This window comes from Vidua chalybeata, chromosome 3 (genome assembly GCF_026979565.1).
Source record: "Vidua chalybeata isolate OUT-0048 chromosome 3, bVidCha1 merged haplotype, whole genome shotgun sequence".
NCBI classification, from domain to species: Eukaryota; Metazoa; Chordata; class Aves; order Passeriformes; family Viduidae; genus Vidua; species Vidua chalybeata.
The window spans coordinates 59226995-59352657 of record NC_071532.1 but is presented as its reverse complement, the minus strand read 5'-3'; the positions used below and the strand labels follow the sequence as shown (position 1 = coordinate 59352657).

Sequence of the window (125663 nt, the reverse complement as noted above, 5' to 3'; positions counted from 1 at the left end):
TGAGTCTGTATAGCTGAACTATGACATAAGTTGGGGCGCCCACGTGGATACGTGGCATTTACATGTTTTTCCCATGAGTAAGTAATCTACACAGCTCTTACACCTTCAGTACACAAAAGGTGCTATAAAATATCACTTGAATTTTGTTCACACACTTTAATTGCTCTTATTAGATATTACAACTTGTACTCAAAGTTAAATTTTTTCAGCCATGTTTGTCAGTCAATGTAAGTCAATGTAAGATTTTGTCAAGCTGTGACTCAATCATGCCCAAAGTCAGGACTGTGCCTCTTGCTGAGAAGGGTCTTGGCCAGTCTCTGAGAAATATACCATCATCAGGTACAGCCACATGTCTGAGACAGCCCAACCTCAAAAAGAACTACAAGCCAAATGCAGAAATGTTTATCGGGCAGCAAAGAAACAAGAACCTCACCAGAAATTTTTAATTCTCTTGCCATTCAATCCGTAGGACGAATAAGCTAAGTAGAGGAGTGAGAGTTACTAGGAAGACATACAAGCAAATCCTGAAATGAACAAAGTTCCCTTGCTGGTAAACACAGGTGCCTGTGTACAATCAGTTTTGGCTGATTGTACACAGGCAATCAGCCCAGATTGCCCAGAGGCCACTTCTCAGATGGTCACAGTGAGACTGAGGAACGAGGAATGAGGTCTGACCTGCTCAAGCAAAGACATCTCTGGGTTTTGTTTGGCTTGTCCTGGAGACAAACAGTTGTGGGCTGACAGCTGGGGGCACGGCTCTCTTTTACACTCGCCTTCCCTCCTCCTGCAGCAAACTGGGCAAGACACTCCTGAGGACGAGACATTCACCTCCTGGTAAGAGATATTGAATTCTTTTAGGAATCACTGAGTTGTGGAGTGGAGCACCACTGCTAAGCCTGATGTTACCCAGCACTTCTGGATTGCTGGATTAGCAGACTGAGAATTGCTGAATAATGTTACTAACCACTGACAGTACTGCTCCAGTTTATTCATCACATAAATATGAATAGGATGATTAATAATTAAGTTTTAACACATTTCACAATGCACATTTTTTTGTTTGTATGATTCATTAAGTAATGACAACTCCAGACAGTCACAGATTTTTGTGTTAAGGCATTATGTTGGCGTATGAAGCCAGGTGAGGTGAGTGCAATTGAGCTAGATGGTAAAACCAAAACAGTCTGTCTCATAGGTCTATTTTATACACTAGAAGCAACAGTTTAATTAATTTGGCATCCATTGGTTCAGATTCTTTTTGTTCAAGTTGTTCTCAAGAATTAGCTAAGTAATGTAGTATTAATTCAAAAAAGATGCCCCCACACCATAAATGCATTTATTTAGTTCATTGATATTTAGGGCATGCACAGCCTATTTCTCACAACATACCACACTAAACCAGTGATTTCTGCCCACTGCCTCAGTGCTGCTGTCTCCTCGTTATATCCAGATGAAGTCATGTCCACATCTGATTCGGAATGTTAGTTGAAACCATGAATGGAAAGATAATCAATAATGTCTACCTACACAATGGAGATAGGAAACTGGAAAGTTCAAATATCTGTAAATTCCTATTTTGTTGGGATAATATATAATCATGACATAAGTAAAAAGATTCAAAGGACACTTCAGAGGACTGCTTCTTCCTGCTTTTTGCTTCCATTCCAGCTATGCAAATTTATGATGCCATGAAGAAAACCCTACTACACGTACGTAAAACGGTACGTGTATAAACATTTGTTCCAGTGATAAGGATGTAAGCTTTCTGGTCTAAAGATCTAGCAAGATTGTATCCTTACACAGTGTATCAATTAGTGGGCCTATATTATTGTTGATGGTTGTAATTAGTGCTTTTCAGGACTTCTGAATTATTAATGTGAGTTTCACTTAAATAATTTCACTCACAACTGTGAGTTGCCTCAGAGCCTCTTGGTTAGCACACAGGACCCATGAAACTGCTTTTAAATCCTTGTTTCAGATTAGGCAGAGTAGGGATTTGGGGGTATGCCTTAAACCTTCAGACAGCCATCCATTACAAAATGGGGTGAGATTGTTGTTTGGAGGGGAGGACATGTCAGGAGTGATATATCAGAAAAGGAGTGATCTCAGCTTAAACACCATCTCCAGGAGAGAGGCCAGAGTGAGGGTCTCAAGGGCAAGTAAATATCTTTCTACAGGTTGAAGATACTGTGTGTCAAAGCAGCCATATTGCGCTTGTGCTACACTTCTATAGTGGATTAATAAACTTCTTTTCCAGAAGTACTAAAAGAAATCAGCTTTGTGATTTAGTCTAAGCAGTTACAATATACGTGGGAAAATGTAAGACGTTGCCAATTTAGCTTTGTTTCACTCATTCTGTGGCTCCTAAATCTACACATTTTATAAATAAATATTTTCTGACCGTAGATCTTGTTTACATTGCAGGCAGTCAAACTGAAAAAATACAACATCAAAAGAGGTGAGAAATTCTTCTGCATGTACCTAAAGTAGACTGCTATCATGTCACTGTTAAGAGGCCAATAATTTAAAGCAATTGCATGCCCCAAACAGCCAAATGCATTGTACGTTATTTGTATTTATTTATACACTGGCTGAACATGAGAAAACGTACTTTGGTATACATGGTTCATCAGTCAGGGTGTGGCCGAGTTGTAGAGACAAGACTCAGTGAGGCATGAGAAGTATGACACTGATTATATGGAAGATTATGATAAGATTTATTGCTCCTGCAGTAGCTAAATATTGCCAATACAGTACATAATACATAATACAAGCAGGTCTAAAGTGTTATAACAGAAAGAGGTTTAGCTGGAAACACACAGAGTTATAGGCTTTGGCCTTACAGAATGCACAACTGCAAAGCATCAAAGTACCTGTGGAGCTACTTTAGGATTTTATCTCTGTATGTTACTTAGTGCTTTTACTCACTTGGTAAGAATTTGGCTTAAAATATCTACTGGACTAGTGACCAACTTAAATAATGATGAAGATGTGAAGCATGATCTCCAGGTACTTACTGTTTCTCAGCTGGAAAGCTGTCAAACCTCAGTTTGGGTACTCCTGCAGACCAGTCTAGCTAAGCAGGAGGCAATCATGGGCACTGCAGGCAGGATACCTTCAATCACCATTGGCTGTTTTTCACAATGAACCTGACTGAAACTTCAGATGCTGAGTGAGTGAATCTTTGTCATCGTTAAAGATGCGCTGATGTCTGTATTTGCAGCAGTTTTTACAAATCATATTGGCAGGAATGTCTGGTAATGCCTGAATGAGGGAGAGTAGGTTTTCCTGCAGGTTAGACTTGCCTTTGGGATTCTCCAGATATTTAATTTCATTCATGTCTTATTGATCCCAGGGTCCTGAGCAATGGCTAAAACTGTGGTTTCTCTGTCTTCTGAGGGTGATATTGCTGCTGCTCTTCACTCATGCTCAGTCTTCTGAAAACTGGGTGTTCATCAGATCCAAATTCAGTGCAGAAGAGATTCAGTCTATAGGTTTGGTATGAGTCTCATGGGGCTCCATGTACATGTTTGCAGTGGAAATGGCTGGGGCAGTCACTTAGGCCATCAGTGCTTCAGCCACATCTTCTTGCTGCTTGGCAACTTGTTACTCCCTGGTCTCAAACAGTCAGTGGAAGAGAATGTATTCATGGACACTTTAATATAAAGTCAGGGCTGAAATCCTCCTACAGCATTCACCTTGGACTCCAGCGAGCAGACAGGTTTCATTACCATTTTGATGTGGATGAGATAGTCTTCAGCAATAGGTAAGGGGTGAAGGGGGAAATCAGCATTACTAGGCAACTTGAATTATTTCAGTCTCTGGCATTTGGAATTTCTTACATTACACTTGAAAATCTTGTCTTTCTTGTAAGTGCAGCCAGATGTTTCCTTTTCATATCTTCTTGCCTAAGTGTAGTTGGGAGTTTAGAATCTCTAATAACACCCTCAAAATCTCAGACGTCCCATCAGAGCTCATGCTGGTCCAGTACCATGCAAGGCTGTTGCTAGAGCACAGCACAGAAGTTTGGATTTTTTTTTTCCACCGAAAAATCTGACCACCTCAGGATTGCTTTGTCCTTCATGTTGCCCTGTCCTACATCAGCTAAGGGTTGTTTGTGATCTTAATTGCCAAAGATACACAGATATTTAGATTAGATGACTGAATGCATATTTAGTCTTAAAGGGCTAAAAATAATCAATGTAGACTGTTATTACTTGTATAATTAAAAAATGTAATCAAGGCAATCAAAGGCTAGCATAGTGACTACTAAATGAAGTTTCGAATGCTACCATACAACAAGACTTCTATCACTCTTATCCGAGAATTTTAAGAAATGTTTGTAGAGATACATATTATCCACTGTATTGTCAATTTTGTTTCACAAAGCTGTCTGCAAATCTAATTTTACTGAGAGGAAATGATGAGCTATATTTCCAGTTTTGACTCTTAGGATCTCTTGACATTGAAGTCTTGTCACCAAACTGCTCCAAAGAGATTAACAGTTTTTCACCAATACCTTAATAATGCATGTCCCTTCTAGGATAGAGAATTAGGAAAGAAGCCGCAGTTAATTCTGCATTACTTTAAAATACTGAGCTATAAACTGGGCTAGTTTAAGAACTATTTCACAACCACATCATCCTTCTTTGCTGTACAGACAGCAAATTTCAGAAAACAGACCTCCAAATGCCTATGTTTGTGTGTATGTGTGCAATGTTGTTATATCGTCTTATTTACAGTAGGAGTTTTTGCAAATAATTGGCTATTGTTCCCCCTTTGGAAGGATAAAGTAAAAATAATTGTAGTGTTGGTTTTGATTAAATCAGAGAGTGACTAAACTGTAGAGAATTTTGGCACAGTAAAAAGTATCATAGAACACTGTTGGAGCGAACAGCCTTATTTGACATAAGCAAGTGGTAACAAAACAGGGATTTTACTGCAGTTTTTATTGACAATGAATTCTTCCTAGTTATTTTCCTCTGGTTCTGATATTTATGGTTGAAGAGTGCCCTTTTGTCTTTTGAAAGATTCAACAATAATAAAATGTTTGGTTTCATGGACTTCCGAGCAAAAAAATAAATTATGTTCTTGTGCTTGTCTGCTGTATCCTCCCTCGCAGAAAACCAGGCCTTATTTTATAAATATTGTTCAAAATACAATGTGTCATTGTTCTGCTGACATTTCCCATGTCACCGACTCTGAAAATTAGCTAAAATATTTCATATTCAGCTCTTGTTGAAGCAAGGGAGCAAAGACCTGGAAGCATCTTGCTAGCCCCTGCATGTAATTCATGGTTTGTACTTAAGGAAGTGCTACAATCAGAAGCTACTTTGGATTACACCTGAGACTCTGGACTCTAGTGTGGCAACAGTAAAGTAAACCTGTGTAGTCTCTGTGGTACAGATAAAAACTTTGTCCAAGTTGCTGTGTTCAGCAAATCCCTGTGACTGTCAGTTCAGTGTGTAACACCTTCAAGAGGTGGTGAATTGATTTGCCTTGGCGAAAAATCATGACAGTTGATAACAGCATTTCAGTGGGGATAGATTTTCTCCCTTACTTTTATTGAAAAGTTCAGCCCACACTAAAATAATCTGCATCAGAACAAATCAAATATTTCAGTGGCATAAACAGTATCTGATGCCCTGATAATTACAGTACTGCTAAAGTAAAGAAAGAAAGATCTAACTTCTCAAGTACAGATGCTTTAAATATTCCCAGAGCAGATCTTTCTTTTAAGTTATGCTTCTCCAATAAAAAGAACATGAGCTATTGCTTGAAAGAATGGAGGTAAGTTCTGTAGTTTTATCAGCAGTGATAGCTAAGGGTATTGTTTTACTTACACTTATTCTTAACATATATGGGGGTCATGGAAAGTGGTCCAGTAGACTGGTAGAACTAAATGTTAACTAAGCCATGTGTTAACTGCTAAAGCTCTGCTGCAGGACACTTGCCAGTTATTCTTGTGATGACTGGCATTTTCCTAATTACATGCAAAATTATGTATTGTTTTGCTATAATCTCAGTGGGATCTCTTATTAATTAATTTATTTATTTATATGCATACTAAGACATCAACTTCAGTCAAAACAATTTATTATTAGCACAGACTTCCTAATGCTCCTGGGGTTTTGAAGCCTCAAGTTACTAGTTTTATCAGAAAACACGATTCACCTCTAGTCCAAGGATATAATATTTAATTAACTTTTCACAGAAAATTTCCAGCAATTCTATGTCCGGAAAAAATGTACACATGTGATGTCTACCCCCAAATATTCTGTATGTTAAAGTCAGCAGTGGGATTATATTTATTTCAAGCTAAAAAGAAAAAAAAATCCAACTTTACAAAAACCTGAAGTCTATTTCAGAAAATAGACTTGGATCAGAGTCACAGAGCATTCTGGATTGGAAGGGACACATGAGAGTCATCAAGTCCAAATACAGACTCCAAACAGGGCAACCTAAATGTTAAACCAGTGCTGTACAAATGAGTTTTGGAGACCAAACTCTTGAGGCCAAAATAATTTCCCTAGAGGCTTGTTTTAGTGCTTACAAAGAAGACATTAAAATAAGATGATCTGAAATTTGACAGGGTGGTAGTCTTGGTATTTAAGACCAGCCTTTTCTGTGTCAATAACAAAATGCCTTAAAAGTTATAATCTGCCTAAACTGCTTCTTAAAAAACAAAATTAGTAACTAATTACTACATTTAAAGGAAAAATAATCAGATGATAAGTAAAGTCTTGACATTTCAGTTTGCATGTAGTGTACTCTTTCAATTCAAACACAGCTGATTTTTACCTACTTCAAGGGCAGGTATATGAAAAGCACCTACCTTCTTTCCTTTATCTTTGTAAAACCCTTTATTTTGCTGGTGGCAACGATTACTATGTCACTTTTGCCTCACTTGATTACAAAGAGGTTTCTGAATTTACCTCTAATCTTCTAAGCTTTATGATCAAGTTTTTCTGTCTTCATTTATTACAAAACTCTTGTTCCAATTCTCAAAAAGATTGCAAAATATTAAGCAGTGCAGATATCCTCCAGTCGTACATCATGGAAGTAATTTCTGCTATTTAACATTATAGCTTTAATATTTATTTTTGAAAAATAGACGAGGAAAAATCATTAGAGTCTAAGGATTTGTTTGTTTTTCTTTTTTAAAATCAGTTCTCATGGTTTAAATGTGTTTTAACCCACAAAGTTAAATTGACAGAGCAGAAGTTAGTACTTTTGATTAGTTAGAAGTTAGTATTTTTGATCTCATTGTGTACAATTAAGTTTATCAGTGGATATGACAAGATGAGCTGCTAACACTGATGTAGGGAAGGGAATCCCAGATGATAGTCTGGGATTAGATCAGTTTAAATGGATCTGGAAATCTCCTTGCTTGCACAGAGTGCTGGTTGTGCTCATGTGCATTACCTACTTCAGATCACCTGGCAAGAAAGTACAGACTTCTGTGAGCTTTGTCTGAAGGAATGCAAACTCCAGAGCCCATTATGCTCATACACACTCATGTTCATTTGCATTGCCTGCTGTTTTGGCAGGCTGGCACCCTGACATGACTGGCTGGGTTCATTCATGCAGCCTCTACACTTCTGGGCCCAACTAGATAACATCTCCTGATGGAAAGTTTTCTCTGCAGTTGAAAGCACTCTAATAGAATAATAAAATCATAGAATTATTTGGATTGAAAGAGACCTTAAAGATCAGCTAGTTTCAAGCCCCTGACATTTGCAGGGACAACTTCCAGTAGGCCAGGCTGCTCACATTCAAAATGTGTTTTACATAGAGCAATAAGCCACTTGCACCCCTGTCTTTTGGGAAGAGGTGGCAATTTGTTCTTTTGAAAAATCTTCATAGCAATGGTCTTCACAAAGCTCTCAAAACAGCATTTGCCTTGCAAAGTCATGTCTGCCCTGCAGTGTGGAACCACTGGAAAAAATTTAGCACAGTGTCCCAAGACTGAAAAGAGACACAGTAGCACCTAATTCTTTTTTTATCATTATATGGGGCTGGAAAAGGATTTATTTGTGTGACACTCCTGCCTGTGGTTTGGGAACAGGTACCTGAGATACTGCAGTACAGAGATGATCCCAGGATCAGAATGAAGCCTGGTAACAGTCACCTTGTCATACAAAACTCTCTAACAAGAATCTTCATCTGTCAGATTTCTGCATGATACTTCTATTTTGGGATGGGAATCTGGTCAGATTTGGGTTTTGTTATAAATACTTTGTTTAACTTTCTCAATAGACATTGAGTCTTTTTCACTCTTATCTAGAATATTGCTTATATCATGGAGGGATCATTCATGCCCATGCATTTAAAGATTTTCTGTACCTAACCAGGCCACTAGATAGAATCCATTTCCTTCTTGTTCTGCACTAAGTCTTGATTATGGGAGGCTGGATATATGCTTGCTCTGCATTCACAAGAGTGGCCTCTTTTTCCTGTCTGCCCTGTGTACAGTGTAGACTTTAAATTATGATCATTATTATATTTAGAAAAATATAAAAACTTGATCCATGCTCTTTTAAAAGTGCATAGAAATTTATAGAGTATCTTGTAAAGCTCTGTGGAGTAGTATGGTGAGGGGCCCTTTGGGTTTCATAGCACATTGCGTTTCAGCAGGACAACTGGATGGTTTTCTGTATGTGTGTGGGGTGTCTCTCATAAAAAAACCCAGACATTCCAGCTGGTGTTCTGCTTATTGAATGCCTAAGCATGCACAAATAACAAGCCACTGAAAAGGTGACAGGCTTAGGTCACCACACCTTCTAATTTCAAAAGCTGGTGTAACTCTGTTCATGGTGATGTAAATGTTGTGCATGTCTGCAACTTTTGAACATGAAAGCACTCTGTTGTAGTTCCAGCATCAGAATCACTATGTTTTTCATTTCAGAATGAGAGTTCAGAGTTCTGGCCTTTCAAACATGAAGAATGCAAAATGGGAGCATTTTAGTGAATGATGTCAGTTCCTACCTTGCTCCATTTAGAACTTTTGAAATAGGCATTTGTTCATCAGCATGTCTCTTCTCACAAAAGGTATAAAACTGTGGCTGCCAAATGCTTCTCCCTCCCACCTTACTGCCTGTCTTTTGTGATGATAACTACTCTTATTGGGCATTCAGCATCTGGCAAATAACAGGAGCAGATGAATATTTAGTGAGCTACTAAAAGGTTGCATAGCACAGAAGTATCTGTTGATTTATGTTTGAGAAGAAGAGCATCAGGACCATGTTGCTGTCAGTCCACAATGTTCAAGGAGACTGGACAGAAGAGTTCACAGCTAAGGAATGAAGAAGTTTGATGTTGTGGAAAGTGTGAATAGTCTGAAAACATGCTGGAAAGTATATAATGCTCCCCCATCCTTTTCCTCTGAAACTGTTCCCCTGCCTTATGTGGCTTCATCTGATGTGGCACTGAACATCTCTTACTCATGTAAGTTTTGGTAACCACAGATCCTCCTACCCAGAATTTTCACTTAGATAATGCCACATTCTGAGCTGCTGCACCAACACTGATTTCTGCCATGTCTTTCCATCTCTCAAGTGTAATCAGGAGAAAACTTGCAATAACACCTCCCTGAGCAGTATGGCACAAAGACCTTATCCATCTTTTCCTCTCAGAATAGTAACATTGGGCATTACCAGTAGCATTACCAGGCAGTCCTGGCAAAGGCAGCTTTTAGGGACCCTGGCAGAACTAGTAGTAATAGTAATATGGCTTGGATTCACTAGCAAAGCAGAAGCCTTCTTTCTGCCTCAGTTTACCTTACCTTCAGCATCCTCTGTGCATTTTCAGTGTAGAACTGACTCTTTGAGGTCTGACTGGTTCTGTGGTCTCACACGATTGGCCATCCTATCTTTCCATTCGTTTAGAGGAATCTGCAGAAATATCACCCAAATTCAACCATTTGGTAATTATAGGACTGGCAGCTTCAGGGTGAGAAGCATATCACTGTACTGCACAAGAATCTACACCCAATCCTCACTGAAAATTTATCACTGCCAATCCAAACATCTCACCCAGGAAAGACTCAGATGTCCCACTGACACAAGAATCACCTGCTCCTGCCAAATGTTGCCCAAATGTTGTTGTTGATTCTGGAAGTGCTCTTGATCCTATATTTGGAAGGCTAGAAATGACACCAGCTGTATGCAGCAGTGTGGCTGGATACTGTTAGAACAAAATCAATATATATAACATTGTATTTCAGGGAAACACTAGTAAGGTGGCCAAGTGCACACCATCTTTAGAAGATAAGCACCTGCAGAACTGCCACTCAGGGATAATATCCGTGTAAGACATTACTGTTAATAACATTACCGTGGATGAATTATGAAGTAAATAATAGTCAGCTGAGATATTGGTGAATGTTGCGTATCTTGCTTGGCTACTGCTGCTAATTAGTAGCTTTTCAAAGGGGGAAAAAAAAGTAGTTATAAGGTCTCTCTCTAAAGTGAGAAATGAATGTCATACTGTATTAAATTATTATAAACCATGTCTTTGGTTCACAGGATGTCACATAATCTTGCATTTAATATTACATCCTGCATTCTGTACTGATTTACCATAAATAAAAACAGATAATTGCCTATTGGAAAGTGGCAGATCTAGAAGACCTAAAACTAGAAGAGCATTATATATTGAAAGTTCCCAAGTGTTTGACAAACTACACAAGAATTCTTCATTCTCCTATTTCTATTTTTAGCTATCTTGAATAGAAAAGAGCAGCCTTTGCTCACAAGAGCTTTCTTCAATATTTCTTAATATCACAGACAGTTTTTAATGTGGATAAGATAAAAAATAACTCTGTGTGTGTGTGTATGTGATGGTGTGTGTGCTTGCAGGCTGTGGCGGTGTTTGTTTAAGGGGGTCCTGGGTGCCAGCAGCTGGGGAGACTGAGAATCCAAGGCTGTATACTCAGTGGAATGTGTTTAAGTCCAGCAACCTGAGGGATTCCCACTGCATATATACATACACATTTCCCACTAGGAGAACTACTTAGAGTCGAGCCAGAGAGGGGAACAGGATTCTGTGTTGCTCTGTGTGGCTGGCAATGTGTGTGTGTGTATCTGTGTTGTGTATGTGTGTGCTCACCTACTGGGTCACATATACTCCTGTGACTACTGCAGACATGTGCTACTGGTCAGCCCTGGGGACAGGAACTTGTAGCAGCCTTGCTGCTGTCAGGCTGCTGGGTTTGGTAACTGTGAACACGTGCTTTTGCAGCTGATGACACTTTTCACTGAGCTGCACAACTGCTAAGGTCAACCCAAAGCAAAGCTGACCATATAGGTTAATTCCTGCTATGACTGCTGCCAGCCAAATATTCCAGAGATTTCAACACTCAAAATAGTCTGCTTCCCTAAAAACTGTCCCTAGAGAAAGTGTTAAGCACTCACAGCTGGGTCCATGAGGATCCATATACAGCAGCCCTAAGACTAAACAAACTTCTCTGGTTGTATAGAAGCACGTACATTAGTATGAAGATAACTTACTTAGGAAATAAAACACAAGGGTTGAAAAGTGTGCTCAGCTCCTCTCAATCTAAATTTCACATGAACTCCAATCTTACTCAAGATTCAGACTGTTAAATCTAATGCTGGCTTACACTCCCTGGTTCCTAAATGCTATGTAGACACGTTTAAAATCAGCCTTAAAATAATTATAGATGATAAATTTATCTCCAATATGAAATGGTTTTATTGTGAGCCACAGATGTGTCTATACTGATGCACACTTTAATGAAACTTAAAGCTCTGGGGAGCTACAGAAGTATTATATATATTTCTTATCCTCCATACAGTAGAGGATTATGAAATGAATTGATGATATCCAAATTTGGATTGACCTCCTAGCATTCTAAAATGTTAAAACTCCCAGCATTCTAAATCTGCTCAGCCTATTCCTTAATTATTCTGATTGTCCTTTATTGAATGAAAACCACAGACTGACAGTGCACAATGACTCATCTAGGAAAGAGATTACTTGAATTTAGACCATCTTTAACCTGAGGGTGGTGGGACTACCCTCACATCAGCAGAACAGCTGGAGGTGATGTGTCCTGAGTCTCACAGCAGGCAGAACAGTCTGATGTTAGACTTAGGACACATCACCTCCAGCTTCAGCAGCCAGACCAGATTTGAAAAAGTAGAACACAATTTTATGGAGACAAAGAGCAAACAAGAGGCAACCTTAACAGGCTGCAAACAAGAAAATTTACCCTGAAAGAAATATATATTACACAGTGCCATGATCAATCATCTTTATTTTTCTAGGCTTATTTTTATATATTATAGGTATAATAAGTGTATAGGATGAGGATTTTCAGGAAATATTTCTAGGATTGGAATAGAGCATTAAGATTGCACAGACGTTATATAATATTCACTTATATGGAAAGACTCTAAATGTTAGATGACAAGGATTATGTCATGGTTGTTCTTACAGAATGCTAACTACTGCTAGCAAGAATTGATTTAATTGTGGATCATCTATTGTTGTTTCCCAGAAATAATAATTTTACTCAAGATTTTCTTGCACTAAGATGCACAACAGACAAAAAAAATATCAAGCCCACCAAGTTTGTGATTTTTTTAGATTAAATCCAAGCAGTCTTTCTTTCTTCCTTAAAAGAGTGTTTGCAAACAGGGACTGATATGCTTTTTGGGCAGGTGATTTTTAGATAAACAGTTTAGCAAACATATGGATTCAATCTTGCAGCTACAGCAGCACCCACATTGATTAAGAAAATGGCAAGTACCTTGATTTTATTTGAGAAGGAACAAATCCAGGATGGCTAGTAAAATGGTGATGTTTTAACCACTAGAGAGAACACAAAGATTAGAAACAGATACTTACATGTACAATGGCCTTATGATTATGATTTTTTTTCATTTCTGTAGGACAATCCTACAGGAAAAAGGTATTTAATCATTAACTACAGTGCCCAAGCACAATGCACTAGCATTTTACGATAGTTGTATCTGGCTATTTCAAACCAAATTTTAAACAAAATTGTAATGCATTTTATACATTTCTAGAATGTTATTTTATTGAAAATATTCTTTAAAAAACAAGATTTTTTTGTCTTCAAGAAAAAGGAGTGAAATCTCTTCCTGAACAAAAGTATTGTCAGAGATGGTACTGATTCACTAGGTGGCAGCATAGCTAGCAATTTTCTGAAAAATCTCTCCTATTCTATGTGTTTTAGATGTTTTTGGCCAGGCTGGATATAAAAACAGACAGAAAAATAACCTGCTAGGAAGCCAATATGAATAAAATTAACTTATTATAATAAATCATTATTTCAGAACATGTATTAATTTAAGGCTATGCTGTGTATCTGATAAATAACATGCATATATTATGGTGTGGTAAAAATCTAGAATAAAACAGGAAAAAAAGAATTCCTAAAAAGGGTTCAGCCATAGCTTTTAGTCAAGTCTACAGCAGATTAACTATGAATTGCAGCTTCAAAATGCTAAAAAGAAAAGAAAATGTAATATGCAGCTGTTAAAAGTTTTTAGAAGTAATTTGAGTTGGTCCTAAGCAAAGAAGAAATATAGTAAAAAATTGCAGAGGCATAACCATGGTATAAGCAGTGCCTGTACTCTCCAGAACCAATTGGTATAGGGCAAACAGTGTGGTGCCAAATGGGAGAACAAAGTAAGCAGAGAAAGAAAATTGCCTCTGTGTCTGACCATTTTCCAAGCTTTAATGATGCTGTGGACTCAAAACCAAAGTCTCCTGGTTTCGTATGAGACTGAAAATGGATCTTACCAGTTTGCAAGATTCTCTCTAATTTCATGGTTAGATTGTAAATGACAGCTTTCCCCCTTCTTTTTAGAGGAAAAAAATGGCTTAAAACATTCTCAGCAGGGAAAATGATGTCTGAGTCTTCTCAGCTTCAAAGATTCAGATGACCCAATTGATCCTTCTCACCTCTGTACACACCTTACAGTCAACGTTCATAAAATCAGAATGGATGAATGGATAACGATGATTTACTAAAATATTCTGTAAGGAAGTTCTTTCCTGATACAGATCACCATAATTATCCAATAATCTCAGTTCTTCGATGTGCTTTCAGCCACTTATGCTTAACGTATGAATGTGGTGCCGCTGCTGCTGTGAGCTCATGGTCAAGCCAGCCGTGCAGTACTTAGGAAACCTTTTCTTTGTCTAATTTCTTTGTCTAATTTTCTTTGTCTAAATTATGACTGTGAGATTGGTTACTTTATATCCCAAACTTTAGGACTAATCTCTGCCCTGCTAAGTCAAGCATCTTTTCTTACCAGCTTCTCCAAAGTGCCTTTGCAGTGTAGTTTGAGGCTGTTTTATGTGCTTTGACAATTTACTTTCTCCTAGGGAAGGGACAAGACTGGTGGATGACAGATAGTGACACAGTCCTGAGCTAAATCCCATTTCTGGTATTTAATCAAAAGGATTGGTTGCCATTCACAATCTGCTTGAGCTGTGCACTTGTTGTTTAGAATCCCAGCATCATCCCCTGATGGAATTACAGTTGTGGTCAGTCTGGACTGAACCTTGCTGTTAGACTGGCAAGCAGAGGACCTACATCTCTGAAATTACATATAATATGTTGGAGATATGCCGGAGATGTTGCTGTTCATGATTAAATGGAACAGATTTTGCATTTTTATAGTGCTTGCATATATTTTAGAGAAAAGGAGTAACAGAAAAAAAAGTGCATTTAGAAAAACTCTGTAACTTTAATTCAAATTAAGCATAATGCAGCCAACTAACTAAAATCATTATTTCTGAGGACCAGTAGAACAAAGATAAAATAAAACACTTAAATATATTTATCTATTTTTAGAAACTGTACATTTTGGTGTGTAAAACATAAACCTCTGTCTATTTGTTCAAATCCATTTTCTTGAGGAAAACTGATATTATCTTCAATCTTTCTTTTTCTGAGTTTGGGCTACAGGACCAGCTGAAAAAATGTCAAGCCTTGATGATAATCTCACTGAAGAGCATGAAAATCTTGCTGCTGCTGCTGCTGCATGAAGCATGAAGTTTCTCCAGTTTCTTTGAGTTTCTTCAAAGTCATCAGGACTTAGACACGCCCTTGCCTTCTGTATCTCACAAGCCATTAGCTGGAACTTTGGCTTTGGAGAAGGGAGAGGCAAGGAAACAAGATTCCTCTATCAGCTGTTGTGAAAGCAGATAAACCCCACCTTGCAAAAGGCTTGAAAAAAGGAACAGCTCTGAAGCTGCATAAACAATTTGGATTAAGCAACATTAAACACACTCACACCTGCTCTCAGGTTCTGAATCTGTAGCTCTGAAAAATGTCATCCATTTGAAGAAAAGCAATTTTTTTTTTCTTTCAGTAAACATCTGTTAGGGAATGATAAACTTGTTTTTGTGCTCTTAATTTTCCTGTTGCCTTTGTCCATTTATCGCCCTGTTATTTGAAATACACATTCACCTATTACCACTGGAAAACAGCCACAAATAATATTAAGTTCTTCTCTTCTTTGCCTTCTCTTTTTGGCCTGTAAGCTTAGGGTTTTTCAAATAATTCTGCATACAATCACTGAGCTTTAAAATTCAAACAAACTGGAAATCAGGAACAATCTGCTTCCAAGTATCGAAAGCTGGAAAATGTATTATTCTGTTTTATTGTTAAATGCATGAAACTCTGAGTTTCATTGGAAAGTAGTCAAACTCAAAATGTGAATGACAGACAAATCCTTGTTTAAATTACTTACATGATTTAGACACCAATGAAAAACAATCACTGAACAAGAGTATTTAAAGTGAGATTTGATTTTACAAGATCTTCAATTACAGGTAAAGTATTGCAGGCTTGATTTGAATCAATCTGTAATTTAAAAGTCCCGAAGATAGGAAAAACAGAGTAATGAATTCAGACATTCAGATGAGGAAACTATCCGGTATATCTAGAAAACAATGAACAGGGTAGAAAATCAATGAGCCATTTAACCGTATAAACACATGTTAATATTTGATGTGTACTTCAAACACAGCATTGTGATCCTGGCAACATGACCCAATTGCAGTAATATTTCTGAAGTCAAGGGAATTGCCTGCATAAATAAAGGTCCTTGATCATGGGTAAGGTTCTCTGTTGTTATACGCAAAGCTGATGGGATTGTGTGCTGTACGTAAATCTTTGAAAGGTATATTTAAAGGAATGTAGACTTTTCCTGAAGAAGTTTCTGCAAAATCATCAGCGGTATGGAAGGCATTCAACAGTATTTCAATAAGCCTGGCTACCACACAGTGGTACCACCATAGTGAAAGTGGTGTTTGGGCTTTGAAAGAACCTGAGAAAACAATAAGGGCAGAGATAATAGGAGTATGATACTTAAGTTTACAACCCAATGGAAAGGTAAATGGGTGTATTAATAAGGTGGCTGCAGCTGTATTGTTGTAATTGCATTATATATTGATAAATTTCACTTAGGGAACAGGGTGGATCTATGCTGAGCAAATGCAATTAACTTCAATTGGTATAAAAATGTGTGTTTGAGAACAGATCAAGATTAGATTAAATTTACCATCATGTTTTTTTTGGTTTTTTTTTTTTGTAGTTATTGCAAAGGATAAACCCTGGCTTGCTAACTTGAGATGAAAGGTGTTAATATCTAAGAACAGAAAAGCATCAGACTTATTATGTAATGTGGATAGAATTCAATTATATCATCCCTCATCTGATAAATCTGCCTGGAATGAGTAAACTTGAATTTTCTAAAAATCATAGCTGTAGAGTCACAGAATAATTGAGGTTTGAAGTGACCTCCAGAGATCATTTACTCCTTGCTCAAGCAGGGCTACCTGAAGCCATTTGCCCAAGGCAAAACACAGCAAAACAGTGTTTCCTTATGTCCAGAGGGACTCTACTGGGTTTCACTTTGTGCCCATTGTCTCCTGTCCTGTCATGAGCACCACTGAGATCAATATATGGCACACGGTCAAGAAGTGATAAAATCAGTAAGGGACACTACAATCAATATATATTTTGCAGTAGCTCTGCATATTGACACACTCCAGTGAAGTCAGAACATCCTTCCTTTAGAAGATGACTGATACAGCTGAATGCTGTAGAGGACTTAAATTCAAATGAGTTATCTATGTGGAGACTGTGCAAAACAGCAAATTAAGTTTAAATTTATGCCCTACCTTGCCTCACAACAGCCTCTCTATGCACATGTGACCTGAGACTGGATTCTTGGTGACTTATTTTCATGTTATGGAAATAAGATTCCAGATTTCTCCACAGGTCAACAAACTAGAGCCATTTGAATGGAGTACAGTGTTTTAAAAGTATTTCTGAATGCTTTTCACTGCAAGGCTTTCCTATTTCCAGAATTCACATATCTGTAGACTTCATAGGCATCATCACAAGACTAAAGGTAGGTACTTTGCCAATATTTCTAACATCCCCTTTTGACTGATCATGACCTGAAAAAGCCACACCTGTAAAGAATAGTTTTGTAATTTTCTCTACTTCCTTTGGTCAGAAATGTGCTATAAGAGCAGGGTCAAATCAGAAAGGCACAGGTGTGCCAGCACTCTTGAACCCTTCCTCTGCCATGAGTCTGCATATGCTAAGGTAGGGAAAAAAAGGCTCTGGAAATAAACATAAAAGCATGCTCAAGAAATCACACTCTAGCATGTTCTTCCATCCATCTGACAATCTCTGACTCCAGAGGAAAAAACACTGTAGTAGGAAAAAATATGAAAAATATGCCTGGCATTAATCTCAGCTTGTCAAGTGCGTTTAAAGGTATCAACATCACAAATAAATCACAGGATTTTAGCTGAATTAAACTGGTTAGCAGCAAACTTCAAGTATTACAAATCAGAAGCATTTTTTTCCCCCTAAAGATATGGATTTAAGATTCCCTCTGTAGGAATAGTAAGATGCTTCAGGTCCCATGGTAAATAAACAGTAGAGTTGAAACACAGCTGATGACTAAATGAAAAATGGAAGCTCTTAAGTTTCAGTCAGTCAGTGTACAGACCTGCTGTCTAATGGCCCTGGTGAGAACAGGAGTGCTGTGACAATTGAAAACTGTAGAGGAAAATTTACTTAAAAAAAAAAAAGGTAAATATTCACACTGGAATATCACTGGGAGACCAAGGTTAACATCATTTCCCTGTCATCTACATGATGGCTTTCATTAACTGATAAAATGGTAGTAACAATTAGGCAGTACCTTCCTCTGTCATATCCAGGTCACTAATTTCACATTAAAGTCAATGACATTTTGAGAGCAGATGGGTACATAAAAAACTGTCTGCTTATGTATAAATAACTGTACCAGAACTGCTCTCCTGAGGAAGACATTATCCAGCTTTGGTCAAGCTGTGAAGAAAAAAGATATTTTCAGAAGAGACAGTAAAATAAACAAACTAGACTCTGACAAAATTTCATCTGCTTCAATTCAACACAAAGAATGAATTGATATTTTGGAAAACTTCATTAACAGAGGCTTCATCCAGCCTGCTATGTGTTCATCAGCAGATGTGCTGAAACAATTAGCAATATGCTCAGGTAGTCAAATATAGCTTTTTGTTCCAGAGTATCTCCTTTAATTTAAATATGGTTGGAAAATTGCTTTAAAACATCTAAAAACTAAGTTCTTCTGTTATCAGGTTAATATGTTTTGACATGATCCCTTTCCATATTTTGCACTTCAGTAAAGGTATCACTATTTCTCTGAAGAAAATAGTGCTGTACTTAGGATTTTGATATAATAAATCCTTTGAGATGTATGGAAATAATGAATAACAGACTCCCCTTTCTCAAGATCCTATGTTAATTACCATTTAAACAGATCTCATTTTCACAAATAACTATTCAGTTATAACCCATTCATAAATGAGATTTGAGACAGTATTATGAAGAAACAGGCTGAATGGTAGATTGAGATGATTGTTGTAGAATTATTAATAATGGAAATTTAACACAATAATGAATGGCTCCACTGTTAATTTTCTTGTTCTCAAGCATTTTATGTCAATAATTTACTGGAAATAGGCAGCAGATTACATGTTCATATCTAAATCATCCCTTACAGTCATTTAGAATCCTTTAAGCAGAGAACATTAAAAACATAAATAAAAGCCTTCAATGGTATCTTTGCACAGAGGTTTCCCCTATCACCCAATTTTCGCTTTTATATTTTAACATAGTAGCTACCTCCACAGACTCTTCTTAGACAATTTCCTGACATAACCTATGCTGAGAATCTGCTGTATTCTGGGTTACTGGTTCATAAATAAAAATGTTGTTTACAGGTTTCTGACTCATGTCTACATAAATGACAGACAGCAGAATGCCCTTTTAAACTGGGCTAAAAATGTAAAGGATTTCTTTCTGGTTATTTTTTTTATTTTTTGTATCTGGGACATATCTTTCAGTTTGATTGCTTCAGCATACAATCCTCTAAAAGTAATGTACCTTCCTGTATATCTTGCTTGATTCTTGTGGGAACATTTACATCCCTATGCAGTGCAATATTTCTGAGGAAGGAGTGATATATGTATTTTTTTCAAGCAGTAATTATAATATTTTTTGTATGTATATATTAATAATCCACTATTTATAAGCACAAGTTCCATGCCAGAAAAAAAAACCCAAATTATTTTCTAAGGTGATAGGAAAAAATGTAAATTATTGCAACAGATTATCATCCATATGTTGATGGGGCATATGACTACAGAAATAGCTCTCATGCAGACCCAAATCCAAAAGGCATGAAGTCACTGTCTGCTTTCCTTCAGGGTTTAAAACATTTCTCCACTGTTTCAGAACAGCTCCTGAGGAGAACAAGCAGAGTATCTGAAGACCTTACTGCTGGGCTAAACTGAACTCTGAAAACTACAAAATAGTAAGTTTTATTAAATACTCATATTTTAGAAAAACTATAATAAGAATTAAATCTCCAATCTTGTTATTTTTATAGCACAAAGACCCCAAGTCATCATTGAGTCAGTTTAGCAGACTACTCAGAACACTGTGCAAACCCACAGGGTTTTCAGTTGTTTAAACATGTTTATTCATGTTTAAAGTTAAGTATGACTTGAAATGTTTATTTTATGGTGTCTGCATCTTGAGGAGGCTCAAGCCACACTTCATCAAGAGAAATATTTTGGGTATCAAATTTAAAGGAATTCATGTTAACAAAAATTGGATATTTCCCTTAATTCTACTGTGTTTACTTTTTGTTTTACTCTCTTCCCTCAGTTTAAGTCAGACAACGCTGTTCCCTGAGTCCATACTCTAGCTTCTAACACCACTGAAATGTAAAAACCAGAACCAGGGCAATCCTTCTTCTCTAAACCTACCTGAGCATTTAAGCAGTAAACCGTCTGTCCCTGCTGAAATCGACACCAGATTGAAAAAAAAAAAAAAAAAAAAAAAAAAAAAAGGTAGTATCTAAAACCAGATGTTGAGAGGATTGGTGAGAAAAAAAAAATTACAGAGACTAATCTTTTACACAGAGTAAAGTCCCTGAAATATCAAGTAACATCGACTATAGATTTGTGTTTTGTTGGAACCAAAATGTTGGATTGGACATAAACACCATTTTCGCATAATTATCCTCATAGGAAATGTTAATTTCCTGGTGTCATTAAGTAGTCTGCTTTAATTGCCATATTTGGTTGTCTTTGTTACAGAATTATTCAGCATTTATCTCTTAGAAATAAGCATAAAAAGTATCAGAACAGCAAACTACCATCTCTTTTTCATAAAGCTTGGAAATGATGACTGATATTTTACAGTACATTTCCAAGAAGACCTGATGTTTAGGTTTTGTGCACCTTCTCAAACTTTCAAAAAACAAAAGCCAACTTCTGTCTAGACTCTCAATGGGACTAATTTTTTCAGGAGACTTGCATAATTGCATCACACAGGAAGACCCTCACGACAGAAAGGACTCTCATGCTTTCTTAACAAAGCAAGCTGTTGTTCACTTCCAGTTTCTATTTTGAATAGAAACAATAATATTTAGGAACTGTACAGGTACCAGTTGTAGGTAATTATTTACACATTTTACATAATAAGACTGAATTTAATACATAGATATGGCTTTTTCTCTATGGATGTATGTGACATAGGAATAATGGATACTTCCCTTAATGATGCAATTTGGTATGTTTTCAAATGAGTCATCTATTCACCTCTCCTAGTGTTTCATAGTTTTCTCCACCCTAACAATAGTGAGAAAAATTTGGGATGGCATGGAATGGCATGAAAACCGAAGTCACTATCACCACAACTGAAATGATCACAAATAATTACTATATGACATATAAAATACTTCAGTGACACCATTCAAAATTATGAAGCAGTTTCTCCATTACTTAGATTTTCATTCAGAAGAGCAACAATAATTTTCTCAAAGATGGTCCTGCTTCACCACTTCTAACTTCCTCTAAGTTCCCAGTGGAATATTATCTGGAGATAGTATGACTGATGCTCATGACAGCACTTGCATGGGAAGTTTCTTATGAAATTAGTAAGTTAAGTCACACAGTATGTTGCTTTTTGTTATCTTCCCAGAAATAAATGATGAAAAGATGGCAATCCTGTAAGCCATCTTCTAGTTTGCTGGCACTATTTCTGGCATTTCAAATGCAGAGAAAATCCTTATGCCAACAAAGGAATACTCTATTGGCTGTCCCAGCATCCCACCTGCTTGCCTTGACTTGAAAGCTCAAACAGAAGAACTGTGTTTTTTGATTCAGTATCAGGAAACCTTACATGCAGGGAAGAAAAAGTGTCTGTATATTTTTTCTTTAAAAAAACTATTCCACTAGTACTTTATTTATCAAGTCCTTCTGATATGATGGACATAAAAGCTGCATGTTACTTTTCAACTTTCTTTCAAGATGGTGCTGCTGCTTAAGGATGCCAGCTAGAGAAAGTCTCCCAGACATAGGTGAATCTTAAGCTACTTTAATAATAAACTGACAAGAAAGAAACAACTTCTGTGGAAAAAAAAATTCCTCACTATCCTATGCATTAGAATTCCACTTCACAGGTATTTTATTTCCTTTATTCTGTGTATAGTTCAGAGCCTGTTCACTTACATGTGCATAATAAATAATGGTTCTATTTCTGTGATTTTTACTAGATGCCAACATTGTGCATTCTAACATATTCAGGTATTCATAAAATATAGCCAAAATAAATTTTTTTATGCCAGTGATTTAAGAATCTGATTTCTTAGACCACTTCAAGACAGATTAAAACCCACTCAATTCAAGCACTTGTTTAATACTTCAGCTGTTAATAAGAGAATAGATATTCCAGAAAATTCCTTTTTTATATACAAAAAAGGCATATATACTCTCAATGCTAGTATGGAGAAAACCTTGAGTTTCTACTTAAAGAAATTACCAACATAATTTATTTTTTATAGGTATAGCCTTTCATCATACTTGGAGTGCTGAGTTTCTATCCTTTTTAAAAAAGTTAGACTGTTGGAAAGTATGAAAGGATTAAGTTAAATCAGCAATTTAAGTGCTGTTGACAGCTCACAAATCATTTGGAAGCAGACATTTCTGTCTGTATTCTCACTAGTTTCAGAAACTGGTTGAGTTTCAAGCCAATAAATGGCAAATTACATAGTATTGCATGCTGTGTAGCTATTGTTAAGATAAATAGTGACACATGCCAAGATTCTCTGTATGATTCTGACATTTTCTTGGCCCTGTGTTTCTTGGCTTTCTTTGCTGTTATCAAATATCTGCACCATACTTCTGCTAAACAGGATCTCACTGATTTCCCTCCGTGGCATACAGCTGCAAATGGAGGAGATGCTATCTGCCCAGAAAAGCTTCCAGCTGAGTAAAGACAGTGTGTAACAGACAAGAACCAGGGAGTAAACTGGTCAGCTTGAGAATCAGTGGCATTGGCATTGCAGCAGCTGAGTCATGTTCAAGATTTTTCTAAAGCAATATAAAATGAGTTTCACACTAGTGTTGCATGGACACCACTGAAGTAGCTCTGCTAGTATTGATGATGAACTCCTGGTAGGCCTAGTGGCAAAAAAACCCCAAACAATGAATTACCTGTTAACCATGTTGCTGTTTGGTAATAGACACTGGCCTAAAGGGCAAGGAGCTAACCTGTCAGTATAGCGTGTACAAGCCAGTATATAGCATGTATATGGCCAGTATAGCATAGGATAAGAAAAAGCAGTAAGTACACCTCTTCTAAACTTCTCATGGTGAGAAAAGGTGGGTTTTGTTTGAAGAAAGACAGTGAGATTATTCAGATCATTTATGACTGAATTTTGGTTACTAGCTTGTATGTCCTGAGTACATGGAACAGCCTTGATATTTAATACTTAAGAAACTATTTCAATCTTTGATGGGTTAGCATTTTCTCATGTACAGATTAAAGAACTTAGATTTTGTACTTTTAGAGGCAGAAATCAGTCATTAAGGCAGAGTTGTGTTTGCAGCTATTATTTATTGACTAACAGATAATTTATCACAAATTCTTGACAGTCACTCACTGCTTATAAAGACCATATTCTTGTCAATTACACAAAAAATTGAGTATGAACAAATCTATTACAAAAATGATGGTTTGAAGATTTGTTTTATGTCTTAATAAGAATTAAAGAGATAACAGATGTAGAATTTCTTTTCATATATAATATGGGAAAAAAGGTATATAAGATAACAGTATCACAGTACAATCCACAATAAGTCTCAGCAAAAATAAAATCTTATGGTGTCATTTATTTTCACTATAATGGTCTGGACCTGACCACAGCTCTTTACCTCTAGTGGGGATCCTTTCAATCTTCAGTTTCATTCATGTTCCCAATTCAGGATATTTCACATTTACCTTATTATTACATAGGACAGTCAAGTGTCAATTTCTTAAAAATTTGAAGTAGAAATGGATCTGGATTTTAGAAATATATCCTGTCCCAAGCGAAAAGAATGCCATCTTTCTCTTTAATTCGATTAAATTTATGGAAGAGACACAGTTTAATCCACCCACTGCCTTGCTTATTACAGTAAATAAATGGCTTTTCATAGCACGAACTGAAAGGTGTAGGCTGGAAGGGAAATTAGTATAATACTGTTGACATCCCAACTTTCAAATAAAAATATTCCATGCCTTTCAAAGGTAGAATTTCACTCATGAGGCTAAAATTACTGATTCTTACCATTATCTCAGAAGTAACCACTTTCATAATTTATGTACTAAAATGTTTGTTTTACTGAGTGTTAGCAATATCAGTGTTGACATTTAATGCCTGAAATATTGGTCTTAACATTGTTTGACTCTCCAGAGATGTGCAGATGACTGAGATCTGAAGAGCCTCGGGGCCTTATTCTCTTCTTTCCTTTCTACTGCAGATCAGGTGCAAATTCCTTAAATCAATAGTTTTAAGGTCAGTATAAAACTGTTGTATTTAGGACAAGGAGCAGACACTACCCATCTTTAAGAATGCATTGGTAGAATTTTAGAAGGCTCCAGGCAACACAGGCAAGTAGCAAATCTGAACTTCATCCGCTTGCAAAACACATCTTCCAAATGTCCGTCACTAGGGTGGGCAGCTCATGTACTATAATCCACAGAAATCTCCCACAAAATGTGTTGCTTACACTAATATAAATTATTACATATTATTACAATTATTACATTTTTCTACATATAACTTATAGATCATGTAAAAACCCATTATGTGGTTCACTGTCAGTGAGTTTTGCACATACAGCAAATGCAAGGGGAAGTCTATCCTAGAGACTAGTAACAGTACTGAAATTAGTCCTCCAAACTATTCACTCTGTCCCCAAAAACCACATTCTGTCACTTGACACGGGTTTTTTTTTTTTTTTTTCAGGATGGGCACTGCTTGAGACCATAAATTATCTGAGGATTTATGAGGATGGTTTCTTCATTACAGCTAGTACAGGGCTAGCTGTTGGGAATTGTGCTGTTGATAAAATGGGGATGCATTAATTAATCCTGCAAGCAGTACTTATCTAAGAGCCAAGGCCTTTTCTGCTTCTCACTCCAATCCACAAGTGGGGATGTTGGGGGTGCACAAGGAGTTGGGAGGGGACTGGATAGCTGGGGTAGCTGACTCCAACTGATCACATGGATATTCCGTAGTGTATGGTATCATACTCCGCATACAGAGCTGGAGGAAAGAGGAAGAGGGGCATGTTTGGATGCCGTTTGTCTTTCCAAGTCACTGCTATGCGACTTGTAACTCATGTGATGGAGCCCTGCTCTCCTGGAGATGGCTGAACACACCTGCCTGCCCATGGAAAGTGGTAAATGAATTCCTTGTTTTGCTTCGCTTGCATACGTGGCTTTTGCTTTAACTATTAAATGTCTTTATCTCAGCTCATGAGTTTTCCCACTTTTGCTCTTCTGATTCTCTCTGCCATCCCACCAGGGGAGAGCAAATGAGTGGCTGTGTTGTGTTTAGTTGCCAGCTGGGGCTAAATCACAGCAAGAAGAAAGGTACGGTGATACTCTACCAGGTCCACTGTTGGAGGGAAAAGAAAGGTCAGTAGCAAGAAGAATTTTTTTGCCTTTTAGATTTAAAAGCCCCAGCTCTTTCAGAGGCAGTACAAGAGCAGTGGTGAAACCAGCAGTGTTTCACGTCACATCCCTGGTCAACATTTCATCATGTACTGACAGCACAGGAGTGTGTAGTTTCCCTATCTATTCCATATTGACATTTTCTATGAATTATAAAGAAAATTTCTGGATTTTTTTTCTAGTAGAGATATTACATCTACTTGGGATTTGGTGGGCATGTATTATCCTTTCATCCATTGCCTCTGTGATATACAACTGGGTCTTTCAAAATTTGACATCTCTGAAGTACACAACTACCTGCAGACCTGTCCTCTCAGCAGTTGATATGACATACATCTTACATCACACACAAACCAAATTACAGATCCAGCAATAGTTGAATGAACAGATAGAAATCTGACACTTGAAAGTGATTCTTCACTTGTTGAAACAAAACATGCCAAACAGCTGAAATGCAATGTTTCAAAATTCTGAGGAATAGCACCTGTCTCTTTGCTAGTCTGGAATCGCAGGCATGTGTGTCTCCTTGCCACAATAAGGTGACAATGGAGGGTGTATTTAATGCAGAAACCACTGCAGCCACCAGGATTATAATCTTTATAAAGCATACACTGAGAACTGACAACACACTGTACAACCACAAAGCAATTGTAGTCACTTATGATTGGAAGTATTATTGCAGGATGGATGGCAATTCCTAAGTGACTGTTGCGAGGAAAGCACTTCCCGAGAAAAAATTAGATATGATTATACCCAGTTCAGTATTTTTCTTTTTCTGGGAGATGCATTAAGTACAATTGTGGTAAATTGAATAAAAGGAAACAGCAACACTTAAGTCCAATCAACTTTAAAAAATGAAATAAAACCTGCTATCAATGCAAACCAAGTGCAGAGTTGTTTTTATCCCCCCCCCCCCCCCCCCCCCAAAAGACATGTTTGACTTATAAATGTAAAGCTCCCATTCAGGCTGGAGTCCTTCCCTCTCCCAAGCGCATCTGCTGGATTACCTCACCCGACTGTAAGGTGCGAGCACCAGGTAGATCACCTTTGCAGTCCCTGGCTGTACACGAGGGGTGGGCGGGCACCCTCAAAATAAACTCCCCAAAATAAGCGTAAAAATGAAAAGCTGAATCATAAAGTGTAATTGCATCCGAGGTAAAGAGCCCCCACATTGCGGTGAATCACTGCGCTCCCACGGCTTCCGTCCGGCTCTCACACGGGGTCCGGAAAGGCGAGCACCCGGCCCCACACCCGGAGGGGCCCCGCTCCCCTCTGCCCCGTCAGGAAAGACCGACTCCCGCCGGGAAAGACTGATTCCCACTCCAGGCGCGCCCGCGACACCATGACCGACACCCCCGCGCTCCCCTCCCGCGCCACCGCCCCCGGCCGCCCCGCCGGTGACTCCTCCCTTGCGGCCGCGGCCCCTGAGCCCGGCGGGGCGGAACCGGGCGCGCTACAAATCCGCCGCTCCGGTGGGGCTGCCGGCAGAGCAGCGCGGGGAGGTCCCGGCGGGAGGGGGCCTCGGCTGCCCGCGCTCTCCCTCGGGGAGCCGGCAAACTTCCCCGGGGGCGGGAGGTAGAGAAGGAACCGCGTTCCGGTCCCGCGGCTCAGTCCGCCCCTTTCCCCGGCTGCCGTCCCATCCCGGGCGCTGCCTGCGGCCAGACTTGCCTAGCGCCCGCTGGGCTGGTCCCGGCTGCCTCCCATCGCCGCGACTGGCGAGCCCGCCTCCGCCTCGTCCCGTGGGGAGCGAAGGAAAACCAGAGGGTCGTTTCCATAGAGATGGGGCCGGAGTGAAACTTTGCAGCGGGCGGGCGGCGAGGGCCGAGCCCAGGCGGCGCTGAGCGGAGCGGTCCGGCCGGCCGTGAGAGCGGCGTCCGTCCCTTTCCACCTCCCCCGCAGCCCCGCCGGGGGCGAGCGCCGCCCGGGCACCCTGCTGAGGAGCCGGGAAAGTTTTGCTCCGCGGAGCCGCCACCCGCCCACGCCCCCCCGGGCGGCTGCTTGGCGGCCGTTCCCCCGCGGCGGCTCCCGCGGAGCGCTGCTATGGCACCCGCCCGTCGCCGCGGGGCGAGCAGGGGGAGGCCGCCTCCGGCTGACCGTGCGCTGGCGGCGGGAGGGCGCGCAGCCCCCGGGCGGCGGGCGTCCTCCTCCGGCCGGCAGTGACCGCCCCGGCCCCGCTCCTGCCTGCTCGCCATGCCTGCCCCCGCCCGCCTCTCGCCGAGCACGGTGCTGGGGAAGGGCGAGGGGAGCCGCCGCCCTGTCACTCCCTGAGCCAGCCGCTGCCTCACCGGAGAAGCCCCGTGTGTGACGGGCACGGCGCAGCTCCGCTACTCGCTGCGCCGGGAGGGCTGCGGGCACCTGGCACCTCCCCACAGGTAAGCGGCGAGGCGAGTGGGGGTGAGTCTGGTCGGGGTCTACCCCTCGCCCCCGAACTTCAACGCGCCCACAGCCGTCACCTCTCCTCGGGAGTGGAGGGGCTGCGCCCTGCGCGTTCCTGCCGGCGGTAGCTGGGGACACAGGGAGACGCGCCCCTGCCCTCGGCGGCGAGGGTCAGAGAGGAAGCGGCACGGGTGGGTGGGTGGCTCTTTCCCTGCCAGAAATGGACTTTCTGCCTCCCGAACGGAGCGGGCTGGCGTGCCGGCGGCTGCCGCGCTCCGCGCAGCTGCTACACACCCTCTTTTGTCTGCGCTTGGTCCGAAATACTTTAGTGCTGCCGTCGCCTGCCCCGCCGGTCGGGATCCCAGCTCGGCCCTGCTCCGCCGAGGGCTGCCCAGGGCTGCGACCCCCGTGCCGCTCCCCACCCGGCGAGTTGCCCCATTGCCTTTATTTTCACGGGAGCTGGGCTTTCCTTAACCTTTGTTTGCGGGGAAAATGGTGGTGTGCTGGTTATCTGAAAGGATGAGAGACAGATGGGGATGACAAGAGGGTTGCCTTATTCCCTTGCGTGCGAATGTAACTCAGTGCTAAATAAATCGCTCACCGGGTAGACATAATCTTACCGGGGAGGCAGACTTTGAAATAAAAGTACTGCGAACAGCTCGGGTGCATGGCAGATACTCCTGATACCCTACTAACGTAAACGTTGTTAGTGTTTGCGCTTGAATTCAATACATGTGCAGCTGTTGTGCCGATCTGGAATTGCAGTAGCTGTATCTACTTGACACTTAATAGTCTTTTGTGTGCAGTAGTTACGAAAAATAATAGGGGTTTTATTGTTCAAAGGCAAAAGTACCCAGACAAAAGTATTCCTTTAGTGTAGCGTTCTGTGTAACGTGAACTACAAAATAAGTTGTAGTGGTGTAGTGGACTTGCACTTCATAATGCTCTTAGGACGTGAAGACAATATTGCTCAATAAAATTCTGTCAGCAAAGGTTTCTCTGGCTTATCTTGATGCTAGATCAATACACTAGCAACTATTCTGTTATTTTTCTCTAAGTAAATGGTGTATACAATCCATGTGATGGAAACCAAGTGTCCAGATAGGAAGAAGCAGTGCTTTTTTTTTTTCTTTCCTTTTAGTAGTTTTGGTGCTGCATTGTAGAAAGTGTGAAAAATACTCCAACATTTAAACCAGAAAATTATATTTCCATTGTATGTAACTAAAGTTCCTTAATGATGAAGCTAAAGGGTCATTCAAGTTTGGAATGGTTTAGTGTACTTTTGTTGCTAGGAAATATACTTATAGCTGAATACTTGTTAGAAGATAATTGTAAGATAATTTTTAGTAATTCAAAACATGAGTTGCAATTAGGTGTTTTGTTTTGAAAATAGAAAAACATACTCATGGATAAAGATATGAGGTACTTACCTAGTAATTTGGGAAATAAAATAATATATAATTTATGTTTTGTTGGCGTAGAAACATTTTATTTGTTGCTCCTTGGTTGGATTGCAACAATGATCCAAATGAAAATTGGACTACTGATGCAGTCGTTCAGCACACTAGAATTATTTTATTCTATGTACAGAAATGGTTTTGCTGAATATAACCTCACTAGAATTCATTTTTATTGAAGCTTTGTAATCAGATTATAAAAACTGGGCTGTTGGAATCTAATGCTGTGAAGTATGGACTAAGCAAGCCCTGCTCTGACAAAAGACTGAAAAGTTTGCTCACTCTCAAGCAGGTATGCAGTTTCAACTTCATCCTTAATGATCACCCAAGGTCTGACTTCATTGCACATGGCAGTAGGTCCTGGTAACTTCAGTGAAACTCTTCATTGTCTTAACTGCACTGCTGGACCTTCCCTGGACCAAGCCCTCTCTGTGTGTTCTGCCTCTACTTCGCTGAATGCTGGATCTATGACACAAAATACCTGTGCCTTGTGCAGGTGCTCACCTCAGCCGCATCTCATGGGTTATATATTCTCTGGAGGCCATCACCTCTCAGGGGTGAAAGGGGAAAATGCAAAGTGAAAATTGGTTAAGGAGTGAAGTTCATCAAATGCAACAGCAGGAGGAGACTGCTACTTCTTGTGTTTTGTTCAGTAGATTTTAGGAGCCAGAAATCTGAAATGCTGAAAAATTAGTGAAAACTCCCACTAAAATTACTGAAACCAGACAAAGTTATAATATAAAATATATTAAACCTGTTGTCATGAATAGTTGCCCATTTTTAAAAAATTAACAGTAGAATCCTCAGTCTTGTCTGTAATAATGGTAGAGATCGTAGTAGAAGGGGAACTTTGTGTCCTAGCTAGTGATGATAGCTCAATTTGATTTGGTGCCAGTGTGCTTTATAAACAGATCAGTTACTTGTAATCTACATGTTTGATCTCCTGATACTGGAACAAAGGGGCAGTTGCAAATAATTTTCTAGTTGCAAGATAGGGTAATGTAGGAAGACATGAAACATAAAGGCATATGTCTCTAATGCCAGTTTAGACATCTCTTAAGGTGTTTCAGACCTCTGTATGAGGCTGGTAAACAGAGTCTAAGGAGAGTACTTGTGGAAAGGCAGCTGAAAACCAGGTAGAATGCTCTTGTTTGAATTACAGTTGTATGTAAAAGCCTTTAAGAAGACCAATCTATTCTCTGAAACATTGTTAAAAATTCTGATGCTGCATTATGATGGATATGGGAAGAAATCCGTTACTGTAAGGATTTAGGGAGGTCCATTGTCAGGTGCCCATTCATCAGCAGAATCTTTGTATTGCTTCCTGTGTTTCTAACTGCCTTTGAGTAGCTCAAAGGTACTACTAAATAGTTGAGGAGTAAAAAATCTTTTTAGAGAAGTTGCATATCCTCTCTAAGCCTAGAAGTAAATGGAAATTGCAAGTACTCCTTGAGTTTGTGCTCTAGTTTTGGTTAGCACATTAGTTGTACAGCAAAAACACTGTAAGGTAAAGTTTCTCGTTTTCTTCTTTACTGGGTAAAACATAAGAACCTACTTACCCAGAGATTGTGTGGGTTAAGTGGACTGTTGGTTGCATGGAAGGATGAAATGTTGACAACATAACTGAATTAAACTACTGAGCAGATGTTTTACACTGCTGTTGCTCTGCCCACTGGTTTTACTAGCTCCTCAGTGTCCACTGTTTGTGGAGCGCGAGAATAAGCACTGTCCTACACTTTCATGCTGAAGCTTCAGTCTAGCTCTAAAGCAAGATCTTGTTACTCTATTCCATCATTAACTATTTCCACATCAGACAATTCAGTACGAGGTGCATATATATATGTAACTGCTCTTCAAACAGGGGTATCTTGCCACAGGGAGCCCAAGTGACCTGATGACAGAACTTAGTACTGAAATACTGACATTATATTGATCTCCTAGTGTAAATGAAATTACATTTTCCTTCCTGTACTTTTTTACATGATCAATGATTTTAAACTACGTGATTCATAGATACCTTTTAAAAATCAAGTTTTTTCTTTTTTTTGCACAGCTAGCCAAATGGGATGGATTACCTGTAGTACAGAGCTACTTGAAGCCTTTTATTTGCAGCAGGAGCAGAACATGCTTGTGGTGGTTTTAAAATGATTCTATGTCCAGAAGACCTGAGAAGGAAGGATGTTTTTTTCCTCAGTCATTTCCTCTATCCATCAGTGTTTCTAGTTGGGGAAAGTTGTTCCTTTTTCTGCATGTTTTAGTACCTAAAAAAGTGTGACAGGATGGTGCAAAGCCTCCTAACCAAAACTAGGTATCTGAGGAGCATTACAAATGAGATGTAATGATACAGCAGAGACTTTCAGGAAAAACAGACTTGTGGAAAATAAAGTAATAAACTACCCTTTTGTGTATAAAGATTCTGAAAGGTCTTATGGGAAATGTAAATGATTTTCACTTTATTCTCTTGTGTTTCTATATCAACATCTTATCATTTATATACCGCTGGAATTGTTCCTTCTGTTGGAAGTGTGACCATTTTCCTCCAATTGAAATAAGTAGAAATAAAGGAGATATTTCTCTAAACTGTCTTTTAATTTTTCCTCACTAAGCTGAATGGTGAAGCTCTTACTGAATCAGGAAAAACAAAATTTTGTCACTTTAATGAAGAATGCTTTAGATACATGCAATAATAATCTCAAGAGATGTAAAATATAGCATAGGTTACTTTTCATAGGATCTAGTTTCAAGACAAAGAAGCAAAGAGGAAAAATCCCTTTTTATATGAATTTGGTTTTTCTAGTTGCCATTTCACAGATACAGTTGGGCTGAGCATCCCAGTGTTGTGGTTTTAAAACCCATTGATAAAAAGTGCTGAAATTTGAGTCAGTTGAAACTGCCTTCATGCTGGCTGTGAAATGGGAAGGATGTTTTTGACAATGCATTGATACAGTTGGATAAACTGTATCCCTTCATAAAGAGGGATGAAAGCAGCCTTGTGTGTTGGGGCAGCATTTTACTGCAGCAAACAAACTTTCCCAAGGGCTGTTCCTTGGAGCGCACAGGGTGTACATAACAGCTTCTCTAGCTGCTGTCTTTTGCATGATCTTATGCTAGACAAACTTGATGCATAAGGTGTGAGGCAGCCCTCTGCTTGGAAAAGGAACGTGCTCTGCAAGTGTGCTTTTTTGACATGGATGTCATGGTGGGGTCAACTGAATAAACCTGATACAGTTTGAGATTTGGCAGAGGCGTGCTTCTTGCTATAAATTATTGTGTATTTAACAGTTGGCTTGTTTTACCTGAGGTGTGACTATTATTTTTGTAGGAAGAAGTTAGATGACAGAAAACAGACAAAAAAAAAAAAAACACAATACAAAACAAAACAGTAAGAATAAAAGATGTGGTGGTATTTCTTTTTTTAAGCATCTCATGGAATATCAGACTGGAAAACTGAGAGATGAATTCTTGTCTCACTGAGATGCATTTTAAATGAACTGTCTTTGTTGCGTAGTAAGTAAAATGTTCTGCAAAAATGATGTTAAACACTTCTTCCGGAAGATACACTGTAAGTAAATCAGTTCAGACAGACATTAGAAAGGAAAGGGAGCTAAGGAGGATAGTTTGCTTAGAGAGATAGATACTGCATTTTGAAGTACTTGAAAGTTAAGTGAACTGTTGTTTTCATTTTCAAGCAGACTAATACTCTAAACCCAAAAGTTATCACCATGTTGATCTATGCTATTTGTCATTGTCTCACAGAAGACCAGTGAGTGCAATAAGCACAATGAGACCATCCTTCAAACACTGGATAATTAACTGGTATTTATTGTGAATACTTAGTTACCCTACTTGCACAGATTTTTCTTTCTGATATGTTTTTGCTATATCTGTGTAAAGAAACTAATTAAACCAAGACATTTTATGGCCATGAGGTCAGAGTGGTCTGGCTCTGTGTGGGTGTTAAAACCGTCTTTCAGATGGTTATATCCAAATTGATCGTTTTGAAAGAGCTTCTGGACTGAAACGGCCTGAGAGAGTGCTAGCTGACCTTGACCACAAATGTCCCTGGCATCCTTGTGATAGTGTGAAAGAGACACCACCTGAGCCCGTGCCTAGGGACATCAGACAGTACTGACCACGAGATCCATGACTTTTTAGAATGTTTTTCCATCTCAGCTGAAACTATCTTACTACAATGATCCCAATATACACAAATTTTAAATAGAAGTAGTGTGTTGAAAGCTATATTTGGAAGACATTGTCTGCTTTAATTATGTTAAAAGAAATGTGATGTCAGTTTGCTATCACACTAGTAACTTCAGTAATATGGAAAATGGAATTTGGAACATTGCTTGGATACACAGAATTTGTGGATGAGGTGGAACAACATTCTGGGACACCAAGAGAGTGGCCACCTTGTGGCAAAGAAGGCCAACAGAATCCTGAGGTGCATTAGGAAGAGCACTGCCAGTAGGACAAGGGAGGGGATCCTGCTCCTCTATTCAGCTCTGGTCAGGCCTAGTGGGGAATTCTGGGCTCCTCAGTACAGGAGAGACATGGAGCCCCTGGAGCAGGTCCAGCAGAGGGCTGTGAGGATGACTGGGAGGGGACTTCATCAATGTGTATAAATATCTAAAGGGTGGTGCCAAGAGGATGGAACCAGGCTCTGCTTGGTGGAGCAAACCACTAGGATGAGAGGCAATGGACTGAAACTGAAGTTCCAGCTGAATACGAGAAAGAATTTCTTTACTGTGCTGTGACTGGGCTGGAACGGATTGCCCAGAGAGGGTGTGGAGTCACCCTCACTGGAGATACTGAAGAACTGTCTGGACACAATCCTATGCCATGTTCTCCTGCTTGAGAAAGGAGGTTGGACCAGATGTGGTCACTTCCAGCTTGACATACTGTGACCATAGTCCCAAATGGATTGTAAGAGGTTTGCCAAACAAGCACAAAACTTAGACACAAAATAAACGTCTAACTGACAGCTTCTTAATGTCACATTTATTTGCCTGGTAATAATAGCCTGTACAAAAAGGGCTAGCAGATATTAATAATAAACATCCAGAGACCTAACAGACTCTTCTTGGGAAGTCCTGTCTTGCCTATTAATACGGTTTATAGACTTTAGAGCAGTAGAATCACTTTGCATTAATTCAGTGCCAAAGTGCTTTCCCCAAACCCTTCCTATGACCCCTAGAAAGTATTTGCTTTGCTCTTTGCCAGGAAGACATTTCTTCTCAAATTACTTTGCAGACGCCTATTCTGAATTTATTGCCGTTCTTTTGCTAATTCAATATTGTTCTCCTAGGACGTGGCCTCATTAACTGGTGCCCATGGTGGATTATCTGCATACATTGCTGGAACATAGTTCAGTAGACTATATTATATTAGAAAGACACAGGTTCAATCCAAGCCTGCTACCAGTATGCATAACAATTAAATTACACACAGAAGCGTTTACTGATTTAGGACAAGTAATGCTGTGTTTTGCAGAATGCCAGTTGTATTTTTTTTATTGTCATACTGGGTGTACAGTTGAAATGGTAATGAAAAGAGGTTATAGCTGAGACCATAGTTCTTTTTTATTTAAGTTCTTAATCTTGTGAACTTTTAAATTCAGTTAGGTTGGTGGTCGGTTGGTTTTTCCCTGTGAAATTTGGAGATTATGACTAGATGGCATTACATACATAATATAATTCCTGTAAAAAATGTACAATTATCACAGAATCAGACTTAGACTACGAGAGGCTGGGCCCAGATTAAGTAGTATAGGTTTGTGTTAATGTTTTGTTGTTCAGTTTTTTATAGCATGCTGTGATTATAGATTAGGAAAAAATTCTCCACTGAAAAGGTTGTCAAGCATTGTAACAGGCTGCCAGGGGAAGTGGTTGAGTCACCATCCCTGGAGGTACTTAAAAAGCACTTCGATGTGGCATGTAGAGACGTCGTCTAGTGGTGGACTTGGAAATCAGCACTAAGGTAATTGTTGGGCTCACAGTCTCTGTGGTCTTCTCCAATCTAAATGATTCTATGGCTTCATGACATGTGACCATTGTGGTTTTTCCTACTTTCTCCAAAGAATTTTAAGAGTAACTAATCTTTGCTTTTACAACCATTTTTATCAGTGTGCATGTTGCCAAGTATTTACCCTGTGTTAAGGAAGGTAAACTCCAAAGGAAGAATGTGGAGCTGAAAGTAGTCTGTGGGAGCCTTAGTTTCTGCAGTCCTTCCTTCCAGAGTTTAGACCTAGACTCAGGCAAAACTCTTTACCTCTTTTATAGAATATTCTAATTGTTACTGATACAACAATATAACCAATATTCTAATATATTCTAAATATTCTAATATAGAGTATTCTAATTGTTACTAGGCAAAATATCATTCTGAGTAGGTTTGTCATCTTTGTTTTCAGGTTTGTGCTTAGGGGGTAATTTTCAGCTGAGAATATTGAGTGCTTGGGAAATGGGCCTAACACATTGCTTAAAACTCCTTAAAAAGCCAAGATCAGCATCACCCTCAGGTTAAATATGGCTTTGTAAGACTGTGCTTGGGAATTCCCGTATTTCCAAAATTATGTGGCTGAAAGTCTTCAAGAACTCAGAGGCTGTGGCTTCTCAGGTTAGACCTGAAGCTTGGAGATCTGGGTAACGTTTATTATGTGGGTTCTTTGATTAACTTTATATTAGTAGTCTCATTGTTCTGCTTAATCACCTACATTTGATTCAGTTACAGGCATTCAGTAGCTGTGTGCTGTAGGAGAAAACTCACACAAACTGACACAGTTTATTATACTTTAGTAAAAAATTGTAGGTAAACAACTGTAGGTAAATTTTCATACCTTGACTATTGCAGGACTGTGAATATAATGGTATTAGGAAGGCAGAATGTAGATAGATGGATAGGTCAGTAGTACAGCAACAACCACAAACATCAATTATTCTATAGCAACAAGACTATAATTTTTGCAAATAATATACTTAGTCAAGTAGTAGGGAGGCTCTTATCTGAGTGACTGGAAGAAGTGGGTCTTATGTAGTGTGGCTAGAAGTATGTGTGGCAGTAATATCATAACACTGCGTTCCTTCATATCTTTCAGTAAATCCACAAGGAATGATAAGGCCAGATGTTTGCATTTGCCAAGGTTAGGAATTTAGAAGAGAAAAAGCATGGTAGGAATAACGCTTAGGTCATTATCAGAGCAGTTAAAGGGCCTTAGAAAGGGGTCTGATCTATTGTGCCTGCTGTTCTCCAGAAGTTTGTAGCTTTAGAACTCTTTGCAAACACTAAACTTAAAACAACTCTCTTCAACAACTGCATTGCTCTGAAAGATTGTCCTTAGTATGGTCATATATGGTCATATGCATATTTGTACTGTTTCTTGTCTTCCTTTTCACCTTGTTTCTGCTTTTTAGACTGTGATGTACTGGCTGATGTGCTGTGGGTGGTGCATCTTAGGAGGGTGTTCCAGCCAGGCTCCAGCCTACATACACTGATTCACAATACAGAAGGTAGACAGAGGGTGTGCAGGATCAGGTGTTCACAGAGCTTGCTAAGATAAGCATGAGGTTTTCAAGATCTTTTAATCTAGATCTTGAGACAGTTTTTTCAAAAGCTGAGATTTTGAGCATGTAATCACATGGACCTTGAAGTTAAAGTGCTGGGCAGGTTTCTACAATTCCTGTGCCTAAAATCTCATCTTGATAAGAAATTACCTTCTCAGACAGCAACATCAATGAAAGGATGAGACAGAAAATGTCTATAGATCTTACTGTATATATTTCTTACTGTTTTAGATACTGTGTGGTTTTCCTTAAAAATGGAGGTCAAAACAATAGAAATGGTTGAAAAAGTGTTTAAAATCACTTTCACGTACATCACATGTAAAACCATGTGGCTGTGATTAAACAAGCTCATTGTGTGCAAAAGCTAGGGGATGACTGCTGCTGAGCATAACTTGCTTTAAACAGATTTTTCAGAAGGATTATCAGTCATCATGATCAGACTGTAAAAACAGAAAATATGAGCCGTGGCAGAGATCTGAAAAACAGACAGAGAAATGATCCTGGATTCCATCAAAACCCAAAAGATTATACAACTTCATGTTATAGCTTTGGGAGAATGATAAAATTGAAGTTGATGAATGGCTTCTGTTAATAATTTTGTATTTGGCTTGTGTTTTAGTTTTCAGGATACTTTATTGTAAAACTTTTTTATTGCTCATTCTTGCTATGGATTTTGTTTGTTTTTACAGAGACAGACTGCATATTTATAGTGCAGTAACTCTCCACATTCTGTCTGGATAGTTGTTGAAGAAGGAGCATGGAAAAAGCTTGGCTATGTAGACAGGCTAGTATTGCATTATTTGAATGTTTGTCTGAATCTAATGTGGCTCTTCTGGCTGATATGACAGTAATTTCTGTTTTCCTCGAGCAAACCTGCCCTTTCCATATATGAGTGTGTATGTATGTTTGTGTGTGGGTGTCTGTATCTATCTATCTATCTATCTATCTATCTATCTATCTATCTATCTATATCTATATCTATCTATATCATCTATATCATCTATATCATCTATATTATATCTATATCTGTATCTATCTATATATCTACCTATATTTATATATTGGGACAAGACTGGGGAATTTCTGCAACTATTGCTCCTCTCTTCATTAAAGAAAATAAAATGGGGCAGTGGATTTGCTTTATATGGGGCCCTGTAGGCCCTACTTTTTTTGTTTGCTTCAAAGAATAATTGCAGAAGCACCTTAATGCTGTAGCCCTACTTTATGATGGGAACCCAAGCCACTCTTGTATAGATGTAGACAAGATACCAGAGTGTAGCAAAACATGTAACAATCTCATGGACGTGGTGTTGTATATAAGGTGTGATAATTGCTGACCTACTCTGTTCCTCTGTGAAACAGTCCTTTAAATCCTTCAGGGTTTTTATGTCCATGCAATGCCATCTCCTCTCTTTGTAGTGTAGGAGATCCATCCTATCCCCCTTTGCTTCACATCTCCTGTTTTGCTTTTTCCTGCATCAGAGCACAAATGCTTCAGGAATCAAACGGTAATTCAGCTTTGCTTATATCTAGGGTGCAAACAGCTAGGAGCCTATACTGGACCACTGACTTACTCCTTCAAAGCTAATTTTTAGATTTGTATAAATTAAACAGGTCAGCAAAGACATAAGAATTTGGATTCTCTGCTATTGTTATGTTTTGCATCAGTATAAATCCTTGATTTTAATGAAGGTTTTAATATATGTCATAAAACTGCTGGAGGGTTAGATATTACAGATTGAGTATTGGATGATGACAGTAAAAGTTGTCTTTTCCTGCTGTGAGCTCAGGAACACTGTAAAAAGATTGAATTATTCTTGTTTGGTTACTGTTGCTCTGGTAGTGTCTTGAGATCCTGGCTATGTGAAGTCACAGGCAGATTTCTTATGTATTTCAACAAGGTTAGGATGTCATTCAGTATGTTAGGTAGTCTTGGGCCTAGTGCTGGTTCCTACATGGCCCAAAAATGTCAAAAATGTTTTCTGTGATATATGCCTTTATTATGAGTAAGCCAAAACAGCTCTCAGCAGCTGGAAGTGCTTTAGTTCAAAGCCATGAAAATCAGTTTTTGCTAATAAGCTGCCATCCTGGGAAACCCCTAAAGCCTTCCAGAATGTGCTTTCTGCAAAGATGACACTCTTGTTTATCTAAGCCATGTTAAGGTGGTATATTTTTGTTGTCATTGTCTTAATGTCCCTGAACATATGCTTTTATCAGCTGGATTTTAAAATGTATGTGTTCTAAATTTCTAAACTATATGAGTTACATGCCTGAAGTGGAATGAACTTTGGAAGTTCAGATATGGAAGGAGAGATTTTTTTCCATCTAATTTCTTTTATTATAATAGAATATTATGAACCATATGATAGGTTAATTAAATTAATCAAGATGTTAAGAAGATGTGTAGTTTTCTTATTAGTGACATTCAAACTCTTAATGGCAACATAATGGGGAAGATGTCTCTTCTAGTCCAGGAGAAACAATTTTTAGAGAACTTTTAGAAATTCCTTAAACACAAGCATTGGCATGAATATTTTCATGCCACAGGCATGAACACTTTCTGTGGTCAGTAAATTTCAGGAGCTGACATGTTCATTCTGAAAAAAAAAAGACCATTCATGAAAGCCCATATATCTAATTTCAAAAATAGTAGTAAAATTTCAGTAACCTTTACATCTCTGTATGCTTGAGCAGTTAAGATTGGAGTTATAGGAAGGGTTATATAGATATGTTGAGAACTTGCTTTCTTCCTTAGGGTTCTGCAACCCCATTTCCTGGGGTTGGAAACACTAATTTTCTGTGATCTGACCAGCTGCTTTGTATGACATAAGGCTGTGAGAATAAGAGGTCTATGCCTAATAAAGCTCCTCTCAGAACACACTCTGATAACTATTGGCTGCATTTTGGGGAAAACCTATTAAGTTCTTTCATCTACTCAGCAGTATTCATTGATCCAGAAAAAAAAAAAACCTTCCTCCCAGGTTTAGATGTGAAAAGAAGTGACTGAATGTGCACGCTTCCATTGACACACAGTCACTGGGGACTGAACTGCCAGACTGAGGTCTTCATTTTCTCAGCCACAGGACAGAGTTTCAGCAGCTGCCAAGGCAAATTTGGGCTTGCTGTGAATATTGGTGTTTATGATTCATTAGGCTTAAAGTGTCTTGTATGGAAAAGCCCAAGAGCAGCCAGTTGCTAAAGTGGTATAAAAGCTGTTGCATTCCTGTGCTGGACAGTTTGTACTGTCGCTGTAATTGAAATGTCAGTATTAAATCTGTAGTGTATTTCTGAGCTGTTTCACACGCAGAGTTTTACACCTGAAATTTATACAACAGTATCTACAAATAATCTATTCAGATTGCAGTTGTGTTGTTGTGGAAGCACAGACATAAGAATCTTGTCAATGAGGGGTTTGTTCCTGGCTTTGCCAGAGTTGGCCTGTGACTTTGGACATCTTGTCTGACCCTGCCTTCCCAGAAATGCATAGAAACCTTGTTCCCATGTTACTTGAATCCCTTTGGAGAATGTGATCTTTAGTGTCTTTCTCTTCAGTTTGCCTGGCTGCAAAGTAGGGATATTTCTGTAGGAAGTATGCCATTCTTACACACCCATCAGGATTTTTTGAGACATTTAAATGACAGGTGCTATGCAAAATCAAATCACTATTATATACCACGAGTGGAAAGAACCCTGTGAATGTTGGTACCTGAGCAGAGTCATTAATCTAGAAGACATCATGCACCAAAATGTATTGGAAATCAAAATATTGAAACTGCAAATAAAATAACAATTGAAATTGGAAACATTTCTAACAGTGAAAAAAATGAATTTAAGTGTCTTCTAAGAGCCAAGTCATCTCTATTAAAATCAAGACTATCTTTCTGAAATAAGTAATTCATGGAGGAGTTGTAGACTGGATACAGAAATCAGAACTGAATTTCCTTGCTTATGTATGCAGAAGAAAATGATCTTTTCTGGCCTAAAATATCCATGCATATAGATTTTTTTTTTGGCTGAACAGTCAGTGGTAAGTTTGTGGCTAAACAGTGCTTTTCTCTAGAGGGATTTCAATTCCATCAAACATATTATTATGAACTGTTTAATGTAAGCTTGTTATATAGACAAACATAATGGCTCAGCTGTTTACTTTAGGCAGCTCTCTCCAACTGTATGGATAAACATGTTGGAGATACTGCAGTTCTCCAGCATGCACCTCCGTGGATAAAGTTTATTTCGCACATGCTCAATGTAGTGCATGAAACAAATGTGTTTAAGTAGAAGCAAAATTCTGCAGACACTTCATGCTTCTAATGTATTGTTTGTGTTTGGCAGAAGTAGGATTGGTGTTGGTAAGCCTGTCAAATATTCAGTACCTTTGGTGATGCCTGAGCTAATATGGCAGCAGACATGATGTCAATTGGATGTGTGATTCAGATATTTCCATATAAGATGGGATAATTGACACAAACCCTGTAGGTACAGGGACAGTTGTCATGCCACGACTTGTAAGGAGCAAGGTTTATTGTACAATGTGGCATACAAGCAGTTTGATAATATTCTTCATCATTTGAACAAAGACTTGAATTGTGTGTCTTACATGACATACATGGCTAAATCATTCCAGTATTTTCAGAACTGTTTCTCAGATGAAATAACAGTCTTTCTTTTGTCTTCCTTTGCAGTTTATAGGAAAACCAATGTGAATCGCATATGTGATCTACCTTTGGAACTAGTGGTGGAGGTTTTTTCAGCCTACATTATTCCATAGATCTGTGATTTAAGAATATGTGATTTTGGTTTATATGCATGTAAGAATGAGTTTGAACACTTTGGGGTCAGGTAGTTGGATACAGATAGATGGATAGATAGATAGATAGATAGATAGATAGATAGATAGATAGATAGATAGATGGAGTTTGAGCCATTCTAGATGTGGAGGAGTCTGTAGTCACCTTTACTGATTGTGGAGGTGAGGTTCACTGTCTTAACACATCTGTGAAGGTTGTGGCTTCTGCCCTGTTGAATTCCCTTCCTGAATTCCTGATTGTGCATTGGCTCATCAGTTCATCAGGAAAGCCTAAGCCTTACTTCAGGGAATTGAAGGAAAAATAGCTGAAAGTTTGACATCCCCCTTTTTTTTTTTTTTTTTTTTTTTTGTCTTAAAATATCTTGTTTGTGGAATATAATTTTTTTCATTACCGATGTTGCCTAATATCGCAAGAAGTTCATCAGTGCTACCTTTCCAATATATTTTTGACAGATGGAGCATTATGTGTGACCTTGGTATTAATTCTGTGCCCTGGCTTGACTTCTGACTATCTGGAGACATCTGCCAGTAAGAGGCAATAATTAGCTGCTTGTGTTGTTTAGGAAATGATACTGGTCAGAAAAATAGTTGGTTGCTAGTTCTGGAGCCATTGTATGACTAGTTGCCAGGCTAACCTTGAACAAAATAAATCTGTGATTAAGTATTCAAGGATATATTTTATCATCACGGTATTTAGTGACAGAGCTTTTGGGTGGCAAGGTCCTGCATTTCCATGGGTTCTGGGGACAAGTCTGACTGGAAGACAGGGAGACACCCTCTCTAATATGGGGCTAAATGAGAAGTTTGCCTGGAGGGGAGGGTGGCACATGCAGGGCAGTCAGCAAGGATGCTCTTTCTTTCCTTGGGAAAATTGCCCTTTTTGCTTCCTAGCACCTTTGATATCTCTGTTGCTGGAAGGAGACCCAAAAAGAAGAAGTGTCACTGTAAAACTGCCTTTTCTCTTTCTTACAGGCAACTCCTGTTGGTTGAGTCTCAGTTACTTTTGCCCACTGTTAAGCCTCAAGTGTGGGATTTGGAGATTCTGGCTAAAGAACTGATGAGGATAGATCATTAGGATATTATGACATTTGTGTTCTTGGTGAGGTGTTGGAATGCCCCACTGGTAGACCTGAGAAAAGGAAGGTTAGACATGCCAGTTTTTCCCAAACAGAAATAAAATAAATGACAACGTGGTCTGGCTTACTGTGAATGAAATATGATTTTTAAACATACTTAATCCCTCTAGTATCTCATACAAATGCTACCTCAAATAAACAGGATAAGGAGAGAATCCATATTTCATAAGCAAAATAATGCTTTGGCTATTTTAACAAAGAAGGTAAAAATTACCGAACACACTGTTGATGAAGAAATTGGTTTGACTTGTTTATGGGCTAACTAACAAATTGAAAATTTTGCACTAGCACCTACTGAGAATACTATGGCAAATTACTGTGTTGTTTGTGTATTTGCAAGGTTAGATCAAAATGTGGGAAAGATTTCTGACTTGGTTACATGTCAAAGCAACCCATGATGTGGTCTCAAAGAATCATTGAGAGTTTGACTGTTAATTTCAGTGGAACCAGAATTTCATATGCATAATTTAATAACATAAATATCTTGCTTGTTCTAAAATTCTCATTTGCCAGCCAAAACTCTTGGGCTTCAACAAATCCTTTGTATTTACAGAGTCTAGAACTGGGCTCAAAGTCTGATTTTCATGATTTCATATGAGTAAACTTTGTTATTACCCAGATTCATAACTTAATATGATTGTGCAGTTCTTTCTGACTTACTCTTTTTTACAAGAAAAATAATTTATATGAGAAGGATTGACAGAATATTATGTGAAACATTTGGAATTATCCCCATTCTTAAATATGGTGTCTTGGATAATAATGGAGGACTGATGTGTTAGCCTGCAAAATCTGTGTTGCATAAAGAAAGGTTTTGTGATACATTTTTCTTTAAATGGTATTTTACAATTTTGCACAGAAGAGATCATTATTCTTTGTGTGTGGTTATGTATCCTCCTGTTCTTTCATGTTACTGTAGAGCCTGAACAGATCACAGAACTCATGTCCTAGTTATACCAACAATCAGCCTAGAACTTATATGTATGTAAGAAGTTTCAGATTTTCAAATAAGCAGTTAAAAATACAAATGTCACTGTTGCTATATATTCCCCCAATCCCATTTAGCAGTAAAGCAACCAGTTTTTGGTGAAGTTTTCACAAAAAAAACATCAGATGCAGTTTCATAAAAGACCTAAGCTATTGAATTCTGGCAAAATGACAAAGAAGAATTTACAAAAAAATAACCAAGTAATTGGGTAACTTGGCATTTTAAATGGACTTTGGAAGAGGAAACTATTTCCTTGCAATGTTACAGAATACAGTGTATCACAGGAAAGACGAGAGGCAGGGCCATTTTGAATAGTTGTTTTAACAATTCTTGCAGTAGGTGACAGAAACAGCTGGAACTGTTGGACCAGGTTCTGTCAAGCCATCATGATTCATTCTTTTATGTAGTTTTATGCATTATAAATTGCAGACTCAGATCATCTTTTAAAGTAAAATATTTGGAAATAATTTAGATCTACAGGTATCTAGTTAGTTCTAAATTTCATCTTTCCTGCAAACCAAGAATGTCAGTGCAGAGTGCGACACAACGAAAACACTGAAGAAGCTCAGCATCTTTGGTGGATTATCTTGAAAAGTATTAGTAGGGAAAATACAAGAATTACCAAAGAATGACAGATTTTAATAACCATTTCTTCATTATAATGCTTATGGAAAGAGAGGTGAGTCATACTCTGGATCCAATTTTTTTTTTTCAGTGAGCTATGGGAGGTTTCATTATGCTCAGTTTGATTTTAACTGTGAAAGCCCTTCATCTGGAGTATATCTGACTGTAGTGATCATTAGCAATGATTATATTTTAAATTGAGATGCTGATGGCAGAGGAAGTAGGAGATTTTACAGAAAGGACATCCAGCAGCCTTAAAAAAAGTTTTTAATAAAAGCAAACATGGAAGTTTTTCATAGTGATTAAAAATACACATTCATGGTCTACTTTTATGCAGGTTTCCTGAAAATCGAAGGATTTATATTATAGCACATTATTTAAATATTTTGACAGTTGTGTAATCTAGTCCATCATTTGTTAGTGAATGACAAGTCTTTGCAGTCAGAAATATTTTGACTCAATACACTTCCCAAAATCTAATAGAAATGATTTGTTGTCACATCATTACAAAATAGTAAGTGGTCTGCAGTGGACCTTTCATAAAGATCTTCCCCTAGAAGTGTGCATCTCATATTCCAATCAATCATGTGTTCATTAGAAATTGGGCTCTGTCAGCTGCACACACAGAGTTTTGCTGAAAGATAACTCTGTTTGGATGAATGTGGAGAAAAAGAATCAGTGGCTCTCAAAATGTGAGGACAGACATGAGGACTGATTTTCTCTTGTACTTTCCCTAGGATTCAGGTTCCTCAGACAAACGGCAATCCTTGCTACCAGTGCCTGAAGTGCAGGGCTATTAGTTTTCGTGAGAGCCCTTCAGCTAATAATGAGCTGTTCAACACAAAGCTGATTGTATCTGCACATTGCAGTGTCAGAGATTTTGTTAGCTGCTTAACCAGCACCATGCTATCTGGGGAAAACAGCACCTCTGCAAAAAGAAATAGAAAAGTGTTGTTGCATCCAAGGCAGCAGGATGTGATTCTCTGCTTTCACAGCCCAAGCAAGCACCATTGCATGGTGCTTTGTTTTGGATTTTGTTGTCTGTAGCTCAGAGTTCAGTTTACTGCACTTGTTTGCATGGTGTTAGTATGTCCAGTGGCTGCAATTCTGGCTGATCATAAAAGGGGAAGAGTCTCCTTATGGTCTGCACAGAAGTTCCTGAGTGTCTGTTCAAAGGCTGGACATCAGAGAATATCCAATGACTGTTGCAAAAGTGCTGTTAATATTGTAAAAGCAAATACTTAATAATACATGCTGGATTTGTCTGTAAACCCCATTGTTTTATCTGAAAGTAATAATTCAGTCACTTTTTATTTGGTGAAAGCTCCACATGCACTGAATATTAGTACATCTGTACTAATATACAGGTAGTCAATTAGTACATGTATCCGTTACATTACATTAGTACAGCTATCCATTGCTACCCATATACTGAACAAAAAATACATTTTATTTCTTTCTACTTCTGTAAAACCTATACACTGTGCACTTCTATCATACGTTAATGAACTTAACAAGAAAATCAGCTTCTTGACCAAAAATCTGTCCAGTGCTGTACTGAATAAAACTCCTAAGGCCTTGGAACAAAAGAGTGACTTATGAAATAAAAGACAAAGAGAAGTATAGAGTGCTAAGGAAATCAGTGAGAATCTAAAGTGACTTAGTATTTTCATACAGTCCTTATTCTCCCTGTAATGTAGTCTTATTTTACTTGGTTGCATATTTTTTTTTCATGCAGTCTAGTTTATGCTGAACACACGTAGTGGACTTCAGTCCTTGCTGTGTCATAAGGTTGCTTTGGATAAAGCCTTTATTGTCACTCTGAAACAATTTTTGAAGGAAGATGAGGCAATGGTAGGCATTATCTATAAATGTAAGAATATCATTCTGATAGTCAACATCTTACAGTGACTTTGATAAAACATGAGTTTTCCTGGGTCATCAACAGAAGTGAGGAAGTAACCAACCCTGTTTCCCGGATGTGAACACGTATGGTTATATACTGACAAGTAATCTACCACAGAGAGACCAGGCTTTGTTTCAAGAGAACACTGGGAGCAAGCCAAAATAAGGCTTTTAGAGTTCAGAACCATATGACAGACCTAGATTAAAAAGATATTCAGAGAAAATATTTTTCTCTGGTCATATGATACTTAACTGCAGTCAGCTTGCTGACCTTGAAAATACGCTGCTGAATGCACCTTTCAATTAATTTTAATATGAACAACTCCTCGGGATAATTCATGCACTGTAATAGAAAATTAAAATCTAGGGGAAACTTAGGAGAGTGAAGGTAATATTACATTTGCTGGAAGCATATACACATATGTGCCTGCAGGAAAGAAGAAGCAACATCTGTATTCTCTGCAGTCACCACTTAGGTGAGGCAAAGGGCATTTTTTATTGCATTTACTAGGAAAATAGGAAGGCTATACAGGCAAGGAAATTCAGTACCCTAAAGGTATAACAGGGGAAGTACTGATCTCTTCTCTCTGGTGCCCAGTGACAAGACCTGAGGGAATGGCCTGAAGTTGTGTCAGGGGAGGTTTAGATTGGATATCAGGAAAAGGTTCTTCATCCAGAGGATGATTGGGGGTGTTTACAGGCTGCCTGGGGAAGTGATCACAGCACCAGCTTGACAGAGTTCAAAAGGTGTTCGGACAATGCTTGCAGGCATGTGGTGTGACTTCTGGGGATGGTGCTGTGCAGGGCCAGGATTTGGACTCAGTGATCCTTGTATGTCCCTTCCAGCTCCGAGCATTCTATGATTTTGTGGTTCTCTTTTGAGATGTGGATTACTGTGTTTTGTTTTGATAGTCTGTGATACTGAAAGGAGCTCATAGGTGCTCTTTTTACTGTGTATGTTACTGCTGCTAAAAGCTTAAGAGCTGAACTATTTTCATAAAGTAAAAATGGAAGAAATTTTACGCAGCAGGACTACTTATAAAAATAATTTTCCCACTCTTTGGCCATGTATCTCCATATTAATTCCTTATGATTGGTCAAAGCATCAATTCTTCAAATAAACTAAAATACAAGCTTAGAAAATCATACAGCTCACATGTTTCTTTGATAAGCAAAACTACATGAAATTACACATATGATTAGATCTGCCAGTTTCTGTGGAATGACAATTTTTCCCTAACTGCCAAGCAGCAAAATGAAAAGCTATGGAAAAGTCTGGCCTCAGCTCTGCAAATTTTTGCCAGTTTTAGCAGCCATTTGTCACATGAAAAATCACACTGATTTTAATGGAGGGAATTCCAAGATTTAGGTGCATTAAAGGCATTTCATTTCTGAACAGATTCTTCATCTAACTTGTAAGTTTATAATATTATTTTGTATACAAGATGCAATAACTCTGATGAATTTGCTGTAAAATTGTTGTGATTCTACAATTAAGAAGAAAGTGCAGATAAGCAGATGTTTACAAATCAGGCTGTCTGTAGAAGTTTATGCTAAATTTATAAACATAAAGCATACTTCTATCACTATAGAAATAACAATTTAACTTCCCATAATTCCTGTGGGTAAATTCAAATGGAACTTTTACTTTTTAAGGTTATAAAAAGATCAGTGTTTTCAAGTTCCACAATAATGATGATCATATTGTTTAATAAGCCAATTTAATGCTGAAGCATGAATGCTTGAGAATAAAAAACAAGATCTGACCTGTTAAAATTTAAGAACAACTCCAAATATTCCTAAGCATATAAATAATAAACCGTAGCAGTAATCATCTTGAAAAGCATCAAGGCACACATCAAGAATTACTGAGAATAAAAAAAAAAATAGTTCTGAATTCCATATAACATTCTGATCCCATTTAAACTGATGGCAACCTCCTGTTGCTTGAACTTAAGATTTAACCTTTAGTCTTTTTGTGTGCTTTCAAAGCACATATAGGCATTCAGATGTCTAATTGATAAAACAAATTACTTGAAAATTATGTAGAGCATGGGGAAATGAAGGTGAAGCATCAGCAGAAAACCTGGAGAAGAAATTAATGCTAGAATTTGATGGTTTCCATACCTCTTCCTTTCCAACCTTTTTTCTCAACTAAACATTAATTCATATAACACTCCTATAACTAGGTAACTAAACAAAGTATGGGCTTATCTTAATTTTTATGGCATGCTTTTACTTATAAAAACTTTACCACTTTATTTACTTTACTGCTGTCTTTCTGCTGGGAGGGATAAGATGGATTGCTTTTGTATTTTATTTCAAAATTCTCAGCAGTCTTCCAGGAGCATAGAGCTAAGACTATGAATGTGAATTAATTTTTTTCTTAATGGGAAGCTGGTAGTATGGGTCATGTAAAGAAGGGCTGTTATTTAGGAAATGTTCATTTGACTGTAGTATTGCAGGCCATCCACACATCAGCTTTAAGCAAACAGTTGTGGGATGGTATGAGCAGCCATTCCATCCAGCAGCTCCAGAGCTTGACAGTTTTTCTTGGCTGCTGGAGCCCAGCCTGAGGTGCCCTAAAACCTAGAGGTCTCCTTCCCAGATGATGGACACAGCAGCTGCTTTCCTGTTTAGAGATTCAACCAGTAGCAAGGCTAAACAGGCAGCCCATAGAGCTAAACAGCCCCATGGCTGTTCAAGCTGCCAGAGACAGGGTACTGTCTTCAACAGCATCCACACACAATGCTTTCAGGAGTGATGTTACAGCCAGGTTCCTTTCCTCCTCTTCAACTGGTAAGGATTGGCATTCAGTAGTGAAAGTACACGCACTTTTGTGGATCCCCCAAGCATTGGTGTGGCCCCTCTGCCTACACAACCCTCCTGCTTGGATCCCCTTACCCACCCCATGGTTCTCTGCTCACCAGCTGGTCCCGCTAGGCGCTTGTTGCAACCAGTCCCACAGGTACTCCACACTTGTGGATCCCCAAAAATACCAACATGAACTCTGCTCACCTCATACCCCTGCGAGGTCCCAGAGCCACTCACTGGCTAGTTCAGCTTGAGAATTGTGAGTGAATGCACAGGCATCCCTCATGCACACCCCTCAGTTTCTTAGTGCCCCTCAATTAGCATCTGGAGGTTTTTGGCATTGTCTCTGTTTATCCCTTGTCTAACAGTTTGTGTCCCTGTGCTTTTGTTTATCACTTCCCCTCTCAGATTACTGTCCTTTTGAAGAGGTCCTTGATTGGATAAAGTTAATGAAGTTGATAGTTTCCACATGCCCTACACAAACAGGCTGTGGTGTTGGTGACAGTGACAGCTTGAGCTCTGTAATCTGTTCTCAACCTACCCAAAGGCTGGGCAGGCATCTGTCTAGTTAGGTAGTGTTCCTGGTCTCTGACCCCAGTTCAGTGGCAGGTTTTGCAGTGGTGGTGTAAGATGTTAGTCCTGCAGCTGTCCATCCCTGTGCTTGCCAAAGGCTTTCCTCCATTTCGGAGCAGCAGGTGTGAGCACGTGACAACTCCTCGGTTGCTATAGGTCATGTTTTAGCATATAAACAAATCACTAATGAAGATTAACAAAGTGCTTGCATGTTCCATTGCAACTTGCAGTAACTTTGGCCCTGGCACATCTGATTCTGCTGTTTCACAAGGGCACTGCAAGACTGAACTGTGAAGTTTTGGGCTTGGATGCAGCAGGGCAAAGTGCACTACCCTCGTGGCAGCACTCAACCCTGCTGAGCTGGAGCTGGAACATCTTAATTGCTATGAGCTCTAGTCATTGTTTTAATAGCTTTGTAAACATAACTTATCAGTATGTTTCTTAATCTTCATTAGCATTGTATCTTGCTAAATTTTGGGGTGTTTTTATAAATGTTTTTGTTCTGTTTCGTGGATTTTCAGTTGCCTATTGTACAGAGTTCAGCGTGAGAAACATTGCACTAGACTGAAGAGCTTGTTGGTGCCAGCTCCTAGAATTTTTGGCATAACAGATCTCTATCTCAGATCTTACAACCCTTCCAGTAAAACTGAAATCCAGAATTGTTTCCTAAATAGGGAAAAAAAGTGAGAAAGATAGAGGAAAGTGTATGAAGAAAGCATGTAGTACAAATAGGATGCAGAAGAGCTAGAGGCACAAACACCCAAGTGCACAGAGAGTTAGTGGGACTTGCAGTAGTGTATGACGTGTTCTCAAACCTCCTCAAGGATTTTATAATCTGCTATGTGTTGGAAATTGCATTTTTTTAAAGAGATACTCAGACCCAACTCTTTCATGTGTACCAACAGTAAGTAAAATCTTACTCAAATGAGTAGCTCCAGTCTATTCCACTTGAACTGTTTGTAATAGATGTAATGCATCTTGGCATCTGTAACTGCCCCAGAACAATTTCTGTGAGCTACTGTAATACTCCTACATTGAACAGACTGTAGTTCACAGCAGGATTTCTCCTTCAGCGTGGTGATATCCTAGATGAGTCACAGCAACAGCATCTAGTCCAGCCAGCAAAATACTGATTATGGCAAGAATGGCTGCAACTATAGGCAGCAAATCTCTGTTCTGTGTTCAAGAGCATGGCTGCATTTCAGCTCGAGGTTGATGCCATATCTGTTTTAATTCCTTTATTACAGGGGGAAGATTTTTTTAGCCTGTCTTCCTTTGTTGGGCTGGAGTTCTTTTTCTCCAGCTCAGCAGATATCATGAGAGAATGTAGACCACAGGTCTGTAATGCAGCTGTGAATTTTTATGACAGCACAACAACAGATGTTCTGTATTTGAATTCATTTTTGGATGCTTCTATTTTGACAAACAGCACTCAGGGACTTTTTACTTTGTTGCCTAAGTGTTTTCTAATTTGGCATTATGGAGTGGAATGTTGAATTCTGAGACTAGAGAGAATGGTAAGTTATGATGGCTTTATCACCAACACAGATTAACTGAATAAGTGAACAATATGAACATTTGTGCAAAAGTAACTGTGTATTTCAAAAATTCAGTGAGCACCAGGAAAACAAATGTTTTCAGAGACAGACGTCTCATTCATTTCTAGGTTTTAGGGCTAATCCAAGGTTATTGTATGGATGCTTTCTTCCTATGACTAAAAGCTTCATACTGAGCTTTTTGTTTCTTCTGATTTATTTTTTTATTCTTTTCTGATCAGGTATACTTACTGTTGCACTGCAGAGATCCTACTTAATTTCTCATAGCACTTCCCACAGTTACATGTGAATGAAACAACTTCTGGGTGAAGGAAATCAGCTATCTTGGGAACTGATAAAGGTTTCCTAGCAGGGAGTGTAGGGAGTGCAGGATTCAGTCAAAGTCAGCATGGAGGACCTGGACCCATCTGAGGAAGATCTGCTTCATAGCTTAAGTGTGCCTTTTTAAGACATCTGGCTGTTAAAGTAACAGACATGGAAATTTAAGAAATTACTTGATGGAGACATAATGGTGGTGGGAGAGAAATTTGATCACTCCGAGATCTGCCTTCTGGAGCTGACGTGAGACTTGCCTTTGACTTTCTGTAGCAGTCCATTACAGCCCTATGGGGTTTGGAGATCTGACCTTACTGTGGGATGAGAACAATTGGATTTGGCCTTGAGAAGTTACGAAGTTTGCTGCAATGTCTGGACATCTCTATGAAATTGTTCTGACATGCAGTAAAGAAATTTCAATTATGTGGTTTTTTATTTTGGTTTCTTTCCCCACTCCTGCCATAATTTTTCCTCACAAGTTTGTCTTCTAAAACAAATTATTTTCAGCTTTAAAGGATAGTTCATTTGGCTGCTGAATTTCTAATTGTGGCTTTCGGCATGTGCACTTTGGAATTCATTGAAAGTTAATGGGGCTGGGTCTGTGAACGACTTCTAAGACACTTATGGAAGATGAGGAAAAAGGTTTGTATAAATTCAACAGGAGGTTGCATTGAAAATGTTCAGGTGTCTACAAACATCAGAAGTTGGAAAATCTGTGATGTGGGCTATGAATATTTGACTAGGTGAACTATGGCTGCTAAGCCTTGCCCTCTACTTTTAGTCTTTCCTAGACATTTTGACTGGAAACTGGAATTTGGCATTTGCTTTTTGGCAGGTGGCATCATGCAGTAATCAGAAAGTCTTTTCCCAGGAGACATAAACATTTTATTTTTCATTGTCAGTTTTAAGGCTGGCCGTTAGGACAGTGCAAATAGTTCTGAAGTGCTTTTAGCTTCAATATGTATCATTTGTGTATTAAAGAGTAGTAGGGGAGACAATGTACAGTAGAAATCAGTGCCTAATGTGAGTTTCAAATGCTAGACTTCTGAGTGCTCCCGAATATGTTAACACATTAATTGCTATTTTCTATATTGCTGTATAATAAATCTCTTGCAAAAAAACAGTCTAAATGACTACATTAAAAAGAGAACCTGCTGTACAAAAATATTGGCAGATACACAAAGTTAAGAAAAAATAAAACGTGTCCTTTGGCTAGTTGCTCTCAGTTGTTCTTGCAACAAGTAAAACAAGGAGTAGAAAGTTTGTTTTATTTTAATTAGCTATATTTGAATTCTAAGCACGGATTCAAAACTTCATCAAGGTGTTGGCCTTGCTGTGAGTTGGAAGATTCATGTGTAGGCCCGAGGATGCAGTGTAACCAACTTCCTCTCCTGATGATGTATTTGTAAAAATATGTGAGGTGAGGGGACTGAGGGAAAGATGGGAGTTGTGGGATCGTGAGTTTAGCCATGGCCTTTCACCTGTGATGAGCAATAGCATCTGTTGCCACCATCTGTTCTGTTTCCCTGCTTATCTTCCCATGTGTGATACTAGGCAGGGAGCCCTAAAAAGGGGGAATAGGGGTCACTTCAATGAAAGTAAAATAAATGCTATTCAGAAGTCCCCAGGCAGCAGTTGGAAGGATATGTGTGGTCTTTTGCCTGGCAGAGAGGAAGATGCAACAGGATACTAAAAATGTGATTAATATCCTGCAAGGAAGTTTTCCTAACTGAGCTTCTATCCAGGAGAATTACTATGTTGTCTGACAAAATACTGTAGTGAAAATAAAGTTCTGAAACTCCATTACCTGTAGAGAATATCCATTTGGTGGAGCTTCCTGATTTAAAATAGTTTTGCAGCTACTGTTTAAAAATCTGTTCTTCATAGAACTGGCAAGCAGGAATATGTAAAAGTTTTGGCAACCAAGAGTAGATTTCAGTGAGAGAACAATAGGATACATTAAGGGAAAATAACTGGTCGCTGCAATAAACATTTTCAACTTTACTAATAAATCTACTTGATTTGGGCAGCAGCTTTTTAGCTCTTGGCAGGCTTGTAGGATGTTCTGTAGCAAAGACAACAATTTGGAAAACCTCAGGGGGCAAGCCTGGCTGCAGTCTGTGACAGCTGGTAATGTATGAATCTAAAAATGGTGTGAGTATTGTTTAAAAGTTTCTTACGAGCAACATAATTTGTGGAGATCAGAATCACACTTTATAAATAGATCTTTTTTAATCAGATGAATTTTAGTTCTAGATGAAGTATGTCTTTCTTTTGATAGAAGTTGTGTGATTTATGACTCATTCTGTACCTGAAATATTTTGGTTAAAGAAATCACTTTTAGATGTGAAACATTTCATTCCGACTCATATTATTGACAATAATATGAAAGAAGACTTGCTGTAAAGTTCCTTTTCATCATGTGTTTATTTAATCATTGTTGGAAATTAGAAATAGGATGGAGCCAAAATAGAGGATATACTACATGTATATCAGAACGGCAGTTTTGCTAATTAAAACTGTTTGCAGAAGATGCAGTAGAGATTAAAAAACTCATGATCCCTCTATGGGCATCCATACCACATTCAGCAGACAGGTTTGGCTAAAGTAATAAAAATTGAAAACAAAAGTTGAAACAATATTTTTTTGAGTGTTTGGAAAGTGAAACTTTTTCCCCCCTCACAAAAGAATGTATTTAGTCAAAATTTGCTCTGAAAATTAACTTTTTAAACTGGTAATGATACACAGAAAAAAATGTTGTTTGACCCAGAACTAGTTTTGCTTGCTTAAGATTTTGCTAAGAAAGAGAAAAGCTATTTATATTCGCATCTAAACAATTCTCTGTATTGTTCCATTTTTGCAATCACTCCTGGGGTACCAGGCCTGGGCAACTAAAAATTCAGAATGCTGAGTTGGTGCATAGGTTGCTGGATATCCTCTAGAAATAATAATATTTTATGCTAGAAAGCTAGCACGGTTAGAAAAATTTTCTTCTTGCATGCTACATTTTCTCATTTTCCATGTGGTGTTCCTCACATTTGTGTAGCTTCCAAAATATGGTAGTGTGTGTGAAAGGAGTGTGTCAGAATATCCACACAGTAATCTTTTAATTGACAAGTGAAGGTCTCTCCTTGTATAAGTCAATGCAAATTTTGCAATTCATGTCAGTAATTAGGATTTCATGCAGTGCTGTGACAGCCATCTTGATTTTTGTGACTCAGCCATCACACCTGATTTATTGTTTTTCAGTCATGTACCAGAATTCGAGATTACATTCCATAATTGTGGAATGAAAAAATGTTTTGGCAATGATGTGAAAAGTCTTGGAAAGCTGACACAATTAGAAATTGAATGAAAAGACCTACCTTTGCTCCATACTGAGAAGACATATCTGTAAATTCGTGTTCTCTTGTGTAAATTCGAGATCTCCTCACCAGTTAGTTATTTGGTATTCATAATACTATTTCTTGTGAGAGGAGCAACTTAATATCAGAGATTCACAAATTCACAGAATATTCTAAGTTGGAAGGGACCCACAAGGATTATTGAGTCAAACTCTTTAAGTATATGGCCCTTATCCTTTAATATAATTTTGTATTCCTTGCACATCTAAAACTTCCACAGAAGCCAATCATAGTTTTATATGCAGTTTGAAAAAGTAGGACCAGAACTATAAATGTAGGTGATTTTTTTTCTAATTTAGTTTAAATAAATTACTCTAAATGTAATCCCAAAAGATATTTCCAGAACGAATTTTACTTACCTTACAAATGCAAAGTTTTTGTTGAGAATTGGGCACCAATAAGAGTAGCATTTGCTTAGCCGTAAGTATTTGAAAAATCTTCTGATACACAGCAGGTAATTTCAGAGATAAAGAAAAGAGAGAGAGAAAAATTGTCTCCATTTCTCCACCTTCTATTTGGAGATAATTAAGTTCAGAGGTTCTGAAGGAACACTGACTGTGTTCCAGGATAGCCTCCACACCAGAAAATGAAATTAATCAGTCATTGCCATATTAAGTGAAAATGAATTAGTTGCAGACAAAACACTGTACTTTCATTAGTCATGTCAGGATGCAAATGTGAAGATATATATCTTGCATAAATGTTCACAGATAAACAATATAATTAAATTCACTATTGAAACAAACTAATTAAATTTGTTGCTGTTATGCAACAGATATTCTCTTAAGTATATGATATTTGGCATACAAGAGTAAGCAGTAGGTTCTTTATCTGTGTTTTGTCTTTGATGATAGGAGAATTTAATTTTTGTTAATCTGGGGTGCCTGGATTCAGGCAGTGACTCAGGAAGACATCTGTGTTTATGCTTAGCACAAACAGTCTATCTAAATCTCACTGGCTGAAAGTTTTTCTTTTGTTTTAATAATGTTCCCCTGAGGAGTATAGTATGCAATCTGATCTCACAGTTTTAGAACTGTCCCTCAAGATGGTTCCAATTAGACTGCTTTTGTCCAATGACTAGAAACAAAACCAAAACTTATGCTTTACATATTTTCAAGGAATTTTACTAATTAGTGTCAAAAAATAACCATCACTGAGCATTTGCTTTAATTTCTGAACTTGTAACTAGTAAGAGAAAACAAAAATCCCTGTTAACTAAAAATTATTCAGAATTGACTATAATTGAGTTGAGAGAATGAAAAGTATGTGAGTGGTGGTGACGTACGCAACCTGTTGGGCAAGAGTTGTGGACTCCTGCATAGCTTGGAAAAGAACAGTGATCACAGCGTGTCTGCCCCACAGAGAGCACAGTCTAACATATACATCTTCAGATACCCTTCAGTCATAGAATTGTTTAGGTTGGAAAAGACCTTTAAGATCATCCAACCAAGAGTCCAGCTATCTGCCAAGTCCACCACTAAGCCATGTCCTTATCTGCCACATCTTCACATCTTTTAAATACCTCCAGAGTTGGTGACTCAGCCACTTCACTGAGTAGTCTTATTCTAATGTCTGACAACCCTCTTGGTGAAGAAGTTTTTCCTAATATCCAATGTAAATCTTTCCTGGTGCAGCTTGAGGCCTTTTCCTCTCATTCTGCCACTTGCTATATGGGAGAAGAGGCTGACCCCCAGCACACTACAACCTCCTTTCAGGCAGTTGTAGGGAGTGATGAGGTCACCCCTGAGACTCCTTTTCTCCAGGCTAAAGTCCCCAACTCCCTAAGCCACTCTACATAAGACTGACTTGTGCTCTTCAGGACTCCATTTATGCTGTTTGACAGCAGCTGGGAGTAGAAGGCTCTGAGAAACAGGATTTAGAATGGCAGTAAGTAGAATTTCGTAAGAAAGGGATTAATCCCTAGATTTTAGATTTGCTTTAAGAACAGCATTAAAGAGAAAATATTTTTAAAGTAATCGAAGAAACATTTTCACTCAATTGGGGAAGCCATATGAGGAGTGGCTGACATCACTTTGTTCAGCCTGGAGAAGAGGAGGCCTCATTGTAGGCTTCAAAATCCCTATATGAGGGGAGGCAGAGGGGCAGGCACCAATCTCTTCACTCTCATGACCAGTGACAGGACCTGAGGGAATGACCTGAAGTTGTGCCAGATGAGGTTTAGGTTGGGTATTAGGAAAAGATTCTTCACCCAGAGGGTGGCTGGGCACTGGAACAGGCTCCCCAGGGAAGTGGTCACAGCACCAGCCTGACAGAGTTCAAGGAGTGTTTGGACAATGCTCTCAGGCACATGGTGCGACTCTTGGGGAATCCTGTGCAGGGCCAGGAGTTGGATTCAGTGATTCTTGTCAATGATTCTTGGGTCTATTCTAAATCAGGATGTGCTATGATTCTCTATTTGTAGAAGTTATTCTGAATGTTGACATGATACAAAGCATAGGTTTCTTTTTTATAGAGAAAGAACAAAATGCTTTCTGAGCAGTTGAATATTAAATGTAATATGTGAAGTGATTCCTATGAAGAGGACTGTGTCAAGAGACAAGCCTCAGTGTTTCAGTAAGGCAGACTGTTTAGGAAAAAAAATCTTACATAATTTGTTTACACTATTAATATGTTTATTTTCTGTCTGTATAAGCAAATCAGTCTTGAATGCATGGTTATATTCAGTAATGTAGCACTTGTGTAATCATTTGATGATCATTTGATGCTAAGTCCACAAATTACATACACTGCTGACAAGAAAGAGCTTTTGAATAAACTGTTGCTGCTGCCTGTATATGATAGCAATACATTGTAATAAATACTGCTTTCTATGTACATTTATGATAAATTATTATTTTTCCCCCTCCACTGTAATTTTCTACAGGAAACTTCTTCAGAAGTTCACAGGTGGGCTGTGAACTACAAGGAAGCATTTTTTCAAAGAGCCAAATTGAAATACTTTATCATTTGATCCTTTCAGCAAAAGACTGGTAAATCTTTGATAGTAATTTTGCTAACACCTTATGTATTAATAGGCTTGGTTTTTTTTTACACACAAACACACATTCTTGATATATAAAGCCTACTGTAATTTAAAGGAGGAACTACTGAATTTATGTATCATGTAACATATTTAAATCTGCTTTTTATGTACAAGACCCCAAGCAGACTGGACTGCTGAAATAAAGAGTGAAAAATGCAAAGATTTTGTCCCAAAATAATGACAAGGTGATTCCTATAAACACATTAGGGAAGTGAACAGTATAACCTCTTTATTCTTGTTTGATCTTTTTTTTCTTCTTTTTGCATTGACAAAAACTATTAGGCAGTAAAGCCCTATTGATCTACAACAGCAAAGGTGGGAATTCATCAGTTAAAAGCTTGTCTGAAAATCTAAAATCCAAGTCTTTATAAGGCTAACATATGGGGAGAATAAGGCAGAAATGAGGAAGGAACAGCTGCCCTAGGGAAACAGTTACAATTTAATTTCTTGGTGATTAGTAAATAGGAATTTGAAGACTGTGTTGTAGGGTTAGAGAAAAGGAGCCATGGCCCAGGTAACCAATAGAATCTGGGAAGATCTAATGATCAGATGCTTAAAGAGGAACTTTTTTGTAATTGTAGGTTCAGACCCTAAGGGCCTACTCTCATAAGTAATTTGGGAAATCAGTTTCCATTTTGAATGAAGATTCCTGGGTAATTTCTGAAAAAGGTTCTGAATCGCTTTTCAAAATTTTGCCCTCAGCTTTTTTATGCATTAATTGCTCCATAAAGAGGAAATAGATATTCTACTTTAAGAAGTGGTTAAATTCTACTGGTGATAATCTGATGATGATGTCGTTTTTATAGCTATATTCCTGAACATGACTTTGTTGTGATATTGACTAAGAGTAGGTTTTGGTATGGTGGGATCTGGTTATGATTTTACAGTAAGAAGCATGAGTCAGTACTTTTTAGCTCAGAATAGCATCTCTTTCTTACTGCTTCCACAAGCCAGTAGAGTTGGCACTGAATGGATTTAATCTACTTACTTTATCCATGAAATAAAGGTTCTTAACAGTTGAGCTGTAATGCAACCACATGTGCTGTCAAGAGAAAAGGATAAGAATAAAGATGTTGTGAAGAATATATTCCTTTTGCAACCTACACAAATCTAAATCTGTAAATCCTTCTTCAAAACACAGGTCGAGTTCCTTTCTGCCCTCCCTTTGCCTTGTTCTTACTGCCCCTGTTCTTTTTACAGCAACAGGTTTCTGTGATAACAGTTTCAGTGAAGTACACGAAGCTGATGTGGGGCATATGGTTAATCAGTGGTAAATCAGGGATGCAAATTGTGAACAACACTCATTGTGAAGGAATGGGAATGGATAAACATATCCTGCACTGCAGAAAATCAGAACAGGAATGGATTAATCAGCACAGCATGTATTAGGAGGAGGCCAGGGCAAGCCCTATTCATTTGAATTTCAGCTTGTCACAGCTCTCCAAGCCAGAGTGTCTGTAATTAAATCACAAAAATCAATGTTAATGCTCAGCTGGGTCACACAGCTCAAATCAAAAGATAATCAGGAAGTGCTGGAAAATTGAAGGTTTCATACAAATATTCTGTGGGCTATACTGCACTTCACCAATGTTCTTCAGTACTGTTTTTTCAGAACAAGTGTTACATGGTGGTGTGATGCAATTAGAGCTGTTTGACACTTACTGAGAACAGGTGTCACTATGCTTATTTGTGAATGTAACAACAGTGGAATGGAATGGAATGGAATGGAATGGAATGGAATAGAATAGAATAGAACAGAATAGAATAGAATAGAATAGAATAGAATAGAATAGAATAGAATAGAATAGAATAGAATAGAATATAGAAGGAGTGTGGTGCTGTAGCATGCATGAATTGTTGCATCATGTATGGATTGCACATTTTCAAGCTGGATGGGACATTGGTACCTGAATTTCTGGCCAACTCTCAGAGATTGCAGGACTTGTGGCTTTTAGAGTGACATGGATGTCCCAGCAACTCTTAAAGCAGTTTATGTGACACCATGGTCCTGCTTTAGGAGTTGCATGACCTATATCATACCTCAGATGAAAAGAAAATTAGAATCTTCTTACAGATATTGATCCTCTGCGAGCAGGATCACATGGAGTATTTATGGCATCAGGGGATGATGATGATGATGCCATAACATTTGTTAATGATTAATGACTAGTTGGAATGAGTCCAGAGGAGGCTGCAAAGATGGTCAGAGGGTTGGAGCACCTCTCCAGTAAATGCAGGCTGATGGAATAGAAGGCTCTGGGGAGACCTTATAGCACCTTCAGTGCCTAAACAGAGCCTACAGGAGAGCAGGAGAAGGACTTTTTACAAGGGCATGTAGTGATAGAGCAAGGGGAAACCGCTTTAAACTGAAAGAGGATGGGTTTAGATTAGATATAAGGAAGAAATTGTTTACTATGAGGATGGTGAGGCTCTGGAACTGGTTGTTCAAAGAAGTTGTAGAGTCACCATCCCTGGAAGTGTTCAAAGCTGGGTTGGATGAGGCTTTGAGCACCCTAATCTACTGGCAATTGTCCCTGTCCACAGCAGAGTGGTTGGACACTAGAGTGGTGGAACTAGATCTTGAAGGTCACTTCAGCCTAAACTGTTCTGTCAATCTTTGATGATAACAAAAATGCTCTTTACTCACATTTCTATAATGATTTCAATATAAGTCAGAATATTTTATCAAGAAAGGTTCTTCATGCAAGGCAGTCTTCTTTGGGAAGACCTATGAACTGGAGAAGCAATAATTTCTTCCAGGCTAATTTAGAGATCTGTCTCACTAGTCCCAAAGCAGGCGGACGCATCTGGGTTTGTCTTCTAAGATCCTGGCTCCATATAATGTGCACACACAAACTTCCTGTAAAATGGGTACATTATTTTGCTGCTCAGATGGGGATTTTCCAGTCTAAATTTCTGGATCTACATGTCGATTATAAACTGAAAAGTTAGGAAGAGTACACAGCAGTTGGGTTTGTGTTTGGATATTTAAGTCAGCTTAAATAAAGCAGTTCCTAGTATTGTCTCCCTCCTTTCAGCATGTCTGACAGTGATGAGCTGAATGTTGTGCTCCTGTTATGGCAAAGGCATGTAATTAGAGCCCTTGGGAAACTATCAGGGTCAATATTGTCACTGACTGTTCCTAGAATGGGGAAGGCTCTTTCTGTTTGAATGACACAAGACTGCCACATGTTATCAGTAAGCATGTAATAGAGGTCTACTATACAAGCATCTTTCCGTAGCTTGGAAAATGTGACTTTGGAACTATATGGAGGTGGACTGTCCACGTGAAAAATCTAGACACAACTTTTAGCCAATCTTAAGTGCTCAGGGTATTTGTTCACGGTTGCAGTTTGCAGCAGGATCCTTCAAAACTACTGAATAAAACATTACAACAAATAGACATTAGCCAATATTAACAAGAAAAATACCAAATGGTCTATCCTGATGTCTGACAGTCCAGAAATTATATTTCAAGTTATGTAGTAGGCAGCTTCTGAATTTAGCTTTCAGTAGCTACAGCAGAAATGCTGAGTGCCCTCTGTTCTAACCCATTCTTTCACCCACTCATCAGCTCAGCTGTGAAGGATTGCCAAATGCTTGTGTTGAACCTTTTCTCCAATTCACAGTTATTTGAAAGGCAGAAGCATCAGAGTTTGCAGGAACCTGGAATGCTCTCTGTTGGGATGTGCCTCTCTTCCAACCACACCCTGGGATGTCAAGGCAGCCTGAGAAGCCACATGCATGTGTTTCAGGGCAACTTGGTGGTGTAAGTGTCTGAGGCTGGGGTGCTTATGACCCACTCTGTTTGATGATGGCTGTGCTAGTTGGCTATACTGAACAAGCATAGAGCAGTCCATGACTTCTGAGAGGACTGCAGCAAGCCTTCTTGCTTCTTGCTGGTGTCTTACTGATGCCCTAGGATAAGGAAAATGAAAGAGTATATGAGAAGTCTAAATGAGAAGTCTAAATAAAGCACCAGTGAAGTGATTATTTTGGCCTCTGGGCAGGTGATGGTAGATCCTTTCTATAGAGAAAGAATAGTGATGTGATGTGAAAGGAAAAGGAGAATCTTGTTCTGTAAAATCTTGTCCTCCAGCTGAACCTGGAGGATGTGATCAGCTGCCAAATCTGCCAGAAGCTGCAAGTGTATCTGACTAGTTAACTCCCACAGACCTTACATATTTCCTACAAATCAAACAGTTCTCATAACCAGATGCTTTCTTTACTTTCCCTTTTGATTTTATTATCATCTGTCATGTTTTTTTATTGCTTGCATAGGTATCTTTGTTGGTTGGATTTTTTTCCTTGCTTTCTAGCATGTTTGCATTTGTTATTTTAATTTTTTTGGCATTTGCCTTGGTTAAATTACATTCTGTCTCTGACATTCCAGGCTGTTTGTGCATAGTTGCATGATCTGGTTCATCTTTCTGCATGCTCCTCTACCTCTTTATTCACTTTGTGTGGTCCTCAATGTTTGCAGCTCTATCAGCCACTATTTCAAATGTCAAGCTCAGTTCATGAGCTCAGTTGTACAGAACTTTTTTCTTTTGATATTTGCTCTGCTAATTCTTGGGCACAGTTTTAGAAAAAAAAAAGCCAGTTGTCCTTTTACTTTATCAGGCATCTGGCTTACTGTACTGTTACTGCACTTCTTTCATTACCGTTAAAGTAGTAATTACTCTAGTCACATTTTAGTCACATAATGAACTTGAACTCTTGTATAAATATATACATATGCACACTAATCTAGCTGTCTAACCCATTTACTTTACCCATGGTTTTCTAGGAAGTGCCTTTTCTACAGAACCAAAGCCCTTGAGGTTTTCATAAGGAAGTGAAAGAGCTTAGTACTTGTGTTCAGAATCGGCACATTATGACAACATCTCATCAAACTGGAGACTGGTTGCACTTCAGGCATGCTCTGGTTGGACTAATCTGGACAGTCCTGACTGTTCCATAATATCTGCTATATTTTAAGCTGCCTCTTACTCCATACAGCACTGCTGCTGTATTTCCTCTAGGAGTAACATGTGTTGAATTATGACCTTTGAGCACAATTGTGAGAAAAGAGGAATCATAAATAAAGATTTGTTAAAAAGTGTTCTGTATATTTTCTGTGAATTTTAGTGAATGCCTTCAAAAATGCATAGATAATTTTAGTGATGCTTTTACTTGTTGCTTTAACTGCCTAAATAAATCTATTTGAAGTAATTTGGCAATGTGTTGCTAGCCTTTTACTAAAAAAGTAATGTGTCACTGTGTTTCACTCTTTCCCCTACACTCTGAACTGAAAACTTTATGGTGAGCTGCTGACAGCTTCCTGTAGCTATACTTTCAACTTAATCTCCATCTCCCAATTTCTTCATCCTGTTTTTTTTACACAGAGTTGGCAGTTTTGCAGTAGATTCCTAAAAGAAAGAAGAGTAACCCATGCTGTATCTGTTGTCTACTTAGTAGTCTACTAAGTTTTACTGACCCTTGCTTTCTTTTCTCCTCAGCAATGTGTTCAGAAATTTGGCTAAATATTTAGACATACCAGACTGACTGATAGCTACAAATGCTCTGTGATTATCTGAGAAGATTCTAAAGCCAGAAATTTAAATTTCACAGTAACTATATTTTCTGTCTTTTGGACTTTTAACTTCTTGTTGGAATCATCTCTTTATGCTGTCTATATTTGTATCACAGATCAACAGTTTTTAACAAGGTGCCTCAAACAATCATGGTTATGCATTCACTTTAGTTTAAATGTGCCTAATTTTTAAGTGCTTGATTCTGTACATTATACTGGCTTTGTCAGGAGAACATTCATTAATGTAAACTGATATTTATATCTTTAATTAACAATGACTATATCCAGGCTAAAGCAAAGTAAGTAAAACATTAATGGCATGAGGTGACGTAACAATAAAGTAAATGAGGACCTCAAGGAGCAAAAAAATGACTACAAGTCTTTGTGAAGAAATTGCAACCTATAATACATGCTAATAATAGTTTTTATCTCCTCCTAAATTAAAATGCTAGCTAGCATCAGTCAGTGTTGACATCTGTCATGATCACGAGTCAACTGAGATAATGTTTTAAATTACATGGGCAATTACAGGGTAGGTCAAATATGTTAAAACACAGATATATAGGCATTACAAATGGAGGGCACTGAAAATGCACAACACACCAGATAAGCCAGCATGTTATCAGAAGTGCATCCATTAATACATCCTTAACTAGGGCTCCATGCCTTAGCTAGCATTACTGTTGATCAGTCCTCATGTGCTAGAAATATTCTAATTTTTCTAAGGCCTGGCAGCTTACTGTTCCACAAGCTCTCTATTAGGAACTCAGTCTAACTGGAACCACTGAAGGGAGGTGTTTTTCTGCAAAATAGCAGGACAGGCATATGTTGATTCATAGAGGTAAAATGAAGTAAGAGCAATTCAGCCATATTTCAGAGGACTCAGTCCCATGGATGAGCTGTGTATGTTTAAAATGTAGGGCAGCAGTATGGAGTGTAGCTGTCTGAGGTGAGAGAGACAGACCTTTTAAGGGTCACAAGTTATGTGCTGTATGTGAAGTCCCATGTGTGAACAACACTTGAACATTCTGGAAGCAAGTAGAAGTGAGGAGGTAGCAGTTATTCTGTTCTGTTTAGGTGACCTTTCTCCATGTACTACCAAGGAATTGTTTGGCTTTAACCCCCAATAATGTTCACAGATTTTTGATGATAAAAGAAAAAAGGGAATTATTTTGCAAGCCATGTATCCTGTGTAGGTGAATTCTGCTACCAAAGCTTAAGATTCAATTCCCAAAATTTGGCCCACAGTGTTTCAGCATGTCTTTCTTTTAGTATCTCACTGCTGGTAGGTTACTTTGCTCCCAGTGGGTTCCTTCTGTTCATAGTACCCTTAGTTTTGGGTACTACAAAGAGAGTGGTTATTATAATGCAAGTGATAATGGAGCTGGTTACAATTATGGAAGAAATTGTTTGTGATGGATAATTTGCACAACAGAAGTGGCTTCACATTGACATTTCTGTTGTTTTACACATGTAAAATAGTAATCTGCGTCTTGAAACTGCTGCTCTTGTGTGTACTTTATAACTTGTGTTTACCCATCAATAGGCTGAGTAGCAGTGTGGATGCTTACAGGTTCTACTGATGCCCCCATGTGGATGTCTGGCAGGATCATTCTAGTCTGCAGTTGAAGACATAATTGAGGTTTACTGTTAGTTTACTAATAGTTTATTTCTGTATCATCCATAAATGGACAAAAAAGTTTGACTATGTGGTATACCAGAAGTATTTTTGACCTGTGTTTTCCATTCTCTGTGAAATAGTGCTTGACTAGCCCTTTTTTTATCTAGCATTTGAAACTATTGTTGACATACTGGAAATAGCATCATACTAACCAGTTTGCTTATTTTTGTGGGATTCTTGAGACCCAAGAAAATTTTTGCTCCATTGTTAGTGTCCTAATAATAGCTGTGATATAATGATAGCCTAATTGATTTGCTAACTTAGGATAACCTAAAGCTCATACACTTGATTTTTCTACCCCTGTGAACGAATATAATGATATTGTAATTGAGAGTCCACCTGTACCTCTGAATCACCAAAAATTAGTGTTAAGATGCTGGAACTGTCTTTAAATGTGACAGCTCAGGTACTGTGACCTTGCTAGCTATAACAACAGAGACCTTTGGAGGGGCTGATTTGTGTTGCTACCTGGCAGAGTAGATTAACTTGCATGAAGGCCTTCAGTGTAAGAAACAGCCTAATGCTGACCTGTGTTTTCAGAAGAAATTTCAGAAGGAAATGACAGACAAGGTGAGGGTAATGATAGCTTAGGACCACAGTTGTGCCATGGCAAATGTTTCTCTTGGCCATATAAATGCTCACACCTTGTGGCTGGGTGCTCAGGGACCCCAAATTCCAGTTCTCCTTCTAAAGACCCCTTGCATGGACTTTACTACATGGAAAGAAGTTTCCCACTGGTGGAGGGGCCTGGCACTCGGGACACCTCAATTCCCAGACAAGTATCTTGGCCACTAATTTAAAATTACATTGCCAGGCTTAATGGACAAGTAGCAGGACTAGGTCTGTGGCTTTCACAGTTACTTTTTTGTCCTAGGTCCTTCAGTTCTGTTGAGCACTTAATGTAATTTTTGTACCTCTCTCATGCACTGAGATCTTCTGATACAATTACACGGTATAGATAACTAAGTACTCCTCAGAGTTAGACTCTTGCATTATTTATATGTAAAAAATTGGTGCAAGGTCTTTTGACAGCAAACACAGTGTGCTAACTCCTGCTTCTTTGAGTTTGCATGTTTTATAGAACAGGAAGTATTTTCTAGGTCAAGGCGAAAGTGTTGCTCAGGCATCTTAGTTGTGGAGCAAATAGATTTGATTTCATATCTAATAGGGGTTTTACTTGAGCCTTCTGTTAAATACCTGCTCCATTTTGTTCCTGGTGCTATTTGATCTTACAGTCATTAGACTTGTATGCAGTGGGAAATTACAGTTGTTAGAATCTGCAAATTAACTTGACTAACTGAGCATGTAGTGCAGATAAGGACATTGGTATGGTGTTTGGTCTTGAGAGCTGCTTGCTTTCTACATTAGGTGTGTGTCCAGGCTGGAGATTTTGCCTCTGACTAAATCAAGTTACATATTGCTAGTTAAGCTGGATGATATGTGAGTGTGTAATGGTACTAGAGCACCCCAGCGTTGCTATGCTTTTACCTCCACACCAAGGGTCAGTCACTGTCTTATTCAAAATTTTGTGTGTATTAATTGAAGAAGCAGCAATTATAGGGCTTGAAAAGTAAGGTTATTTCCTAACATTTCCAGTCTTGTTTCATGTTTTTTTGTATTAGGAAACTTATCTGAGCTTATCTGGAGTGCTGAACCCTGGAGTGTTCAGTCATGCTTTTCCTTTGCAGTAGACGAGAGAGAACAAATCCTTTACTCTGCTTTTACACATTCAGTCTTTCAGAAACATCTAGAGACCTTTATCAAATGTATTTCATGACTTGGGGTTGATAACTGGTCTCTAAGCTGCATTTTTCTGCAATTTCTGCAATTGCTTCACAATTTAGATTAGTTCTATGCATTTTGGATTTCAGTTGTAGGGTTGATAGGCTATAGTATTACCTCAGAATTTTCACTTCCTTCTAAAAGAAGCTCCCTTTTCTTCTTGGTGATGTCTAAAAGATAAAAACTAAAAAATCCCCAAATTAAAATGAATGCATAAATATCCGCCTGCTTCTTTTACACATTTTAAATTAGTTTGTGCTTATAAAGTGATTATTTTCAATAAAATGCTTTACTTTCTGTTGATACTGAAAGTGACAGATTGCATGGCATAAAAAGTTTAAAATAAAGTCTACTTCTCTCACCTGTAGACATATATAAGCCAGTATTTCTATCTGAATATGAATGCTAATAATTTGAATGGATGAAAGTATCTAAAATGATTATGAATATTTGGCTAAATAGCCAATATCTGCTTCCCTTTGATTTTCACTAGAAAATGGGTTTACACAAACTAAAGTGCTAAAATAGCTTGGAAACAGATTTTGTCACTTCAGTCATTAAGGGCAGTTGTCACCTTGCTCAGTTCAGGCTAAAAAAATCCTAGCTGTTTTTTAGTAGAAAAACTCTTGACAAACTGGATAATGAAAGAAAATAAAAGCAACAGTAAAACCTTGTTATCCAGTTTTTATTTTTCTAGTGTATATTCTGAGGATTTTTTTTTTTTTACTTTAGGAAGAAAATTTAAAAACTTTATTAATCAATTGCATTTTAAACAATTTTTCTTCAAATAGTATAAAGCTACTTGCCATTTTTGTTTCCCCAGTCTTTTTTTAGCTTCTTGCTTTTTGCTGTTGGTCTGTAATAGATTTTGGAACAAGATGTGATGTATGTGTGCATAGGAAGTGGAAATTTTTATGCATAAGTAAAGAAGTTACAGGTGCACATTTTCAAAAACACGTTACAGTTCTGAATTTACTGATAATTTAATACAGTGGATACAGAGGTTATGTAAGCATTCCCCAAATAAGTACATGCAGTGCCTGAGATCTTGTGTTTCTTTAGTTCATTTTCTAGGACTTTAACTAAAATGGTACAAATAGAGACAGACAGCTGGGAATTCAGGACATCACACATGGTGAGACAGGTGGGTTTATGCTGTGTGAGACAGGTGTTTCGTGACCTGAGAACATGCTTTGTTCACTCTATAATGACTGGGAAGCTGTTCTAGACATAGGAGACCTGGCAGCAACCTTGTGTTTCGTGAGTTTTACATTAGTAAAATCCACGACTTCTCCAGACTCACACCTGCTCTACTGCAGTGTGCCAGTAGACATAGTTGTGGATGGAAATTTAAAAGTAAGTTCAACTGGGCCAGGCAAAAGCTGGCAGTCCAAATCTAGGCCAAGTCATAGAGCAGCGTCTTGAAAACAAAATATAGAAACTCAGGTTCCTTCTTTCCCTCTTTGATGTGTGTTCTGTGCTTTTGTGAGTAGCTAACGAGCTCTGTGTAACGCTGCCAATATTGAATGTTGCTGATTTTGCACAGAATTACAATATATGACCCACTGAAAGGATCAAGCTGAAGGAGAAATAATAGCAAAGAGGATAAGCAGCTCAGGCATTCATCTTTATGCAGTATTGCTGGATGCTCACCTTACATTTGACCTTGGCATAATAGCTGGAATAATTAATGTATATGGCAAATATGGTAAGTGATGAAGTAATTCAAAAGGGTTTTTTTTTTGCTGTGATTTAAAGTATGGAGTCCCAGCACTCTCCAAATCTGAGTAACAGGCACCTCCCTTACCCTGCAATTATATTTATCAGTATTTCTAAGTTTGCAATTTTTAGTTCAAATTCCCTAGTTATTACTTTATTATTATTTCACGTTTGTTTAGAACCAGATAAAAGCCCAGGTGGTTTCAAAAAAAGGAGCTTCACATTAATAAAGTGTGAAGAAAGATGTTTGCAGATTGCAGCAAGTTCAGCATGGTGCTCCAGGGAGGCCAGGACCTGAAGCCATCTTCTGAGAACATACTGAGCTGAGAAGCTGAACCCTTCTTCAGGGATTCAGCCTTGAGGAAGAGGAGGCTCTGGGAGGACAAACCCCCAGTACCTACAGAGGGGTGAAGCCAGAAGCCAGAATCAAGCAGATGGTCTTAGGACATGAGACAATGACACACACAAGAGGTGCAAACTGGATAAAGGAAGGAACCTTTTCTCCCTGAAGCAGAGAAAAAGATTTCTAAAGGACATAGAGGGTTGTATTATTGCCAACAGAAACAAAATCGTTGTGATGACTTGGGTATTCATCAATTGTATCTCTGTAAGAAAGGTCTGGTCCCTGTCCAGTTGAGAGAATTACTTAATGGTAATCATGTATAACTTTGTTAGACTAGTTTGGTGGTTTGGTATGGGTTTCATTCTCTCCCCCCCCTCCAAATAACAGTGGAGGGTCAAGGCTTTCTTATTGTAATTGCTGTGATTTGGTGTAATTTTATAACTTCTCCACTGAGTTGTTATGCAGATAGTATAAGAGCTTGAGGAAAGCTAGGTTAGGAAGTTAGGTTACTCCCAGGCATTCTTGTACTTGCCTTGCTGTGCTTTAGTACAAGGCAGTGGACTGTCATAATGATCATTGAGAGTGCCATGGTCCAGGTTTACTAATGAAACAGAATGAATTTGAGTGCAAATAGGTATTTGATATATCCACTATGGATTCAACGTGTCTTCTTCAAATACCTGCCACAACTGAAATTTGCATCCAATTCACTTTGATGGAAAGGAACTGTGACCCTTTGTACAATGCAAAGGTACCCTTTGTGTGTGCTTCAAAATGACATGGTATTATTATAAAATTATGTATAAAAATGAGATCTTGTAACTTTCATTAAAGCCTGGACTTGTTTTTTAAAAATTCATTTTCCCTTCTTAGTTTGTTTGAGCTCTTCAAATTTGTATGGTAGGACAATGCAGAAGTTCTGATGTGACATGCCTAGTTGTCTTTCACAGTTTCTGCAGAGGTAACTGCTGGGCCCCTGTGGTCTTGGTTCAGCCAGTACAGTGCAGATTTGAAAACCATTGCCAGATCTAGATTTTGAAAATAACTGGATCACTGTCAGACTTCAGATTTCCCACCAGATGTGTCCTTAATAGCAAGCTTTCATTTTTCAGTTATGACTGCAAAGATTTGACTGTTTAACATGGTACTATTGTAAAGCAAATACAGACTGTTGGATACAGCTGCATGGTCTATCAACATCTAGGGAACCTTCTCTTTTAATGTCTGCAGTGGACTTTGTGCTTACTGCTGCCACTTGGACATCCTGGTGCTCTTGCCTTGCCTGACCTGTGGGCAGCTTCCCTTTCCTTTTTTTGTGCTGTGAATCCGCTTGCACAATTTGGCCTGTTTTCACAAGCTGATTGGCAGCCAGGAGGTTTAAAGGGCGTGATTAGTCCCTAAGCGTATCCCTTTACAGCCTAAAAGAGACACCATTAAAGGGAATTTGAACCCAAATGGGTTGGATTCACCTGGAGATTTCAAAGCTTTAATGTTTTAAATGTCACATCCTTGGCTTTTGCTAGCATGACTTTGAAATACCAGCTGAATTTACGAAGATTTTTAGTGCCATATTCCACATGCTTTCTTCTCACCTATTATCAATTAAAGTGCACTTAAAATACCCAATAATTATGAATGCAAAAGATGGTTTTTGTTTGCTTGCTTTGTTTTTTAATCTGTTCAGCCAGGTCATTTTTTGATGAATGCTATGATAGGAGAAGGGAGAATCATTTTAAGGTGGTCCTGTTGGTGTGCTGGGCTGTTGGAGGGGGCTGCTTGTTAAACTCTGCTAAATAAAAAACTGCTGCTAAATAAAATTGTAATTTGAGATGGTTTTCTCTGCTTCTTGTGGAGCTACTCTCTGTTTGGCTGTTGCTGTATTGTCTCTACCGGAATGATTAATCCCTTTGGGCCTATAAAATTGGATATTTTTACCCTTGAAATAGAACAGATTGTACCAGATGACAACTTCTATGCAGAGATAGCATATTGATACATACATTGTTCATCAAAGAGAAAGTATAGATGTGTTAAATACAGTTTAATATTAATTTGTTTACTCAGTGTCTTCTCTTATGATTTTGTCATTTGCATTCTTGATTATGAGAAACATTTTATGAGTAAACAGTCTGTCAGCTCCTTAATTTCTGGGACTTAGGTTTATCAAATGTGAAATGAACCTTCCCTGATATTAAAATTTGTGTTCTTGTTAAAATTCAAAATTTAGTAACTTAAATGATAACAAATCAAATACTGTTGGAAAATAAATTTCCTAATAAGCTGAAATAGTCAGATAGGAAATGTTACAGTAATAGAAATCAGATTCTGATTTCACACGCTACTTATTACTGCAGTAATGTTTAATTTTTTTGCTGATACACAAGAATTGAACTTCTCAGAAAGCTTTACATCAAGTTAAACTAGAGGGAAATAATATGTAGAGTTCTGATCATTTCACATAATTGTCAGTCATTTTTCAAAGAATAAATGAGGAAAAAAAAGTTTGCTTCCTGCCTTTACTGGGAAGAACTTAAAATTAAGTGAAAGATCTCTGTATAATTCAAATTATTTTGCACTTTTTCAAAAGACTAAGTTGTAGGTAGAAGTATGAACTTACATACTACCAAAATAGTTGAACAAATTAGATAAGGCATTAGTTTTCAGGCATTTAAAGTAGAAGCCTCAAGCTTTAAAGCTTACTGCAAGTTGAGAGTTGATAATAGTTATAGAGAGATTAATTAGGTTTTTAATAGTTAGGCCATCTCTGAAAAAAAAGTTACTTGGCAGCAGTACAGGTCATTAGTCAGGAAAGATGGGTATTAAGGTGGTGGCCTCTTAGGTCAAAGAGACAAATAAATAGCAGTGGAATGAGAAGTTAGTTGGAGGTACTAGAATGTGCTGTGAAATCCATTCCTTCCAGTTGCTCTGTGCTCTGCAGCCACCAAAGGGACTGAACAGAACACTACCTGTGCTCCTGCCCTGTCAACCACTTGATGCAGTACCCTAAAGTCCCTTTCAATTGTCCTGACACTCCTCTTTTCAATCTCATCACTGCCAGCCTGGAGTATCAGCACTGGGTAATAATCAGAGGGCTGAATCAGCCCAGGGAGTCTCTCAGCAATATCCTGTACCTGGGCCCCAGGGAGGCAGCAGACCTCCCTGAGGGATGGGTCCAGGTGACATATGGGGCCCTCTGTCCCTCTCAGAAGGGAGTCACCCACTAAGACTGCCCTTCTTTTCTTCTTAATGTCAGAGGTGGTGATCCGCCTGACAGACAAAGTGGAATTGGGAGGCTCCCTGGGCAGATCATTTTCTTGTGTCCTCTGGCTGACCCTCTAGATCCAGGGCCTCATACCTGTTCTGAAGTGGCACCTGGGTAGGTTATGGGGGTCTGGAGGAATTTTTATTACCTCCCCAAATAGGGACCCCTTTCTACTCCTCTTCATCCACCAGCTGTCCTCCTGTTGCCTGACAGTGGGAGGCATGGGAGTCCTCTGATTCCTGGTGGGACTCCTTCAAGGATGGAAAGGTGGAACTCCACCAATCTATTTATATTTTAAGCAGCATTTAATGAGCAGCACTCATATTATGCCTGGTATGTGACAAAACTTAACAGATTTGCAGAATAAATAATATGTATCTACAAGGTCTATTATAAATACAGTATTTTCTAAAATATGTTTTTTGTATTAGTATGCACTTCATTGTACTTGGTTTGGTAAAGCTGTCAGCATGAAGTGAAACCATCTCATACCAATATGTATTTTAACAATATTGATTTTATTAGATGCGGAAGAGATGAAAATTGGATTATTACCAATTATTATTTACAAACCTAATTGTGATTTTTCGTGCAAAAGAAAGTACAATAATATTGATGTGAACTCAAGAAATAGGAAAGAGACTTTTCCTATGTACAAAATAAGCTTGTATCTTTCAGCAGCCAGATTTTTTCTCCCCTGAGCCCAATTTCTGATGCAGTTAAAAGGAACAGAGGAATATGTTTCCCTGAAATCACAGAATCATAGAATGGTCTGGAACCCAGCTGTGTGCCTTGAGAGATCTTACTTGCTTTCTCACTTTCAGAAATTTCCATTTCTGTCCTTCAAGTAATAGGCAATAATGAATTTGCGATATGGTTTACCAGTTTCTGCAAAATTTGCAAATAAGAACTTTCTACAGAAAGATACCCCAAGATGTAATTTTTAAGCATGTTTTTATTTGCTCTGATTTTTGGAGTTAGAGGGGAGGTCTTGCTAGAGGTATGTTTAAAATATTTAGCAAATAGATGTAAGCTTTTTCTGTTCACCCTTTGGTGCAGTTCAGGTAGCTGTGATAAGCACAGAACAGTACACAAAATAACAAATCCTGCCAACAGGCACACTGTGAATTTAGCACTAAACTGCTGTACCTGGGCACTTCCTTGGCAGCCCTGAGAAGGAGCAGAGTGGGTTCGTGTGTGCCTGTAAAATACCACATGAATGTGGAAACTCCTTGTTCACAACAAAGGTCTGGCAATTGTAAAAGATTAATGGAACAAACTAGATTTCAGTAAAGATGTACTGTAACTATCTTAATTTATTTAATAGAGAAAAATAATTATATTTAATTGAGTCATGACCAAATACAGCATCTTTTGTAATGACTAAGTCCTGTTTATTTCTGCCCAGACATTCAAAACATTGTTTTACAGAATAATGGACTTTTGTTTTGGCTGAAACCTATCAACATGTAAGAACATGAGAAAGTTTGAAAGACTGTCAATGTCAAATAACTTTCTTTGGGGTATTTAAAATTTTTTGTCTTAAAAAAATATTTTATTAAGCATTCAAGACATTAATTTGCATTAAGACATTAATTTGAAGTATGGAAATTGTCCAGGTAGCATCAAAAAGGAAATTAATTACAAAGTGTGAAAATTCACAGAGAGATTATGAAACCTGAGAGTACAGGTGAAATTTTTGAGATTTTTGTAATAATGTTATGATTTCTCTTGTAAAAATTCAGAAAATGCAGTATACTTTTCAGCCTAGACCTTTTCAAGTCTTTCCTTTGTAAAGGAAAGATTTTCCAGGAAGAGAAAATATGTCCTTTAATAGTGAGGGTGCAAGGAGGGAGTTCAGGTTGTTAGTCTCTCTGTCTATCATCTGAATTGCTGTTTCCAATTTCCTTCCACTTGGCCACCTATTTCAAATGCCTTATTAATTTCCTAATCCAGTTCATATATGGTGGGTTGGGCTGATTGCTGTTTGTAGATGTGCTTATGTGACACCTACTTGCAGTGCTGGAAATCTGTGATAGTGTCATATAATAACACAGTCTGTCTGTTTCTCCTAACATAAGAGATCTATATTTTTTTTTCCCAGAGGTGCACTGCTAAAATTTAAAACAAAATGACAAGTTTGAGAGACCTGATGAAAATTACTGCCTGTAAATGATAAGCAGTTACCAATTTGCTTTACCTCTGCTTTTCAGCACCACTGTTCATTCAGTCCTACTTTGGTTTTGCTTCTTAAACCGCCCCCGGCTTTGACACAGAGCCTTTTCCTTTGCAACAGGCTGTCAGCCTTTCTTTATCTCTAAGCATAATAACACTACCAAAGAGGACATAATCTTTTCATACCTAACTTATAGTGTCTTAATTTTACTCTATAATGTCAGCTCTCATTAATTCTAATACTAGTAAATTAAGCAACGAAATGATTTTTGAGTCAAAAACACCTTGTAAAATAGAATGATCCTGAACTGTTCTGTTCCATTTGTTAAGTTTGCTCATAAAAAAAACGATCAAATATGACTTTCTCTTTTAAACCCATGCTGGTTAATGTTTCTCATGTAACAGGCAACCAGGTACCAAGATAAATCTAAAATGAAATAAAATTTCCTCATAAAACTAAGAAAATTTGAAATTATTAATTTGAAATTTATGAAAATTTATTGTCTGATAAAACTTAACGGAGGTTTTTGACCTGTAGTCCAAAAGGAATAAACAAAGGGGGGAAAATATCGAGATATGTGAGGATCAGCATTATTAAGAAAGGCAAAAATGATTCTTTAGCTGAGATTCAGGAAATCTGAATAGACTTGATAAAAGCTTATTCAAATGCTGTAATAAATATGTACGAATATATGCTGAAATCTATCAGGAAAGATCTCTTGAAGGGGAAATGTAGAATGGACTGTAGTCACAGTCATTGTGTCTCAGAAGTTTTAAAAAGAACTAGTAGCTAAAGTGCTAAAATTATCAACAGGGTAATAATATATTATTGATTTTGCTGCAGACCAGTCCAGAGATAAATTACCTGGTAAGACTTCTGGATATTTTATCTTTGTTCCAGATATATCACTAAGAGCACCAGCTTTACTGTCTGTATCACTGATGGAAGCTTTATTATCTATATTTACAGTGAAAAAGGACTTCTGGAAAATCTTTTTTTTAGGATACCATGTGAATCTTGAGACTGCGACTATGTCACAACTGGAGCTATAGTAGTAGCTTTTTTATAGTCAGGAGTGTTTTAATTATCAAGAAATATTTGCATATTAACAAAAAGCTATTTATTTTTGTAGAGACAACATTTGCTTGCCTCAACATTTCTGCTTCTTTTTTTCCCAGGGCACAATATAGAACTATGATAGCAACCGGAGGAGTCATAACAGGACTGGCTGCCTTAAAAAGGCAAGACTCTGCCAGATCTCAGCAACATGTAAATCTTGCTGGAGTACCAGTTCCTGAGGAGAAGAAACCCGTTAGACGCCGGCCCAGGACAGATGTGGTAATTGTCAGGGGCAAAATCCGTCTCTATTCTCCATCGGGATTCTTTCTTGTTTTGGGAGTGCTTATCGCATTCTTTGGAATTGCAATGGCCATCCTTGGATACTGGCCCCAGAAGGAGCAGGTGTTAGGATCCAAAGATAATCTATCTGTAAATGAAACCCGGACCCCAAGAAGCCAAGGAAGCCTTTTACTCCGCTTCTTTGAACAGCACGTGCACTCGGATAAGATGAAAATGCTGGGCCCTTTCACTATGGGCATTGGAATCTTCATTTTTATTTGTGCAAATGCCATTCTGCATGAAAACCGTGACAAGGAAACAAAAATAATACACATGAGAGACATATACTCCACTGTAATAGACATCCACACCCTGAGGATCAGGGAACAAAAACAGCTGAGTGGTGCCTTCACTGGCTTGTTGGGGGAAGCAGAACTCCAGCACAGCGGGAGCTCCTGTGCATCACGGCTGGCTGCAAACACAGTTGCGCCTTTCGCTGGCTTCAAGAGTAATCTTAGAATGGATAGTTCTGCTGAAGAAGATGAGATTACCCTAAATGAAGATAGGACCACTAGTAGCCTCCTGCCACCTCTGCTGTCTGAGCAGCCTGGTTCAATCTTTGGACTTTACCCTCACTCCAGCAAGGCTTCTGATGACAAAAACACTAACTCTATAAAGTGTGAAACAAAATCCATTGTATCTTCTTCCATTAGTGCTTTCACATTGCCAGTAATTAAACTGAATAACTGTGTTATCGATGAACCCAGTATAGACAACATAACTGAGGACTCAGAGATCACCAGGAGTCAGTCTAGAAATCTGTCAATGGATTCTCTGGCCATTCCATTAACTGATACCAATGAATCCTACAGACCGGCAGCTTCCATGCTGCCACGACACAATTCCTTTGTGGACACTCCATCTGATCCCTTCAAATCTTCTATGACTCTTGGACCAAGCACAGGAAAGCTTTTATCTCCTGGAGCTGCCAGGAAGCAGTTTGGTTCCAACACATCTTTGCATCTTCTGTCTTCACATTCTAAGTCCCTGGACTTGGACAGGGGTCCATCTACGCTCACTGTCCAAGCTGAACAAAGGAAACACCCCAGCTGGCCCAGGCTGGACCGGAGCAACAGTAAAGGCTATATGAAACTAGAAAACAAGGAGGACCCAATGGATAGGTTACTTGTGCCACAAGCAGCAGTCAAGAAAGACTTTACTAATAAGGAAAAGCTTCTTATGATATCAAGGTCTCATAATAATTTGAGTTTTGAACATGATGAGTTTTTGAGTAACAACCTGAAGCGAGGAACTTCTGAAACAAGATTTTAATATTTAAATTGCAATTTAGAAGATATCATATGGTATTTTTTAAAAAAGCATTTTTCAGTGGGACTGTACAAGCCTGTTCTTAACCAAATGCTTAATAGCCCATTAAAATTGGCTTGTGCGAACAGAGATCTTCATCACTGTAATACCAAGACTTTCTTGTCTTAGTAACATTCGGCTGCAATACTGTACATTGTCATTGCTTGGATCATTTTGTTGCGACTGATTCCAATTATTCCCAAGTCACTATCTTTTTTTGTTCTATATACGCATGTTACTTTTCACCAATTTGACTCCAGGGGACTGCATTAGGAAAAAAAGCTCAATTTGCCTGTAAGTTCTCTTGATTTAAAGACTGCGAGAGACTGACAGTGGTCTTGTGGTCTAGAATGGGAAGTGACCAGGAGCACGTACTGGAATTGTGAAATCCAGAGCTTTATTCCTAGGTGTTGTCTTTCACATGCAGTACATCTCAGTAACTACAGTCTTGCCATTGTCATAGTGAGAAACTTGTTTACATACTGGGGTGGACGGATAGAAAAGAGTGGATATAATAAAACCATTTTTGTGAATTCACTGTAATTGATCGAGCTGAACACCAGTGTTGTGAATTATTAACCATGCTTTGTACAGTAATCTTTCTACATCCATTGTAATTTAATCCTGTATTTCTGGAAAAGCATATATAAAGTAAGAAATCTGAATTTTTTTCTGGGACTAAGTCTCTAAACCACTTTGATTGGCAGCAGTTTTAAAATCAAAATACAAAGATTCAGTTAAAATCTTAGAAAGATGATGAATGCCAACAGGATTTTAGAAACATGGTGTATAATAAGATGATATTGTAACTTGCATGTGAAGACAGTAATGGAGAATGGAAATATATTGCTGCTCATTACAATAACAAGATGCTAAATAACTAGATCTCTGTGTTCAAAATACTGATACAAAGCATACAATTAAATATGTATACTAACATAGTATGAAAACCCCTTGCCTAAATTTTTATTTATATATTTCACATAATTATTGGTGTGATGGTTTACCAAAGGCTTGGCTGTGTCAATTTGCACTACAAGATTTTGCAAAAGGACAGTTTAAAACAATGTTTTTCTCAGCAAGCAAGCTTCACAGTTAACAGTTGTAGGCTGAAAAGGAGAATTGGAATGTGCATATCAGAACGTTTTCATGTATTTCATTGCTGTTCAGGCTACGATCCTGCCATTACAGCCGCACTGGAGAATGTCCCTTCAAAGCTGCAAGGCTCACCCAAACAGGGTGTTGGTCTTATTTGGTTGGATTTGATATATTCACTTACCCTAAATACTCAGGAATTATTTTTAATGGCTTTTCCCAAAAATAATCAAGCTTGTTAAAATGTTGTAATTTCTCAATTACTTAGATTATGAAAGATCAAGGATAAAATACCTTCTCTTTTTTTTTTTAAATACTCAGCTCTGTATTTCAGCTGTGCAGTGTTTATGTATCAGGAGCATTACTTGCTCGGTGAATTGAGGCATAGTGTTAACTGTTAGAACCTCAAGCCTATATATTGTAACAGAGTTGGCTAAATATTTTGCTATGAAGCTTTTAATAACTCACTGGTTTGTGTTCTTAAGACATTTGCTATTTTTTGCAATAAAATGTCTCTCTACACATGTCTGTTGTAAGACTTATTTTTTCCTCTATGATCTCTAATCTTACATACCAAAGTATAATTGGGTATCATGACACTGTACACAACATTGTGCCTAAATTACTAGCCTGCCGCAAGATATTTCTTCATGAGTAATTTATTTCAGTGACATGTCTACACATGGAAAGGCTGAATGCTTTTTTTACTGATGAAATGTGAAATGTAGTCAAAGTGGTTTTGCTACAAAAAAATCTGTGTAAAAAGTACATCATGCTCTTTTTAGTTTGGCAGTAAATATTATTTTAAAAATGGAAAACACTATTAAAGATTTGAGTGATGTAAGCTTTTTATTTCTTTAATAGCTACATTAAATCCCAGCTTAAAAGACTTTTCACATACTATCACGTGTGGGAATGGTAGTTCCTTTGTAAGTATAGCAGGGGTTGAGCTTTTAATTTTAGCACAGATAGTAGGTACTGAAAAATGTACTCACTTGGGAAAAATTTACCAAGGTAAAGCTATCAAAATAGAACCATATAAAGAGACTTCATGGCTGACAGACCTACTACAAAAATGTTCCTGTATTAACATAAAATGAAGTATTTCATTCAGATAATCACAGGACTGTTGAGGTTAAAAGCGACCTGTGGAGGTCATCTTGTCCACCCCTGTTCCTGCTTAAGCAGGGCTGTCTCACCATGAGCTGTTTGCCCAGAGCTGTGTCAAGATGTATTTTGCATACCCCAAGGAGAGTGACCTCACAACCTCACTTTGTGACCTGTGCCAGTGCTTGGTCACCCTCACAGTCAAAGAGGTTATCTAATGGTCATAGGCACCCTCCTGTGTTTCACTTTGTGCCCATTGTCCCTTGTCCTGACTCTTTCCAGAGCCCGGCTCCTTCTCTTTTGTACCTCCTTTAGGTATTTACACAAGATCCTCCTAGCCCTCTCTAGGCTGAACAGTCCCAGCTGGTTCAGCCATTCCTCATAGGTCCCTTCATCATCTTTGTGGTCCTTCCCACAACTGGCTCCAGTATGTGCATGTATGTCTTGTTCTGAGGAGACCAGAACTGGACCCAACACTCCAGGTGTGGCCTCACCAGTGCTGTGTAGAGAGGAAGGATCGCCTCCCTTCAGAGTTCATGTAGGACATTACATAGTTTCATATTCCTTAGGTGGTTCCAACTCAAGTTCAGGTTGGGAAAACTTGTAGATGTTCAAGAGGCCTAAACATAATCAATCAGACGTCAGAAACTGCAGTAGGGCAAAGATGTCTGAACCCTTTGCAATATACAGGGGTATACAGGAACCTTACAGTGGCCAAAATAGGAGCCATGTGCCGTTGGCACGTAAGGAACTGATAAAGACAAAAGCATGTCTTAAATAGTATCTTTAGGCTATAAATATCCTATTTCTGATACAGTTCACAGACCTCTTTTAATTTTGATTGCCATTATTGATGTGCAGCCTCACAATGAGTTTCTCAGATACACTGCAGGGTGAAAAAGAAGCCAAAGTCAAGACAGTTTTGTCATTAGAGGAAACAATTGAGGAGCTACACCACAAACTTTTTCCTAGAATAAGAAGCTAAACCTTACATCTATTCAGAGGACCTGTTATGGTTCTGTGTCCTTTATATGTAGTAACTAAAAAAAAAATCATTTAGATCATACAAACAAAGAGTTTTCTCCTTCCTCTGCCTAAGACTATTAAAAATGTAGTTTCTACTTCTTAGGTAAGCTTCTTAATCACTGCTTGTAGATCAGACTGATGGTTACCTCTGCCCCTCCTGAGCAAGGCACATTTTTTGGGCAAATTTAATCAGGAAATAAAGAACAGCACTCTACAATGATAGGGTCACAATGCTGGGTTACAATCTCTTCCAGAATTGCTTCTGATTTTACATGAAGTGGTTGCTGGATAAAATCCTCTAAACAGGGCTTGGGTTCTTGACAGGTTGATAGTTTAACTACTCCCTGGTGATTCCAATTTACTCTCCCTGGGAGGCAATGAACCAAACCCTTCTTGCAGAGCAGTGCCCAGCTCAGCAGGAGGGATTGACAAATGCCTTTAAGCTGCTGAATTGTACATGGCTTAATGGTTGGGAAGGCAACCATTCTGCTGCTGAGTTTTCTCAGCAGCAGAAGGATTTTGGCACAGTGTTACTCATCCTGATGGCTGCCCTAAGGCTGGAGCTGTGTAAAGGATGGAAGAGTGATCTGGCACCCTCATTATGGTTTTGGAAGAAAGTGGAATTTTATGTTATTAACGGAGCAGAATTGTTGAGGTTGCCAGGTTTGGAGGTAGACATCTACAACTGTCCTGCCTCTTACATTACCTAAATATTTTTTTTCAACCATATTATATTGCTTTTCTCAGATTCTAAGTTGATTTTGCTCATTCTTAAAATGCAGCATTGCTGGTTCTATAGTTTCTGCTGAGAGAACTTTGGGAAATAGGATTAACCTGCTGCAGCAGCTTCTCACTGAGAATAGTTTCATTCTGCTTATGGAGTTCCTGGATTGCTTTAGTCTTATAATCTTAAATTATTTCTTTATGTGAGGTTTTCTTCTAATCCTTTCCAGGAAATTCTGCCTTCATCTTCCCAGCACTCATTTTTTTTTTCCAGTTAATTTTCCTACCAAATATGGTATTGTGATGAGCAAATTATAAATCTTTTAGAAAAACTATGCTATATATGAGAGTGCAAATAGAATAAATAGCCTATTACAATGTAGGAGTGCTTCAATTAGTATGATTTAGCTACTCAAGGGCAAATTCATGCCATTTGTCTAAATCTTTTCACACTAAACTCAGGAGCAAATTGATTGCAGTTATCACAGCTATTCTGTTTACCTTTCAAGTGACACTTATGAATTCCTCCATCCATGTTCTCTGTATGGCCATATTGGTTTATATTTCAAGATTCAGTATCTGAAATAAACCTCAAGTATTTTACAAATTCAGTAAAGCCCATTTCTTAATGGGCTGAGTAACAGTTGGCAGAATTACAACCCTAAGTCTCATTAGGAATGGAAATGAGGTAGTTAGAATACTTTTATTTTAGAATAGCCAGCAGGTCAAAGGAGGGGATTCTGCCCCTTTGCTCTTCTCTGGTGAGGCCCCACCTGCAGTGCTGCATCCAACTCTGGGGTCCCAAGGATATGGACCTCTTGGAGTGAGTCCCGAGGAGGCCACTGAGTTGATCAGAGGGCTGGAGCACCTTTCCTATGAGGAAAGTCTGAGAGATTGGGATTGTTCAGGCTGGAAAAGAGAAGGCCTCGGGGTGACCTAAGGCACTCGCTTTCCAGTACCCAAAGGGAGCATACTAGAAAGATGGGGCAAGACTATTTACAAGAGCACACAGTGACAGGACAAGGGGACACATGTTCAAATTGAAAGTGAGTAGGCTTAAATTAAATATTAGGGAAAAATGTTTACTGTGAGGGTGGTGAGGCACTGGCATGGATTGCCAGGGGAAATTGTGGATGCCTTATTCCTGGAGGTGTTCAAGGCCTGGTTGAATGGGGCTCTGAATAACCTGGTGAGTTGAAGGTGTCCCTGCCCATGTCAGAGAGTTTGGAACTAGATGATCTTCAAGGTTCCCCTCCATGCCAAATTAAAAAAAAAAAAAAAAAGTTCATTGAAGTTGAAATAAAGCATCTCACTGTATTAAATAAAAATTTATATGTCTAATCTGTTATGTTGGCTCTAATTCAGGTAGATAATGTTTTAGTGGAGAGTTGTCTATGACCACTGTGAATTGTCCATAGGAAAAAACATAAAGCCATTGTTTCCCCGTATCAGTTTTTATTCCAGCTAGTGTAATTATTCAGGATAGCATTCAAAAAAACATCTAATCCATTTCTAAATCCCACTAAGCCTTTCAGTTCTCTGGTTTAATTTCAAAAACTACTGCAGATTAATTATGAGTTGCCAGTAAATACATTTCCCTTATCAGTTGGCAATTCTTATCATCACAGTAATTTCACTGCAACAGCCAACGACTCCACTATTAAAAAAAATAGTTCCAGGAATAACCTCATTTACTGTGTAAATATATTGATATTTCTAGGGGTTTGTTTTTCATATTTTTAAAGAAATTAATCACTTAATTGGTCAGAGCTATCCTGTGATTCACTATACAATTTGTTTAGCACTAGGATCTTTTTCTCAGAATAGGTTCCTACTTTGTAGGCAATACTGTATCTGGTTTTGGCCTCTAAATTACATGTTTTTTTCACTTTTATTGTTATATTCCATTTCATTCCAGCCCATTGGACAATTCAGTTTTCCTTCTGATCTCTTTTATATTGATGACACTTACCTACTCAGTGCAGCCCAACAGGAGTAGATCTGTACTTGTTGCCAAGGGCTCACTGTCCATCCTGGTTGCAATTTAGAGACTTTACTTGACTAGCTCACATTTGGGCTGGTTGGACTGAACATCCTTTGATGATTGGAATATATTATGGGCTTCTGGAGGACAGCTTCTCATTTATTTGCCTCTGAAGGGAGTCCAGTGTGTGCTGTGAGACTGCTCCTTGGGATGAACTGAAGTGTGGTACATGAGGCCAACTTGGAGATTTATTTCAAAGGAACACTACCAACCTCAAAAAAACATTTTGTTCAGCCACACCCTCAGTGACTTCTGAGAATTGCATCAGCACAAATGTACATTTTCCATAGATCTGATAATAAATGCCATCTGGTAAGATCAGTTTCATGTCATCCTTTAAAAACCTCATTGATTATCTCCCTGAAGACTTATACACCCCCTACCAGCCCAATCTGTCACCTCCTCATTTGATACTCAGCATATTTTTCCTCCAAATTATCTTTTCCCTCTTGGGTAATGATTTCACATGTGCTACTGTATGAAATGCTTTGTTTAAGTCAGAGCAGATGAGCTCTACTGCATGTTTTGTCCAGAAAATTATTATTTCAGAAAGACATACCAGTTGAGTGTGGCACATCTACTCTGCATCTTACCCTGCTTCCTATTTTCATTCTAGTCTTTAGTGCCTTGATTTTTTATTTTTCTGAAGCTTTCCATATGACCTGTATCTGACAGGTCTGAAAGTGGATAGATAACTTCTCCTTCTATCTGCAATTTCATAAAAAAATAAATATAAAGGATTACTACTTTTAGTATACATTGCCTTACCTCTGTCAGGTCTGTAGAAATCTCTTGCTACAATGTGTTTCACATGCTGATTTCTTCTGTCTACTGTATTGGAGATTATGTGCCCTCACACTGTGAGAGCATCCAGGGCTTGAATTTAGCTTTCTCATAGGTGAGGAGTTACATAGCTTCCATTTTCACAGTTTCTTTCTTCCATTTTCCACACTTTTCTATCTCCTATTTCCAGATTGTTTTTTCCTATTGGTGACTTCTTTGACATTTCTAATACAGTTACCCTAGTTAAAAAATGAGGCAGAGTAATCCCTTAGCATATAGGCTTAATCTGGAACAAACCTGTCACTTTGAATGGTTTTGAAGCAGGGGTTGTTTCATTTTAGAAGGAGTTAGAGGGTGGCCAAACATGGCACTTCAGGCTTTAATATATACTTCCTTACTGTGTTTCCTCACATGAGGTGTTGGGTTTTTTTATTTGTTTGGGTTTTTTTTGTTTGGTTTTTTTTGTTGTTTGTTTTTTTTGTTTGTTTGTTTTTTTTTTGTTTTGTTTTGTTGGTTTTTTTTTTTTTTTTTTTTTTTCATTTTGGTGACACTGTGATTAATCCATCTGGGTCTGAAGTTATTTCAAGAAGCTTGTACAGTTGAGGTGTACATTTCTGTGCTGTTGGTTAAAAAGGTCTGTCTTACCCAAGATCCAAATCACCAGCCTAGCTGACTTCAATAACTACTTTTCTTCTGAAACTGTCAAAATTTGTTCAAAAGAGAATAACAGTTAACTTGAAGTTCCAGTGTAACTTACCCTTTCTGTTTGAAGTTAATTGGATGAGCAATTAACTCATGAGCTCATGAGCACTTGAGTTTCTAGGGGCATCTTGTCTACAGTGCATGCAGTGCTTAAGAAGAGCCAGTTAGTATTTGCTACAGTGATTGTTTGTGGTAGAGATCTTTTGGCTCTTGTACCTGGGGAAATCTCTGCTCAGTTGTCACAACTACCATTTGCTCAGTCTTTTTTTCTGGGAAATTAAGTTTTATACAAAGTAAAGGTAAAAATTCTAGGTAAAGACAATATTTAACTTGGTTAGCAATAATCTGCTTTTTAATTCAGTCACCACAGGAAAAAATATTCCTGTGCTTCTGCCTACTTATCTGGATTGTCTGGAGGTTTACAATATTTGTCCAATGTAATTCTGAAAAGAGTGAGCCAGAACTGTTATCCAAGATGAGAGTATAATTTTACTATGTGGACTCAATGGAATATAATATTTTCAGTAATAACCTGTATAGTTTCCATAGTATAGTCACAGAAGTTCATTTTCTGTTAAACATGTATTTTCATTGATATGTTCTCATAAATGCTATTTATCACCATACAGAAGTACTTTCCAGGGTGTAATTTTTTAGCATTTTTTGGGAAAAAATATATTTAGTCACGTTTTATTCCACCTTAAAGGAATGTTGCTCCAATTATTGTTGTGATTACTGTCTGACCGCAATGACCAGTATTTCAATGTTCTCCATTGATTTAAATAAAAATACGTGAATGAAATATATGAAGATTACCTTCTATCACACAGAGGGTGCAATACAGTTAAACTCATCTGGCACCCATAGAGAATTCATTATCATTTTAACATCAGGAAGCACTGTCATATATGATGTGAGCATATTGTGTTACCTCCAGCAAACAAGTGTTCTTTATTATCTCTTTATGAGGACTAGAAAGAGAATTCGATTTATAATTTTATTACATGGCAGCAGTCTTTGATTCTTGCATAGAGGAGCCAGATGAATACAACAGATTAGGAGGGGTTAAGAATTAATAAAATGTACATTAGATTCTCATTAAACTTTATTTTGTAAATCCATATACCTTATAACTAACACTGAAATGGAGGGCTCTTGCTTATTGTCACAGAAAACAGTCCTGATTTTTCTACTAAGGAAGAAACTCCACCTGTTTCTTTTCCACTGAATTTTTGAATGAATGCTTTTATTCTTATGGCATTGTTACCTATCTCACTGTTATCTAAGACTGAAATTTTTTTGTAAGGTTTTTAATGCTTTATCTTTTTATGCTTTACCTCATTTTACTCTGCACTTTCCTTTTGCAGGTAGGACAGGTTAGGGCATTTCTGGAAGCCGTTAACCAGTCCCTGATATTTGCAGTTTCACCTATATCCCAGGCTGCCAGGGGACAGATGAGCCTCAACTGATTGTGCAACTCACCCTCTCTTTGTAATATCACAGTGAATCAGATGAATTGTGATTTTGGACAGCATTAATAGACTAATGGTTTTTAGAAACATAACAGGCTGTAGCTTCTAATATCCATTCTGGTATTGAAGCCCTGTGAATCTATGGAGTACCTCTCTGTGATTTTCTGTCTGTATTTACTCTTGTCATATTTCAAGCATCCAGTGTCTTGATGATTGTCTGTGAATGAGCACACCACTTGCAGAAATCACAATCTCTTCCTGAAAAGAGAGCAGAAAGTTTTCTTGATATGTATTATTGGTATGTCATTTATTCAGCTTCTGTTGCTAAAGGTAGGCTTGGGTGCTTCTTAATGACTGTGTGTTTATAATAGTCAGTTACTCTCTCCTCAGAGATCTGCAGATCTTAATTAGTTCCTGTTATAAGCAGCTTTCCAGACCTAAGGCAGATGGAAAAAAAAATGTATCCCTGAGCTCTTTTATGTCTTACTGACTTCTGGAACATATTGAAAGATTAATTTTTGTAAATTAAATTATTTAATTTGAATCATGTGCTACATCATGTATGCATAGGAATTTACAGACATAGTAATATATGTATATGCACACAATGATTGTTATTAGATCTGAAAGCTGATCTACTTCAGAATATTCTGCTTTTGTTGCTCATCAGAGAAAACAGCAGGGTGCAGAGGGAATGGGGAGAGGAAGATACGTGTGTCCAAAATGATGGGCTGCCTTTATTTGTTCCTGCCTCGCTGGAAGTAAGCACAATATAAATCATTAAAGCAGAAACTCATAAAGTGTGAAATCTATTAATGAGATTAAAGAACCGTAAAAGCAGTCTAGCATCCTGAGTCTGGGACTGTGCAGCCTAAAATAAAACCACACAGAGTCTTGAAAAATTCAGGCTACTATGTTATTAAATTCTCTGACTTTTAAAAACAAGGTGACATCTCTGATTTTATAATTTTTGGAGAATCCCAGAAAAAATCAAAAGGTTAGTGCACTGAATCAGAAAGAGATCTATTGCTGGCAACAGACTTGCAAAGTCATTGGAAAGTTCATTGCAAACATATTTCTGTTCTTATCACACACTTGCAGATGGAGTGAAGCCCTTTCCTCATCTGGGGGCATATGTATGTAGAGGGGCTAGGTAAGTAGCAATAATTGATATAAACCAGTGATTTTAAAAAGTTTGTTAGGAAAGGTGACCATGGTTTTAAAAAATTCGATGGTGAGGTACATTTGATTATTTACTGCAGAGACAGGTTTAAGCAAAACTGTCAGGGGGTCCATCCTGATGAGTTCAAGAAGAGCCCGTTTGTGTTCTAAACTCCTTCTCAGAGGGAAGTTTAGGTACAGCTAGATCCAGAATTGATCCAGCCCCCTCCTTCCTGCATACAGTTTATGTCTAAAGGATGATATGTGCACAAACAGTCCTTTTGTATCACCTTTGCAAATATTTCAAAGAAGATTGGCATCTCTTACCAAGAATCTGTTGTGACAAAGAATGTCTCAACCTCAAGAAGTAGCCTGCAGAGGCATCCCTACTCACAGGGAGATCTTGGTGTGCAGACGTGCAGGAAAACTCAACGGGCCCTGGGATGTCCTCTATTTATGGAGTAAGATGATTGACTTCCAGTCATATTTGCATGGCAGCAAGATATCTGGGACACTATTCCAGAAATAGTCCCTGTCTGCTGTGTTGCATCCCTGAAGTCCAGAGTTAGCTGGATGAAGCCATCACAACCCTCACTGTGGCATGAGCAGGGGAGAAGCAAACCATCATACACATCATTGACAAAAAGAAAACCCTATGAAGACATGATCTCCTTAAAATGTGATCTAAAACATCATTGAGATACATGTTTCCAAATTCTCCATGCAACAAGAAATCACTCTTTCTTTTTGACATCCTGGAACTCACACCTGCGTACTGGCTGGAAAGGGAATGGCCACTGGACTTCCCAACACAGTTTTGCAGCTCCTTTGAGTCAGATCTCTGAGAAAATCACTGGCTGAGACTCCTTACAGAGTGAATATTTATCAACATAAACAGTAAATTCCATGAAATCACCCTAGTTTCCCTTCTTCCCTTCCTTGACATCAGGAATGCAAATCACAGTAAAGAAACACTGTAACTTTTCAGATGTGTTGATACCAGTCTTTGCAAGCATATGTAGGTGTTGGCAGCTTGAAAGGAATTTAAATGCATTGTAAGAAAACAATGCTTTGCAGAATAAAAACTAGAATTTATTTAAAAGATAACCACATGAGCTTCAGGCATAGCCCTTACTTTTCAAATGCAGATGCAAAGGATCTCATAGGGATAAGGTATAAGCTTCACCAGAGACAGGACAGGTATGAGGCTTACAAAGCTTTGTGACAGGGGTACGCTAGCCTGGATCATGGTTATAAACTTGATTTCAGAAAAAGAATACTGCTTTTCACGGAACCAAACAAATAATTAATTAGCCATAGATAATCTTATTTGCAAGGATATTTTTCACATTTGCTTTTGATAATATCAACACTTAAAAGTATTTTCATCCAGGTGCCAGGATAAGCAACGTGGGAGTACTCCTGGCAAACACATGCAGGGATCATGTAGTCCAGCTAACATTAATTTTCCAGTTAGTACCTACAGAAAAGAAAATCTGCCTTGTATTCAGGTTAGATTTCTTTATGTTATCTATCTAAGAAAAGCTTTTGTATTTAATAAAATATAGATTCAGAATAGAAAAACATGCAATGGGAGACAGAAAGGATTTATGTTACTTAAAACCTGAGCACAGTGAGATATGAAGAGAACACTGGCTTTCTTGAAGTAGAAAATTCTATTTGCTGAAGCTGACAGATCCTCTGTAGCTACTTATATCCGCCAGGCTGAGTACTATGGCAAGGAAGATGGATCATTTCTAGGTGTTCCGAAAGCTCAGCCATGACCTGCAAAAATGTTTACCTGAATGTTCTCCTAAGGAGCCCAGGGCCTGGTTTAGTGAAGTGCTTTGCTTTTATTGCCTACAGATTACTTTCTTTCTGAATGAGTGTCTGCTAGGATAAAGATGTAAGTTCTAAGTCACTTTAAAGCTGCAGACATTTGGAGGACAAACATATTTGTGTTGCCATTGCCTTTCTTCATTTTCCCCCTTAAGATAATGTAGTCTTTTGTCTTACATTTTTAAGGTTGTAGAAGCAAATGATGCTACAGAAGAGGAAAAGTTATTTAACTTTTAAAACTGGCTTCTCTGTGATGAAATTCTGACACAGAACTTGTAGAAATTGAATGAAAATGGTTTTGAAAGACTTATGCTTCTTGTCAAAAACCACACTCTTGAATGAATTCTGAATAAGTTTGGTATAGTGGAAAGACAAAAATATCACCATCTGACAGAACGAACTACATGCCATTTTGGAGAACGGATAAATTATATGGAAAAGTATTCTTCTCATTTTCCTATTTATAGAATAGAACCTGTTGCAGAAATATGTTCTGGCCCTCTCCTTCCTGCATAGAGCTGCTTGAAACATATTTATTTTTTAAATTTTTGGAGCTGCCCAGAAGAGTTAAAATGGCAGTATCTCCTCATAAAGGTGTTGGCTTCTGTTCATCATTTAGCATCTACTCTGTTTATCCCCAGAATAAAAATCCAGCTGAAGCAACCTATTTCTTTTAATGCCTCTCTAATAGTAGGAAAAAACCTTAATAACTAAAGATAGTGGTGATGTGAGTGTGATAAGCAAAAGTCTAAAGAGATTGAAGACCCTTTAGTTATTTTATATATGGTGCTAAGTTGCAAGGGGCAATGTTTTATTACCCTAGGAACGTCGGGTACATTGGGAACTTTACAAAGGTGACAGAAACTTCAGTATCTGTGTTTTACAGTAAGGTTTACATCAGTATTGGGTACAGATCTTCATGTAGTCAGCCGTATCTCCTGCAAATCCAGTAGCTGATACTACAACTGATTCATCTATCTTAAAATGACATTTATTTTCTAGTAGAATTGCAGAAAATGTCAGTTTCTGGACTTCTGCTTAATAACATGGGAAAAGCTGAACAATATCAGAAATCCCAACAGGACTAGCAGGATGCAGACCCTGAAAATATCATAAACTTTCCACTTAATCTTGTCTGTCTGAATCAACATAGTTCAATTTACAATAAATTCCTTCAGATTTCTTTTGTTACTCAAGGCTGTGGGTATCATCCTAAAGCTCAGAATGCAGCACATGCCTTTTTCAGTGTGAAGGAACCATCTGTTTTTTCTCCTACTCAAGTAGTACTGACAAAGGACATATATAACTGCTGAAATGTTATCTCAAAGGAAAACAACATTTGCTTTCCCCAAGCAACATAAATAACATATTGAAAAGTATATGAACATCCACAGCATATATGTGGTTGGATATAGCAGAATTTAATTAGTTAACAAAATTTCAATGTTTTATTGGTCAAAATTGAGGTTTATATATCGTTTTTTCTTAGCTCTGTCACCTTTCTGTATTTCCCATCACAGTGAAAGGTTGGCTTTAACAGATAAGAAAATGAGAGGGAAACATTTGCCCAGCAGATTGTCTAAATCCTGTCTGTTTCAGACACTTGCCATTCCAATTTTTGTGCTTAAATGAACTGTCTTTTCCTTCTGACTCTGTCCATCATTTTCAAACTGTGGATGTTTTCAGTAGGAGCATCAGCATCCTTCATTGCTTATGGGGAAGAAAGGATTTAACAGGTACTTAAGGCAATGCAACAATATCAGGGGCACAGCATAAAATTCAGAGCAGTGTGTCTGGCACATTCCTTCTTGCAGTAAAGCCTTCCCATTGCAAGAATGGCTGAGTTAATTTATTTTCTATGTCATTCTATCTCTGTTCCAGAATCTCAGCTTATCCTTCATAGCCTGCGCCTTACAATAGTGATACCACAAGCCTCAGGCTACAGATATCCTTGTAAAGGTGCCACCAAATACAATGCACGCTTGAAAACATTCTAGTTCCTGTTAGAGATCTCTTTGTAGAATCCCAAATGTAAGTTCTGTTAGCTTCTGGAAGAATGAGCACAGGAAGAAATTTGGCTTTGTAGCACTTATAGAAAGTTAAACTGTTTTTGTAGGGTTCATAGAATCGTATTTTTATGAGCACTTCTGAACTTAAGAGCTGATGCTATTGGCAATATTTCTAAAGCACTGACAAAAAAAAACCCCAAAACATCTTATGTGTAAACAACAGGGCATTGTTCACATCTCATATTAAAGGGACAGAAGTCCCTTCAGTAAATTTTCTCCTGTTTTGCTTGGTTTAAATGCTGTACGTGGGATGGAAAATGATCTGCTTAGTGTTTAGGCCTCTCACAGATACCTCCCTGGCACTGTCTGATTTCCTGAAAGAAAAACCCAACTCATAACTCGATAATAGTTATGAGGAAGGTGGCTGCAGAACAGATTCTCTCCTCCAGGGAAAACCTTGGCAGTGCAGGGCAGGGTCTGTAATCTGACTTCAATTTCATCATCAAGCCTTAATTATAAATATAAAAGAGATTGAACAGAAAAAAAAAATTACAGGATTGTTTGGAGTGTGACTACAGTTCTGGATATGCATCAGGATGCAGAAGGAGGCTGGTCCCGCCAGTAGTGGCTTTCCTATTTAGTGGAATCATCCTTGCTTCCTCCTAATAAACATGTGATATATTTATTCTCCTTCACTCTTTTGATGAAAATAGGACAAGAGTCAAATATTGAGTAAGAGTGAAAGTAAGAGAAATTAGTGATAAAATATCAAAATGGAGTAACTGGAAAGCAGAAGTTTTTTGTGAAATGCTTATTTTGAAAGAGAAAAGAATGGAGGTGAATTTCTGGTTTTGGTTCCATGCAAAGCTATTAAATAAAGGGATAATTAGCATTTTTTTGCTTTTCTTTCCTTTTTTTTTTTTTGCCTGGGCACAGAAGCTGCACTCCTCTGGTCTCTCACATCCTCTTCATTCAGCCAGGTTCAATACACATTTTTCTACAAATGCCACAGCAGATAACAAATAGAGCTGGACAGAAATTCTGCAGCAGCCAGCCAAGGAGTGAGATGCTTGTTGTGTGGGGAGACCTGCCAGGGCAAATGGAGGGAAAATTGCCAGACAGGATCAGAAGTACATGGAAAAATGAACAAACTGACCAATTGCAGAAAATGTCAATTTTTTTTCCTTAAAGTTAAGCAGCATTCCTCAAGAGGGAAAGCAGGCAACTGAGACAAAAAGGAAGGTAGGATATTTCTCCTCCCAGTCCCTGTAACCCAGAAGAAATTAGTGACAAACATCAGTGATAACTACTCTGTGAAGAACTACATCTCTCCCACCCAGTAAGCCTGGGGAATCAGCAAAGATACCACAGACTACTGCAGAAGCTTAGCCTGAAAAAAATCAGCACCAGGAGATGATTTCAAGTCTAGAGATAGCAGAAGTGCCTGAGGTCTTGGCTGCCCTAGATTATGAACCAGGTAGGAGTCTGGTGACAAGAAACTGGACAGGTTGCTGAGCAAGCAAGAAAGCTGTCACAGGAGTGACTCTCCACAAGCTGGCCTAGAACAGAGCTAAAGGGGCTCTGTCAAAGACAGTGACCCAGTAGAGAGCTGGAAATGGTGTATTTTGGGAAGTGGGGGGTTGAGGACTGCTGGAAAGAGTCCTGGAAAGCAGTAGGTGCCAAAGAACTGTCTGTTGTAAACATATTGCCAATTGTCATGGTTTGATTGTAAGTCTTGCACTATTTGGAGACTAATTTTCTTGCTCTTTGGGGGAATTGATGTTATCACTGGAGGGGAAAACAAACCCTAGAAAATCCCTTAGTTCTTTACCCTCTGTCCTACCAAAACTCCTGTGATTGTTGTTTGAGCATATTCTGCATATTCACAAGAGAGAAAATGATGGAAAAAAAGCTTAAATTTTTAAATTTAAGCAGTTATTTGTAAAGTATCTGAATTTTTTTGAAGGGAGACTCTTGATTTTTTTTAACTTTATTTTGATGATCTGGGCCTGGAGATAATTGAAGCAGCTATAAAAGCTTATAGGAGGTTAGCTCCTTGTGGAAACAGGGAGATCCTTGTAGAGACATGTGCACCCAAAGGAAACATACATGTTCATCTAATGTGAAACAGGTTATAGGTATCCCAGCAGTGAGTCTGAATCTGTCTTATGGCTGCATATGGAGCTGGCAAGTAGGTGAACGAATTTATATCACCTTAATTAACCACGTGATTGTAGCTGTATCTAGATAGATTCCTACTATAATAACTTTTTTTTTTGGTGCTGTTTTTCTTCGGTGTTCTTACAAGAGAACATAAAATACAGAGCAGAAAAGAAGAGAAACTCAGTTTCAAAGTGTAGTTTCTGTAGTTTTTGTGTAGAGATGGGGAGAAAAAAGTGATGTTTATTTCAGAATTGGATTTCAGAATGATCTGCTTCCTTCCTCAGAAGTGATTGATGGCAGGATTTGGCAGGAATGGAGAGCTGTACTAAGAACCATTTAATTCAGTGAGTGTCAAATCAAAACACAGAGCAGAAGAACAGAAGAGGGTGAAAGAAGAAAATTTCCTAAATGTGTAAGGTATTCCCAATCTCTGTCTTCTTGATCATTTATTTATTAAATCTCTTTTTGCAACAAAGCAATGTCAAAAGGGGATATTTGACTTGTGAGATAGGAAAAGGGAAAATAATTTTGCTCCCAGGTGTAAGGATTGTTTACATAACTCCAATGATCAGCAGAAACATTTAAGCAGCTACAGACCCTTCACTCACCAGGGTTTCAAATAAGGTGTCACGATATTTGATTTAACACTGCCTGGTAGGCAAAACCTGCAGGAACCCTATGGACTCATATGCCAGTGATATTTTATGGGATATATTCTGCCTGAGACCAGTGTGTGACCCTTGGAGGCTGCCACAATGCATTCTTGATGCACACACCAGCTGTATACAAGCACACCAGCCTGCAAAGGGCCCCACCTGAGGAAACGAGAGGCTCTGTTCCACTTCTCTCCTAGCTCACAAGTGACTGCATCAGCTGGTGCTGGTGGCTGGAGGCTGAGGCAAATGAAGTAAGAACTCCTAAACAGATGCATTCTCTGTTTTTTTTTTTTTTGTCTACACTGCCCTGAAATCTGGCTGTCCTTTACACTTGAGAGATAGAAAGGCTCCTAAGCAACTGCTGCTTGATGGCTAAATATACATTTTTACCCACAAAGATTGCCATCCCCCCTTGCAGGCTGGAGCAGAGCCTTTAAATGCCCCTTGGACAGAGAAAACAACAGACACAGAGACATCACACAGATTATCTAAACAGCTGAGAGACCCTGGGGCAGAAAGGATAATGTACCTGCTGGCTCCTGGGACAACCATCCCTGGAAAGAATGGTTCTTATGGAAGAAGATACAGGATAAGTACACTTGTATTTTGATTTCCCCTGAAAATATAAAACACAAGAAAGCAGTATTTACAGAAGGAGTCTACTGTCATCATTTGGGGAGTGTAACATCAAACACAGCCCAAAGTAAGGCACAGAATGGAGGCTGCTTTCCTCTGTGGCAGACCCCTGTGGGGCTCACAGGCTCTTGCAGGACCCAGAGACAACACCCCCACCTCAGGGTGGTGTTCCCTGCAGTCACCTGCTTGAGGCTGATTTTCCTGCAGGTTGCAGAACAAAAGTCATAAGGCAGCAAAGCCTAATTATTATTTGTAAATGAATGGAAGATTGAAAGATCAGAAGGCTCAGAATGCTTTCAGCAGTTAAAAAGGCCAGTTGTTTTCTGCTAAGTATATGCATACCTTTGACATCTTGGTCTCATGAGTAAGGCAAGTGAGCAATTCTGGTAAGATCCTAAGATCCTCAGGGGAGAAGCCAGCTTCAGCCTGTCGGTTAAGGCAGAATTCTGTTTAAAAGGCCATATTAGTGATCTGGGTGAGGAACAGTACAAATGTACAAATGACTTGACAGCATATTGATCAGCTGTTCCCATGGCAAATTGCCTTTCTGTCTTTTAGGAATGGAACCACTGGGTTCCTTTCCCAAAGACTCCCTCTAACTGCTGTTCTTCAGTGTTTGTATGAACTTCTCAAAAGGTCACCTTATAGTTTAACTGTATGTACACACTGATCTACTATTTAATTGCTGGCCCTCTTGGCCAATTTTCCTAACTATGACTAGACAGCATCTATAGCATTCTGACTGCTGATCTCAAGCAAAAAAAAAAAAAAGTTTTATTCCTCTATTGTTCTGTGTTTTCTCAAACAAAAGAATATTTTGTACCACTTCTGCAATCCCTTTGAACATGAGCTTTTAAGTGACTCAGACACTAAGATTTATGCTGATAAGACAAAGACTTGGGGCTGTACTTTTGTTATTCACAGCAGAGGCCAGAGATCTGTTCTTAGCCCATGGAAAGGTGTTTGATGTGCAAGTGCTATAGCAGAACTGCAATGGCATATTTTTCATTTTATCAGCACTTTTTATCAGAAGCCTTTCTACATTACTGAGCCTCTGGGAACACAGCTGGAATTTAGAGACATACCACTGGAAATGTGCCTACAGCTCTGATGTCGTATAAGCAAAATTGCCTGTATGTGGGTGAAGCCAAATTTACATGGTTCACTCTAGTTTTTTAAGGCAGCAAGGAGAGATAGGAAGCTAAACATCTTAAAAAAATTAGGTCTTGGTTAAATTTTACTGTTTAAGATGTGCTCTGGAATTCGAATATAAGATCTGCAAGAGCAGGTGCGAACATTTACTGTGAGTCTTTAGCCAGGGTACCTGTGAATAGTAAAGGCAGAATTATTGACATTTCTACTCTTGTGCAAGAATTTTTTAGGACCATTCCTGACCAATATTACAGGCTGATGCAGCCATCTAGGCAAGAATATGGTCTTATGTTTTTATGCTCACAGAAGAGAGAGCATGAGCTTGATGCAGTTCACATACATTCAAACATTGTGCATGAAGAACATAAAATTGTCACACACACGCTGGTTGCTACAGAGTCTATTGTCCTGGGAAGATATGTGAAATTTCCCAAAGCCAGAAAACTTTATTTTGTGCTGAGAAAAGTTTGCTTTCTCTTTTTGTCTTTTATAGATATAAATTAAAAAATTCTTTTATGTCTGATTAAGGAAACATAGAAAGTGGATAAAACACTGGTTATGATGCTGTTTGCCAATGTTTTTGTTTCTTCAGGTAATTAGAGGAGGCAGAATTCAATGCAGAGAAGAAAGCATCATGAGACACCTCCCCTGCTCTCCCTCCTGCCCACACAGCACAAGCTATTCCTTTTTTGGGGATTCTGGTTCTGTGTTCTGTGTATTTGTTTAATTTGGTTCCATTCTTCTTTCTTTCTTCTGGGTGAAAAATTTTACTTTGATGAGTAACACTCTATAGTGTTTAACTGTGAGCAGTATCAGCTGCCAACAGTGTCTCGGGCAATAAGATCCACAAATAGTAATGAAGTGATATAAAACTGAGAGAGTGAGGTAAAAACACTTTTTAATTTAACTTAATAGGGGGAAAAAAGTATAAAGAGGCAAGAAAGATTAATACATTAAAGGTATAACAGGGGAACCACTGATCTCTTCTCTCTGTGGATCAGTGAGAGGACTCAAGCAAACAGCATGAAGCTGAGCCAGGTGTTGTTTAGGTTAGATATCAGGAAAAGGTTTTTCACCCGGAGGGTGATCAAGCACTGTAACAGACTCTCCAGGACAGTGGTGACAGCATCAAGCCAGGCAGAGTTCAAGAAGTGTTTGGACAATGCTCTCAGGCACATGGTTTGACTCTTGGAGTATCCTGTGTGGAGCCAGGAGTTGGACTTGATGAACCTGATGGGTCCCTTTCAACTCAGCATATTCTATGGTTCTATGGTTCTATGACAAGAGGGATTGGTTTCAAGCTGTCCCAGGGGAAGTTTAGATTAAATATTAAGAAAAATTTCTTAATTGAGAGGCTTGTCAAGAATTGGAACAGGCTGCCAGGGAACTGATGAAGGAACTGGTGAAGGAATTTAAAAGACATATAGACGTGGCACTTGGGAACTTGGTTTAGGGATGGAATTGGCAATGCTGATTTAATGGTTTGACTTGATGACGTCAGAAGCCTTTCCTGAACTAAATGATTCTATGAGTCTGTATGGTGGTATAAAGAACATTGGAATTTGCTGCCTTGCAGCTGAGGCTCCCTATTGCTTCTGATATTAGCTTATTCTTGATAACATACTTATTAAAAAATGAAAAGCACCATGCTGAGGCAGAATTTTAAAGAAAGCTGGAAGGATCATAAAGTGCTGGGTGGATTTTTGCCACTCAAGTTACATGTGGGTAACAGTAGACAGTGGGTAGTATGCAGCAATGGACTTTTCACATAAATGAAGGCTGTACCAGAATGTTGACTGGTGGGAGCACTACTCCCATGAAGCAGTAGGAACAGTTTCTTGCTGGTTTTGGGCAAAAAGGTTTTATGTAATTAGAGTTCTAATTAGAAGTGCCAGGCCTAATGTTCTATTGCCTACTTTGGTTTGAGGACTATAGGAAAATATTAACTTCTGACAGAAGTTTACATTCACCAATTACTTGTGAAAAGATTTGGATGGAAAGCAGAGCCTCAATCTTTCAGTAAAATGAAAAGCAATTAAAAGAAAAAGCAAACCATGATGCTATTAATTTCTCTCAGTGATGTGTGCCATTAATGTATTGTTATCACTGACAACATTCCCTTATTAGGCATTCAGCCTGACATTTATTTATTCTATCATCCCTGAACATAGGTCTGTCATAAGAATGCTGAAATGTAGGAATAAGTTATATTATAATGATGAAAGTAAGACTTGGATCCCAAATGACCAATATTTCTCTCCCTCTTTTTACAGATGATCCAAAGTGGTTAGAAAAGACAGATTTGGGTGTTACTTTTCTGGGCAAACATTCATAAATTTGCCATTTCCTCTTGAATCAGTACCTCCTGCTGACAGTTACAGAAGGTAGTTAACACTCATTGTCGTACAAAACTACTGTGACTCAGCTGTGCAATGGAGAGTGAAACCTTTTCCTTTCCCTTCCACATAAACACACAGACATATATTAGCTGTGCTTGAAACAAATTTGAAAGTGAGGTTAAATTGCCCAATGCCTATTTACATTTAATAATTCAAAGAAAAAATGGGTCTCTATAGTAAGTGAACCAGCACACCTAAAACACCTCTAACCTTCTGGAGGAGTCTATTTCTCTCTGCTTATAAGGAAAGGAACCTTGGGAAATTACTCTCCATAATTAGGCAGTGTGGGAATTTAAAACTAATTACAAGTCACAGCATATGTGATAATCTAATCACTGAGAACAGCACTGGGCAAGAATTCTGTCCACCTAACACATTGGGTTTATCCATATGTGAGAGTAGTGAAAGAGTGGTGATATATTGTATTTAGGTCATAGTACTGCATTTTTTACTAGAATTTAGAGTGACCTATACTGCTATGGTGACAGTGGAAGCACATTTCTGTAGCTGTGACCTGAATCTTCCATTGCTACATCTAGTTACACCTCTACTGAAAAAAAAAGTGCAGTATTAATTAGCTATATATGTTTGATTATTAGGGTAAAACCTTAAGCTGTAAGCCAATATACATAAGGCAAATATTTGCCTTAAACCTATACACTAAATTCAGTAATGAAATTAATTTTGATAATTTTATTTGATGAATTCTTGGAGTTCTTTCCTCGAACAGCAGCATACTACTGTTCTAAAAATTAGTTCTGGAAGGTTAGCCTTGCACAAGTCTTTCCACATGAAAATTTGACAAGCCCTTTTCTCCTCCCAAAAGGCAAGGATGTGGGACATAGATACAACCTCATGTTTTGCCTTAGTTCAAGTAAACCTTTAAAATTGCTGATGTTGAAACATGACCTGTTCACCTGCAGAGGTACTTCACAGGTTGCAAATCTTTTATAGCTTCATATCATTGCAGAGTGTAATGTGTATAATAATTAATTAATGCAACCACGGCTGTCTAGGAGGTTGCATGAAGACCTGGGGGTCTCTTAGGCACATCCTGGGGTGAGGACCTCACTTCAGGTGAAACAGGCAGTTGAATTCACTAGGTTGTCTTTGGTTTAATTTTTCTGCTTTATCAAATCGGCATTCATTGTAATGTAATGCTGGACTTTGCTGAGAACAGCAAACGATTCCTGTGGAGGAAAGAAATCAGAACAAAAGCCTGATATTTGGGCTGTCTTACTGCATATGCAGAAGATTTAATGTTTTCATTTTTTATTACCACTATGGTTGTTTGTGGTGAGTTTAATTTTTCATCTAGTACTTTTTAGGCACTGTTCCACTTGCCGAACTGAAATGACATATCCATCTATCTTTTTAATTCCTGGGTGATACAAGCACAATAAAAAAAGCAAATCTTAAGTTAGTTTTCTGTCATGAACAGAAATAAATCATAACTAAATCTTAACTCCTCCTCTTCCTCCCGCCAAAAGTCCTATACTCAAGCAAACACTTCTTACAGGCTTCCTGCTAGTTTTAAAATAATATTCCACTTTATTTTCCCAGTTTTTCAGCTTTTATCTTTAGAATCTTTTTACTGCAATGAGGTATACTGGCTGTTTCATAATGTATGATTTTATTGTAAAATATTTATTTTGAAAAGAAATACCCAGACAAATATACAAGCTTATGGTAGGCAGATATTCACCTGATTAGCTATTACTAATCTAAAACTAGGCTAATCCCAATTAAATTCTCTTTGTACCTATGTGTTTAGACCCAAAGTGGAGTTTGAAACCTGACTTTCCTTTTCATTGCTTGTTGTTGTGCAATAGTTTAGACATTTTAATGCTCCTCTGAGCTGGCATTCTTAATAGAGTGCATGAGAGTATGCAGATTCCCATGTCAGTCAAACTATTAACTGCTGACATGCCTTTAGAAACCCCACATTTCATAATATTTCCTTTGTTGACTGCCCCAATGACAGAAACCTTTTAAACAGAAGAGCAATGAAAAACAAATACTGAATAATCTTATTTGTACACAAGTTTTTCTATATGTGGAGATACTGACATTTATGAAGAAGAGTAACTCCCAAATGTTAATGCATCCATCCAAAGCTTTTTTTACATTTGCCTTGTATTGCTACATTAGCTCTGAGAGCAGATTCAAATATCTATACTAAAGTTAATAGTTCTCACACACTGCTGGTGATGTGATACTGGAAACTGCTGTGTCCACTTTGTGAGCTGCACAAAGGCAAGCTGACAACTTCTGCTGATGGCAGAGCAAAGAAAGTGTGTCTTCATGGAGAGGCTGAACTGCTCTGTTGTCTTTAAAGGTGTTTGTTATGAGAAGCAAGGCACACTGCCAGGTCCTTATATGGGAGTTTGGGCATACCTATGAGGCTGGTAGAGAGTTCTGAAGACCTTTTCATCTGATATACTTCGCACAAAGTAAATTCATTATGAAAGGATTAACCAGCTTAGGTATCATCCCCTTTACACCTGCTCCTTCCCCTGAAGAGATGCCAAGAAAAGGTTGTTTTTCATAAGGGTACTTTGTATGAATGGTGTGCAGAGAGTGGTCATACCCTGTGGACAATATGAATTTTAAAACAGTTCTGACACCAGGATCACTTTTCTTCCATAAGTCCCTTTAAACTAGACAGAGCTGGTACTCCTCTAAGGAACAAGAGTTAATTTCAGTCGCGTCACTATTCATATAATAGGCTTTTTCATTTTTCATGAGGAAGGATATCCTCTTAAATGAGTTTGGAAACTCAGTGAGTATTTTACTAAATACATGCATAAAATATGGTAGGCTGAGCAGAGAATAACCCAAATTTCTAACTTGTATACTGTGGCATTTACTGAGAGAAACTTGAAAATTAGTTTTCAACATTTGCTTTTATTTTTGGCATGCTCTGTATTACTAAGGATCACACAGAGTGCAGCTGAGTGGTGCTTACTTGCTGTCTGGGGTTAAAACACAACAGATCTTAATTAATTCTAGCTTGATCATATCTGCATGTCTGACTCACATACTGTACCTAAGTTTAGAGCAGCTATGATTGGACTGAAATTCTGATGTTGAGAATAGTTTGGTACAAACCTTGGGCATTTATTTGATACATGCAATTAAGGGCTGCACTGTTGCTAACATAAAGTTCTGTGAATTGTGATTCTGAGGATGCTTTGCCTTTACAAACTAAGAATGTCAAAAATTCTTACTTTTTACATCTAAGTGAAGTGCAGTATGCCATAACATTAGATTAGTTATTGGACTAGGTCAGGACCCTTGGATTAAGTCCCAATAGGACTATTGCTCTTTTTCATTTTTTGAAGCTTCCAAGTAAAATGGCAAATTAAATCAAACTTGTTTTGATTAAGTATTTTAGTAGAAAACAAAGCAAACAAAAAAGGAAGATTACAATTGTGAATTTGCTACAGTATAAAATAATCTTGCTGATAAATACTTGATAGGAGTAAAGAACAGCCCCCATAATATGTGGCAGACATCATTGGAGAAATGTAAATTATGTACGTTTAAAGTCCATAACATTATCTACTCTTGGTAATAAAAATGAGGTTTTGGTAATAATTAATGTCAGTTCTCTGTGATATGCAAAGGAACAATATTCTCAGAACTCTGTGTTTATTTATAGGGTTTTACAAATTATGTAAAAGCTTTATGAGCAATGCTTTTATCAGCTATTTCCCTTGTGTCTCTGAAATTTTAAATGATCACCTTTTTTTTTTTTGTGATGCTACAAAGTTGATGTAAACATTTGCAGTGATTCTTACTGAATATCTGGAACTTGTGCTGTCTAGCAAGCTCCTGGTTATTTTTTTTTAACAGCCCTGGAAGCTTTTTTTTTTTTTTTTTTTTTTACCTGAATAACAGCAAAACTGGGATCATATTTTTGTTCTCAAACTCTCAAAGAGAGTTTCCAGCCTGAAGTGTGGCCAGGGTGAAACAGTGTTGTGACTAAAGCCCACTTTCTTGAGGCCTTATAGACAGCAGTCCAAAATGAGCTCTCCTGGCCCACAGCAGGCTTTGACCTGCAACCTCCCATTGAGTGGGGCCTCTCAGAGCCAGGGAACTCTGGAATTTTCTGTCCCTGGAAGATTGATGAACAATCATAATGGATCCTGGGCCAAGACCAGTGGACCAAGGTCCACTCCTTGAGGCTTGACCCTTCACCTGTTGATTGGGGCCATTACTGCAAAGTCTTCATAGTGAGCCCCCTAAGCTTCTGTTCTTGGCTCAGATCAAAAGAAAGGCTTGAGCAAGCTTTAGGTATGAATGCTGAACCCAACCCTTTAAAGGAAAAAAAAAAAAAAATGGCAATAAGAAGAGGAGGGGCAACTTCATGATAAGCGTCTTTGTAGGAAAAAGGTATAAGGACACCAGGTACTGTGATACCTCTGTACTTTGCCATGAAAATGAAGGTGTCTTTGAGAGTTTGTATTGCTTCATAGTGAAGGGAGACCAGATTTTCTGCATGAATCAAGTGGAACTGACTTTATAAGGTCTGTTCGCTTCCCTCCTATCAAAATAAAAAGGGAAGCAACTCATGGCATCTCCACATAGGAAAGATATCAATTGAAGCAGGAAAGTATTTCTAAAAGTCACAGGAAAAAAACCAAATGGTAAGGAGTTTACACATTTTTGAAAGAGCTTAGCAAGTGAAAAAATGAGCATTCTTTGCTTGACGAAATTGAAAAGGGTTTAAACAGCTTGGTTACAAAAGGGCAGGTTTAGCATAGGCAACCTTTCCCATCTGAACACAGAGCAGGATTTATTAATTAGTAATTACTTCTATAAAGGACAGTGTCATGCTGACAGCAGTAATAAAAAATTCATGACAGAGTCCTAACATTCTAATCTGCTGGATTACTATAAGGAGGCTGCCAAACTTGGGCGACCAGCCAGTGCTAGGAACACAAACAAATATCATAGTTCCCATAGAAACTGGGATCACCTTGGAGATGATTAATACCAGTCTGACTTAAAATGGGTGTTCCAGAGATATCACTCTCGACTGATTTAATTATGACCTGGTGTAATATAGTTGAGCATCTCTGAAGAAAAATAAATCTCTATTTCTCAAATTCTTCCTCTGACTCCTTGATGGAAGTCTAAGAAGGATAATATTTTATTTTGTTTCTTTGCTATTGAGAGAGAACACAAAACCATACAGGACATTTCCCAGAGTCATGCATGTCACACTGGAGCATGAACAGTTATACTGAAGATTGTTTGGAATATTTAGAATCTTTATTTTTTTTCATGTCTGTCTGTTTGTTGTAAAACAAACAAAAATATTGTAAAAGCATACATTGCTTATATCTCTGTTACACTGAGTAATTCAACTATCATCAGTTTTCATACTTAAGCAGAGTATATCAGCTGGTGCTAGGAGAATTTTTGTAATCCATTACAAAAATTGAGCTTTGTGAGTAGAATACTAGTCCAAGGTTTTACAGTGTAGTCAAAAATAAAATGTTAATTTCACAAGAGACTGTGGAAAAAAAAAGATTGTAAAAAAAGCCCCAAACAAACAAACAAACAAACAAACCCCCAAAATAAAAATAGATCTTTTCAGCATTGTCATCAGAGAATCTAGGTATTCTATGAATAAAATACTCTGTGCTTGCATCACCACATCTATCACTTGTGGAGTCATTCAATCTCTGTCCCTCAATGAACAAAAAGTGAATATCAAATCTTATATATTAGCATGTTTTTCTAAAAGATCTAAACCTCCAAAAGTGCTAGATCTGTAAGAACTTCTACCATTATCATTGAACTAGCATAAAATTCAGTTTTCCTTCCATGTGTTCTTGAGGATCAATTTTTCATGCGCATTTCTGATACATTAAAAGTTTAAAATTTAACAGCGATTTGTGAGAGATTACATATTTACCAAAACAAGTTCTTATCTCATACTTACATAAAGCGTTACTATTGACAGCAGTACTCAATTTGGTTGAAATACCATAAACTTTTCAGTGCTAAAACTTCAACAGTTTTAAGCAGATATTCACAATGTGATTTATTCCTTCTTTTAATGTTGAAAATGCTTCCATGCTTATGTGTTTTTAGAATGCTGAAAAGAATTTAAATATTTCTCCCCATTCATGAATACAGTTAGGACACATTTCCCCATCCAGAATCAGAAGTAAAATAGCCTTGGTTTTCCTCCACTTCTGGATGTGGTCTTATATATTTCAAGTGAGAAGAGGATGGAGACATTTCACAGTATCAAAATAACTGTAATGACTTTCAGCTTGTATTCTTCATGAGTGAAGCTGCTGGACAGACCAGATTTTGGGAAATTGATTGTTCCAGAAAGTAGTAACACCAGAACTGCAAATGCTAAATGTCCCAATGAGAGTAGCAATGGAAAAGTAATAGAAAACTAATCTAACTGTACCAAGAGCTCTGCAATGGCCTCACAGGGAGAAAGAGAAAGTACAGATGAATCAGAAGCAACATCAGATTTGAAAGCTGAATTTTAAAAGTAAGTGGTTGTAGTATACAAAGGAAAAATGGAAGGATATGAAAGAGTATGCAAAGAGACAGACTAAGAAAAGCTAAAAATCATTAATTTTAAAGTACCTGAAGTCTTAACAGAAAGACAAAATACTTTTTCTAGCTATTCAACAATGGATGGATGATATTAATGGGTGAAGGAAAGAAGTCTAAAGTGATTGATATCTTTTTGAAAGACTAACCACAGACAGTCAACTTATACAAATAGTGTGGTAGTTAACAGAGTATAAAGCCAGGCTAGCTTTTGGATAAAAAGTTCAGGTCCTTGGGTTAGTTTCTGTAAGATATTTTCAAATTGTTTAACAGTTCTCAGATGATTTACAAGAGCCTGAGAGCAGGTAAAGGCTATTTCAGGACAGAGAGTTGGTGATATGAAGAACTGTGGCTCTCGGGTAGGTTTTTGAAAGGAGGGAAAAATCTAGACATACTAACCTCTGAAGTAGTTGAAAAAGAAGAGCCAGAGCTTTGGCTCTGGTCAACTAAATATCTTGAAAATTCTGTAATAAATAAGCAAAACACATGTGAAAATTAGCAGATAATGATAAAAAAATAAATACTTTTTAAGAACAAATCACATTGGACTTCTAGGACAAGAAAATATGCCTTTTCAGTGGGAGAAAAGTGGTAGATGTTTTACATGTACTGAAATTGTTTCATTACATGCTCATACAACCCATCCAAGAAAATACATGCTCACTGAAATTAATAGCTATACAAGAAAACAGGAGCAAGCACATGCTGCATGTCTATGGTTGTGAAAACATGAAGTCCAATTAAAATGAACCCAGCAGTGAGAATCGTCATCAGAAAAGACTGAAAGTATGGATGGAATAAAAGCAACAGGTTAAAGTGAAGCAAGTATGAGATGTATTACAATTAAGAGGAAAATAATGGCTAGGAATCTGCATAGAAAATAGATATGCAAAACCAGTGCTCCTCCAAATTTTTGGAAATTTGAATTCTTTCTGGATCATTTGCTCTCATGTGATGGTTTGCATTGAAAACATTCCTTCCTTTCCAGGAAAAATTACCATCATGTTCATAATCAGCTCCTTTCTTCTCATGAGAGGTTGCAACCTGTTCTCACTTTCAGGTGAAAAATTCTGCTGCTCAATTCTTTGTGGTCTACTTGATGCCTTTTCATGAATTCCCCACTTTCTTCCCTGGCACTGTATCTAAGGGACACTGCTCAAGATTTCAGGATGAACTGGCTGATATAATTCTTCATTAAACTGGAAAGCTCACTGATGAAAAAGCAAACACTTAGGAAGGGCTGTAGGGCCATGATTTGTCTCTTTCTTCTGCCTATCAATTTTTAAATTTAATTCTATCAAAAAATGCTGAATTGTCTGAAGGAGAATACAACTACTTTCTTCCTGTACTAAAAAACTTGCTAATTTCTTAAATTTAGTTTTTGTCAGGTACCCCTGCTTTTGCTAAGACTGTAGCTGCATGAAGACTGCATTTTTTCAAGAGAATAAAGTATCTATCCTGAATTTTTTGGTCAATGTCTACATGTTATTATGAATCATAATAGATTACATCTACCAGATGTTTTCCACTAATACAACCATTGATCTAATTTTGCAGGTGGCCATGGCGGAACAGGGTGGGAGATCACTTCTGACTGCCTTTTTATATGCACTGGTCTTACTGATTTATTTCAGTGGAGTTGCTCTGATGCAAACAACAATGATAAGCCAGCCGTGTGTTCCATATCTGAAGCTATATTCAAGTTTGATTTTGCTAATTTAAGGTCTCTAAGCATATGTTAAGGCTTGCAATTTATTCTTCATGTGCTCACATTTCCTTACTATGTAATTAATAGATAGGATCCTACACTGAGGCATGCATGTGCTGCAGTGGTTTGTTGAAGATGTAGAGTCAGAGAATTTCTTCACAAGAGCCTGCTCTTCTTCTTCCAGCTTCCACTAGGACAAGTCACAGATTTGCTGGCTTTATGAAGGCCAAAGCATCTTCTTCTCCCTCCAAAATCAGGGGAAGTCTATCTCCAGCACAAAGAATGCTTTACAAATTCTTCTTCCCTCTTGTATGATGGAAAGAACACTCCCTTCACTTTCACCTCTGTGTTTTTAAGAATCATGTCATTTATCTTCATAGCAGCCTTGCTAAATGTTTTCCTTGGGGACATAGAGACAACACAAAGGATGTTGCACTCAGAGCAACAGTGTTGCAAATACATCTCTGAGTTGAATTTCAGAAATGCAATTCCAAAACTATTTCTGCCTAGGGAACATGATACCTTTTGACACCTGTGTCCTAATCTCATCCCAAGCCCCGTTCAATTCCAGTTTGAATCTAAGTGCAGCCTGGATCCCTGTTAACACTTCCATTTTTGTGCATGTTTAACTTTGCTGATGAGAATAGCTTCATTGGCCTCAGCAGGGACACTTGTGGCAGAAAATTAGGCAAATGCATAAACATTTCTAAGTTTGCTACAAATTATGCTCTTCTCAACAGTGCCTATACAGCAAATATTGGCTTGTCTGAGAGTCTCATTGTGACATGATACACCTGTCAAAGCAAGAAATATCTAAATTTTGGTCATAATTTGCATGCAAAGTGTTGAAACATAAACAATTTTATAGTTAAATCAAAAGAGATTAAACCAGATCAAAACGGAAGTTCTTCAAACATTATATCAACAAAATTCCTATCATGACCCTCTGCCATCGATCTCACACAGAGATCAATTTCTGGGAAGTTGGTGCATATGTAGTGTCAATGCTTCAAAGGCTTCTGTTTATTTATCTGTACTTTAATGTATTACTAGAGAAGCAGCCTCTCTATTTTCTCCCTGCCTTGAGTGACATGAATCTATTTGCTTGTCTTCTGTAGTATTTTTTTGAATAATTATCCTAAATACTGGAAATGCCAAAGAATAATTCAGCAATCTGCTCATATGTTCCTCATAGCTCCCTTGCTGAGTAATGGAATAATACTATATTGATAGTAGTTCAAATTATATAAATAATGGATACATAGCATATTAAAGAGAAATCAAGTATTTGTGCAATGTTCTGTGTTTTCTAATGTGCCCTAGAACTCGTATGAATGACAAATATATAACAAAAACCAATTTGTTAGATTCTGTGTTTTATTTTGAAAAATGGGAGGGAAACTGCTCAGAGAAATACAACCATATGTCAATATGAGATTGTGTTCTAAAGGCTGATAAACTTTTTCCATGTAATTATGATTTATAAGCTGAAAGTTGAATGAATCTTCTCTCTTCGAAGAATACCATCAGCAGATTATTCAAATGATCCAAAGAGCAGTCCTCAGCTACTTTCATGGGGGTTTAAATAGGTTTTGTGGTCCACCCATGAGGAACCTTAGTGACTTAAATAAAAATAAGCTGTACTGAGGCAGAAGTCAGTGCTCAAACCATGGTTTCTACACGATTATATTTTATCAACACATCACTTGGGTGCAGAAATAATTTGTTCGTATTTTCTTGATGAAAATGATTTTATCACAGTACTTTCCATTCTTTTGTGTCCTGTTACTGTCTTGCAGAATACTTTTTATTTACTGATAAAGCTGATAAAGACTAGAAGTACTTACCTGAGCATATCTAAATGTGCACATTCAACTGGCTGATATTTAAACACTATTTTATTTTCCTAGGGTAACTTTTATTCATGCCAGTACTGAACTTCAACAAATCTTCATGAAGCTACAGGCAATTAAAAAAAATTATCATGCTTACAATACCTAGCCAGGTGTAAAATAATAAACATATGTGTGAGGGGTTAAAGACTTGTTTTGCAGAAGAAATGGCTGCATGTGGTGTCAAGCATATCTGGTGGTATTCCACTGTGAATCAGTGCTATAGCAGAAAGCAGAACCCATTACTCCTCTCTCTGGCTTCTTAATTTGCTCACATTTGACTGATTTGACTTCTAGTTTAAGACAGAAAATAAAAAAAACACTGGGTATCTTATTGATCCATTTCTATGTACATACAATCTAGCTTCAGGCCAGGGTTTTAATCACTTATGCCTTCTTCTGGAGACACATAATGGTAACTTCTGCTGCTTAAAACCCAGCAATGCATTCCCAGCACTAGATTTGCAATAATCATTGTACAGACTAAGAAAATAATTTATGAGTGAAAGCACATTTAGAAGGGAGAAGATGAAGAAAAATTGTGATTTTTTTGCAATTACAGAGCTGCTAAGACAGGCATTCTCTTAAGCTGGAAAATTCTTTTCCTTCTCTATGTACAGGCTTCACTTGCACAAATATGAGTGATTATCAATTTTAGCAGGGAGTTATGTGTTTCACACTGCATTGTTACTTTCATCACACATAAAACCCATGGAAACTTTGGTGCTGATAATAAGAAGGCCCATTATAGGAAGGCTAATAACATTTTGGAGATGTTTAGGCTATATTCATTATTCATACACTATGAATGAAAAGTGCTGAAGTTCTGAGCTGACTGTGGAAGCCTTAGAGGCTCTAATAGATGGTTAAATATTTTACACAGCAGTCATAGGGTTAGCAGTGTCAAGTGAAATCCATATATTTTCACAAAGTTGTAACACTAATATTATAAGAAATGGGTACTACAGCAGGTTTCTTAACAATGACTACTTTACTAGTTAGATTTCTACTCCCTCTACCTGGTTCCCTAGATCAGCAGTGGCAGTTCTGCCTGTATTTGTCTCTCTCTTCACGCATCTCCTGCTGCTCACTCACCTTAATGGTCCTTAGAGAGAAAAGTGTCCTGAAATTCTCTACTGGTAGAAATAATTGATGGCCATGAAAACTAACAGTGCTTAGTACTTCACAGGAGACACTTAAAAACTTAAAGAATAGTGTCCTTTAAAAACTGTTTAAGAAAAATACCCGATGAGAATCTGATTGGCTTTGCATTTAAAGTGCTTTCTAGACAAAACTTTCTTGATACATCTTTAAAGTCCCACCTCAGAACTGCAATGGGTAAAGAGAAAATTCACCTTAACTCACCCCATTATAGCTGTTGTTTTTATTTGCAGGTCTTTGACTAAGAAGTGATGACTCCAGGAGTAATGGAGGCCCCTACACTTCTGCTAAAGGAAGGGTACTGGAATTTATCTCACTCTTTCCAGGGAGAAATGTGTTTTTTGCTATGATAATAATCCAGAGAGTAATAATACCATTCACAGCCCCATGAGTTAGTCTATTCTGCTTTCAAGCTATGTAACAGACTTCCAGAACACACTTTAATACCCTTTTCCTACTCTTTTAAAACAACATATATTCTGATCCTGATTCTGATAAAAGGGCATGTCTTAAACCTCCAAATATAGCTTCAAAGATTAATTTAAATTATTTGATAATGGTTAATCAGCTACATTTTTCATAACTAGTGGTATAAGACCATTGGCTGATGACTAAGCTGGAATGTCTTCAAGAGTGGGATTTTATTTGCTGCACTGTGACTAATTTAGGCTACTATTGCAGGAGACACCTGAGGCTTTAAGCCTATATTTTGAGATACTTAGACCATGAATGCCAGAAGCTGATGGAATTGAGACACCTGACTCCAAATCACGGGGTTAATTACTCATTTGTCTTTGGCCTCATGGGCATCAGAAGGATCACTGAGGTGAAGCTGCTGTGTCAGACATTGTGTGAGAGTCAGAGTCATTGCATTCCTCACTGGAGAGAGTGCAGACCTCAGAGAAGTTTGAAGGAGAACAAAATTTAGGCAGTTATCAAGTCCTTCTCACTGCTGGCCAGACTGGCAAAACCAAGGTTGTCTAGTGACCAGGTCAGGTGGGCAGGAAGTGGTGGTTGGTCCCTGACCGAGCCCTGCCTGGCTGCCATCAGTCAGGGAGAGGGGCAGCTGGGGGCAGCCTCAGTCTCAGCCGTCTTTGTTTAGTAGTAGTCTGCTGTTTTTCTCCTATGTTTGTGTCACTTCTTTTGCACCCTCCTTTTCTGTTTCTATCTCTCTTGCTGCATGGAATCTTGTAGCTTTCCTCAAAGAGAAAGTTGACAGTGTACCTGTCCTTCCCCTTGTCTAATCCTTTTGCTGACTTCCCCTCCTTCAACTCTCTTCTCTCACTTTCCGGCATACACAGGGATGGAGATTTCTGGGCTGCTTTCCTTTGCTGCCCTCATCTGCACTTGAACAAGTAATTTTCAGCTCCCCTTTACTACTTGCAGTTATTTCTTTGGACACTTTTTACTCCCAAGTCAAACCTAACTAAAATTGACCAATGAGTGTCAACTTCCTTCAGACTCTTCTGCTCCTCTCCATTTCATGTATCAGTTCCTTGACTATTCTGTGCAGTGCTGTCCTGGCCCTCACACATCTCCATGTGGCTTCCATGTCTTGCTGCTTTCATTAACCATTATAAAATTTTTCTTGAACAGAGCGGGACGCTGCAGTTCTCATTCAGTACTCTGGTGGTTTCAAAACAGTGGTTAGATTCTTGGTGTGCTGAAACCACTCTCTTCTGTTGAAAATATTTTCTCATATGATCTGTATATTCACCCATACTTAAAGCCTGGTTGTCACAGGTCAAGAATGATCCTTTTCATGCAATTGCAAAGCATTTGACCCAATGGGATCATCTTCATCTCTTCACAAGGGCTCTGAGAGCTGCAGAAGCACAGCCTGTGCTCAGAATTAACTGATACGTGTTAGCATTTTGCTTAGCATGGCCTGGGGAGGCAGATTCCGTCCTTGCAATTTTCACTTATGGTTTTAGGAAGTTGCTGCTGCAATGTTTCCCAAAATGTGGAACTGAGCAAATGTTTTTGTAATTGAAATCTTTAAACCACCATTAGCTACACTACATCCTCAGTAGTCATAGATACTTTCTTCAAACTCCTCCAGATTAAACCAAACCTAATTTACAAGAAACTTCTCAGGTTGTTTGCTCATTACTGCAGAATTAGTTCCTTTTGAAATTTTGACAATGAGAATTCAAAGTACATAAACACTGCTGTGATTTTTGAAACAGTGCTGGTATTTGTATTGATCATACAATAGAACAAAGTGTGTCTATGCCTTAGCTCATTATCAAGGTCTCTGAAACTCTGGAATTTATTACTCCCATGTTGGCTAATTAGCTTGTATGTAAAATTTTAGCTTTCATTACTGTCTTCTTAGACACCAAAGTTTGCCTTACCACAACAACCATATTAAGTGGATTTTGTAATGCTTGACTACAAACAGAGCATTTCCTGATTTTATGCTTCTGTGTTTAAACATTTGCTCAGCACTGAGTATTATTTTACCAGCATTTTTAGAACTTCAGCCAACTCCAGGCCATTATTTGAAGCCATACATTATTTGAAGTCATACTTTTTCAGCTGAGTGTACTGCAAGTACACAAAGGAAAGAGAAGCAGGGTTCCAGTAAGAGCTGTTTCTAAATGGTTTGCAAGGCTTTGAAGGCAGCTGCCTTCTGTGGACTGCTGTCTGAAGGGCATCTGAGAGGGTGGCAGATACATACAACCTTCCTGCATCATTTCCAGCTCTACCTCTTCTCTTGGTTCCTTCTCCTGTTTACTTATCTTACTGGATCCATGAAACTCAGAAAACAGTTCTGGCAGACCTGAGTGCTTGCAGCCTCCTCCCAGCTCTAGTAGTTATTACAACAGGCCTTCCAAAATAATTCAGCCACCTGCAGGTCACTTTCTGCAGCATTTGCATTTTCAACACACCATGCCTGATTCCTCCCGTTTTCACAATTATTGGTACTGCAGCCAGTAGTAAATTTTAAAATTTTAGAAGTAAAAAGTTTTGATCTGAGCTTTTTAATTATGCTGGGAGTCAGTCAGCAGCAGGTGTCAGGATCAAATATACTCCATCTTCTCATGGCTATCTGAAGAAAGGAGCTATTGTTCTGGCAGCAGCATCTTTAGGCATGTAGGTATTTCAGCTGCAATTACCAGCTTCTCCATGCCTGCACTTGCCATTGTGGGGGAATCAGAATATTCACATTTGTTGGAACAAAATGGAAAGAAGTATACATTTTTCTTTTTGGTTTTAAAGAATATAAAACCTAGTTCATTTTCTCTGTTAATTCTACTAATAGGCCACATTTACTTTATCAGCAACGATTATACTTTGGTCTTGTATTTAAACAAACTTACTAATCAAAACTGTAGTTGTAATTTTCTAACATTCAAGTGGTTTCTTCTTATAGACAGAGTGAAACCAGGAAAAGAACGATGAAAACTAATTATGGAATTTTGTTAAAAACTTACCTAATGAAACAGCTAAGAGGTATAGCTAGCAAAAATGTTAGGTATAAGCCAGTCTTAAGCAATTTCTGGCATTAACCCAGTCTGAAGTAAAGATTCTCATTAGTGGGCTCTATGGTGTGGTAGATCTGGTCTTCATTAGCTATTAATCAGCATTAATGTGTATAATTTACCGACACATCTTCAGATAAGAGTTCAAGTCTGATGCCCTAAAAATAAAATTATTTCTGTCTTGAGGAACTGGCTGACTTACAAGAAAAATAATATACTTATAAGTAATGGGTTAAAGAAGCCTAATTTGAACTGAGGGACCACTATCACTGTGTGTGTGTGTGTTTGTAGCATCTGATGTAACAAAGCCCTAGTCCTAGACAGGAATCTGCAAACACTATTAATATTAATCCTATTAACAACAGGAAAACTAACACCATCCTAAGAAAAAAGCTTTAATCCTACCACTATCAGTGTGTATAATTTGGAGATTAAAACATTAATTCTATGCAATTCAAATGATCTCTTGCACTCCTTGTGTCAAACCATGTCCTGTTTCTCATGACATGACTTTAGTGACATTTTCCCTTTCCTGCCTAATGAACTGCAAGGTCTTGTGATAGAATTGTGTCCTACGTTTAATTTTGCTTTTTTTTTAATCAGGTGAAATCTTTCCGTTTTAACATCATGTTCAGGGATGAAGCTATGCAATTTCTGGTCAAATATGTTCTTCATGTAGTTAAGTTGGCAAACCAAGGCTTCATAAACAGAATAACACTAAGAACAATTTCTGTTCAGAATTTTTCAGAATTTTACCCAGGATGTTTTGCTTCTGCAAACTGATATGTGTACATTTTATTTACATTAATTGTAATTAGAAAGTGTGATTTTTCTAATTAGTAGAAATGTTTCACCAGCACCAAGCTAGAAGTGCTGCATACCGTGTTATGCCGTATACTAAATTAACTGTGTTTCTTAATTTATATTGAGTAGACAAATCTGTTCTAAGGCTTTCTCTTTCCTGATTTGCCTTGCTACTATAAACTGACCATAAAGACATGGCTAATTCCTCAACAAAAAGCCTCTCAGAGGTAACCAAGTGACTTGAAACATTTATTTTCTACTCCTACAGACAACAGATGCAATGTGTGTAAAATTTAAAAGGTGCCTATATAGTCATCTAGCAAAACCTGAAACCTTATGACTGTGTAAACCTTAAGACTGTGATCTAAGTTGCTTGCTGCAAGCGTGTTTCATTTCAGGCCCAATTTATTCTGAGTTAATATTTAATTTTGTGGTTTAGGTATTATCATTATAACAAGCTACAGGTATGTGTTTTCAGGGTGATGATGGATGCAAGTGGCTTACAATTTTTTTTGTTTCTTGATAAAACTGTCAAGATTTCCCTGAAACATTCTATTTGCATTAGGCTCTTTGATATCAAGCAAAGTTTGGGTTTAATAAGTGCTACAAACTGTCATTCTGTCCAACTCATGCAACAGCTGGACACAGGCAAAAATAGAAGTGAGCTTGGTTTTTGTTTTGTTTTCACTGGAATCATTGTTGATGCAGTCAAATACGTCTAGCTGGCTTTTCTATAAATGTGTCTTGCTAATATATCTTCTCATACATGGGTGTGCATTTATGTCAAGATGGAGAAAAAATACATTTTAATTTAGTGGTATTTTCAAAGTTAAATAGCCCAAAAATTCCTCTTTGAACAATTTCAATTTCCTTGAACTGAGTACATGGCAGGGCTTAACCAGCAAAATGAAATTTATCACAACAAAATATACTTCCATTTCCTTTATTTAATGTGGTTACCATAATTCCCTAAAAAGCTTATTTTGATGGTGTCCAGAGTGACAACTATCTGTATAGGGAACATACTAGAGATATTACATAAAGCTGACATGAAATGTTGCTTTGTTTGGGAAGGATTTTTTCAGAACTATATGCAAGCGTAATTAACCATTGCAACTTTAGGTGAAATGGTTCTGAGGTGTTGTCTCAGGACTTTTCTGAATATTATTGCTTTGCAGATATCCCTCCCTCAAGAGGGAGCTTGAGGAAAACACAGCTGTCATACAGATGCATGTTCAATGGTTTTCCCCCTACGCTTCCAGTGGTAGTAAAGGCAGAAGTTTTTAATTATTTATATTCCATTCCTCCTCTCTTGGTTGAGAAAATGAGCTAGGTCGAGATGTGAAAATGAAACACTGCTTTGATTGAGGAAGGAATGATATTGCAACTGTGTTCTTGTTTGCTGTACACATCAACATACCTCAAGACTTCCCTACACTGCAGCCTTCTTTATAACCTTCCTGGCATCTCAGCACATGTGAAACCTATTTCAGACTCTGAAAATCTCTTTTACATTATGTAGTAGACTGTCTGGTTTTAGAAAATGGGAAATTCATTCCAAGGATGCCCTCTATGACTTTATTTTAAAAGGAAAAAACTCCAAAAAGTCTTAAAAGGGAAAAACTCCTTGGCACTGGGCACAGTTAAAACACATGACCTGTTCTTTTGATGTTTTCTATCCTGAAAGAGCATGATCCAGAGGCCTCCAAAGTTCATGAACATTTTTTCTTTATCTTCAGTGCACTCTGACTAGGTTCGAAGTATAGAAAATAGCCACAATATTTTTCCTTAAAATAGTTTATTACTGTGTATTAAGAATCTGAAACACATGCTCAGCACATCCTTTGTCCTAAACGTAGTAAAATGCCATGTGTTCTTGTCTGCTCTAGAGTGTGAATCCTTTTCAGTCTTAGAGATCTAGCCTCTTTTCTTGCAGGCAGATTTTGTTGATCAAGGTACCTACAGCCTCCCTTTTCCAGGGATCTGCCTTTCCGAGAGGAAGATAAAACTGCATCTTCTGTCTCAACACTGAGAACACTAAAGTACATCAGCATCTAGACAGAATTCCAGTCAGATGTTTGCTGGTCAGATTGCTTAACTATTAAGAAGGGAGAGATATATGTAAGTGAGATCTTCAAAAACTCTGTGGGCAAGATTTACCATTGTGGAAATTTCTGGTGTGTTGGTAGAGCTAAACTTCAGTGTATCATTTTCTTCTTGAGCAGGTTGTGATTTTCAACTTCTCTGGGTTCAGGCTGTTGCACACCATAGATTACAAGTAAATGCAGAGTACTAATAGAAGTAACTAACAGGAAATGCCTCAAGATGAGTCAAAAAAACACAGCAAAAGTTACTTTCTTGAAATACTCTCCCAGCCTTTGATACCTTGCAGGTCAGTCAGAGAGATGATGTCTTTATGTATAATAGATGTCAATTACTTCACTTCCGTGTATTTGTTTAGTCACACACAAAACCCAGTTTAGCTCCCTGCAAACCCAGATGGGAAAAAACAGTACAATCAACAGAAGGACAGCTCAGGACACCTTAGAAAGCTTCTCTGTTTACAGATCAGTAGAAGGATACTAGGCCTAAACTTAGCATGAATGCATGTTCCCAGCTTTTTCTTAACATCCTGAACTTGACTCCATCCCATCAAAATCCGCATCAGAGAATAAATAGCAGCTCTGGCTTCTCATGCTTATATGAAGACAGAGATCTTTAAGCATTAGATCAATGAAAGGATCTGGTGAGGACAAGAGCATAAACAACCAGATGAGGTTACTATGAGATGGGAAGAGATCTCTTTCTGGTTAGGAATAATAGCTTGAGCATTTCTGTTTGAGAACATCTAGTGTAAGAAGTCCAGCAGTGCTGATATGTGACAGAATTTTCCCACTGTGATGGCTGTAGCTGGAAGGAAAACAAAGTGACAAAAATCTACTTAGTAGTTTGATCTAAAGAGGTTGGTATAATATAGCAAAAGGACTGAACATATATTTTGCTGCCCAAAAGATCATATTTATGTTGTGCTCATGTACAGATCGAGATGTAGAGCTGTTTCTGTGTGAAGAACTGGCTGTCCTAGTAGAGTCGAAGTTTGTATGCAATGAGTTAAAACAGAACTTCCAATTTCTCTGCTAACAGAGCATAAATCCACTTACTTGACCAGTTTATCTAATGGATATGTGGAAACATCAATTTTATTTTTCTCTGATTGATTTTATATTTTCTAAAGTAAAGCACACCACACAACCTTTATCAGAACAACCTGTGAAGAAAAAAATAAAAACAAACCATTAATCCAACAGAAGGATGCTGAATGGAAATGTTTCAAAAGCTGAAAATATCTGGTATCCCTCAATACTCTAAAAAAAAGTATTATAGGGGGCTTTGAATCATCCTCCCACAATACAGCTATTGCAGAACAAATGTTTGTTCATCTTTCCCTTTCAGCTGTTACTATTTTGACTAGTTGTGTAGAAAATCTGAACAATCACCTGAGCCAAATTTAGTTTAAATGCAGAGGGAGTATGTGATGTGAATGTGCAAAGGCCCAATTTCATTAAACTACCTTTTTTTCAGAGCTATTTCTGTTTCAAAAAGAGAGGAACACAAGAGAACAAGGGGACAAGAGAAGTTCAGCATTTCTCCCTGAATGTTGACATAGGTGCCACCTTCCTCTTGCTATCACTGATGTTCCTACTTACATCCTGTTTTCAAGCTGAAGTGGAAAATAGAGAGGTCTTTTGCCTTTGGCCTAAAAATCCAAATGCTGACTACTTGTACTCAATCACAGCAGTTGCAACTAGGATGAAACTTGTGTTTTACAAGAGTAACTTTGCTATGAAGCTCCTGGATTTAGAGGGCAGAGGAGATCCAGGGATGAATAAGTTTGTTCTGAGAATCATCTTTCAAGCAATTTGTACTTGCATAGCTGAGCCTCTCTGTTGCTTTTCTCAGAATGTCTGCCCAGATGCTGATTAATAATGTTTCATTAATGATTTTGCCCCAATTAAAAAAAAATATCCCTCCTTGCCTGCCAGGAATACCACCTCCCAGACCACACTTAGAGGTCTGAAACTTCAAGGGAGAAGCATCAAAACTACTGAAATTTGCTAACAGGAGTAAACTTACATCACTTTGGTCTCACTCATACAGTGGGGATTGCTTATGGGCCACTCAGACTCTGACCTGTGTCTCCTGTGTTGCCACTCCTGATTTCTGCAACTCACATCAATATGCATGTATGCAGGAGTTTTCTTCCAGTCCGTTTTCCTTCTATTCAATTTGTATGAATAAGAATTTGCTAATGATGCCAAGCCAAAAGCTTCTAAACCTTTATATAGCCTCTGAAGGTTCCCAGTCTTCCCTCATTCTTACATTTCCCAACATGTATAATGGAGACAAAATTGCTTTGACCCCAATTTATTCTGTCTCTATGAAAAAGCTCATCACATACATGTGTTAATTTCAGAAGTAAGCCAAGTAACGCTGCTCAAAGCCTCTTTGAAATGCAAAAAGTTCTTTCAACAATATTGTTGGAGGATTGATTTATTTTAATAATAACAGATACTGATACCGATATGCACTAAGAGCCAGTTATGGCTGGTCCAAATGGCTTTTTGAACACAGACAAGTAATTTAAGTAATAATTTGTGATAGGAGTGGCTTTGAGTAAAATTCTCACATTTGCAGCTTGTCACTAATATTAACTGCTCCCTATCACTGTTTTCCTCTGTTTTCTGAAAAGTAATTGCTACTGCTATCTTAAAGACCAGAATATATTTAGGTATTGTTGTTTATCATTGTTTTCCTCATTATAAATTTTTTATAAGTTTGATATCTGAAGGATTTTCATACAAAGTAAATATATAATTTGAGCTGAACTCAGAGATGCTATTCTTGGGACTTTTTTCAAAGCTGGAGTGGGACCCCATTTCCTGGAGGAAAAGCACCCACATGGTGAAAACTATCACCACAATTGGCACTAATTGGGAGACCTTGTGGAAGTTTGAGCAAAGACTAAGGTTTTAATAAGTAAGTAGTATGAAACACCCACTCAACACCTTGTGCTGGGCTTCTCCATGGCAGTGTTAGACACATTGTCAGGGCAACTGGTTGCACTGTAGTGCTTTCGATAATGAGAAGGCTTGTTTCCCTGGAATTGCTATTCTGCAACCTTGCACTAAAATCTAGTTTTCCTTAACTCTGTTCCTTAGAGCTAAAAAAAGAAAGGCAATGTTATTTTGTCAGGAATAACTCCATTACAAAATTGAGCAGCTGCAGTTCATTGGAGACGGCTAATTAAATAATCTATATCACCACTCAGTATTAATTAGCGAGTTTCAAAACCTATAGACTAAAGAGCCTAATCAAACTTTCAGTCAGTTCCTGCTGTGATTCTCTTGTGTCCTGAAAACTGCTCAGTGTTTTCCTACCTATGAATTTATTACTTTTTCAACTACTTCCCAGTAAAGGATTTTAAAACTCAAAGTGTAGCAGATGTTTCAGGAGCCCAGGAGATTCCACAAGGATGCTCTTCAGCACAAAGCACTCTGCAGGATACAGCCACAGAGAGCTCTACTGCACTGGGTGTGTGAATGGATTTATATGGGAAATTATTGTACCTGAAACTTTCTTTTCCCCTTATCCCAGCACTGAGCATGGCTTCATGTTGCATGAAAGAGGAATGCTATTGCCTCTGTGGAAAGATCACCCCAGTGACAAGATGGAGCATAACATTTCTAATATTGCCTGAATAGAGCAGAAAGCAGAGTGCAGGGGCAAGGAGCTGCCACCAGCAACGCTTCACTGTGGGGAGGGGTGTCTGGGGGAGAGTAGGGGAGTATTTAGGCTGTATTTTTCAAGAAATAGTGAGTGCAACTGACTGGCTGGAAGATATTGTTGGCTTTGATTGACTGTATAAATATGCTTTTTAAGGAAGCAATTCAAGCACAAGCTTTTTAAAAGCATGTGTAACTATTCCTGGTTTGTTTGTGCATGTGTGGCTAATAGCTCTTGGCAGACAGAAAAGGAAGTAGGAGAGACACAAGATTAAGTCCTGGAGTTCCCAGCCGCCACGCAACCTGCTGTTCTCTTCTCAAGGATGTGGCATCCCCATCTTCTGGAGAAGACAGGGGCTTGTCTCTCTTCAACAACAGTGTCTCCAAGCTCCCAAATTTTCCCCATATCCTATTACACTGATTTTTGCCTGCAGAGACAGCCTGACTCTTAGTTATTTGTGTACTCACATAGCATAGATAAAGGCTCTGCTTCCAAAAGAATCTGATCCCAAAAATGTTCCTACATGTGAGTAAACACAGCTTGGGACAGAAATTACTAAATTGGTAACAAAGCCTGATCATATAAGTAGAGCTTTAGTTAGAATATTTCAAAGGTAATAATAAATTAGACATTTTTTAAATACAGTGATTCTGTCATTGTACCCTCTCTAATCACTGTTTCCATTCTTCTAGGGGTGTGTCTGTGTACTTTAACAAATGTGTTATAACAAAATTCATAATAGAACTTTTCCCCTTAATGATATAAAGAACAATGCATGGAATAAAATCTGATGCTTTTTCTCCCTGCACCTGCATTCACACCTCCTACATGAGTTGGCTAAAGTGGGTGCAGGAGATTTAGCTACCTAAATTATCATCAGGTACATTGAACTCTGCCACTGTGCTCAGGGTGAGCCACATTGATTCACCACATCAGCCTTGCCCAGGCTGGTCTGTGAGGGATATCTGGGGAGGGAAGCAAAGGTGCTGGCTTTGCATGGAAGAACTACTTATTTTTGCCAATTTTCCCAGGTTTAAATTTTTTTTCTCTTTCATCCTATGGTACTGGTGCTGGATCTTAATATAGAATGAAGAAAACACCAGCACTGTGCATCAAATCCAATCATGCTTGCATTCATGACAAGGATCATAAAGATCAGCAGGAAAGTTTTGGTGCGTATAGAGGAAGTGATTTAAGAAGAAGAGGGTGAGCTCAGACTAGATATAAGGAAGATATTTTTTATAATGAGGCATTGGATTGAGTTGCTCAGAGAAGCTGTGGATGCCCCATTCCTGGAAGTATTCACAGTCAGCTTGTATGGGGCCCTGAGCAACCTGATCTAGTTGAAGATGTCCCTGCTCATTGCAGAGGGGCTGGTCTATGTAGCCTTTAAAGGTCCCTTCTAACCCAAACTATTCTGTGATTCTATGATTTTAATTTTTGCAGCTTTTTGTAGTTTCTCTTAGTTACCTGTAGCAACTATAATGGGGGTAAATCTTTTAACTCTGCTTTGTCTTTAGCAAAAACAATCATACATAAAATGCTGTGGTCCTTTTATAGCAATGTAACAATCAACTCAATGAAGTGTAAAATCAATGCTATAAAGCCAGATACTGTTTCAAATTAAATTAATTGCAAAAGTGCTTTCTGCTGATTAAATATAATGTTATTAACTCCTAGGCCATAGACATACACAAATAAAGATAATTACTCTTTACCAATGACAAAGCTGAAGACGTTTATTTCAAAAATATTTTTTCTATTCCTAAACAGATTCTTGATTATATCATGTGACTTTGTGTTATGGAATCAGATAGAGAAAACTAGAACTTCTTGAAATCATCCCCTCCTGTTGTGACAGAGATCAGCTAAGAGGCAGAAAGCTGAATCAGTGGAACTTGCCTCTCTGGCTGTATCAGTAGGGTCCTAGAGAGTCCAGCCTTATGTCTCCTGCATGTTGCTGTGTGCAATTGCCAGGCAGCTGACATAATTTAGAGTAGGCCTGATTCTGCCCTAAGCACTTGCCAAAAATATCTAAACCTTTTCAGAGCATTCTCAAGATCTCCAGGACTATACATGTGCCCTATAACCATTCCTGTCCCACCCAGCTCCTCCAGCTCTAATCTCTTTATTGTCAGGCTCTGCAGCAATCCAATGGTTAGGAATTGTTTTAGCACTGTTTCTCTTGGCCAGTCATCTTCAGTGACATTTTCAGCCTCTTGATAGTGGCATATCCAACAGGGCAGCTCAGTCCTGCCAGAGCTCTCCAGGCTGCCCTCTCTGCTGGCTGTGCATATACTGCTGCTCCCATGCATCTCAGGAGCACTGAGTTTGTTACTAAAAAGTCTGTCTTGGCTTTTTTTCCTGGACAGTGCCACTCTCTGTTTTCTTTTTCTGAAAGAAAGTTATTGAAGTCCAAAAAAATAGGAAGTATTGAACAGAAGAGATTTAATGAAATAGACACCATGCAAACTTTTAGGAAACATGGAGAACAGATGTTTTTAAGTGAAAGGTGCTCAATCCAAAATTCATTGTACCATGACTATTGTTTACAGATGTGTGACTTACCTCTGGTACTGAACATAATCATAAATCTAAATTTTGGAAATCAGGCAAACAGCAGGAATACAGTACAATACACTTTGTTTTGCACAATATGAAAAGCAGGAAACCTGGATTGTTCTATAGCCCTATGTTCTTCATAGAAAAAATGAATTGGATATTATAATTTCAATAACTATGTTTTAAATAACAAAATAACCAAATAATGAAAAGGAACTCTATATTACTGGTAGTTATGAATTCATGCTACTCAGGCAGTTTATGGCAATAGCAAGAACATCTGCTATTCTGGCCACCTCCTGCTCTATGCTCATGGTTGGTGTAAACTCCATCATCGTTCTTGTCCTATTGGGATGACTGTTGCAGTTTTCCTATAAATATTTACAATCCCAAGTGAAATTGCAAAACCAGAACTGGTGTCTTGATCGTGACAGTAAGATTGCAAATAAGAAGTGTTTTGTTTCCTATTGTTTTGTGCACAGGCGGTTTCTTACCCCTATATTAGGAAGTGAGGCAGCAGGCAAGAGCTGAGTAGCTGTGGTCTTCAAAACAACAGCCTGTGGAGTATTGAAACGTCTGCTTGGCAGACATGGCCAAACTTAGATGTGCAGCATAACACTTCAAGTGGTTGTTCCTTCTGGGGAACTTTTTATTTCCCTGCAGTGCTCGTAACTTGTAACTATAGATCATATTCCTAACCCAGAAAACTGGTAGAGTTTGTGAAAGTGCTCGCTGCTGAGCTGCAGCAGAACTGGTAACAAACCACATACCGTGGCCTGCAGCCCCTTCAAACTCCACGTCCTGCATGTAGACTACCCAGGGCTTCTTGGTCTGAAATGTTTGGGAGTGCTTAGGATGTAGCTGTTCCAAGTAAGAACAAGCTGATCTGGCTCTAACTCTGCTGCCAGGAGGGGTGGTTAAGGGGTACTTTTGATTCATTAAATGCTTATTAAGGTTATGATCACTTGGTAACTCTTTTCCTCCCCTAGTTATCTTTACTTGTATCCCTGCAGCAGTAGAGCTACAATACAAATATTAGCAAGTATGAAGAAACAGTCTTCTAAGAACAAAACTAAACTAATTTATTGAGAATGTGTCAGTGAAATTGCTTTCCAAAGCAGGTTAGCAGCCTTGAAAATTCCCAGTGATGCAATGACTGACTTAAATCAGAACTGAAAATAACATCCTATGAGACACATTCAGTATTAGGATTCATTTCCCTCCAGTTCTTCCCTTCAGTTTTTTAAATTTTCCAAGAATAAACACATTGTGTTTCTTGTCTTTCTAAGCAGGAAGTGAAGAATGGGTTTGAGGATTTAGGATTGCTCCTATACTAGGTTTAGAATTATGACTACTTGTTCATCTGTTAGAAACATTATTCTTTGAAAGGAAAAGAGAATGTTCCCTAGTCAAATTAGACATTCCAATATTCTACTACTGTTGTAGTGACTGTGTAAAGATAGCTGGGAAATATACAGTTATTGAAGGTGTTATAAGCACATAAATAAAATGTTCTGCTTGGTGACAGAGCTTGCACTTGGTTTTGCAGCCATGTTTGACTGTGGAATTCCAGAATGATTGGAACAGAAGGAGATATTGATGACTTTTTTGTAATTCTCCACTGAGAAACAAATAAGAGAGATATAAACACTAAACAGTAAATCAGATGTTGAAAAAATAAATAAATATGGAACAGATGGTCAAAAGATGTGTCCAGCTGGCTCATGACACAAATTTTTTTCTTGTTTAAGCAGTAGCATGTGAGCAACCCACATGCAAAGTGGGTTGGGGATTGGGCTGAAATTGTATTTTCCAGTGTCGCACTTTTTCCCACAGACCTTTCAGATAAATCAGAGGAAAAGTTTCTTTAAAAGGATTTTATGCAAGTAGTCAAATAGACAGGGTGTTTCCTGCATCTAAGTTGCTTATGAGAAAGTTAAGTGTCAGGGCCCATTTGCACCACTGATGACTTGTACATGTCATCATAAACATCATAATTTTGTGGCTGCGCAACTCTCTGTCCCATATCATGAGCCTATTGACAGTCCCTGTGTTCTCAAAATCCATGCTCATGTGCTTACCCTCAGCTTTGGGTGAAGTATTCATGTGGACCTCCTCCAGGAGGCCTCTTCCTACAGGAGCAGGCAAACACCCCAACTGGGGGGTCACTGGGGTATTTCTTTGAGAACAAGTCCCCTTTTGTCTCTGCTACAGCTATTGGTGGTGTGGGTGTTTAGAGGGCTAGAGAGTTATGAAGGCAACATCTTCAGAAGAACACCATGGCTTTGGTGAAGCCTTGAACTATGATATCAAATTCTGAAGCACAAATACTGTGAATCAAAGTATTTACACTTCTGTTGCAGATTTCACAGCATAATGTAGGAGGGCAAAGAACTACTTTAGCAAGTCCAGGTATTTCTTCTTAGTGTAGATCTTCACTTTATTAACCAATCTTGAGAAAGTGAAGTGGTACAAAAGCTAGATTCTTGTTCCAAATGCAGTCAAGTTGATATAGTGCAACTGATACTAATGTTTGGCTTAGTTGTGCAAGGAATTAATGGGATGGTCCTGGTAAGCATGTGATGTGATTTACAGACCTCAATTCCAATCACAAAGAAACAGTTTGTTCTGATGAAACCTTTTTCTGTGCATAGAGGAAGGAAAAACAAACACTCTAATTATGCTCATGACATTTGAGAATGTCACTATATTTCTTTTCTCAAGGAGGATGCAATATGATATACCTGCAATGATCATTTCCAATGTAAATTATTCTATGATTTTATGATTTGTACATTAAAAAAGATCTCTGGGCAATGAATTTAGAAAAACCTAAGGTCGACAGAAAGAAAGCAAGAAAACAAATCTACAACTACAGTGCAAGTGAGCTGCAGTGCTCACTCTTGGAGTGTTCACTTCTGTCACTTTAATATAAAATGTGATTTGTACTTGGCTTCATTAACAACTGAAATGTTTATTACTTATAAGAAATGTTAAGTAGTGTTCCATTAAATTAAGACTTGAAGGCCAGATATATTGATTGATAAACAATTTCAGATAAATCTTTGGAGACAGATATGGCGAATATGAGTTCACAGCAGGTATAGCAAAGGCAGTGAAAATACAGACATGAACAGACCTCAGGGATGTGCCCAGCTTGGCTTGAAGCCACTCTACACTAGTGAGGAAGCACTACCAAAATAATTTTTCCCTTGCCATCTCCACCAATCAGGTGTCTCATGCAAAACCACCAAATTTTTTTACTTCATAAATATCCATTTTGGCCTCTTTCTTTTAAG

At 38.1% G+C, this 125663-nt stretch overlaps 1 protein-coding gene across 2 annotated transcripts; it reads left to right on the top strand.

Moving 5' to 3' along the window:
* Positions 1–27677: 27677 nt before the first annotated feature.
* On the top strand, positions 27678–79024 carry TMEM200A (transmembrane protein 200A). Of its 2 annotated transcripts, none has more exons than XR_008430301.1 (2): positions 27678–27975; positions 31490–31983. XR_008430301.1 is itself a non-coding variant. In XM_053939736.1 (2 exons), exon 2 carries the CDS (start codon positions 75896–75898, stop codon positions 77369–77371), a length of 1476 nt encoding a protein of 491 aa, XP_053795711.1. In that variant the 5' UTR covers positions 27678–27975; positions 75880–75895; the 3' UTR covers positions 77372–79024. The 2 variants fall into 2 exon arrangements, 1 of the variants encoding a protein (XP_053795711.1); XM_053939736.1 differs by lacking the exon at positions 31490–31983 and adding an exon at positions 75880–79024.
* Positions 79025–125663: the final 46639 nt, after the last annotated feature.

Coding starts and splice junctions, on each gene's coding strand:
- TMEM200A (XM_053939736.1), top strand. CDS start 75,896: ATGATAGCAACCGGAGGAGTCATAACAGGACTGGCTGCCTTAAAAAGG.